This window comes from Bufo bufo, chromosome 5 (assembly GCF_905171765.1).
Source record: "Bufo bufo chromosome 5, aBufBuf1.1, whole genome shotgun sequence".
Lineage (NCBI taxonomy): Eukaryota > Metazoa > Chordata > Amphibia > Anura > Bufonidae > Bufo > Bufo bufo.
This window is the reverse complement of record NC_053393.1, coordinates 80,347,477-80,491,655: the sequence shown is the minus strand read 5'-3', so window position 1 is coordinate 80,491,655 and position 144,179 is coordinate 80,347,477. Positions and strand designations below refer to the sequence as shown.

The 144,179-nt window shown below is 44.8% G+C and overlaps 3 protein-coding genes across 3 annotated transcripts; 1 reads left to right on the top strand and 2 right to left on the bottom strand.

Annotated features, from left to right (window-relative positions):
• Window positions 1–3,488: 3,488 nt before the first annotated feature.
• LOC121002335 lies at window positions 3,489–7,816 on the bottom strand. Its single transcript, XM_040433772.1, has 2 exons — window positions 7,192–7,816; window positions 3,489–4,376 (listed from the first exon to the last, which is right to left on the bottom strand). The coding sequence occupies exons 1-2, from the start codon at window positions 7,724–7,726 to the stop codon at window positions 3,775–3,777; spliced, it is 1,137 nt and encodes a 378-aa protein (XP_040289706.1). The 5' UTR covers window positions 7,727–7,816; the 3' UTR covers window positions 3,489–3,774.
• LOC121002336 lies at window positions 6,215–7,156 on the bottom strand. The gene has a single exon (XM_040433774.1). The coding sequence runs from the start codon at window positions 7,127–7,129 to the stop codon at window positions 6,338–6,340; it is 792 nt and encodes a 263-aa protein (XP_040289708.1). The 5' UTR covers window positions 7,130–7,156; the 3' UTR covers window positions 6,215–6,337.
• Window positions 7,817–27,737: 19,921 nt separating the features above from the next.
• On the top strand, window positions 27,738–100,256 carry TMEM67 (transmembrane protein 67). The gene is made up of 28 exons (XM_040434308.1): window positions 27,738–28,099; window positions 31,553–31,638; window positions 31,765–31,855; window positions 39,037–39,136; window positions 39,693–39,762; window positions 40,621–40,695; window positions 40,782–40,844; window positions 42,304–42,458; window positions 42,537–42,645; window positions 44,470–44,562; window positions 45,274–45,339; window positions 47,008–47,164; window positions 47,268–47,391; window positions 47,971–48,076; window positions 49,067–49,123; window positions 49,201–49,299; window positions 51,860–51,958; window positions 53,293–53,379; window positions 55,483–55,579; window positions 58,624–58,757; window positions 67,070–67,210; window positions 67,299–67,379; window positions 74,497–74,613; window positions 90,456–90,572; window positions 90,654–90,758; window positions 92,299–92,401; window positions 99,776–99,918; window positions 100,007–100,256. Exons 1-28 carry the CDS (start codon window positions 27,907–27,909, stop codon window positions 100,085–100,087), a joined length of 2,949 nt encoding a protein of 982 aa, XP_040290242.1. The 5' UTR covers window positions 27,738–27,906; the 3' UTR covers window positions 100,088–100,256.
• Window positions 100,257–144,179: the final 43,923 nt, after the last annotated feature.

The following is a 144,179-nucleotide window of genomic DNA, read 5'->3' as shown; positions in this document are numbered from 1 at the left end:
CTGGAGCCAGATGGCTAATGGTAGGTTCTATACAAGCAGACTCAGTTTTATACTGACTTTAAAACCAGCCTCAAGGACAGATTAACTGGTCAGGTGTGCAATGACTCCAAGGAGATCGCCACGCCTCCAATATATACTACAAAGAAAAAAGTTTTTTCTTTGTAGTATATATTGGAGGCGTGGCGATCTCCTTGGAGTCATTGCACACCTGACCAGTTAATCTGTCCTTGAGGCTGGTTTTAAAGTCAGTATAAAACTGAGTCTGCTTGTATAGAACCTACCATTAGCCATCTGGCTCCAGGAGAAGTATATGGTGGGTTCAGCATGCATGTTGGTACTTGCATCCCTGGATCCGATGAAAGCTGTAATGGCACCGGACGGGGTTACAAGCAAAGTGTACTTGGCTTGCATGCTGACCTGCATTCCCTGGATTTTATGTGGCTGTCATGGCCCATGAACAGGTAGGAACAAGAGTTGGGGACCACTCATGAGACGACCTTGACGCGGTGAGTGGCTTACTATGCTTTGGCCAAAATATAAACCAATGTCTCATCCAGCATGGAGGGCAGAGTGCTGGATGTAGTGTGCGATCACATTTGCATTTTCCGTTTATATCCTCCTTACCAGAGGAGTGGGGACACAAGCAAAAATGGAGTTTGCATGCCTCTCTGAAGCAAACAAAATTCTCACTGCCCCCGGAGAACGTTTCCGGAAGTGAGACCTTTGGCTCGCAACAGACTCCATGAGCCGGAGCAGAGCCCAATGCTTGAAGCTGAGACATAGATTGACGGAGATCCGCTACTTCCAAAGAAAGACCCTGCATGCGGTCAACCAGGCCAGAAAGCGGATCCATGTCAAAAAAGACGGTTTTGGTGGATTATAATGTCACGGCTGTATGTGAGCAACAAGAGCATACACAGTTAATAGAGCTACTGACCGGACCCAAACTAGGGAGGATAAAGGGTGACCCCTGTCAGACCCTCAAAGCTCTCCCTATGCTGCTAAAGCACATGCCCGGATCTAAATGGCGGAACGAGGCATGCCCACGTACCTAAGACTAATGACCACTGTAACCCCTACAATAGTGGAAGGGGCACGGCCACCGGTGCCCTGCTCAGTATATGGAGGGAACCGTGGCCACCTCAGATCCAGTCAGAAAATAACCAGGTACACAACAATGTCTGCACACTTAGCTGAAGGTGCTGCAGCCGCAGAGAAGACGGATCCAAGGACAGGTGGCAATATCCGGAGTGCTTGCTGCAGCAGAACACAGGTCCAGTGAACTGATAGCTAACAAGTGAAGATACTCAAGCAAGGGCTACAACTCAAATGAGAACTATAATCCACAGCCTAGAAAGGAGGAGGGGTGATTTAAAGGCAGGGAAATCAAACGCAGGAGGAACAGCTGGGAGGACTCCTCCAAGCTCTAGTAGTGACATCATCACAGGGGTGGAGAAACAGAGCTGTGAGAACGTCTCAAAACTCTGGTAGTGACACCATCCCACCCACTCACCGATTTTACTACGGTATGTCTACATGCTTACAATCCTACCCTGCTGTTCTCCCCCACATGTAGTAAAAGCTACAAAATACCGGGTCCAACATTAGAGAACTGCTCTCTCCCGCTGCTACAGCAACCCAGTGCTCCCACTGCTAAATGTGACCCCAGCGCTACAAATGTGAACCCAGCGCTACAGATGTGAACACAGTGCTCCAAATGTGAACCCAGCGCTCCCACTGTTAAATGTAAACCCAGCGCTTCCATCATTAAGATAGAACCGGCATTTAACTCTAACCAGCCCCCCACAACATAGTATCCTTCTAATTAAGTGTAGGAATGAAGTCCAACAGCTGTAGTACTCCTGTACACAGCGCAGTGGATCGCTTCATACAGAATGAGCGATACACAAGATCACGCTTCACACTAAACTCAGACATACCGTGAGTAAAAACAGAATAAATGGGGGGTGAAGTTTGGGTGCGGAGCTAGACGCACATGTCCGTGTGAGCTCTGCAGGAGGCTGAGTGGAAACGAGCTTCAAAAGCTATCTTCTTTAAGCGAAAGATGGGGTAAACTACCAGAGATAAGTTCAAAGAAACCCCGGGATCACAAAAAACTAATTCTAGCCAGGGGGACATGGACAAATTAATAAAAAGAAGGCACTTTAGCTGCGAAGATGGGAACCAAGATGGCGCTCGGAAGAGAATCCCCGCCGCATACAGAGCTCAAAGAAAACTCTGCAGACTCGGACGGGGGACGCGATAGTGACACACACTCACTCCATATACATGAAAGCCTCCCAGTATCTAGGGCCTTCATAACAAGTGTCCTAGGAGAGGCACTGGCTCCGTTGAAACAAGACTTAAAGGACATAAAGAAAGACCTCAAACAGGTTGGTGACCGAGTGGAATCATTAGAAGCGGGCTACAAGTGAGTTGTGATCTTCTACACAGCAGTCTCCCACAGCCTCGATCATGCACAAGCCCACATGAATCTCCTCTACAATCTCATCGAAGATCAAGACAATCGAGGTAGGAGAAATAATCTGCGTATTAAAGGCCTACCTGAGGCTATACTACCAGACTCCATCATGGTGTCGGTGCTGGAGTTGTTTACTGCATTACTTGGCCCAGAGGCGACGGATGACCGGGCCCGCAGAGCATTACGCCCGCTGCCCAAACCGCAAGAACCACCTAGAGATGTCATATGCAGACTGGTAAGCTTCCAGTGAAACATCTCTTAGAAGTACTAAGACAAAAAAACATAACCTACAGGTGGCTCCATCCATTTGGCTACTGATAAATGCTCCTGGTCACAAAATGGTAATCAGATCCCGTGCTGATCTAGCACAAGTATACAACACCTTGGAGATGGCGACATTGGACATACCGGACTGGAATAATGTGAAGAATCTCACAGATCTTCCAGCCATACCGGTGATCCCTGCCTGGACACCCAGCGCCACCTCAAAATCGCAACGCAAAAGAAAGAAGATGGAGAGGATGACCCCGAGAAGACTTCATATTGATCCTGAGTGATAGATTATAATAGCACCCTCGTCATCTCTCTCTATGTTATAGACCTCACATTCTGTCTATCTTTTATTTTCCTTTCCTTACTGTATAACCTAAAACGGTAATACCTGAGAAGAAATCGGGGAAAATGTCAGGACGGAGGCTATATAGATAATTAAACTAATACGGTCACAAACATCTCAATTTTATCTATTGTTCTGGTTCTGATCCAATAGTCAGGCTAGGTTGATGTACTGCTCCGAATCGGTATCAAATGGTAGGCATACGTACGCCGAGAGAAATCACACACAGACTGTCACAGAGAAGTCAATGCTAGATGTTCCGTTTATTAGTCATGATACAAAGGTTTATATAGAGCAAGAGGGGAACTTTATGACTCAGCTAATTGATCTCATTGTCACATTATTTGACCAATGGTCACATATCACATGTATCATAATAGCAGAAGTCAGCAATATCAAGAAGTGTTTAGTAAGGGATTAATAAGGGAGTTGGCTGCTGCTTCAGGGGCCATTTTGTCAAGCAAACTGTTAGTTATAATACAAGCAAGTATACACTGAATATATGATTCCACAACAGTCCCCCCTTGTAGACTTGATTGTAGACTTTCCCTAAACCTAACGAATCCACAGTGAATACCATTCGTATCCTCTTCACCGACAGTGGCGACAACCTATCCCTTGTGGATAAGCTCCCGGTTAAGCGGACTTCTGATAATACCCTGGGATTCATCTGTCCCTAATTCTCATGTCTTGAATCTTCAGTCTTGGGTGGAGGAGGTACATCAGCTGGAGATGGAGAAGGCGGAGGTGTTGGAAATGAAGGGATCACATCCTTATCTACTACTGTACTAGCTATTTGTTCATAGAGGAGCAGTATGGGTTCTTTAGCAGTCTTCTTCTTCCGGGTGATGCGGTTAATGCAAGAAACAACAAATTTGATCAGTATGTAGCTTATCAATAATATCAGGGCTATCTGTAATATCCCCTGAAATATTCCCATCAGCCATCCACCAATTCCCTTGAACCAGTTACTGGGATTAAGGAATGAGAAAGTGTCAGACCACCATGTTGATTTATCTGCTCTATGAGCCTCTAACCATTTATCACGTATCTCACTCATTTTTTCCAAACCTGCTTTTACTTGTAGATTACCTTGTGGATTGATATAATGGCAGCATGCGGTGCCTACTATCTGACACATACCTCCGTCCTTTGAAGTCAAATAGTCTAATACTAAAGTGTGTTGATTAGTGACTATGATAAGCTGATTCTGGACAATGTTAGATGTGTTCAGCAGTTTCATTATCTCCCAAATCTGATCATCTAAATAGTCAGTAGCCATTACTAGTTTGTCATACGTTTGCATAATCATAGGATAGATGAACAGGGTACTAAAGAATTTGTTGGCACCACTTATTTCCACAAGATGGGGTTTTCCATTTGGTCTGGGAGTGTTCTCTGCAGCTCTTTTATATAAGGTGTGCTTGGGGATAATATTGACATTCAGGTTTCCATGGGGCAGTATAAAAGTGGCTGGCGTGAGTCTAGCAATTGTACACAAACCATTGAAATCCGGAGGAAGCCATTTATATGCCCTGTGTCCACATACTATGTATATGTTTTCTGGAACAGAGACCACCGTACTATTGAACAAACGAGTGATTAAGTGGGCTAATATGACACCTTCTGCTAGTTTTCGACCTTCTTTTTGACCCGCTGTGGTGTTACTGGTTATCCCTGTTATCAGGTCACCTATACTGCGACGGGCGCAGGCTAGGTCACCACTTGCTCCAGCATATATGCCAATGCACTGTACTGGACTATCCAGGTTGGAATCATTACAGCCTGATTTGTTATGGGAACTAAAAACCATACCTTGGGTCTGTACCTGTAGACAGTGACAGTGGGTCCAATTTGGAAAGCAGGATACATTGCTCCACATATAGTCATTCCAGGGCATATTGCTATACTCAGCTGAGGGTCCGGTTCTGTTTATCATTAGCCATGGGGACCCATCCCATGCTACCACCATTAGGGAAGCTTTCCTGTTGCCATCTTTAGAATTTACCTCATTTATACTAGAAAGGAAGATAGCTGATCCTGCCAAAGCTTTTAACTCTAGGAGGGTTAAGGGTACAGCTAAATAAGGCATAGCCTTAGCATTTACTGGGCCATATGTACATATCCAACAATCTTTTAGTGAGGAGGTGGTGTCAGAGTCACCTTCCCTCAGGCTCTCATACAACACCTGATGATGTTTAACAAACTTATTGTCCCACCCGTCATCCTTTCCTGGGGGAGGTGTGTATGCACTGGTGAGTGTTAATAGTGCTAACAGACGGAAGAAAATCATTTTATTAGCTCTGGATCTGGCGGGTTCCTTATCCTTTTGCAGTGGGAGGCGTGGATCCAGGTGGATCTTCCTTCGAGCTTTACAGAAGTCGGAGTGGTCAGTAGTACTTGGTAGGGCCCCTCGAAGCGTGGTTCTAGAGTACTTCTGACGTGTTTCTTGACCACTACCCACTCTCCTGGTTTCAGAGTGTGGCTGCCTGCTAGGGAGTCAGGATCTGGAATGGAAGAAGAGACTTGTGCATGGATGTTAGACAACTGTTTGCTCAAAGCTATCACATACTTTGCAATAGATTCATAATGCATTTGCAATTGTTGTGGGAAGTACAGCCCCATCCGAGGTCCTGACCCAAACAATATCTCATGTGGAGTCAGCTTGTGGGGAGGTTTGGGAGTGTGCCTGACTGCAAAGAGTGCTATTGGTAAACACTGAACCCAGTTGAGCCCTGTTTCCCTAGTCATTTTCAGCATTTTTTACTTTAATACCCCGTTCAGTCTTTCGACCTTGCCACTACTTTGGGGTCTGTAGGGGGTGTGGAATGCCAGGTGTGACCCTACCATCTTCCAGACCTCTTGGGTTAGGTTAGCAGTGAATGCTGGGCCCTGATCACTCTCAATGACCTCAGGTACCCCGTACCTACAGACAGTTTCCTGTATCAATTTCTTAGCAGTAGTTGTTGCTGTCTGATTCCTGACGGGGTAGGCTTCTGGCCACCCAGAGAACATGTCTACCACTACTAACACGTATTGAAACCCTTGGCACATTGGCATCTGGATATGATCGATCTGGATCCTCTGGAAGGGGTATAAGGCTTTTGGGAGACATCTTTTGGGCGTAGGCTCAGTCCTACCGGGATTGCATTGGGCACAGATTAGACATGACTGGACATATTTCACCAGAACAGGGGTGATTCCTGGGGCTACCCATATTTTATCGATGAGCTCTTTCATTATTGTCTTAGATTGATGAGTGGGTCATGGGCCACAGAGGCAATTATAGGATAGAGCGCTCTAGGCAAGCACACTTTCTTCCCTTGTGTCCAAAGTCCGGATTCTTCTTCAAGGGCTGACTCTTTCATCCAGGTTTCCTTTTCTGAGCGAGTGGCTTGCTTCTGCATCTGTTTCAGTAGATCCCATGATACTTCTTGTTGTTTGTGATCCTTTTGTGCCAGCATGATTTTATCTGGCTGTGCTCCTTCTTCTTCCATTGCTGCCTGTTTGGCTGCTTGGTCAGCCAAGGCATTTCCTTTGGCTTCTGGTGTGTCAGCACGGGTATGCGCCTTTACTTTGATTACTGCCACTTTGGTGGGCAGGAGTACTGCAGCCATTAAAGCCTCTACTGCTAAAGCATGTTTAATTGGAGTTCCTGCGGCTGTAATGTAATCTCTGGCCTTCCATATTACTCCAAAATCATGAACTACTCCAAAGGCATATCTGGAGTCTGTGTAGATGTTGGCAGTGGAGTCTTTCGCTATGAGGCAGGCCTCAGTAAGAGCTATGAGTTCAGCCTCTTGTGCTGACTGGTCTGGGCGCAATTGCCTTGCACACAGCACTTCATACTCACTAGTGACTGCCATGCCTGTATGGAATTTCCCTTTGTCATCGGCATACCTTGACCCGTCCACAAACAGTGTCCAATGTGGGTTTTGCAAAGGAGTATCTTGTATTGATGGTGCTGTTCCCACTTCAGCTTCCATCATTGTAATGCAATCATGATCTGGTTCCTCATTAGGTGAGCCCATAGCTGTCCATAATTCCTCTTCCTGGAGATCCTCTTCTGCCTGTAAATCAATAAAATCCACAAAATCTCTGTCTGCAGTATACTCCCCCCTTGGGAGAGGAAGGAGTGCAGCTGGGTTGAGGATGTGGCATCTCTGAATTGTGACATTATCTGGCAGGAGCAGACTACACTGAAGCCTGAGGTGGCGTTGTGCAGTGAGGTGTTTAGGTTGTGTCTGTTGAAGGATAGCCGAGATGTCATGGGGAGCCATGATGGTGAGGGGGTGTCCTAGGATAATGTCAGCGATGGCGTTCAGAAGTGAACTAGCAGCATGAACGGCCCTGACACAGGAAGGGGTGGCTCTGGCTACAGGGTCTAGACGTTTTGAAAAGTAACCTAGAGGTCTATTACGACCCCCATGGCTCTGGGTGAGAACTCCTGTAGCATGACCTTGACGTTCCATGACATAAAGGCGGAAGGGAAGGTTATAGTTAGGAATGCCAAGAGCTGGGGCAGTGATAATGGCTTGTTTGAGAGATTTGAATGCTTCTATGGCCTCTGCAGTCATTTGGAAAGGAACAGTAGCAACACGGGGTATGCAGTCATACAGTGGCTGCATCAGAACGGATGCATCAGGGATCCATGGCCTACAGTATGAAATTAGTCCCAGAAAGGTCTGCAGTTGAGGGGTATCTGGCAGTGGGATGTCTGAGACTGCTTTCTTTCTGGCATCCGTAAGGTGCTTACTGTCTTGTGAGACGCAGTGGCCTAGGAAAACAACTTTTGGAAGACACAACTTTAATTTGGAACGTGAGACTTTGCACCCAGCATCTGCCAGGAATTGAAGAAGTGAGGTAGATGAGTCCAGGCAGACGGGGTGTGAGTCAGCACAAAGAAGTAAATCATCCACATATTGTAAGAGTTCCACCTCTGGGTGCTCTGCTTGCCATGGGTGTAAGATGGAAACCATTGCTTTGCTAAAGCAGGAAGGACTATTCTGAGCTCCTTGAGGCAAATCCGTCCAGGTGTATTGGTTTCCATCGTGTGTAAAAGCAAAGAGAAATTGGGAGTCCTCATGCAATGGGACAGAGAAAAATGCATTTGCCAGATCAATGACTGTGAAGATAGTGGCCGTAGGAGGAATGCGTGCAAGCAAGGTGTGGGGATTTGGAACAATGGGGGGTTTCAAAGACTGTGGCCTCGTTGATTGCTCTGAGGTCTTGGACCATGCGATACACAGGAGGCTGTCCTTTTTCCCTTTTCTTTTTGACTGGATATAAGGGCGTGTTACACGGTGAAGTGGTAATTTTGATAGCCCCATTTGTAAGAAGAGCCTGTATCTGGAGGGTGATAGCATCTCTCTGGGAAATGGAGAGAGGGTATTGTGCTTTGTATGGTAGTAAGTTGGGATCCTTCAAGGTTACAGTGACTGGTGGGACCTTGAGACGCCCAATGTCCTGGGGACCTTTAGTCCAAAGGGTATCAGGGATGAGGTGCAAAATGCTTTGCAACGTATCCCCTTGTTCGGGTGATTCAGAGGGCTGGGCTGTTAATGCCATCATGAGGCAGGTTTCTTCAGGACACAATGCTGTACCTAGGACAACTGTACCATTTTCTTTGAATTGGATGTTGGCCCGGATTTTCTGAAGAAAATCTGAACCTAATAAATTAAAAGGGCATGTCTGGCTTACAACAAATTGTGACATTACTCCAGTGGGTATATGCAACTGTGGGGATTGGCCTTGGAACTTAGTGGAGGGAGTAATCAAGAGAGGCTAAGTAACAGGGTTGTGCTGGGTGACCCCTTCTAAACCAGAGCAGGGTAAATGTATATCTGTGAGCCAGGAAGGGAGTATGGCAGTCTCACATAACACACTGCGGGCTGCACCAGTGTCTACAAGGAATGAGAGTTCCTTCCCTGCCACATCGAGGGTGATTCGAGGGGCGGGACCAGCAGGAGGGGCAGAGACTGCCATACACGGAGTGTCCCCTCCCAGCAACACTGGTTTGCCAATGTCCTATTGGGGTGGAGCTGGCCATGGAGGAGGAGTTCCTCTTTGGCTCTGGGCTGCTGGCCACAGATGTCTGGAGCGGCTGTTTCTCTTTATGTGTCCTGGCTTGCCGCACCCATAACAGACACGGGGTGGGGGCCTTTCCTCTCTTTCTTCTCCTGTCATGACAGCCATAACTGCTGTGCGGGTTTTCTTGGTATTGCTCTCCAGCCCTTTTGCAACTTGTTCTAAGATTTCTAAGGTTAATGATTTCCATTCTGGGCGACAGGTAACAAGAGCTTTGTTCAGGTCTGGCCTAAGGCCATCTACAAATGATCGGGCCAGAAGTCTCAGGTGCACAGGTTCATTTGGACTGAATCCCATATCTTTATAGTTTTGTCTAACTCTCTGAACAAACTTCTCTACTGACTCTGCTTTATCCTGTACCATATCTTGCAGGGTGGTAGATTGTTCTGCTAATTTATCCTTTGCCCATTTATACAATTGTTGGATGAAATGGTAGCCGGATTCTGGATCTCGAGTCTCAAAATTCGCTCCAGGAAGCTCCGGTTGGTGTATATGATCCATTATAAGTGAAGAATATTCGCCAGTCTTATTTTCTACAATACTTTGCAAATCTGACCAAGTACACCCGTATGTTTGATACACTTGTGACAGTTTTCTGTAAAAGGGCATAGGGTGCGTATCTGGGTCTGGCATGAGGTTCACTATGGTGAACAACTGCTGGGGGGTGAAGGACACATACTTAGGTGGCCCGACTGGGCGGGTGTTTAACAATGCCTCCTTTATAACTTCAAGATTCCCTCGTTCTAAGTTATGGAATTCTCTTTGCAACTGTTCAATTTGGCTTCGGAAAGAGTCATTCGCTGCTCTTATATCCTGGCTATCTGGGGAAATATCGGAGAAGCGCGCAAGTTGCGGCGGCGTCCTATATACCGGGGTTTGTACTGCGTCAGATGCAGCTGTATAGTCCACTGTCTGAGCTGACTCTTCCCCTGCGCCTTCTTTATGTTCCTCTCTATCCTTATCTTCCTGCTCTGTGCCATTTCCTCCTACCATTATATGGGCAGGTACTATGGGTTTTCTGGGTGGTGGCATGTAAGTACCGTCAGAATTTATAATGGGGTATATATTAGTGACTTGGGGCTTGACAGTCGGGGCCGGCGCCGTTGCTGGGACTGGTGGGACGTGCTGGGGAGCTAAAAGAGTGTGGTCATGTGGGCGTGGAGCACCACAGGCTAAGCACGTATCACGGAAGGCAGGGTTCTGCTGACCACACACTGTACAAACCCAACTTCCCCTTTTCTTTTCAGCGGCGCCATTATAGGGCGGTGGCTGTTCCCGCGCTAAGACTGGGCCAGGCCGATAGTAATGGCGTCCTGACTTCTCATCAAACATTACATCTCCTTTTCAGTCAACAATGTCTGCCATGTAGCAGAACACAATATACCCCCTTTTGCAATATCATAACTTTTTTCTAACTTGCTTAATCCTTTAACATGACATTTTCCTCTCCGGTCCGCCACGTACTGTTCAGGTGAACAATAGCCCTTCGGGACACTTTCTTGGTTACCCATTTTGCAAAAACACGTTCTGGAGCCTTCACTTATTGTCTCTGATAATTGGATAGCACAGACACTGACAAACAAACGCCTTGAGCTTGAGATTAACACACACTGGGTTATCAGCAAGCCGTCTCCCTCCCTTCTACTATTTCTTGGGGTCACACACCAGGGTTACCCCTCAATGTAGGCACTTTGGGAGACTTTCTGCTGTTCTGTCAGTCTATGCCTCTCTTCACAGAGAAACCAACCATACACATAAAAATAATAAAACACAGTACATCAAGCTTTATCAATACAATGGGGTTCTTACTCTCATGCCCCTGAGGATGCCTCACTGCCGGTGCACCCCTCCCTAGAACAAATATGGATAGACTAGGCCAAGGGACACAGATAGGTAAGATAAATATATTTTCTCACCTCTTATTACGGGCCGCGGTCCCGGTGTCCGTTGGCTCGTTTCTCCTGGTCCAGTCTCTGGGGGTATGCCAGCAGGAGGTCCAATCCTTCAGGCCCCACGTTGGGCACCAAATGTTCTGGTTCTGATCCAATAGTCAGGCTAGGTTGATGTACTGTGTTTTATTATTTTTATGTGTATGGTTGGTTCAGTCCAGCTCTGCCTATCTTTTACTTTTCTTTCCTTACTATGTAAACAGAAGTTTCTCTCTGTTAATGATTTATGCAGCCCAGAAATGACACCCATAGGGCCACTGTTTGTGAACGCAATACATTTTCAACTAAGTTACACCTTTACCCCGCCATATTCAGTAGAGATAATGAGCATTAAGGCCCTAGATGTGATATAATACTACCCCATCCGAATCTCCATCTTCGCTTCCCACTAGTTAGACCACTCATGTACAAACTTGACCCCCTCCACCCCTTTTTATATTTACATCCTTTACCAAGGATATAAGATGATGACTTTTGACGTAGATGAGGATGTTAATTCTTGCCTGTTAGATATCCTACATGTTCTTCTCCCCTTTTTTATGTTTCAATTATACTGTGATTTTTCACCCAAGTGTTTCCCACTTTTGCAGAGATAGAAATACAATGTCTAGTGCCTGCTCTGGTCTCTCATGGCTGCTATCAAGGCAAGTTCATTTAATGTGAGAGGGTCGAATGCACCATCCAAGGGAAGTCAAATACACTGCTCAAAAAAATAAAGGGAACACTTAACCACCTCCGGACCGCCTAACGCAGGATCGCGTTCCGGAGGTGGCAGCGCTGCGCACAGTCACGCATATACGCGTCATCTCGCGAGACGCGAGACTTCCTGTGAACGCGCGCACACAGGCGCGCGCGCTCACAGGAACGGAAGGTAAGAGAGTTGATCTCCAGCCTGCCAGCGGCGATCGTTCGCTGGCAGGCTGGAGATGTGTTTTTTTTAACCCCTAACAGGTATATTAGACGCTGTTTTGATAACAGCGTCTAATATACCTGCTACCTGGTCCTCTGGTGGTCCCCTTTGTTTAGATCGACCACCAGAGGACACAGGTAGCTCAGTAAAGTAGCACCAAGCACCACTACACTACACTACACCCCCCCCCGTCACTTATTAACCCCTTATTAGCCCCTGATCACCCCTAATCACCCCTGATCACCCCATATAGACTCCCTGATCACCCCCCTGTCATTGATTACCCCCCTGTCATTGATCAACCCCCTGTAAAGCTCCATTCAGACGTCCGCATGATTTTTACGGATCCACTGATAGATGGATCGGATCCGCAAAACGCATCCGGACGTCTGAATGAAGCCTTACAGGGGCGTGATCAATGACTGTGGTGATCACCCCATATAGACTCCCTGATCACCCCCCTGTCATTGATTACCCCCCTGTAAAGCTCCATTCAGATGTCCGCATGATTTTTACGGATGCACTGATAGATGGATCGGATCCGCAAAACGCATCCGGACGTCTGAATGAAGCCTTACAGGGGCATGATCAATGACTGTGGTGATCACCCCATATAGACTCCCTGATCACCCCCCTGTAAAGCTCCATTCAGATGTCCGCATGATTTTTACGGATGCACTGATACATGGATCGGATCCGCAAAACGCATCCGGTCGTCTGAATGAAGCCTTACAGGGGCATGATCAATGACTGTGGTGATCACCCCCCTGTCATTGATTACCCCCCTGTAAAGCTCCATTCAGATGTCCGCATGATTTTTACGGATGCACTGATAGATGGATCGGATCCGCAAAACGCATCCGGACGTCTGAATGAAGCCTTACAGGGGCATGATCAATGACTGTGGTGATCACCCCATATAGACTCCCTGATCACCCCCCTGTCATTGATTACCCCCCTGTAAAGCTCCATTCAGATGTCCGCATGATTTTTACGGATCCACTGATAGATGGATCGGATCCGCAAAACGCATCCGGACGTCTGAATGAAGCCTTACAGGGGCGTGATCAATGACTGTGGTGATCACCCCATATAGACTCCCTGATTACCCCCCTGTCATTGATTACCCCCCTGTAAAGCTCCATTCAGATGTCCGCATGATTTTTACGGATCCACTGATAGATGGATCGGATCCGCAAAACGCATCCGGACGTCTGAATGAAGCCTTACACGGGCATGATCAATGACTGTGGTGATCACCCCATATAGACTCTCTGATCACCCCCCTGTCATTGATCACCCCCCTGTCATTGATCACCCCCCCTGTCATTGATCACCCCCCCTGTCATTGATCACCCCCCCTGTCATTGATCACCCCCCCTGTCATTGATCACCCCTCTGTAAGGCTCCATTCAGATATTTTTTTGGCCCAAGTTAGCAGAATTTTTTTTTTTTTTTCTTACAAAGTCTCATATTCCACTAACTTGTGTCAAAAAATAAAATCTCACATGAACTCACCATACCCCTCACGGAATCCAAATGCGTAAAATTTTTTAGACATTTATATTCCAGACTTCTTCTCACGCTTTAGGGCCCCTAGAATGCCAGGGCAGTATAAATACCCCACATGTGACCCCATTTCGGAAAGAAGACACCCCCAGGTATTCCGTGAAGGGCATATTGAGTCCATGAAAGATTGAAATTTTTGTCCCAAGTTAGCGGAACGGGAGACTTTGTGAGAAAAAAATTTAAAATATCAATTTCCGCTAACTTGTGCCAAAAAAAAAAAATTTCTATGAACTCGCCATGCCCCTCATTGAATACCTTGGGGTGTCTTCTTTCCAAAATGGGGTCACATGTGGGGTATTTATACTGCCCTGGCATTCTAGGGGCCCCAAAGCGTGAGAAGAAGTCTGGTATCCAAATGTCTAAAAATGCCCTCCTAAAAGGAATTTGGGCACCTTTGCGCATCTAGGCTGCAAAAAAGTGTCACACATCTGGTATCGCCGTACTCAGGAGAAGTTGGGGAATGTGTTTTGGGGTGTCATTTTACATATACCCATGCTGGGTGAGAGAAATATCTTGGTCAAATGCCAACTTTGTATAAAAAAATGGGAAAAGTTGTCTTTTGCCAAGATATTTCTCTCACCCAGCATGGGTATATGTAAAATGACACCCCAAAACACATTCCCCAACTTCTCCTGAATACGGCGATACCACATGTGTGACACTTTTTTGCAGCCTAGGTGGGCAAAGGGGCCCATATTCCAAAGAGCACCTTTAGGATTTCACAGGTCATTTACCTACTTACCACACATTAGGGCCCCTGGAAAATGCCAGGGCAGTATAACTACCCCACAAGTGACCCCATTTTGGAAAGAAGACACCCCAAGGTATTCCGTGAGGGGCATGGCGAGTTCCTAGAATTTTAAATTTTTTGTCACAAGTTAGTGGAAAATGCTTATTTTTTTTTTTTTCATACAAAGTCTCATATTCCACTAACTTGTGACAAAAAATAAAAACTTCCATGAACTCACTATGCCCATCAGCGAATACCTTGGGGTCTCTTCTTTCCAAAATGGGGTCACTTGTGGGGTAGTTATACTGCCCTGGCATTCTAGGGGCCCAAATGTGTGGTAAGGAGTTTGAAATCAAATTCTGTAAAAAATGACCTGTGAAATCCGAAAGGTGCTCTTTTGAATATGGGCCCCTTTGCCCACCTCGGCTGCAAAAAAGTGTCACACATCTGGTATCTCCGTAATCGGGAGAAGTTGGGGAATGTGTTTTGGGGTGTCATTTTACATATACCCATGCTGGGTGAGAGAAATATCTTGGCAAAAGACAACTTTTCCCATTTTTTTATACAAAGTTGGCATTTGACCAAGATATTTATCTCACCCAGCATGGGTATATGTAAAAAGACACCCCAAAACACATTCCTCAACTTCTCCTGAATACAGAGATACCAGATGTGTGACACTTTTTTGCAGCCTAGGTGGGCAAAGGGGCCCACATTCCAAAGAGCACCTTTCGGATTTCACAGGTCATTTACCTACTTACCACACATTTGGGCCCCTAGAATGCCAGGGCAGTATAACTACCCCACAAGTGACCCCATTTTGGAAAGAAGAGACCCCAAGGTATTCGCTGATGGGCATAGTGAGTTCATGGAAGTTTTTATTTTTTGTCACAAGTTTGTGGAATATGAGACTTTGTATGAAAAAAAAAAAAAAAATCATCATTTTCCACTAACTTGTGACAAAAAATAAAAAATTCTAGGAACTCGCCATGCCCCTCACGGAATACCTTGGGGTGTCTTCTTTCCAAAATGGGGTCACTTGTGGGGTAGTTATACTGCCCTGGTATTCTAGGGGCCCAAATGTGTGGTAAGGAGTTTGAAATCAAATTCAGGAAAAAATGAGGAGTGAAATCCGAAAGGTGCTCTTTGGAATATGGGCCCCTTTGCCCACCTAGGCTGCAAAAAAGTGTCACACATCTGGTATCCCCGTACTCAGGAGAAGTTGAGGAATGTGTTTTGGGGTGTCTTTTTACATATACCCATGCTGGGTGAGATAAATATCTTGGTCAAATGACAACTTTGTATAAAAAAATGGGAAAAGTTGTCTTTTGCCAAGATATTTCTCTCACCCAGCATGGGTATATATAAAATGACACCCCAAAACACATTCCCCACCTTCTCCTGAGTACGGAGATACCAGATGTGTGACACTTTTTTGCAGCCTAGGTGGGCAAAGGGGCCCATATTCCAAAGAGCACCTTTCGGATTTCACAGGTCATTTTTTACAGAATTTGATTTCAAACTCCTTACCACACATTTGGGCCCCTAGAATGCCAGGGCAGTAGAACTACCCCACAAGTGACCCCATTTTGGAAAGAAGAGACCCCAAGGTATTCGCTGATGGGCATAGTGAGTTCATAGAACTTTTTATTTTTTGTCACAAGTTAGTGGAATATGAGACTTTGTAAGAAAAAAAAAAAAAAAAAAAAAAATCATCTTTTTCCGCTAACTTGTGACAAAAAATAAAAAGTTCTATGAACTCACTATGCCCATCAGCGAATACCTTAGGGTGTGTACTTTCAGAAATGCGGTCATTTGTGGGGTGTTTGTACTGTCTGGGCATTGTAGAACCTCAGGAAACATGACAGGTGCTCAGAAAGTCAGAGCTGCTTCAAAAAGCGGAAATTCACATTTTTGTACCATAGTTTGTAAACGCTATAACTTTTACCCAAACCATTTTTTTTTTACCCAAACATTTTTTTTTTATCAAAGACATGTAGAACTATAAATTTAGAGCAAAATTTCTATATGGATGTCGTTTTTTTTGCAAAATTTTACAACTGAAAGTGAAAAATGTCATTTTTTTGCAAAAAAATCGTTAAATTTCGATTAATAACAAAAAAAGTAAAAATGTCAGCAGCAATGAAATACCACCAAATGAAAGCTCTATTAGTGAGAAGAAAAGGAGGTAAAATTCATTTGGGTGGTAAGTTGCATGACCGAGCAATAAACGGTGAAAGTAGTGTAGGTCAGAAGTGTAAAAAGTGGCCTGGTCTTTCAGGGTGTTTAAGCACTGGGGGCTGAGGTGGTTAAACAACACAATGTAACTCCAAGTCAATCACACTTCTGTGAAATCAAACTGTTCACTTAGGAAGCAACACTGAGTGACAATCAATTTCACATGCTGTTGTGCAAATGGGATAGACAACAGGTGGAAATTATAGGGAATTAGCAAGACACCCCCAATAAAGGAGTGGTTCTGAAGGTGGTAACCACAGACCACTTCTCAGTTCCTATGCTTCCTGGCTGATGTTTTGGTCACTTTTGAATGCTGGCGGTGCTTTCACTCTAGTGGTAGCATGAGACGGAGTCTACAACCCACACAAGTGGCTCAGGTAGTGCAGCTTATCCAGGATGACACATCAATGCGAGCTGTGGCAAGAAGGTTTGCTGTGTCTGTCAGCATAGTGTCCAGAGCATGGAGGCGCTACCAGGAGACAGGCCAGTACATCAGGAGACGTGGAGGAGGCCGTAGGAGGGCAACAACCCAGCAACAGGACCGCTACCTCCGCCTTTGTGCAAGTAGGAACAGGAGGAGCACTGCCAGAGCCCTGCAAAATGACCTCCAGCAGGCCACAAATGTGCATGTGTCTGCTCAAACGGTCAGAAACAGACTCCATGAGGGTGATATGAGGGCCCGACATCCACAGGTAGGGGTTGTGCTTACAGCCCAACACCGTGCAGGACGTTTGGCATTTACCAGAGAACACCAAGATTGGCAAATTCGCAACTGGCGCCCTGTGCTCTTCACTGATGAAAGCAGGTTCACACTGAGCACATGTGACAGATGTGACAAAGTCTGGAGACGCCGTGGAGAACATTCTGCTGCCTGCAACATCCTCCAGCATGACCGGTTTGGCTTTGGGTCAGTAATGGTGTGGGGTGGCATTTCTTTGGAGGGCCGCACAGCCCTCCATGAGCTCGCCAGAGGTAGCCTGACTGCCATTAGGTACCGAGATGAGATCCTCAGACCCCTTGTGAGACCATATGCTGGTGCGGTTGGCCCTGGGTTCCTCCTAATGCAAGACAATGCTAGACCTCATGTGGCTGGAGTGTGTCAGCAGTTCCTGCAAGACGAAGGCATTGATGCTATGGACTGGTCCGCCCGTTCCCCAGACCTGAATCCAATTGAGCACATCTGGGACATCATGTCTCGCTCTATCCACTAACGTCATGTTGCACCACAGACAGTCCAGGAGTTGGCAGATGCTTTAGTCCAGGTCTGGGAGGAGACCCCTCAGGAGACCGTCTGCCACCTCATCAGGAGCATGCACAGGCGTTGTAGGGAGGTCATACAGGCACGTGGAGGCCACACACACTACTGAGCCTCATTTTGACTTGTTTTAAGGACATTACATCAAAGTTGGATCAGCCTGTATTGTGTTTTCCCACTTTAATTTTGAGTGTGACTCCAAATCCAGACCTCCATGGGTTGAAAAATTTGATTTCCATTTTTTTATTTTTGTGTGATTTTGTTGTCAGCACATTCAACTATGTAAAGAACAAAGTATTTCAGAAGAATATTTAATTAACTCAGGTCTAGGATGTGTTATTTTTGTGTTCCCTTTATTTTTTTGAGCAGTGTATATCAATTACGCAAACATAAGGTGAGTGTTGCACTGCTACAAGAAACCCATTTTATAGCTGGTCACGTACCACGTTTCAACCATCTCCAATTTAATCAATGGTTCCACAGTACGGGCTCCCCATCTGCATCCAGAGGAGTCTCTATTGCTCTACATAAAAAATTCCCGCTGGAGGTGCGTTCCACTCTCACAGACCCAGAAGGGAGATTTCTCTTTTTGTAAAGGGGATTTTGGGGAGACAAACATACACTTTAGGGAATATCTACGCCCCCAACTCCTCACAATCTCTATGGATCTGCAACACACTACGTCTACTACAAGAATTTGCTGAGGGGGTGGTGGTCTTGGGGGGAGACCTAATTTTAACCCTGAACCCCACTCTAGACTCTTCTACGAGTACCACTGCTACCTCCCGCCTGGCTCTGAGACGAGTTAAAGATGCTTTAGCATCCCTAGGCTTGGCTGATGTTTGGAGGTCACTGCACCCCACCAGCAAAGACTACACCTTTTACTCAGTAGCACATCGCTCATACCAGCGCCTCGACTACCTATTCCTACCATATTATCTTCTAACTTCATGTAAAAAGGCTGACATAGGCAGTTTACTGCTCTCAGATCATGCTCCAGTGTTTTTAGATTTCACATCCAAACAAAGATTTCACATCCAAACAATTCAAGATGCCCATGAGCAACTGGAATTTGAATAAGAGGCTATTAGATGATCCAGAACATACTAAAAAGTTATCAGGCTTGATTGAGGAGTATTTCACTTTAAACTCTACACCGGAAGCAAAAGCCGGTCTGGTCTGGGAGGCCCACAAGGCTGTAATCAGAGGTAATTTAATATCACTAGGAGCTCATCTCAAAAAGAAAAGAGAATTAAAAGCGGTAAAACTATATTAACAAATTCAAGAACTGGAATCTTTACATAAAAAACACCTCTCGGACACCACATTAGAGCAGTTAAATAACTTAAGATCCTCACTCAAAAATATATTGAATTCAAAGACAGCCAAACTATATCTCTCGGCAAGATTTAAATATTATGCCCACGGTAATAAAAGTTCTAAATTCATGCTATAATAAATTAAAAAGAGGAAATCCCGTGCTTATATACACTCGATTAAAACAGCGTCTTCTTCTCTTCTCATGACAACAGAGGAGATAGCTCTCCGTTTTAGGTAATTTTACAAAAACCTTTACAATATTACACCCCCCCCCCCCCCCCCCTTCAGCAAATAGGAGAAGACAGAGCACAGGAAATAGACTTATGGCTATCTTCATTGAGACTACCTTCTCTTTCTGAAACACAAGAAAAATCCTTGATCCGCCCATTTACCTTAAAGGGCTTCTGTCACCCCACTAAAGTGTTGTTTTTTTTTGGGGGCTAGTTAAATTAGTTATATAGCGATATATGAAAATATAATCGTGTTACTTACTTTGATCCATTAAATCACGCGCGGTCTCTAACAAAGGAGGTACACTCCCGCAATATATGAAACTACACAACACAAGTGGAGTGCAACCACACTATTTATCAAAAAAAAATTAATTTTATTCATATAACAGTTAAAATCATGACATGTTATACACAATGTGAGTATTACTAAGCAGGGACAAACACAGTCATACATCACCCTGTCAGCACACCCCTCTGAATACTACTCAAAGGTATACCCCCCTTATTTGTGATCAATGAACAGGGAAAGAAATTTCCTGGTGAATGTTCAGAAATGGGGATATGCAGTGTGGAAACCTATCTAGATTACAGGCATGCCTCCCTTACAACTGATTACCGCAAAAACCACGGCACAGACCACCTGGGTCAAATACAAAAACCGAGGGTGCATCAAGTAGGGATGGAACATACCGATGTGACGGGGGCTGCTGGCAGGGTCGAAGCGCTCCTCAACGCGCGTTTCGCGTAATTTGCTTCCTCAGGAGGAGTTGATGAACGGAGAAATGAGGGAGATTTAAAAAGGGGCCGCTCACCTATCGAAAGCTCTGATTAAAATCATGTGACCTGTTCAATGACTCCACGTCAGTACAACGGCGCATGACCTGTCGGCGTCCGCAACGTCCTGGAACTTCCGCCCTTCCCCTGAGGCCGATGGAGGAGAGGGCGGTCACACGTCAATGACGTTGATCGCCGTCGCCACCACCTAAGCCTTCACAAGAGAGGAATAGCCGAAGCCGGCGCGCGGACCGGCAGGACATGCGCACACATAACGCAGGGGAATCACAATGGTGGCGGTTACTGCAAATATTCACATGTATCCATTCAGTGCATCAAAAAAGATTTGGAACCAAGTCCTGTGTATTACAAAAAGGTGCAGATAATATATAATATCAATCACAATAAATAATTGACATAATATAATGTGAAAGTGCAAGTGCAATATGAGGTAACAATAAATGACAGCCATGCCGCCATACAGTGCATATATCATTATTGACAATTTATAAATATCACTATTGCCAATTTTTATATATGAATTCAACTATCACAGTCGTAACAATAATTTAGTGCTAGATATATAAAACAATCATAAGTGCATAATAATACAGATTATAATATCAAAATTCTACCGGATCATAATTCTAAAAACCAGTGCATACATAATCGCCATAGTGGTCCATTGCTGATAGAATAAATACACATTGAAAAAGGCCACAGCTTAAAAAATTCCAAGACATGGATCATCCGTTGTGTGTAGTTCAAAAAGAAGATGAGTCATGGAAAAACATCAGCATTCACAGTGAGTCGGCAAACTAGAACAACGTAAAACAAATATTAGTATACAGATAAATTCATCCAAACATGACGGATATGTGTATAATAAACAATGGGTATAAACCCCATTCCCCCCCTAAAATAATGCCACTGTTCAGAGAAACGAACCAAAGCCAAAGCTTTCATTTAGTCCCCTGGGGGTCAGAGTTTTGAGACGAAATATCCATCTCGTCTCAATCTGGGCCAGGATTTTACTGTAATTGCCCCCTCTGATCCCCAGGTGTACTTTATCTATGCCCCTAAACCGCAATCCATTTGGATTGCATTGATGGTAAATTTTAAAATGTTTGGGCACGGTTTTTAATTCATTAAGATCCATGACCTCTTTGGCCTTTTCTATGTCTCGCACATGTTCGCGTATCCTTTTGCGAAATTCTCTTGTGGTGAGACCAATATAAATTTTTTCACATGGGCAAGTGGCATAATAAATGATTCCAGTGGACGAACAGGAAATGTATTCTCTGATTTCATAAGTTTTACTTTTATCAGAGTCTGAGAATTGGGTAAATCTATCCATGTTGGCGCATGCCTTGCATGCGCCACATGGGTATGACCCCTTGGTCATTATTCGGGAATCTGTCATTCGCCCAGGTACATAATGACTGCGGACTAATGTATCTTTTAAATTTTTTGAGCGTCTTGCAGTCAGCAATGGTCTCTCTGGGATGCATTTAGTTAATTTATTATCAGTCCTAAGGATGCTCCAATGCCTATTCAAGATCTCGTGTAGGTGTTTCCACTGATTATTATAGTTCGTAATGAACCTTATATCTTGATTGGAAGTGGTTGTTATTTTTCCACTCTTTTTCTCCTCATTCGGGCACAGTAGTTTGTCCCTTTTGCGTGTCTTCGCTATTTGAACTCCCTTTTTGATCTGTCTATTACTGTACCCTCTTTCCCTGAACCGATTTTTTAATTTCTCAGCTTCCTCCAAATAAGTGGCTTCATTTGAACATATCCTTTTAAGACGTATAAACTGACCTTTGGGAATCCCGTCAATGGTTGATCTAGGATGCGCGGAATTCGCATGTAATAGGGAATTGACAGCAGTTGTTTTCCTGTAAATCTCAGTATGCAATTTTCCCTCATCATCAGCCTTGATTTTTATGTCCAAAAAGTCAACCTCACGTCCTGCTTTAAAGGAGAGCTTGATGTTAGACACATTGTTATTTAAATCACTCATGAATGTATTGAGATCTTCCATGGTGCCCTCCCATATGAACAGTATGTCATCGATGTATCGAGTCCAATTGTGGACCCCATCGATACATTTAAGGAGGCCACCATGGAAGATCTCTCTCTCCCACGCTCCCAAGAACAGATTGGCATACGATGGGGCGCACGTGGCCCCCATCGCAACGCCCTGTGTCTGTAAATAAAATCTGTCCTTAAAGACAAAGAAATTGTGATGTAATATGAAATCCAATAATTGAAGTAGCAGTTGGTTGAAAGAGGGTTCTAAGTTATTACTTTTTAGGAAGTCCGAAATAGCACGCAATCCATCCTCATGACGTATACTTGTATAAAGGGACTCTACATCAGCCGTCACTAGGATCATTTCTTCTGTTAGCTGTATTCCTTCCAATCTGTTTAAAACAGCTGTAGTGTCCTGTACAAAGGAAGGAAGACTGATCACCAATTGTTGCAGGTAAAAATCAACAAACCTACAGATATTTTCACTGAGGCTGTCATTACCTGCAACAATAGGTCGTCCAGGTGGGTCGATTTTACTCTTATGGACTTTTGGAATAATATAGAATGTTGCCACTTTTACATGTTGAACCATAAGATTGTCTTTAATTTTTTTCGGAATGACGTTCTTATCCACTGCTACATTCAGGATTGTTTCAAGTTTATTCTGAAAGCAGATAAGGGGGTTATCAGGCAGGGATCTATAACAATTCCTATCTTTCAGTAGTTTAAATGCTTGATGTTCATACATTTCCAGTGGCCACACCACAATATTCCCTCCCTTATCTGCTGCTTTGATTACCACCCCCTCCATTTCTTTTAGTTCCTTGAGGGCCTTATATTCATTCTTGCTCAAGTTTTTACAAGTTTTACCCTTCTTAATTTTGCTTAGCACTTTCACTTTTAAGTGCACTTGCACTTTCACATTATATTATGTCAATTATTTATTGTGATTGATATTATATATTATCTGCACCTTTTTGTAATACACAGGACTTGGTTCCAAATCTTTTTTGATGCACTGAATGGATACATGTGAATATTTGCAGTAACCGCCACCATTGTGATTCCCCTGCGTTATGTGTGCGCATGTCCTGCCGGTCCGCGCGCCGGCTTCGGCTATTCCTCTCTTGTGAAGGCTTAGGTGGTGGCGACGGCGATCAACGTCATTGACGTGTGACCGCCCTCTCCTCCATCGGCCTCAGGGGAAGGGCGGAAGTTCCAGGACGTTGCGGACGCCGACAGGTCATGCGCCGTTGTACTGACGTGGAGTCATTGAACAGGTCACATGATTTTAATCAGAGCTTTCGATAGGTGAGCGGCCCCTTTTTAAATCTCCCTCATTTCTCCGTTCATCAACTCCTCCTGAGGAAGCAAATTACGCGAAACGCGCGTTGAGGAGCGCTTCGACCCTGCCAGCAGCCCCCGTCACATCGGTATGTTCCATCCCTACTTGATGCACCCTCGGTTTTTGTATTTGACCCAGGTGGTCTGTGCCGTGGTTTTTGCGGTAATCAGTTGTAAGGGAGGCATGCCTGTAATCTAGATAGGTTTCCACACTGCATATCCCCATTTCTGAACATTCACCAGGAAATTTCTTTCCCTGTTCATTGATCACAAATAAGGGGGGTATACCTTTGAGTAGTATTCAGAGGGGTGTGCTGACAGGGTGATGTATGACTGTGTTTGTCCCTGCTTAGTAATACTCACATTGTGTATAACATGTCATGATTTTAACTGTTATATGAATAAAATTTATTTTTTATTGATAAATAGTGTGGTTGCACTCCACTTGTGTTGTGTAGTTACTTTGATCCAGCAGTTTATTCAAAAAAGTCGCGCGCCTGTGTTGATTCGGCGTAGGCGCTCTGAGATGAGGAGGCTCATCTCCTCAGAACTCCCTCAGTGCGCCTGCGCCGATGACGTCTTCTATTTCGGTGATGTCATCGGCGCAGATGCACTGAGGGAGTTCTGAGGAGACGAGCCTCCTCATCTCAGAGCGCCTGCGCCGAATCAACACAGGCGCACGATTTTTGAAATGCCGACAGGGCTGGCCGGAGGAGATCCCGGCTGGCCCTGTCAATCAACAAGAGGAGGGGGCGGATTTCTGCAGCAGCTACCAGCAAGTAGCCGCCCTACTTGCTGGTAGAGACCGAATTTGCATATGATAAAACTTCGTTTTTTGAATAAACTGCTGGATCAAAGTAAGTAACACAATTATATTTTCATATATCGCTATATAACTAATTTAACTAGCCCCAAAAAAAAAAATCACTTTAGTGGGGTGACAGAAGCCCTTTAAACGAAGTAGAATCGATACTCAAATCTTCCCCTCTACATAAAAGTCCTAGCCCAGATGGACTTCCCTTACTATATTACCGCACCTTCCAATCTTCGCTACTCCCTAGATTCCTAGACTTATGCAATAGGGTATTGAAAGAAGAAGATTTACCATCCCAGATGCTGATGGCCCACATAGCTATCATACCCAAAGAAGGGAAAGACAATACGGTATGCGCTAGCTATAGACCCATCTCGCTATTAAACACTGATTTAAAATTGTTTGCCAAGTTAATGGCAATACGACTGAAAAATCTTATAAATAGTGAACAAGTAGGCTTTGTCACCAGAAGGGAGGGAGGAATGAATACCACCCGTTTGCTACATATCATAAGACACGCCTCTTGACGATCTGTTCCTCTAGTCTTATTGGGCACGGACGCCGAAAAGGCATTTGATCGCATAGATTGGACTTTCATGCAACGGGCTCTACATAGATTTGGGGTCCCAGAACAATTTATTTTATCTATTATGGCAATGTATAAAGACCCTTCTGCTAAAGTCATGGTAAATGGTTCCTTCTGACCTCCCTTTAAAATCACCAACAGAACTCAGCAGAGATGTCCCCTCTACCCCCTTGCTTTTTGTTTTGATGGTGGAGTGCGTATTTCAAGCCATCAGACAAGATGACAGAATTCAGGGGATACATCTCCAAGGGGTCCGACATCAACTAGCTGCCTTTGCAGATGACCTGTTGGTGATCATTACGAACCCTGTCAATGCCTTCCCAGCGATTAAAGCGATATTTGACCATTTCGGACAGATGTCCAACTTTCTAATTCATCCCTCTAAATCACAGGTGTTAAACGTGACGTTGGACTTGCAAAAGCAAAAAAAAATTAGAACTTCTTACCCCCTACAAATGGTCAAGAGTTAACATCACTCTGGGTCTTTAAAATCTATATAACGAAAATTACCAGAAACTACCACAAAACATCAAAACTCTGTTGGACTCATGGGAAATCGCTTTCACCTCATGGTTCGGTAGGCGGTCCTTGATTAAAACAATAATTCTACCTAAAGTACTTTAATATCTACAAGCTCTCCCTGTCCCTCTTCCACAATCTTTCTTTACACAATTAAGGTTCATACTATCAGGGTTTCTATGGAGTAAAAAGAAACCTAGGCTTAAACATTCCTATACCATTCCGCCAACAAGAAAAGGAGGCATGGGTCTAGCAGACTTCTTTTTGTACTACAAAGCTTACAGGGTGTGAGATGCATGGAATGGCTTAGGCCACATACTGATCGCTTAGATATACTAGCGGAATCTTCCTTTTCACAAATTCCCCTAAGAACTTTATTGCTCTTAGGACTCATGCACGCGGCTCGGATGTGGACCCATTCACTTCAATGGGGCCGCAAAAGATGCGGACAGCACTCCGTGTGCTGTCCGCATCCGTTTCTCCGTTCCGTAGCCCCCGCAAAAAAATATAACATGTCCTATTCTTGTCCGTTTTGCAGACAAGAATAGGCATTTCTACAATGGGCCGCCCGTTCCGTTAATTGCGGAAGGCACGCGGGCGGCTTCCGTTTTTTGCGGATCCGCAGTTTGCAATGGTTGCGTGCATGAGGCCTTAGAAGGTAAAAATTTGTGGGAGGACATCTCCAATTCGATCACACGAAACACGATTAAGCTGTGGAAGTTCACCCTGGGCCCTTTATTATTATCTACCCCCTTATCTCCTTTTAATACAAATTAGAGACATTGTTTGGGACTCGTCCACACATTTCAAGCACACCCTTACAGAAACTATTAATAATTACAGAATCCAATGTAATATGCGCCGAAAAAATGCTTTTATAAATCATTGTCTGCTGATGTTATGTGTTATCATTGCCCTGACGAAGGGGCGTTCCGCCCCTTTAAACGCGTTGACCTGAAAAAAATTATCATCTGCCTTTTTACCAATACTTACCTGGTATTGCATCTCTGCTGACAGCGCCGATACAGAGGTTCCAATAGTTTTTTACTCCTTCACTGATCTCTTTATCCTGATTACGGCATCTCTGTCACGGGTAGGAACCCAGGCAGCAGCGCAGGCATCCCGTATGCTGGTCGGGCAATACCAGCAAAGCGTGACATAGTAGTTGTGACTCCTCACAACTATAGAGGGTAAGCACAATTATGTCATTATCTAATATTAAACAGCACCACACACGAGGCGCTGCCTCCTCTCCCTTTTTTTTTCCTCTTCCATTTTCTGAAAGCCATATTTTTTTTATTTTTCTGCCGTCTTGTGTAGGGGTTTTTTTTTTGTGGGAAGAGTTGACATTTTTATTAGTACCATTTTTGGGTACATACTGTATGACTTTTTGATCACTCACTCTCTATGGGGCAAGATGACCAAAAAATTGGTTGTTTTGGCAGTTATTTTTTATGGCATTCACCTTAGGGGGTAAGTCATGTGATATGTTTATAGAGCAGTTTGTCATGGATGCAATGATACCGAATATGTCTACTATTTATTTATTATTTTAATTTATTTCAGGTTTACACAATAAAATCATTTATGAAAAAATGTTTCAGTGTCTCCATTTTCTGAGAGCCATGTGTTTTTCTTTGGGCAACTGTCTTATGAAGGGGCTCATTTTTTGCGGGATCAGGTAACAGTTTGGTACTTTTTTCAGGTACATTTGACTTTTTGACCACTTGGTATTGCACCTTTTGTGATGTAAGGTGACAAAAAATGTCTTCCTTTGGCAAAATATTTTACCGCATATATCCGACGGGGTAGATTATGCGATATCTTTATAGAGACGGTCGTTTACGGACACGGCCATACCTAAAGTCTTTATTTTTTTTACAACTTTATTTGTATTAGGGCTCAAGCACACGACCATATGTATTTTGCAGTCCGCAAAAATTACAGATGGCGTTCCGTATTTTGCGGAACAGAACAGCTGGTGTGTGCATGAGCCCTTAGGGGAAAGGAACGTGTTTTTTTTATGAAAAAAACTTTTTATCTCTGTTCCACTCTGGAACTTCAACTTTTTGGGGTCTGATCCTCTCTGCAATGCATTACAATACATCTGTATTATAATGCATTGCCTGTCAGTGTATTACCAGTGCAGGAGGAAAGCCAATAAGAATCGAGCTCTTCCTTTGGCAGATGAAAGCAGCCACCGGATTGGTCTGTATGGGGAGTTCACTTCCCTACACACTGGTTGTATAAACCTCCCTCATGGTATCTGTGCAGCTATATACCGGCACACAGCCGCCATGTCTGCACAGCTTGCAAACCAGAGCACCACAGAGACAAGCCCCCTGCTGCACATGGAAGCCGCTCCCGCCATCCTTCTCCCCTCCTCCTGCATGTCCCCACTTATCCCTTCCCCACCCCCTCCTCAGGGGTCGCCGCCTGTTGTATCATGGACACAGGGAAGCGGTTCTTCTCCGGCTCCCGGCACGGAGGCCTCGGGCTGCTGCAGTGCTTGTACATAACGGCGGTGTGCTACGCCATCCCGCTGCAGCGTCCTCAGGACTGCACGGCGCAGCAGTACTACCACCCGGGGAACCTCTCCTGCGTACAGTGCCCGAGCACACAGCGGCCCAGCCACGACGGTACAGTTCCTAGATCCATCCGCAGACTGAACGCGTATGACCAGGACCTTTTATATATACAGGAGCGCAGGCAACGCGCCCGGGAGCAGCCCATAGCAACCAATCAGATCATTGTATTCCTTATTTACCCAGGCGGGAAAATGAAAGCAAGAATCTGATTGGTTACTATGAGCAACTGCTCCACCTTGTCTGTGTATACATGGGGTCTGTAGAAGCAGGTGTACAGGGCACAATACTAATCAGTCAGTGTAGCTGCAGTAATATATATATATATATATATAATTTCTTACTGTTAGTTTGTTGTATTTGGTAATGTTGCTCCTATGACCTGTATTGTGGCCCTCCATGTAGGAGCCATAAGCCCATCCAGACACAGTGGCCAATAGTCACAAATTTTCCAGTACCGATACGGTATGTTACGGTACCTTTATATTTGTGCACCTATTGGCCACTGGGAGTGCTCAAAGTTCTGCAACCCCATGGAGGCCAAGCCTTTAAGGGGTTATCCAAGACCTATAATGCTCCTCGCTCCCTGGCACACGCATTGCTTCTGATGCCAGCACAGCCGCCGCTGCATCTCCCTGTCAAGCGGATGAAAACAACTGCAGGGGAAGGGGAGCGGGCAGCCAATAGCAGGCCGCAACGGGAACGGGGGGGGGGGGGGGGGGAGCATTATTGGTCTTGGATAACCCCTTTAAAGGGTTTTTTCCAAGACTTTATAACTGATAACCTATTCTCAGTATCTGAGCGCTGATCAGCTGTTTGAGAAGATACCATGTGATGTCACGTTCATCGGTCACGTGGCCTAGGTGCAGCTCAGCCCCATGTAAATGAATGGGGCTGAGCTTTGATACCAAGCACAGCCACTATACAATGTACGGCGCTGTGCTTGGTGAGCAGGGAGATGTCTGTGTCGCTACTGTGAGCGCTGGTGCCTTCTCAAACAGCTGAGAAGTCGGACCCCCACCCCCACCGTGAGGATAGGTCATCAGTTATAAAATCTTGGAAAACCCTTTCAACTCCCATTCAAAGTACGACGCTCATGGGTGTGTGGGGTGACCAGTAATCCGTCAAGGTACCAGTGGTCGCACCCTCACTGATCTAACAGGGGTAGTCTAGGAATTCACTATTGGTCTCCAGTATAGGTCCTCCACTGGCAGGAGTCCCCCCCCCCCCAAGGCAGTTCTACCGCTGGAACTACACAACTTCATCCTGAGCTACCACAAACCAGCTGGCAGACCCCTGACGATCAGAGTAAAACCCTGGATAACCCCTTAAGGCCCCTTTCACACAGGCGAGAATTTCGCGCAGGTGCAATGCGTGAGGTGAACGGACCCATTAACTTCAATAGGGCTGTTCAGATGAGCGGTGATTTTCATGCATCACTTGTGCGATGCGTAAAAATCGCAGCATGTTCTATATTCTGCGTTTTTCACGCAACGCAGGCCCCATAGAAATGAATGGGTCTGCGTGAAAATCGCAAGCATCCGCAAGCAAGTGCGGATGCGGTGCGATTTTCACGCGTGGTTGCTAGGAGACGATCGGGATGAGCAACCCCATTAAAGTAAATTCACTATTATTTCCCCTTATGACATGGTTACAAGGGAAAATAATAGCATTCTTAATACAGAATGCTTACTAAGGGGTTACTAAGGGGTTAAAAAAAAATAAAAAATGAACTCACCTCATCCTGTTGTTCGCGCAGCCGGCATCATCTTCTTTCTTCTTCTTTCAGGACCTGCAAAATGACCTTTGGTGATGTAATCTTCTATCTTCATTCAGCAGGACCTGCGCTGACGTCACCACGTGGTGAGCACGATTACATCATCAAGGGTCATTTTGCAGGTCCCAAAAGAAGAAGAAAGAAGACGATGCCGGCTGTGCGAACAAGAGGATGAGGTGAGTTAATGTTTTTTATTTTTTAACCCCTCAAGCCACATTTTAGTAAGCATTCTGTATTAAGAATGCTATTATTTTCCCTTATGACCATGTTATAATGGAAAATAATAAAATCTACAGAACACCGAACCCAAACCCGAACTTCAGTGAAGAAGTTTGGGTCTGGGTACCACATTCAGTTTTTTATCACACTAGTGCAAAACGCATTGCACCCGTGCGATAAAAACTGAACAATGCAACGCAATCACAGTCAAAACTGACTGAAATTGCCTGCGCACTCGCGCGGGTTTCCCGCAATGCACACGCAACGCATCCGGAGCAGATCCGGGACGCCCGTGTGAAAGAGGCCTAAGGCCTCTTTCACACGAGCGAGTCTTCCGCGCGGGTGTGATGCGTGATGTGAATTCATAGCACCCACACGGAATCTGGACCCATTCATTTCAATGGGTCTGTGTACATGAGCGTTTTTTTCACGCAGCATGTTCTATATTCTGCGTTTTTCACGCAGCCCTTGCCCCATAGAAGGGCTGCGTGAAAAACGCATTGCATCCGGAAGCAAGTGCGGGTGCGATGGGTTTTTCACTGATAGTTGCTAAGAGATGTTGTTTGTAAACCTTTGTTTTTTATCACGCGCGTGAAAAACGCATTGCACCCGCGCAGAAAAAACTGAACTGAACGCAATCGCAGACAAAACTGACTGAACTTAAACTAAACGCACCCTAAACGCACCCTGAACGCATCCAGACCTAATCCGTCACACTCGTGTGAAAGGGGCCCTAAGGCTACCTGCACACTTTGCGGATTATGTGCGTTTTTTTTATTGGGGATTTATATGCAGAAAAACCACAGCGTAATTCAGTACCAGCTACGTGTATGAGATTAAACAAATCGAATAATCTGCAGCATGTCAACTGTTTGTGCGATTTTTGGTGCGGATTTCACCCTTTTCAAGGGAAGATCAGGGTCTGCGGAAAATCCACACCAAAAACTGCAAGTAACGCATGTTGTTTTTGGTGAGGAAGCGCACCAAAAATCCTTTTGCCCACTGCCTGTCAATCAAAGCAGCCAGGGAATGGCTGACCCCAGAAAGGAGTGGAGCTTGGGTACAACAAGAGCAATGGTGATGCCCCCATTGCATTAAAGACCTACATTGCATAGCAAGAAGAAGTATCATAGCTCAGGAACAAAACCTCGGATCAACAAAAATAAAAACAGCGTTTTAATCAGGTGAACCACAGTTATGTGTCTATGCCAGGGATGGCCAACCTGTGGCTCTCCAGCTGTTGCAAAACTACAACTCCCAGCATGCAAAGACAGCCTACAGCTATCAGCCTACAGCAGGGCATGGTGGGAATTGTAGTTTTACAACAGCTGGAGGGCCGCAGGTTGGTCCAACCCTGGTCTATGCAAAGAGTTAAATAGAGAAGTCGCTGGTGACAGATTCTGGTTGTTTTATTTTGTTTTATGCTATTACCACATGGCCAATTTTAAAAAAATTTCAGACAGCCCCTTCAACTGCTGCCATAAAGTGACATGCTGCACTACTTATTTCAGGCCTGTCCTGTGAGTGTCTCCCCGGATATAAGCTGCTTTCCCAGAATGATAATAGTGTCAGTTGTCAGAAGTGTCCTGACAGCTTGGTGAGTATTTCACTTGGTTGTAAAGTAAATGTAATTTACCAGATATTTCGTATGGTTCCACCGTCTTATAAGGATCTGTATTTCGTATGGTTCCACCGTCTTATAAGGATCTGTATTTTGTTTCAGGGAGTTACAACCGATGGGTGGAATTGTATTAAATGTCCGGCTGGATTAACGTCATACGGCAGCTGCCAGTGTCCTTCTGGGAAGATCCTCGGTTTGTAATATATGTTTATAACACGTGGAATTTACTATTTGGTCATTTGAAGTAGTGGCATTTTACTGCACAGGGGCCACTTGGATTTTTCCCTACTGAATGTATTATAGACTTGGCGGGCAGGAGCTTGTAATGCAAGGCAGTCAGGGTAGGCTTTCATCTTCAGGGATCATGGGGTCCTATAGCAAAACTTGTAATGGTGCTCCACTCCGACCTGACCACCTTCAGCTGCAAGTTCAGTACATGAAAAGCTGTATGATTATTGTAGTCTCCCTAATTCACAGGGATAAACGAGTGCTGTGATGTCACAGTATAGGGATAATAAACACAGTGATGTCACACTACAGGGATAATAGGCATGCAGATGGGCTCTCTTTCCAAAGAGGAAAGAAAGTGGAGCCTCTGATGCCACCAGATGTAAGGTAGCTATCCTATAAATCAAGGATGGCCAACCTGACGCTCTCTAGCTGTTGCAAAACTACAACTCCTAGCATGCCCAGACTGTCTTCAGCTATCAGCCTACAGTGGGAGTTGTAGTTTTACAACAGCTGGAGAGCCGCAGGTTGGCAATCCCTGCAATAAGTCAATGCTCGACCTCTAAAACTTGCCTAGAAGCATAATTTGGGATTATAACTAAGGGTACTTTCACACTTGCGGCAGAGTGATCCGGCAAGCAGTTCCGTCGCCGGCAAAACGTATGCCAACTGATGGCAATTGTAAGACTGATCAGGATCCTGATCCGTCTTACAAATGCATTAAAATGCCGGATCTGTCTTTCCGGTGTAATTTCTTTCATATTTTTCGGTCTGGCACTAATACATTCCTATGGGAAAAAAATGCCAGATCCGGCATTCAGGCAAGTGTTCAGTTTTTTGGGCCGGAGATAAAACCGTAGCATGCTGCGGTATTATCTTTTGCCTAATCAGTAAAAAAAGACTGAACTGAAGACATCCTGATGCTTCCTGAATGGATTCCTCTCCATTCAGAATGCATGGGGATGAAACTGATCAGTTCTTTTCCGGTATAGAGCTCCTAGGACGGAACTCTATGGCGGAAAAGAAAAACGCTAGTGTGAAAGTACCCTCCCAGTACCTCATCTGTAGACAGCTGTTTTGGGATAGTTGGCAATCCCCATGAAACAGCTGTCGGCAGATGATGTACCTTCTTACCTATTATCCAAGTAATGTCTCAAGGTTTGTTTAAAAGGTTGAGCATTGACATAGGATAGCTACCTTACATGGGGTGGCATCAGAGGTTTTGCTTTCTTTTCTTTTTGGAAAGCCAAAATCAGTTGTGGATCATAAAAGCCAAGAACATATAAAGGACAGACTCAACTTCTTTTTCTTGAATTCACTCCTGGTTTTGACTTCCAAAATTGCATCTGAAAACCTGACCATGTGGCCGTACCCTTTGAATGTCATTGTGATGAATATCTTGTTGCCCAGTATGAACCCATTAAATGTATGTTCAAAAGGTTCATCTCAAATCTTACAAAATTGGGACAAATTTAAAAGCTTATAATCCTGTGTTCATCCTTCATGTCCTCCTGCAGCTTTCTGAATATTATGAGCTGAAGATTTCAAAATCCACACCCGTGTGGAAAAATTTAGCATTGTGTATATGAGTTTTTGAAAATCTCATCTACTTAGCTGGTGCTGTATTTTAGGCCTCTTTCACACTACAGTTTTATTTATTTTTTTCGTTTTGCGGGCCATTTTTTGAGTTCCGTATACGGAACCATTCATTTCAATGGTTCCACAAAAAAAACGGAATGTACTCTGTATGTATTCCGTTTCCGTGTTTCCGTATCTCCGTTCCGTGCAAAGATAGAGCATGTCCTATATTTGGCTGCAAATCACGTTCTGTGGCTCCATTAAAGTCAATGGGTCCGCAAAAAAAACGGAATGCATAGCGAAATGCATCCGTATGTCTTCCGTATCCGTTCCGTTTTTTGCAGAACCATCTATTGAAAATGTTATGCCCAGCCCAATTTGTTCTATGTAATTACTGTATTCTGTATATGCCATACGGAAAAACGGAATGGAAAAACAGAACCGAAACGGAAACACAACCGAAACAAAAAAACGGAACAACGGATCAGTGAAAAACGGACCGCAAAACACTGAAATAGCCATACGGTAGTGTGAAAGAGGCCTTAGGCCTCCTGCACAAGGCCGTTTTTTTTTTTTTTCCCGTTTACTGGCCGTTTTTTGCGTTCCGTATACGGTCCGTATACGGAACCATTCATTTCAATGGTTCCGCCAAAAAAACGGAATGTACTCCGTATGCATTCCGTTTCCGTTTTTCCGTTCGAGGCTGCATTCACACGCCCGGCGCCCCCATAGAAATACCTATTCTTGTCCGCAAGCTGCGGACAAGAATAGGACATGCTCTATATTTTTGCGGAGCTGCGGACCCAAAATCGGGGCCGCGCTCCGCAATTGCGGCTGCAGACAGCACACTGTGTGCTGTCCGCATCCATTCCGTCCCCATAGAGAATGAATGGGTCCGCACCCATTCCGCAAAATTGCGGAAAGGATGCGGACCCATTTTGCGGACGTGTGAATGGAGCCTTAACATAGAACATGTCCTATTATTGCCCGCAAATCACATTCAGTGGCTCCATTCAAGTCAATGGGTCCGCAAAAAAAAACGGTACACATACGGAAATGCATCCGTATGTCTTCCGTTTCCGTTCCGTTTTTTGCTGAACCATCTTTTGAAAATGTTATGCCTAGCCCAATTTTATCTATGTAATTACTGTATACTGTATATGCCATACGGAAAAACGGAACGGAAAAACGGAAACAAAAAACGGAACAACGGATCCGTGAAAAACGGACCGCAAAACACTGAAAAAGCCATACGGTCGTGTGCAATAGGCCTTAGGCCTCATGCACACGACCATATTTTTTCACGGTCCGCAAAACGGGGTTCCGTTGGTCCGTGATCCGTGACCGTTTTTTCGTCCGTGGGTCTTCCTTGATTTTTGGAGGATCCACGGACATGAAAAAAAAGTCGTTTTGGTGTCCGCCTGGCCGTGCGGAGCTAAACGGATCCGTCCTGAATTACAATGCAAGTCAAGGGGACGGATCCGTGAAAGTCAATGGGTCCGCGAAAAAAAAACGGAAAACGGCACAACGGCCACGGATGCACACAACGGTCGTGTGCATGAGGCCTTATGCTGAGTATTTTCCACAGCAAAATCCACTCAGAACATCTGTGCATAATACACACCATGTGCATATACCCTCACATAGGTTTTTTGGACATTTTTGCTGCATTTCTTTAAGGCTACTTTCACACCTGCGTTCAGGTGTCCGCTCGTGAGCTCCGTTTGAAGGGGCTCACAAGCGGCACCGAACGCAGCCGTCCAGCCCTAATGCATTCTGAGTGGACGCGGATCCGCTCAGATTGCATCAGTCTGCCAGCGTTCAGCCTCCGCTCAGCGAGCGGACACCTGAACGCTGCTTGCAGCGTTCGGGTGTCCGCCTGGCCGTGCGGAGGCAAGCGGATCCGTCCAGACTTACAATGTAAGTCAATGGGGACGGATCAGTTTGAAGATGACACAATATGGCTCAATCTTCAAACGGATCCGTCCCCCATTGACTTTCAATGTAAAGTCTGGGCGGATCCGTTCAGGCTACTTTCACACTTAGAAATTTTTCTAAGTTATAATGCAGACGGATCCGTTCTGAACGGATGCAAACGTCTGCATTATAGGAGCGGATCCGACCCGCTCCGAACGCTAGTGTGAATGTAGCATAACGTTGTTTTTTTGCAGAAATACCACTTCCAGATTTCAGCTGAAAGTGTACGGGAATTCATGGAACACAGAGCCGTGGCCGGAGCATATTTTTTTTATTGGCGTTTTCTTCACTTGCATTTCTTTGGTGTTCATGGTGTTTTTTTGTTTAACTTGCAACTAGATCCTGCTATGGCCTTTTTGACTCATTTTCTGGCGGTTTTGTGCCATATACATCCACAGTTTTTTTTTTTTCGCCCCAGCTTGAAAAAATACATGTGTCAATGTGTGTTTGCTTTTTTATTTTAATAGAGATCTACAGAGGAAATGACATATGAGGGGTACATACTTTCCTGTTTAAAAATGCATAGATGGCAAAAGAAATGGCAGAAAAAAATGCATGTACTAAGCCACAGTATTTGTAAGAAAAAATACACTGCACAAATGCAACAAAAACACAAAAAAAACACCATTAAAAGGCACGTAGCATTAAAATAAATGCTGGTGTTTTTAAAAAAAAATTTGGGCAAGGAGACCTTAGCGTGAATTTTCTGTGACTGTTTCATTCGTCTGAATGGTGCTTGCTGCAATCCATATACTATGTTGCTTGTCTAAGGCCTGTTTCACACTGGCGTTTACTCATTCCAGCAGGGGAACAGCCGGCCAGATCCGTAACTACAGTGTACGCACAGCTGTTTTTGATGTACACTGCTCCCCATTATAGTTAATGGGGCTGGGTGGACTTCCGGCAGCTCACGGATGTACACTGTAGTTACGGATCCGGCAGGCTGTTGCACTGAAGTGAAAGTAGCTTTGTTCTGCTTGCACACAGCCTAAGGCCAGACACAGACAAGCAAGTTTATTGTGAGAAACTCGCTGTGTGTGGCAGTGTGAGTTCCCCCTCTGACAGGATCACACAGCATTATAAGGATTTATAATGCTTTGTGACCCCAAAAGTCCTGGAATCTACAAAATTTCACTAAATGACAGCATTATGCCAGTGTAATTCAATAGATTCCAGGACAGTAATACACACCCTTATAAATCGCTATACTGCTATATGATCCTGTCAGAGGAGCAGAGGTCAGAACGGGAACTCACACTGCCACACGCCGCGAGTTTCTCACACTGAACTCCTCTGTGTCTGGCCTAATTCAGATAAGATCTGATGATATAATGGCTGGGAAGTAGGAATCAAATGGTGTTGCACAAGGAGCTTTGTTCTTGAAGGTTGAGGCTATGCAGCAATCTTGAGCACGACAGTTGTCCCCCGACTAAGGATCGCAGTGCAGCTATAGAAATGAACAGGTTCGCAGCGTAGGGTTGGGCAATAAACCGGTATTAACGATATACCGCGGTATTAAGAAACAACAATATCGCCATTTCTTAATTACCGCAGTGTTTTAGTGACGTCATAGGGGCAGACACACGTCACAGTGCTGAATGCGTCTAAAACATTACAGCCGGCACAGTGGAGAAGGAGAGAGCCCTTCTCCACTGTGATCCGGCTGCCGCTGCGCCACCAATGAGAAGGTAATAGTGAGGAGGAGCGGAGGGGCTGTGGCCGCTGCGCCACCAATGAGAATTACCCTCAATACCAATAGACTGCGGGTGCCGGCCGTATCACATACCCGGCACCCAGTCTCAATGACAGGAAGCGGCAATCCCACGAACCGAGGCAATTTACCCCTCAAACGCGGCACCTGAGGGGTTAATTGGCACGGTTCGATGGGATCCCTGTCATTGAGGCAGAGTGGCAACTGTGTGACATGGCTGGCACCCGCAGTCTTTATTTGTATTATGGGGTTAATTAGATTCATTGGTGGCGCAGTGCGCCCCCCCTATACCCCAGTATTATAAATTATAATCATTGGTGGCGCAGTGCACCCAAGCCCCCCAATATTAAAATCATTGGTGGCAGTGGCCACAGGGTCCCCTCCCCTCTTCATTGGTGGTGCAGTGGTAGCTTCTGATCGGAGCCCCAGCAGTGAAATCTCAGGGCTCTGATCGGTTACCATGGCAGGCAGGACGCTACTAAAGCCATCCATAGCTGCCATGGTAATCTCACTGCTGCCGTGTACACAAAGTAGGGATCGACCAATATTGATTTTTTAGGGCCGATACCGATAATTTGTGAACTTTCAGGCCGATAGCCGATAATTTATACCGATATTCTGGGAATTTTAATTTTGGAGGAAAAAAAAATTCCTACACAAATCTGCTGAAAATTAATATGTTTATTCTTTTTCATTTATACTTAATATTTATATATTTTTTTGTTTTTGTTATTTTTTTTTACTAACTTTTAGCCCCCTTAGGGACTAGAACCCTTGTCCTATTCACCCTGATAGAGCTCTATCAGGGTGAATAGGATCTCACACTGTCCCTGCTGCTCTGTGCTTTGTGCACACAGCAGCATGGAGCTGAACATGGCAGCCAGGGCTTCAATAGCGTCCTGGCTGCCATGGTAACCGATCGGAGCCCCAGGATTACACAGCTGGGGCTCCGATCCATCACCACCAGGAGCAGGGGAGAGGGGATCCTGTGGCCACTGCCACCAATCATTAATACTGGGGGGCGCACTGCGCCACCGTTTTTAATACTGGGATGGGGGTGGGGGGCGCACTGCGCCACCAATGATTAATACTGGGGGGCTTGGGGGGGCGCACTGCGCCACCAATGAAGATAAATCTCTCATTAATTCATATACAGGAGGCGGGAGCTGGCTGCAGAATCACATAGCCGGCTCCCGACCTCTATGAGCGGTAGCTGCGATCCGCGGCACCTAAGGGGTTAACTACCGCAGATCGCAGCTACCGCTCATAGAGGTCGGGAGCCGGCTATGTGATTCTGCAGCTCCCGCCTCCTGTATATGAATTAATGAGAGATTTATCTTCATTGGTGGAGCAGTGGCCATAACCCCTCCCCTTCTTTTGTCCTCACTCCTCTAATTGGTGGCAGCAGCACAGGGGGAGGAGACACTGCTTCTTCTCCCCTGTGCTGCTGAGGGAACACGGAGAGCGCTGTCAGCAGCGCGATCTGTGTTCCCCATACGTCATCGGTATATCGGCAAAATAGATGCCGATAACGTTCAAAATCCTGAATATCGGCCGATAATATCGGTAAAACCGATAATCGGTCGATCCCTAACACAAAGCACAGGGCAGCAGGGACAATGTGAGATCCTATACACCTTAATAGATCTCTACTAGGGGGCACAGGACAAGGGATGAAAAGATCCCAGGTTCTAGCCCCATAAGGGGGCTAATAGTTATTAAATAAAAAGTTTTAAAAAAGATATGAGAATGATGGTCTTCACTGCTATATTGTTCTCCAGTAGGGCACTTAGGTGGAGTTGCAATCCATGGACCCCATTTTATGCTTATGCGGTGTATGTTTAGAATTTCAGTTTCACCCGCTCATTCATTTCATTTAGTGGAAAGAGATGTAAACGGGACATTGCTGCATGAAGCGGAATGCATCTACTGTGATGGGTCAGAGCCATCCTTTACATGGCCTGATGCTTCTGGAATTCGGTATGTTCTTCAGACATTTATTTTATTATGTGGCTCTATTTCTTAGTTTGTTACTGAATCGTAGCGTTCACTGCCATTCATTGCTCACATACAACCCTCGGGCTGCAGTCTGCATAGTGAACGTGTTACAAGGCTAAGCCTCTATTTTGCCTTCCCCACAATAGGAGCTCTATATATCTCCCTCTGGTGGTGGTTGGATGTAGGGAGAAAAAAAACTGGTTTTATTAAGGAAAAGTGGTATTTGAAGAGAATTCTGATACTTATACAGATATGTTCTATAATTGATCAGAACATTTTGGGCATTTTTATATGAATGAAACAAAATGACAGGAACACCAACCACTTCACTAGCCTAGATCACCAGGGATGTACTCATTAACCATGCTACTGCCCTAGGCCACCACAAATTAGAGTAGGGCGGCCACTAGCACTTCCTTTTATCACTTTATTGGTCATCATGCAGGTCTGTAATTCATGTATCTATATAAGGTATTCATTGTTCCCATGTACTCAGGAGTGATATTGACTTCTGTGTAATAGTTTGATGTTCTCCTAGGTGTGAGAGGTGTCATCAGACATTTATCAATAAGACCAACTCCTGCAACTGCTACCAACCAATTATTTCTGTAAGTACTGTAGCCTAAACCAGCCATACACCTAAGATAACCTTTGGCTGAACAAGCGGTTGGCCGACAGCTGTCTCTCCTGATTCCTCCATGCACATGCAAGCTCTTGCTTTTTACGGGATGAGTTGTATTTATCAATGATACCAAAGTATTGCTGCCCTGAGCATATGAGGCCTGCCATGGCAACCCAACAGCACCCTGAAATCATATTTGCCGGCTGCCATTGGGTGACAGAGGCTGACCCATCCATCTGTCTAACCAGCTAGATGTTGCAGCCTCGGGGTTAAACTGCTGGGATCAGAGTAAGGGTCCATTCACACGTCCGTAAGTGTTTTGCGGACCCATTCACTTTTAATGGGGCTGGAACGGATACAAATCCACATTTCCTGCATCCGCATCCGCATTTTCGGGATCCGCATCCGTTTTTTCGGGATACGCAATTTTGTTCCTGGAAAAAATAGAACATGTCCTATTCTTGTCCGCAATTGCGGACCAGAAAAGTAATTTTTTATTATAGCGTCTGTGATGTGCGGATCCGCAAATTGCGGATCGCACATTGCAGGTGTCCGTGTTTTGCGGATCCGCAAAACACTTACGGATGTGTGAATGGACCCTTATCTCTAATCTTGCACATTGCGGCGAGATGTTTCCTCCTGTAGGTGGCACAGGTATATGTGGACATTACTATACGTCTATTTGCAGGAACACATTGTCAGAATCAACGTACAGTTACATTTCAATGTGGGAAAGGGTTAAAGTTTGGAAATTTAGTAGGTCTAGTACTTCAAACGGTATATGTTGGTTATTGCTAGTTGGTGTATTTGACAAAGTGAATTGACTCGGCTTGTATTTTTATAGGCTGGTGGCATATGCTTCAGTGACACAGGTCCCTTCTTGTCTAGACTTCTTTCAACTGTGCGATTTGGGCAACTAGTAAGTACTTGTATTTAGCAGAGTTGACTACATATGTAATGCGAGGAGTATAAACTCAAGCTAAGCTCATATCTGTTTGTTTTCAGGGAATAGTATTACGATCTGAGTGGCTCTCCACGCACTTGCAGGCCGCAGCGTCCGCTTGTCTGGTAAGAATTCAGATTCAGCATATGTGTGCCCTCATATTCATGCTGATTAATTTTTTTATATATTTTTATAGCAGTTGAAGCTTGTTTTTTAATTTTTTATTTGTTTTTACTTTTTCTAATACAGAGCGCCAAATCTTCTGCATAGATTAAATGATAACATTCTGGCTACCAGCAGGCACCACTAGAGGGAGCATATTGCGTGATGTCTTATTGACTTCTAGCAGCATTTCTCACCTGTCACAAGAATGAGGGGACCCTGAGTCCCCAGTGTCAATGTACTGGTAGGCACCATGGTGTCTCAGTGGTTAGCGCTGGTGCTTTGCAGCTTTAGGGTCCTAAGTTTGAATCCGACCAAGAAGAACATCTGCATACAGTTTGTATGTTCTCCCCATGTTTACATGGGTTTCCTCCCACCCTCCAAAGACATACTGATAGGAATTTAGATTGTGAGCCCCATGGGGAAAGCAAACAATGATAATGTCTGTAATAGGTAAGCGCTATATAAATGAGTAACATAAATTAAAAAATGTCCACTGCTCCATTCATTTCTCTGGGACTGATGGAGCGCAGTCTTTGTCAGTCCCATAGAGTTGGAGCGATTTCCTACAAGTGAATTGCCGCTGCATTCAGAGAGGGGACTTGGGACCCTTTGTTCTCAGGATTGCTGGGGTCACAGCAGTCGGACGCCGCTATCAGATATTTAAATTCCATATTATTATGTAGTTATTTGCAGATGCATTCCGATTATGTAAAGGCAGAGTACGGTCTAGGGTACATGCACACGTTCAGGATTCATGTGCGGAGAATCCGCACTGAAATCCGCAGGTGTTCGCAGGCAAATCTGTGCGGTCAATCCGCATTAATTGGTGCAGATTTGCATACGGATTTGCGTGCGGATTTGGTGCGGATTCGGTGCGGATTTTCCGCATGCGGATTTCACTAAGTGAATGAAGAAAATCCGGTCAGGAAAAAAAAAATTAATTGACATGTCGCGGATTTTAAAATCCGCACCGCAGGTCAAAATCCGCGCGGAAAAAATCCGCATCGTGTGCATTGAGAATTTCAAATTCTCATAGAATACAATGGACATGACCTACGGTGCGGATTTTCCGCACGCAAATCCGCGCGGAAAATCCGCACGCAATCCTGATCGTGTGCAGGGGGCCTTACAGAAACGGTAATAATGGACATATTTGTGTCTGATAAAACGTTATGCCTATTAATAAGTGATCTAGAACAGTGTTTCCCAACCAGTGTGCCTCCAGCTGTTGCAAAACTACAACTCCCAGAATGCCTGGACAGCCTTTGGCTGTGCGGGCATGCTGGGAGTTGTAGTTTTGCAACAGCTGGAGGCACACTGGTTGGGAAACACTGATCTAGAAGGACTGAGCCTATGCTTTAAGTAAATTTACTATGTGGCTTGTTTAGTTGTAGTTAATTTTTTATTTCCTTTTTGTAGCTGTACTCCAACCAGACAGCATGTCAAGCATTAGGGAACATGTGTGTGATGAACATGCATTCTGTAAGCCCCCAGAGCGCTGACCCGTGTGGTGTATTTCGGTACATATTCACCAATACGGCTGCACTTGGAATAGTGCATTTCATTCCTTTCTGGTACGAAAAAACCGAATACTTCATAAATTATGAAATGTTGCGACTGTTCATATAATTTGATTTTAATGTGTTCCACAGGAGAACTAATATCCCATGGTTGTACTATGATGACCAGCCAGGTTTAGCAGCCAGGGTCCTTACAGCCTCTCCATTTCCGGAAAACTTCAGCTTTAAGTTAAATGACCAGGTGAGTGAAGATCAAAGTGGGCTTGAAATCTAGAGGAGACAGAAGGGCAGATTCCGGGTTATCCATGACTTGGCATAGTCCACCAGGATTAGATTTTTGGGGGTCTGATTTTCACCACCACTGGCAATCATCTGCTTGAAGAGGCTATGTTGCTTTGAGCACCACATCCCCTATATCACTTACTAGATACAGAGCTGTACTTTTCATTTTGTCTGTGTCTCGTATTACAGCTCAGTTCCAGTCACTAAAACTGTAGTGGATTGTAATACCAGCCACAGCCACTGTTAAAAGCACACAGGTGTCCCTGGTAAAGAATGAAGAAGACGTGGCGCTTCCTGAGCGCTGTGAACCCTTCAAACAGCTGGTTGGTGGGGATGCTGAGAGTCGGACCTCTACTCATCTAATATTGATCGTCTATTTAAAGAGTAGACAACCAATAATTAAAAGGGTTTTACAAGATTTTTACATTGATGAACTATCCTCAGGATAGGTCCTCAGTACCTGATCGTGGAGGTCTAACACTCGAGACCCCCCGCCGTTCAGCTGTTCAGAGAAGTTACCGACGCTTGTGTGAGCGCCACTGCCTTCTCGAAGCTCACCAAGCACAGCGCCGTACATTGTATTGTGGCTGTGCTTGGTATTGCACTCAGCCCATTCACTTGAATGGGGGCTGAGCTGCTCCTAGGCCACGTGACACATGAACCTGTCGTCACTGGCTTAGGAAAAGCTGAGAGAAGGCAGCCCTGCTCGCAGCAGCTAATCAGTTGATCGGCGGGGGTCCCGGGTGTATAAAAATCTCGGAAAACCCCTTTAAAGTCCCATAAAGACCCTCTAATGGTGTAGAAACTTTATACAGGATAAAATTACACCAGGCCGATGGAAACTATGTCACATTTATCACAATGTTTGATGAAATTTATACAAATAAGTTTGTATTTAAAGGAAATGAATATTGTATTTTTTGGACTATAAGATGCACCAGATGCACCAGACTATAAGACAGGAGGAAAATAATAAAACATTTTTTTTCATTAGACCTCAGATCAGATCCCCATTCTTCATCAGACCCCTAAGCTCCATCAGCCTCAGCTCAGACCCCATCAGCTTCAGCTAAGACCCCCATCAGCCTCAGCTCAGACCCCATCAGCTTCAGCTAAGACCCCCATCAGACCTCAGATCAGATAAATAAATGAACTTACCTCTCCTGCTTTGGACAGTGATGCCACTCTGCAGATCCACTCACCCTCCCTAGTCTTCTTCCGGCCGGCACTACACTGTGAGCTGACGTCGCATAGCATCAGGTCATAGTGTGCGCCTATGTGCACTACGTCCTGACGCTGTGCGCAGTCAGGGCATAGTGCAGAGCAGGGCCTGGAAGAAGACCAGGGAGGGTAAGTAGAGTCAGCGCCATGCTTCCCTCACCGCTCCCTGCACCTCCCACATGCTAATGACCGCTTTCAAAGACCCACTGCCATTTTATCCTCACTTTTTTGGGGAAAAAGTGCATCTTACAGTCAAAAAAATGTGGTACTTATTACCATTCAACTCTAACCTGGTAGAGCAAAGTCTTTTCTTAGCGGGCAGGGCTTAGAACAGTGGGGAGGACACTTGTTACAGCCAGTTGCCTTACAGCTAGATACAGATCTTTTTGATTAGACAATATTATTTACAAAATCACCATAATAAAAACGATCCAATAAAATTTTTTTAAAAAAAGATGGTCTTTTGGTTTTGTGTCTCTGTTTTTTTCAGGCTGTGCTCTGTTTATTAGCTGTCCTGAAGTAAGGAACTTCATAATTAGTTTCACTTTTTGTTGTCTTTCAGGGACGGAACACAAGAATGAAATTTTTAGCAGCTGTATATGATGTTCGTGGAAAGTTCATGGGATGGAGGTCATTGAATGAAGGGCTGTTACAAGTAAGCAAATGATCTTTAAAGGGAACCCATCACTGGAAGAGGCCCCCTGTTTTAAATTGAGTTAAAGCCCACAAAAATACAAAAAAAAACATCAACTTTAGGGAGTGCCAGTTATGTTGATTGCTGACTCTCACCTCCGAATTCAGTGCATACATCCTCTGGGAAGGCGCCAATCATTCTCATCCAACCGTTGAAAATATAGCGCAGCATGACAGAACCCTGACAAACCCCATAATTAGTCAGTGTATCCATCAGGTGTTTGTGATTTGACAGAGTGTGCACTCCATTATTTTTGTTTTTTTTGCACAGAAAAAAAAAAATCAAATGATGGAGGTGTGAACAGAGCCTTGGCCAATTTCATGCTAAAATTGTCCCAAATGTACCATGCCTGATTTCTGCTAGACTGGGTGTACTGCTGATTTTTTTTTTTTTTTTTTTTTTTTACTAATTTGTAGGTTTATTGTAATCTAGGACATTGAGCAGTAACGGATCATATTTTGCAGAAATTGATGTTTTATGTGTAATATCAACATTTCTTTTATTGAATAAATTTGTGCAAAGATTAAATCTGTTGGCAAGTGCTGTTATCATTAATCAGTGGAGAAATACTACAAAGCCTCTTGTGTCTTTACCAAAATACTTTTAAAAATAGTATAATAAAAATCATTTTCTGGTATGTTTATATTTTTATTCCATTTTCTTTCTTTGCAGCTTTGTCCTGACATTGACAAACGTTTGGATGCTGCATTTATTTTTGGAACAACTTATGAACAAAATGTAAGAATTGAATAACTCGAGCATTATGGTTCTTATGAGAGTTCTAATAGGTCACGAATTCTGTCCGCAGAAGGATGCTCTTATCCAGATTCATGGGGCATTGTTCATGATGCAGCTGTTACAGAGGGGCTCCGGTGATGGAAGACAGCTCCGGACCTACACAGCGTCATCCATTGTGTAGTGCAGGGATCAGCAATCTCCGGCACTCCAGGTGTTGTGAAACTACATCTGCCATCATGCACACTTGCTTGGCTGTTCTCTGAACTCCCACAGAAGTGAAAGGAGCATGCTGGGAGTTGTAGTTTCGAAGGTTGCTGGTCACTGGTGTAGTGGACGGAGCTTGTAACTGCAGTGCTGCTGTCATTCACTTCAGTGGGAGCAGCACTGTAGTAACCAGCTCCGTCCACTACACAATCGATGAAGCTGCTGGCACCAGAGCTACTCTCTGCCAGCTGATCACTGGGGGTACAGGGTGTTAGACTCCTGCTGATAAGATATTGATGGCCTTATTTTAGGACAGCCCACCAATAGTAAAGAAGTGGGCAACCCCATTAAGGTTTAGTCTGCTGACTCTCACTACTTCAGTTCTGCTTCCATATGCGGTTTTTGCTGACTTGGTCTGCAAATTCCCCAGATCTCAGTTTGATTGAGCATCTATGGGATATTCTGGAAAACCAAGTCTGATCCATGGAGGATGTACCTCACAACTCATAGGACATCTGATGGTGATGTCTTGGTACTGGTTACCACAAGACATCTTCAGAAGTCTTGTGGAGCCATGCCTCAATGGGTCAGAGCTGTTTTAATGGGGGGACCTACAGGCAGGTTGCAATGTTATGGTTGATCAGTATATATATTATGCACTATAATATATCAGTATAGTTGCAAGAGGCAAATATTAGATCTCATTAAATCCTGACAACCAATCCGTAAGCCTGTGGCCACTCTTAGTGCAAGTGTAACACGTTCATATTAGATATAAATAATATAATAATGACTCCGCAAGTCAGTTTTCTCTCTAATTCCTTATGGATTTTTTCAACTATTTGTGGATAAGGTTTTGTAAAATCCCATCCACTCTACAGCTCAATTTGCACATATTACTATATTAAATGGGTTATCCAAGGTGTAAAACATCCCCCCCCCCCCCATATAGATGGTACTAAGGCTACTTTCACACTGGCATATTGGCCTTCCGTTTGTGAGATCCGTTCAGGGCTCTCACAAGCGGTCCAAAACGGATCAGTTTTGCCTAATGCATTCTGAATGGAAAAGGATCCGCTCAGAATGCATCAGTTTGCCTCCGTTCAGTCACCATTCCGCTCTGGAGGCGGACACCAAAACGCTGCTTGCAGCGTTTTGCTGTCCGCTTGACGAAACTGAGCCATTAGGGCAGCCAATAGCGACTGGGACAAGCCTCCCTAGCATCACCCGCAATGTTTGGGAGGCCTGCTATTGGCTGCCCATAACAACCCCCCTCGACACCGGATGTTTTGAGTTTTGATCTGCGCAACGGGGAGATGCAGTTGCAGCCGTGTGGGGGTCAGGAGCGACACGGTGCCAGGGTAAGTACTATCTATATGAGGGGCCCGGGCATGGGGGGGGGGAATGTTTTACACCTTGGATAACCGCTTTAACATAAACACATTCACTGCCTTTTATCCACAGTGTGAAATGTCCATCTCCAAGCTTCTGCACAATCATCCTGAACCCACGTTCTTTGATGTGTATGTAACCTATGGGGGGAGTGATGGACAGCAGAACATCTGGCCTGTGCCCGTCTTAAACCTAAACCTGCAGCACAATGACCAATTTATCAATAGAGGTAAGTGATCAAAACCTCTCTACTATGATGCATGCCCTGTTTGTTTTTAGAGCAGGTTCCATCTAGCACTATGAGTCCATCTCTGCTGTCTTTGTTCTCCAAGGAAAGAATATTAACAACTGGATCCTGACACGTCGCATATTCTTGGTTGACTCACTAAGTGGGCGAGAGAACACACTAACCAGCTTACCACGTGTAATCCGAATTGCCAGCAAAATAACCTTCAGGTAATGTCAGTGGAATTGTCTGTTGATACAATGTGTATGGATCCGTGATGACAGCTGGATTGAACATGTTGGATTTCAACATGTCTGATCCTTAGTTACTGTGGGGATAAACTGCTGCCATGTGTTATGCCGCAGCTTTTCCCCTCTCCCCATTTTTATGTGCATGTTTATGGTGAGGTTGGGGTAAATAGCTGTATATCAAATGTGTATTCAAGCTGACAGCTGTTATGTGTGAGCCCTCCAACTGCTGGGGCCCCTGCCGATCACAAGAACGGGGCCCCTGTCCTCCACTGATTGAATCCATTCACCTCTATGGGGCTTCCGGAGATATCCGATTGCAAGCTTCATTCAAATGGAGAGCACAAGCCCCACTCTCATGATTGTCAGGAGCCCAGCACTCGGACACATTCCCTATCTTGTGGGTAGGGGATAAGTTGTCTTTATGGGACAACCCCTTTAGAAACAGTATAATGGACTGAAACACATACACGTATGAATGAAGTCAAGACACAGTTTCAAACTGTCTATTAATCGTGACTTTATATGTGTTATTTTTAAAACGAAATATATCAATCTTAGTATCAGCCTTGTACCCGGAACACATAAAGGAACAATCTACCCTCCGCTGATGATCGTTGAATACACAGATGTACAAGTACAAAACCCAGACAACCAGATTGTACAGGTATAGTCCTCATTCAGAGTAATGCTGCCTGGTAAATTGGCCTGGGGTCATGAAATACCATGTCAAATCCCTATGGTTCCCATTGGGGAATATTGTAAGAAGAGTTCGGGTTCAGGGTTTAAGTGAATTACGTAATGGATTCCGTTCTCACGGAGTCCATCACGTAATTCAATGCCAGTATGCTGCATAATACAAGTGTATGGCCAACCCCCGAAGGTTTCGTTCTGCTGGCCATGCACTTGTATTATGACGGCATGCAAAATGGGGAACGCCTCTAAAGGCATTCCCTTTGGCATGCCGGAATTTAATTATGTTATGGATTTCGTGAGAACGGAAGCCGTTTCGTAATTCACTTAAACCCCGAACTCGAACCTGACAAAAGGCAGGTTCGCTCAACTCTGATTATGACCTATTATGGAGCCAAGCTGTTATATTTTTATGGATCCCCTAATAAGTGGAAGCCATGATTGACAGAGCCTCGTGCAGGTTAAGGCTAGTTTCACACTAGCTCCAAACTGTGCCGGCAGGCTGTTCCAATAGAGGAACAGCCTGCCGGAGTTCTTTATATCCAGCATAGCCGGACACTACCTTTCCCCACCGGAGCCCATTCACTATAATGGGATCCGGCCTGTTTCTGGCATTCTTGCCGGGATTCAGCCGTACAAAAAACACTGCTTGCAGCCAGAAACAAGCTGTATCCCAGCCAGGTCTTATTACAGTCAGTTTCTGGCTATGTCGGATGCGATGAACTCCGATGGGCTATTCTCCTGCCGGAACATTTAATTGCTAATGTGAAACTAGCCTAAAACAGGAATGATGCATAGATGGGATACTTTCGGTGATATCCAATTTTGGGGTTTCCTGCTGTTGTGAAGGAACAGTTTCCAGCATGCCCTGACATCATGTGGGTTGTGATTTTCTCCACTGAAGGTCCTAGATTAGAGGACACTGATTTAAATCATAATTTACATGACTCTTTTCATGTTTCAGGTTTCCTTCTCAGTACAGTACGAGATGAATCAGTCAGACTTTCTCATCCAGACAGATGTAAGCGATCAGTTAGCCGCATGCTCTGGCATCTTTCATCCATTTGAGACATATTGTAATTGTCCCTAATTTCACAGGTAGCTTTGGGAGTGCTGGGTGGTTTAGCCGTCCTGTGGTCCCTTCTAAAAACTGCAGCCTGGAAAAGAAGAATCGGTAGTCAAGTGATTGACTTGCAGGTAATCTAGATGCAGAATTGTACGTTTGGTTTCATAATATATAATCTCACGAGACTTTTAGTTGCTGCATAGAGTAGCAAAAGTTTAGGCACTCGACTTGTCCAGCAGGATAACATGTTTTAAATATGGAGCAAAATGGTGTAAAAAAGATAAATTAAGCATTACTTACCTCCCAGAGCCTTCTTGCTGCCTTTACAATTCTTACTGGGTCCCCACTTCACTTCATTTTTGGTTCGGGTCTCAACATTAAAGGGGTTGTCTCAGAGAATCGGGGCACATCTCTGGGACCTGCATTTATATCGAGGACGGAGCCCCGCAAAGTGGTGGCTGGAGGACTCCGGTCCAGCCACCACCAAGCTCTCTCCCCATAGAAGTGAATGGGAGCACACCGCGCATTACCAGCTACTGCTCCCATTCACTTCTATGGGCATGACGGAAAAAGCCAAGCCAGCGCTCGCCTATTTTTCAGCGGCCCCATAGAAAATGAATGTGATATGCCCCCATCATCTGAGATGACAATAACCCTTAAAGTAAATGTGGGTGAACACTGCAGGCACTTTTTATACACCCGTCTAAAAAATTCTATAACACAGCCCCTTTAAGCTTTAAGGAGCATTTCTTTCTAGCATAACTAACTGTGCTTTTCAGAGTAATTGCTTTTCATGCCCTTTACATGTGTTTTACTAAGGCCCCATGCACACGACCGTTGTGTGTTTTTGCGGAACGGCCCGGACAGCCTTTAATATAACTGCCTAGTCTTGTCCGCAAAGCGCGGACAAGAATAGGACAGGTTATATTTTTTTTGCGGACCACGGAACGGAGCAACTGATGCGGACAGCACACGAAGTGCTGTCCACATCTTTTGCGGCCCCATTGAAGTGAATGGGTCCGCATCTGAGCCACCAAAACTGCGGCTCGGATGCGGACTGAAAAAACGGCCGTGTGCACGAGGTCTAAGCTAAATGCACCAGAATTCTGGCATTTGTGCCAAAGAATTGTGCATATATGCTTTGTACCACATTTATTATGTGTTTTAGCTACAATGGAGCAGATATACAGTACTAAGACGGGCATTACAAACGTCTTAGTATAAAGTCTGGTGGCACAAATTTGGCACATTTCCAGGCAGTCCACCTGGCAGAAATTCAAATCTACCCCAGCTATAAGCTGATATAAATTTGAGCTATCATTTATGCTAGTTTCTGGTGTAAATGATAAGCCCAATCTTTGAAAAGTAATGGGAGAAGTGAAGAGTTGCACATTATGGTGCAAATACGGTGTGCGCCATTATTCCTGACGTTTCATAAAACATTTGATAAATGTCACCAGTCCAGCTCAAATGAAGACACTTAGAAGCATGGAATGACCTGGATTAAGTCTTCAGCTTCCATAAAATTGTACTTTACTTTGCCAAGGATGTAAAAGCCAAATGCAGAAGACAAGCAGCATCTACGCTGGGAGCGGACTGGGAACTTAAAGTGGCCCTGGAAAAAACAAAAGTGGCCCTATGTTGTAAAGGGGCAAGAAAGTAGGCGGGTTCAGCAATATCATAGCGCAAAATATCGTCCCATCATAACCATATACCACAATGCAGCACAATATATTGCTGTCCTTCAGAGGTGGCCTTCAATAGATGCCATTTTCTGTCCTCTTCCTCCAGTTGTCTCTGATTAAGATATGGAGCAAGGGGCTTAGGAGGTGAGATGCGGGACATAGCATTTGAATGCAGGAGGGCATCTCTGGCTGGGTACATGAGTACGTGATTTTCACAGCATTACTTACCATTTAAAGCTCATTATGTACCGGCAAGCGGCAGAGTGGAGGCCCTGGGCAGCCCCCTGGGCATCGGCCCACCGGGAAATTTTCCTTTAAGGTTTATGGCCAACCCGGCCTTGATCTACGCGTTTCTGGTCACCACATCAGACCATTACTCATGACATCTTTTGTATTTGGCCATAATAATCCACAATTTTATGGAAGCTGGAGTCTCTCTCTTTGATGTTATCATATCTCTCTTTTTGTGATGTGACCTGGCAGGAAAGGGGTCTGGTTTCACCCAGTGCTTAAAATGTGACTAATTGTGCTCAAAATTTTGTAGCTAAGTAAGGTAAAGGGGAGCATAGCAAGCTGGAGTAAAATTAGACAAAAGTGCTAAAGATGCACCAAATGTATCATCCAGTTTAGGAGCCACTGTGATTTGACCCATCTTAACTTTATAATGTCTAACATACTTCATATATCTGCCCGCTGCCAGCAGTGCCGACCTGTGATCATTATATCTGCCCCAATGTACGTAGAGCTCTTAAAGGGGTTTCGCCACAAACAATACTTATCCTCTATTCACCATCTTCAATGCGGATCCGTCTGACAAATGCATTGAAATACCGGATCCGTCTCTCCGGTGTTATCCGGAAAAACGGATCCGGTATTAATAGGTAGACTATGACTTTTGTTTTATACTATGACTTTCGCTATCCATAGCAATACATGACGCTATCAATCCATTTTATAACTGTTCACATTAATTTCCACTTTAAACATGACATTCTTTTAATTTTAGACTGTTACTCAGTTTCTGATATTATATGCTGGAGTTTTGGCCAATGTGTTTTTCGTGGTGACTGTAGGCACTGGATTATACTGGCTGCTGTTATTCAAAGTAAGTGTTTTTTATTTTGGTGATGGGTAACAGTTTTCATATTGTCAGTCCCTAGTAAAATATGGAATATTCCTACATCTACCAGCAGCTCTAGACAGAAGGTTTGCTTAGCTGTTATATAAGGGCCATCACACACATAATGTAACAAATCATCGTCTCAACCTGTAACTGCTTGTAGGTGAAATCGTGATCGCCGATCTTCAGGTACTCTAATGGTGAGTGCCTTTTCACACCGCGGGTTTCACAGCATAATTTTACATCTGAAATTTCGCCAAAAACCCACCAGCAGCTGCGTCCAATTAATTTCACTTAAAGCTGCGGCCGCACCACGACATGTCCCTTCTCGGAGCGGGCGCAGCTATAAGCCACCAATCCGTGATCCTCAGCACCGCCTCCCATTGAGATGTATGGGGGGCAGAAAGGACGCAACTGCGGGCAAGTTTTCGGCAGAATTTAGGCACGGCTGTCCACCATGTGAGCTTCCCCTAAGATTTGCAAATCGCGTTATGTAAATGCAGTGGTCTGGCAATTAAACCACCTATAGACACATGTAGTTGAATCCTGGGCAGACCACAAGGATACATTACGTGTATGCTTGGTGATGGCCGGGTCTGTGCTGCATGCCCTGGAGTAAAGGATATCCTTATAGTATAAAAAAAGCAAATACAATATAATAACATATTCATTACTAACATGTATTGTTTAAACATCTGGGTGATTTCTACCTTTTATTGTATTTAATAGACTCTTAATTTTATTCATATATACATACAGCTTTCTCCCATAACTTTAAAACCACTGAGAGGTGAAGTGAATAACAATGCTTATCTCATGACAATGGCTTCTCTCAAGGGATGAGGCATATTAGGCAGTAAGAGAACAGCCAGTTCTTGAAGTAGATGTGTTGTAAGCATGAAAAATGGGCATATGTTGAGGATCTTAGTGACTTTGACAAGGACCAAATTCTGATGGCTCGACAACCCCAAGTGTTGTGGGGTATTCTTCACCGTGTGTAGTACCCAGTACCATCAAAAGTAATGCAAGGAAGGACAACCGATGAGCTGCCCAAGACTCATTAACACGCACCAGGAGCAGTGGCTAGTCCATATGGTCCACAACCATGGAAGAAATGCTGGAGCACAAATTATTGAAAAAAAATTCAAAAGGGTTTTCCACTTTCTGCATAATTTTGAGAAATGCATTACCTTCCCACACATGAGTAGTGATGTAAGCGAGACGGACCATCTACTTTCTGCATTATGGAAGTGGTAGTCTCATTATCCCTATGTTTGCTACTAAAGCCTGAGTTGGATCATGTCTGTGTGCATTTACAGGGCCAGCAGCACGTCTCTGTCTTGTTACCTCTACCTAATGATGAAAAAGACTTCATAACTTATGTATCGTGCGCTTTTGCTCTGAAGGTATGTAATGTACTCTATTCAGCATTCAGCGGAGGACATTGTACAGTACTTGCAGATGCAGTAAATTCTTCATGTGTACAACGCTGTGTCGTAAATCAGATTCCATCTGACATTTTTGAAGTGAGGCTTGGAATCTGGATATCAGAATGGTCCCTGTGTCCCACATACACTTTCTGTATGTGACTCCCATGATTACAGTAAGTGCAGGGTTAACACCATGTATTGATATCATCATATTCTGTGTCTCAGATCCTTGTTTTACTCCTTAATGGCTTTTTGCCATCTTTTGGTATCTTGCGGTTTGGGGCATGAATATGCAGCAACATCTCAAAGAGAACCGTGTACGCGTTAGTGCAGTGATGGCGAACCTATGGCATGGGTGCCAGAGGCGGCACTCAGAGCCCTCTCTGTGGGCACCCGCACCCTGGAGAAAGTCTATGGTGTACCAATATGCCTTAGACTTTTCCTGCCATTCATCAGTGCAGGACATGCTTCGAACAGCACAGGCAGCACATTGAATGTAGGCAGGTTATTATAGCTAAATGATAAAGTACATGGAAGATATATGATATTGGTGTTCAGGTTAAATCGCCGTGTTGGCACTTTGCGATAAATAAGTGGGTTTTGGGTTGCAGTTTGGGCACTCGGTCTCTAAGAGGTTCACCATCACTGCGTTAGAGGAATCATGGGAGATATTGTATTTTCTCCCCACTTATTTTTTTCAGGCAATAGTAAACGTCAGTTTTTTTCTTGGTTTAGAGATGTAAACATTAAGTAAACATTAAGTATAAACTATTACATTTTTAGAACTATATATATTGCAGTTAATTAGAGGGCAACTGTCATGACGGGCCGCTGTAGCTTGGTGCTTGTCTGCAGAGTCTGATGATATCTCTGGTATCACTATATGTGGTAGCAATCGGTAGAAAAAGGGCTTTTTATAATATGCAAGTGTAAGGGTAGTGACATTGCACCCAAAGGCTTCGCTCCCTGTCATGCCACTCCCCTACCAATGTGACAAACAGGCCAGTCAGTGAAAACATCCACGTCTGGCTCGAAGTCTCGCAGAAGCGCGTTTGGCACATGCGCAGTAAAGGGATGGAGATTGCCCATCTGCCTGGCGGTGTCCATCCCTTTACTATGCATGTGCAGAACGCGTTCCCTCAAGAATTTAGGGGAGACACTTGAGGACAGCCATGACTCTTTTCTGGGCCCGGGCATTGATGATTGTAATGCAGGTTCTCAGCAACCACTTAATTTTAGCTCATGAGTAGAAGACTGCTAAAATCAGCTTGTCTGTCACTAATTTGTGCCTCCATCAGTGAGGGAAGTATAAAAAAAAAGTTGCCAAAAATGCAAAAAAATGTGTTTATCATGCATTTTACAATAGGTGATTTTCTGTTGACACAGATGTTTTTTTAAAATTAGAAATGAAAAACGACACAAGTAAGGCTACTTTCACACCTGCGTTCAGGTGTCCGCTCGTGAGCTCCTTTGAAGGGGCTCACAAGCGGCCCCGAACGCAGCCGTCCAGCCCTAATGCATTCTCAGTGGAGGCGGATCCACTGAGAATGCATCAGTCTGCCAGGGTTCAGCCTCCGCTCCGCTGCTGTTCAGGTGTCCGCCTGGCCGTGCGGAGGCAAGCGGATCCGTCCAGACTTACAATGTAAGTCAATGGGGACGGATCCGTTTGAAGATGACACTATATGGCTCAATCTTCAAACGGATCCGTTCCCATTGACTTTCAATGTAAAGTCTGGACGGATCCGCTCAGGCTACTTTCACACTTAGAAATTTTTCTAAGTTATAATGCAGACGGATCCGTTCTGAACGGATGCAAACGTCTGCATTATATGAGCGGATCCGTCTGATGAAACATCAGACGGACCCGCTCCGAACGCTAGTGTGAAAGTAGCCTAAGTGGTGTCCATTTTAGATAGAGCATCTGATGAGGTATTGCAGAGAAAATGAGAAGGATGAGGCCTAGATAATTTTCTCAGTGTCAGAAGCATATATTGTACACAGTGATTGAGCCGGATGGATACTGGCATTCTGCTGCATTGTATTCTGCATCTCATTATGTTCATGTGAATTAAATTCCAGGCACTACAGTTCCTGCACACCCTCTTCTCACAGCTTTCCATCCAGATTTTCTTCATTGACTGGGAGAGACCAAAAAACAAACCATTAAAATCTGAAGGTGAGCACCGTAGCCTTATCAGATATTAGGAAAGAGATCCCAATCCTGTGTTCTTTGTTTCTTAAGGCCCTTTTACACTGAACAATTTAACAGGCAATTGTCGGGAAAGAATTACATGCAGCGATTTCTTCCACATTATGAGGAGGAGTGATCGCTAATGCCATCGCTCGTCCCCATACAGAATCATTGTCTGCCGGCAGCAGAGTGTGTTTACATGGCATGATCTGCTGCCGGCAAACAATGATTTTGGTGACTGCACAAACTATCATAGTACCCGATGAACGAGCTTTTCGCTTGTATATTGAGTAATCGGCAGCACCTATAGGCTCCTTTCAGACGAGCGAGTTCCACGCATTGGACTCACAGCGTGAGAATGCAGCAGCTCCCGTCCTGACCTCCCAGCACTGACGGGGTTGCATAGGATTATATTGATTTAGGATGCTATGTAACCCTTAGAGGTCTGGAATGTATTGGATAACGCTGACCAGGTGCGTTGCTAGGGTCTCAAAAGATCCGGGGCCCAAGCCCCAATACATATGTGCCATATTCTCAAAGTATCTGCCCTAAACACACACACACACACAAGCTCGCCCTAGGACTAGACATATTTTACTTGCTGCATGGACACTAACAAACATACAGCACTATATACCTCTCACATCCAGTACCTCCCAGGTGATGTCTCTTTTGATATAGACATTTCTTTCCCCATCTTCTCCATTCAGGCCAGACAACTTCTTTCAACCGCATCTAGTCTCTGCAGAGTTGACCAAACAGTCATCTTAGGTTCCTCACTTTTCTAATATCATCATCCTCCCCTCCCTGCTACCCCAACAGTATTATCCTGGTGCTGCCCAGAATACTGTGCTCCCCAATGCCCCTAAATACTATACCACAGAAATTATACTGCTATACAGATTAGTAATATAAAAGTCCTACTTATAGCAATAATTCCCTCCCAGTGCCCTTCTTAGTAATACTGACCCCTACAATGCCCCCAATAATGATACTACTCCCCAAGAGTGCCCCTGTTAGTGATAGTGCCCTCTATATTATGCCCAATAATAATGGCCACCATAGTGCACCCAGCAGTAATAAGGCTCTCTATAATATTAATAAGGCCCCCCTGTAGTACTTATCCACCATTATAGTGTCCCCAGTAGTTATAATGTTGGGGGCTCCGCAGGAGGGCAGCTCTGCGCGATGCGCGTGAGTGAGAGATTGTGCAAGTGTGCGGTAAAACTACAAGAATACAAATAACATGTATAAGTATTAAGCATAGCGTAGCATGTACTATAACATTACATTAAAACTGAAGCACATGGTAAAATGGCTGCCTGTACATGAGATTACATGTCTAGGCATGTCTGCTGGGCAGAACATATAATGTCCCCTATAAGACCCCCAGTGGTTACTGTCTAATGCCCCCTATAGTGCCCCTGTAGTTATAGTGCTCTCTTTTAGTGCTCCAGTAGTTTAATGCCCTCCTTTGGTGCCGCCAATAGGTATAATACCCTCCTGTACTGCCCTAGCAGTAAGAAGGCCCTCTATAGGAATATTGTCCCCCTGCAGTGCCCTAGTACTAATAATGCGCTCCTGTGGTGCCGCCAATAGGTATAATACCCTCCTGTACTGCCCTAGCAGTAAGTAGGCCCTCCTGTGGTGCCTCTATAGGAATAATGCCCTCCTGCACAGCCCCAGTACTAATAAGTCCCTTCTGTGGTTCCCCCATTAGGTATAATATCCTTCTGTAGTGCACCAGTAGTAATAAGGCCCTCCTGTGGTGCCCCCAATAGGTATAATACTTTCCTGTAGTGTTCCGGTAGTATTAAGGCCCTCCTGTGGTGCCCCAAATAGGTATAATATCCTCCTTTTGTGCCCCAGTAGTACCGTAATAAGGATTTCCTGTGGTGCCCAAAATAGGTATAATATCCTCCTGTAGTGCCCCAGTAGTAATAAGGCTTATCTGTGGTGCCCCGTATAGGTATAATGCCCTCCTGTAGTGCCCCAGAAGGTATAAGGCCCTCCTGTAGTGCCCTAGTAGTAATAAGTTTCTCCTGTTCTGCCCCATAGGTATAATATCCTCCTATAGTGCCCCAGTAGTTATAAGTTTCTCCTGTTCTGCCCCATAGGTATAATATCCTCCTATAGTGCCCCAGTAGTTATAAGGCCCTCCTGTGGTTTCCCCTATAGTTATAATACCCTCCTATAGTGCCCCAGAAGGTATAATGCTCCCTGTAGTTCCAGCAATACTTATAGTGCCCCCCAACAGTTATAATGGCCCCCACATAGTGCCCCCATGTAAAATGACCTCTTCAGTGTCCCCAGTACTTGCAAAGGCACCTGTAGTTATAACCAATCTCCCAGTGGCTCCAGCAGGTATAATGCCAACATTTAGTCCCCATAGCATTCACAAAGCCCCCACTGTGGACAAGATATAAAAAACTACTCACCTGACTTCCCACCGCCGGAGGTCCAAGTTGCAGGCTTCTGGATTCAGACGGGCATGTTGAAGTCACCGCGCCGTCTTTGTCTTGGCACAGGCGTGCGCGATGACATCATCACGCCGCCTGAGACCCGGCACAGGCAGTTTCTTGGCGACCGCCCGCGCCGTTCTACAAGCAAGCGACCGCAGTAATCCAACTGTATCGCCGTCCTTAGGTCGGCGAGGCAGTTGTATAGCTACCAGCCGTAACGTTCGGGGCCCTGGACAAAACATCAGGGGCTCAAGCCCCGAATGTTTTGACCTAGCGACACCCCTGACGCTGACATAATGCTGTGTTATCCAATACAGCTGGCCGATGTTCAGCCACTGTAAAGGGACCTTCAGAATAAAATGAAATAAGTACGCTACACTTCAGTGGGTTAAAGAAATATTTGTAGGGCTTGTCTAACAAAGTAATATGACTCGACTCAGATGATCTTATTGATTCCATGTACGAGTACATCTTTGTGATGTTACTATGGTGTTTGAAAAGTTATGTTGATAAATTGCTGTACAGAAAATGGCCAGGATTAATATTAATATTTTGTTATTTCGGCAGGTGCCGAAAAATCTAGCATTTCTCCAGTGAGTATATGGAGGACGTACTTCATAGCAAATGAATGGAATAAAATCCAGACTGTGCGCAGAATCAATCCTCTCTTCCAAGTTCTTATCGTCCTATTCTTTCTTGAGGTAGTTGTATGATCAAACAAGGACCGCATGTATATCATGTATATCAACCATTTAATATCAAAGAAATTGGGCGCACCCTAAAGACAAAGTAGCAAGGGTACATTTAAGTAAGGATAAGTTCACATAAGTTCTAATGGTTTTCGTAGAATAGGCTACATGGAGGTGAACTAAGCCTAATCATGCACAGCTAAAAAGATGGGCCAATAAATATGATTTTATAAAGCCATATCTCGCACAGAACAGAAGACCAAACAATTAAAATGCATAAATAAACATGGTGTTTACAGATAAAATAAAGATGCCCCCCTACCCACAGCAGCACAGACCCCTGATAAGGTCAAATACCATACAGACCCTGAAATATGACCAGTATCCAGAACCTCACAAAAATAGAAAAGAAGGCAAAGTGCATAAAACACATGTACAAATGTATCATATAAAGTGCAGTGAACGATTCACAGTAATAAAACTAATTTGTACAAGAATCCATTGTTGCAAAATGCAAATCAGAATAAAAAAAATTCTAAGTGTCACACATATAGCAACAAGGCACCACTATATAAAAAGTCTATTACACGTGACATCCAACACTTCTAAAGATTCATGCAAGTGACAATCCAGCTTAAGTGACAGGATGAGAGAGATGCCAGGACGGACTGTGGATAAAATGCTGCTGATATATTCCCACACATTGTTGCTGTGAAGCTTCTTAACTTTTGGTATGCACCACTGTAGTTTTATTAATAAATAAATATATATATATATATATATATATATATATGAGAGAGAGAGAGAATTCGGCAGCACTCCCATATATATCCATATATACACTACTCACAAAAAGTTAGGGATATTTGTCTTTCGGATGACATTTATGGAAAACATAAAAAGTTCACGCTACAGTGATACTATATCCTGAAATGGTGATTTCCTCATCTCAAACAATTTATTGAAACAAAAGTGTTGAGTATACCCCCACAAAAAATGTCAGTGTCTCAACTTGTCGTGTGGCCTTGAGCATCAATTACAGCTTGACAAAGACGTCTCATGCTGTTCGCAAGTTGACTTATTGTCTGCTGAGGCATGGCATCTGTCACGGTACCTTCTGTGACAGAGATTTGAAGATCGGAGAGACTGACTGCATGTTAGGTTAACTGACAGTCTCTTGATTCTCACTGTTGTGGTTTGGTAATGACCACACCTCTTGTCAGGTGCAGCCCGTGGTCGTTACTGCATTCCCTACTTAGTTTGGTTTCACACTTCATACCATGCGTTTGATATTCTCTGCTTGGATTTGGAAGAGTTGCTGTGTGGACCTTACCTGTGTTCCTGCTCATCCATTTTCTTTAAGATAAGTTGTACTGCTCCTTGTATTTGGTTGTTTCCCTGTGCTTGTTGTTACTAGGCCTCGGGTTCGTTCACCTGGGAAGGAACCAGTAATCTCATTCCCTGCTACTACCTAGGGCATTTCAGGGCTCCTAGGGTCTAGGTTCCGGCGTAAGTATTTTCCCACCTTCAGGGTCTATACATACTGACAGGAGTCAGGGCCAGGTTTAGGGCCTCCTAGGAGGTGACCTTTTTCCTCTCCCTAGCCTTGAGGCCTAGTTCTGTGTCCCTCCCCTCCCCTGTATTCGGGACAGCATCCCACTCTTCTTAAAGGCCGGCCAACAGGTCATTGAAGTTCTGGGGTACAGGGTTACAAGCATCTACACTGCAACTCAGCTCCCATGGGATTCAGGTCTGGAGAAAATGCAGGCCACTTCATTTAAGCTGCCCCAGTCTCCAGCAGCCGTTCCTTAATGATGCGACCTCGATGAACTTGAAGATGAAATTAGGCCTGTGTTGTTCATGCAGAGGCACAATGACTGGATTAATGATTTTATTCAAGTAGTATGGGCTTGTCGCTGTACCATTCTTAAAGTGTAGGGCAGTTCTGTATTGAATAGACACACCTGCCCACACTGTAACACCACCACCAAAGGCCAGGGATGGACTGGGACAATAAAGTGGCCCTGGACTTCAGCCAGACCGGCCCACTTTATTTTTCCCAAACACACTCAAAAAAATAATGGTATCCACAGATCCCCCCCATAAGTGTCATCCACAGACCCCCCCCCCATAAGTGTCAATGTCATCCACATGACAGACCCCCCCCCATAACAGTGCCATCCACGGATCCCCCTCCCTATAACAGTGCCGTCATCCATAGATCCCCCTCCCCGCCACTCACAGTAGTATACAGTCATGTGAAAAAATTAGGACACCCTTTGAAAGCATGTGGTTTTTTGTAACATTTTTAATAAATGGTTATTTCATCTCCGTTTCAACAATACAGAGAGATTAAAGTAATCCAACTAAACAAAGAAAACTGAAGAAAAGTCTTTTCAAGATCTTCTGTAAATGTCATTCTACAAAAATGCCTATTCTAACTGAGGAAAAAGATAGGACACCCTCTCATGTATTCCCTCTTAAATTGGCTCAGATCTCACACAGGTATATCACACCAGGTGCACATAATTAGTAGATCGTTACTCTGCATGTTGAATGAGGCTTGCCCTATTTAAACCTCAGACATTTAGTTTGGTGTGCTCCTGACTGTTGAAGTGAGAGTGAGCACCATGGTGAGAGCAAAAGAGCTGTCAGAGGACTTCAGAAAAAAGATTGTAGCAGCCTATGAGTCTGGGAAGGGATTTAAAAAGATCTCAAAAGATTTTGAAATCAGCCATTCCACTGTCCGGAAGATAAGCTACAAGTGGAGGGCTTTCAAAACAACTGCCAACATGCCCAGGACTGGTCGCCCCAGCAAGTTCACCCCAAGAGCAGACCGCAAGATGCTAAAAGAGGTATCCAAAAACCCTAAAGTGTCATCTCGAGAACTACAGCAGGCTCTGGCTACTGTTGATGTAGAAGTACATGCCTCTACAATCAGAAAGAGACTGTACAAGTTTAACTTGCATGGGAGGTGTGCAAGGAGGAAACCTTTGCTTTCCAAGAGAAACATCGAGGCCAGACTGACATTTGCCAGCGATAAAGTTGACAAAGACCAGGACTTCTGGAATAATGTTCTTTGGACAGATGAGTCCAAAATTGAATTATTTGGACACAACAGCAGAGGACATGTTTGGCGTAAACCAAACACAGCATTCCAAGAAAAGAACCTCATACCAACTGTGAAGCATGGAGGTGGAAGTGTCATGGTTTGGGGCTGCTTTGCTGCAGCAGGACCTGGTCAGCTCACCATCATAGAATCCACGATGAATTCTACTGTGTATCAGAAGGTGCTTGAAGAACATGTGAGACCATCAGTTAGAAAATTAAAGCTGAAGCGGAACTGGACCATGCAACATGACAATGACCCAAAACATACTAGTAAATCAACCAAAGATTGGCTGAAAAAGAAGAAATGGAGAGTCCTGGAATGGCCAAGTCAAAGTCCAGATTTGAATCCCATTGAGATGCTGTGGGGTGACTTGAAAAGGGCTGTACGTGCAAGAAACCCCTCAAACATCTCACAGCTGAAAAAGTTCTGCATTGAGGAGTGGGGTAAAATTTCCTCAGACCGATGTCGAAGACTGGTAGATGGCTACAAGAACCGTCTCACTGCAGTTATTTCAGCCAAAGGAGGTAACACTCGCTATTAGGGGCAAGGGTGTCCTATCTTTTTCCTCAGTTAGAATAGGCATTTTTGTAGAATGACATTTACAGAAGATCTTGAAAAGACTTTTCTTCAGTTTTCTTTGTTTAGTCGGATTACTTTAATCTCTCTGTATTGTTGAAACGGAGATGAAATAACCATTTATTAAAAATGTTACAAAAAACCACATGCTTTCAAAGGGTGTCCTAATTTTTTCACAAGACTGTACATTTATAAATCGGTATCCTGCAGGCTGCAGACAGTAACTTTAATTGTAACACAGGCTGTGGGGATAATAAAAACTGAGCATGGTGATGGTGATCACCTTACTAGGCAAGCCACTGCCAAACAGTGCACAGTGCGTGCCATACAGAGCCTACATAGGGCACCACCTATGCATACAAAATGAAAGAAAGCAAGGGGCACATCCGTGCAGGACGTAATTTGCAGCAGCAAAATCCACAACAAAATATGTGAGTTACATGCAGATTTTACAGCAGATCTGTGCACTGCAAAGGAGGGAATCCGCAGCATAAACTGACTGCAGACTTAAAACCGCACCACAGGTCAATGTATGCTGTAAATAGTGTGGATTTAATGGATGCAAATCTACAGCATATCAGTGCACGCATCCTTGAAGGGGTTATGTCTCTTCAGCAAGTGGCATTTATCTTGTAGAGAAAGTTAATACAAGGCACTTACTAATGTATTGTGATTGTCCATATTGCTTCCTTTGCTGGCGGGAGTCATTTTTCCATCACATTATGCACTGCTCGTTTCCATGGTTTTGACCACCCTGTAATCCAGCAGCGGTGGTCATGCTTGCACACTATAGGAGTAGCCGGGATTGTGGGAGTGCACATAGTTTGGTGCTTTTTTCGACCACCAATGCTGGATTACAGGGAGGTCGTAACCATGATGACGAGCCATGTATAATGTGCTGGGAGACATTTTGTCTCTATGGCACTATCTGCCCTAATAGTGATACAGTGCCCACATAGAGCACGATAGTGCCCTCCTATTCACAGAAAAATAGCGCATTTGTACCCATATAGTACCTACCTAGGTGCATAGAAAGTGCCATACTTTGGCTCTATGTCGGCACTGTATGACTGTGGCCAAAGTACTGTAGGTTTTCACTTTAGGTAGGTACTGTATGGCACCATAAGCAAGAAATACACCATTTATCTGTGCATAACATGGCGCTATCTGAGCACTGTATGACCGTGGGAAGACCTGGGCATACTATGCTCAGATAAGTTGTGTATTTAGTGTCTACAGTGCCCACAAAGTGCCATATCATACCTACCTAGAGCTAAAACGTGGGCAGAAAGTGCCATACTTTGCCTATAATTATACTCTGTCTACACAAGTATGGCGCTTTCCGAGTATGGGTTCTATATGGCACTATGTGGGCACGACAGGCACTAAATGCGCCATTTATCTGTGGATAGTATGGCACTATCTGCCCACAATCATACAGTGCCCACATAGAACCAAATATCGCCGTACCCACACTATTATATGGCAGTGCCCAGAGCGCCATATGTTGACTATGTGGGCAGATAGTGCCCTACTATGCCCAGATAAATAGTGCCCTTAGTGACTGCAGTGCCACACTGTACCCACCTAGAGCCAATCTGTGCACAGAAAGTGCCATACTTTGTCCACAGTGACAAAGTGCCCTTTCTGTGCACAGTCTGCTCTGGCTCCAGGTAGGTATTCTACTACACGTGGGGGCACAGCGCTCATCTCTTTAGTAAAGAGTCTTTACTACCTTACATTCAGCTCCCGCCTCCAGCCTCCAGTAACAAGTGCGGGCGGCAGCGCTCACTCACTGACGTCACGCGCCTGCGCCGCCTAGTGGGAGGAGCAGGCGTGTGACGTCAGTGAGTGAGCGCCGCCCCCACACTGCCTGCTGTTACTGGAGCTTTACCCCCCTGATGGCGGCCCTGGCCGGCCCATAATTCGATCGGCCCACCGGGATTCTCCCGGTACTCCCGATGGCCAGTCCATCGCTGCCAAAGGCTCATCTGGGGACAACAGTGGCTGATGCATAGCTCTCTCCTTGATGTCTCCAACATCATTGCCGGCCATTAGAGATGAGCGAATCGACTTCGGATGCTTCATCCGAAGTCGATTTGCATAAAACGTTGTTTTAATACCAGAGTACCGCTTGGAACCGAACCTAGAGTTCGATACAAAGGTTTTTTACAGTAGAAATTAATTTCCGAAGTTATTAGACGAAGTGTCGCGAGACTTCGCAAAGTAATAACTTTGGCTCATCTGAGTCAATACATTCTAATACTGTGTATGCGAATCGACTTGGGATGAAGCATCCGAAGTCGATTCGCTCATCCCTACCGGCCATCATTTCTGCTCAGTGTGAATTGACTTTCATCAGTGAACAGCACTGAGGCCCACTGGTCCCTGGTCTAGCATAGATGCTCCCTGGCCCATGCAAGACGACGACGCCTGTGGTCAGGTACCCTTGCAAGTCGTCTAGCATGCAGACCACACTGATGTAAACGGTTTCAAATGGTCTGACATGACACTTGGGTGCCTCTGACTTCCCTTAAATGTGCCTGTAAGTTGTGTGGCATTTATCATCCGGTTCCGCAGGGCATTTATCACAATGAAGCGGTCATCAGTGTGGGATGTTGTCAAAGGACGTCCACTTGTATGCCTTTCTGTGACTCTTTCAGTCTCTCTGTATCTCTGCTGATGACACTCTGTGACATTCTAAGCTCAGTGGCCACTTCCGTCTGAGAACATCCTGCTTGAAGCTTCGCAATGGCGAGGTACTTTTGATCAATTGTTAGGTGTCGTCTTGGTCTCATGGTGTCAAAATGTGAACAGCATGATGAGGAGGACTGTTTAAAGGGTTTCTGTCATGAGAAATAACGTTATGTAGCTGACTGACATTAGCGATGCTCTTTTATCAGGGCATAAACATGCTTGCTCGTCAGCAGCACATCTCCCCGTGTAAACAAGGAGTGTGCTGCTCACATAATGTAGTAGAAACTGCATGAGGGATTCACAATAGTTTGTCCCTCATGCAGTTTCCATAAGCTGCTGTGAAAGCTCTTTAATGGGAACTTATCCTGATAAAAATTTATGTGCAGGTAGCATGTTATACAGCAGGATAAGCTGAACAGATTGATATACAGTTGAACTCGAAAAATTAGAATATCGTGCAGAAGTCCATTTATTTCAGTAATGCAAATTAAAAGGAATTGCATTAATGCAGCTTAAAATTAGAATTTTGTGAAAAGGTTCAATATTCTAGGCTCAAAGTGTCACAGTCTAGTCAGCTGATTAATCCATACCCCCTGAGCAAAGGGTACCTCAAAATTGTGACTTTGGGGTTTCATAAGCTGTAAGCCATAATCATCCAAATAATAAAAAATAAAGGTTTGAAATATCTCGCTTTGCATGTAATGAGTCTATCTCATATATTAGTTTCACCCTTTAAGTTGCATTACTGAAATAAATTAACTTTGCACAATATTCAAATTTTAGTTTGATGGGACACGATTCAGTGAAATCTCTGTTCTTTGTCAGCTCAATAGCCCAAGTTGGCGGTCCTATCAGTGACTGACAGCCTTCCCTATCTGACTGTGTATAGAGAGATAGCTGTCAATCACTGATAAGTACATCCACATGGTTTCAGTGAATGAAATAAAAGTTTTACTGAATATTTTTCGATAAAACTATATATCAATTTGCTCGGCTCCTCCTGCTCTTTAACCTGCTGCCCACAAATTGCACTGTATTTCATGATAAAGTTCTGTTTAAACGAGCGCTGATTGACTTGTTTTATCAGCGTTTGAGTATTATGAAAGGACACTTATTACTATAGTAGAATAAATGCAGAAAGTTAAAGGGTTTCTTGTCACCAGAAATACCTAAATTAACTGGCTGACATTAGCGATGTGCTAATGTCAGCTGAACCTAACTAGCGTTTTCCTAGTATTATCCATGCCCCCATTACTCCATAAATGTAACTTTTATAATATGTTCCTGCTCCTAGAGGCTCCGATCTCCCACCTCTGTCACCTCCCTCCAAGTCTTGATTGACAGGGCGAGGCAGCGTTCGCATCCTCCTGCCGGCCCTGAGTGCACGGTAAATCTCGCACTTGCGCCGTGCTGTTCAGTATTCGGTGCAGGCATAGTGAAGGAAGGACACTCACTGGCTGCCAACTTCCTTACTGCGCCTGCGCTGAATACTGAATGGCGCAGGCGTGAGATTTACCGTGCACTCAGGGCCGGCCAGGAGGATGCGAACGCTGCCTGGCCCTGTCAATCAAGACTTGGAAGGAGGTGACAGAGGTGGGAGAACGGAGCCTCTAGGAGCAGGAGGGTAATTTGCATATTATAAAAGTTACAGTTATGGAGTAATGGGGGCATGGATAAAACTAGGAATAGACTAGTTAGGTTCAGCTGACATTAGCACATCGCTAATGTCAGCCAGTTTAATTTAGGTATTTCTGGTGACAGAAACCCTTTAAAGTACACTCATGCACATGTCTGCATGCACATGTCCTGTAAATACGTACTTATCATTTCTATGCTCCGCTCTATGTATTGCATGGCTACGTTAGTAAAATATCCTGGGCTCCTGTAAGGTGAATGACCTCTGTGGTAACCTTTTTATAATGACCTTATTGCTTTTCAGATTGTTGGTTTTGAAAACCTAGCATTGCGGGATCCTTCTTCCAGCCTGTCCAGAGACGCACAGGATTACATAGCCCCGTGGAGCCGCATTTTGCGATATGGCGTGGCTACTGCCTTGTGGCTCTCTTTCGGTACTTTACAGGTAAAACCTGGTAGAGGAGGAACTCTTTACCTAAACAAAATGAGCCATTTGCAACTCATACATTAAATATGTGATTTTGTATTTCCAGATTCTCTTCTTCTCTGGAATCTATGAAAGATTTGTGGAAGACAAAATCCGACAGTTTGTTGATTTGTGTTCCATGAGTAACGTAAGTTTTATTAGTTCTTTTTAGCTCTAACTATTTGTGTAACATAACCTAAACTCCGGTTCCCCTTCCGGCATTGATTTTCATACAGTTCTGTTTGGCCTTTCAGTCTGGTGTCTCCTGATTGAGGCTCGTTTGCTTCAGTATGCACTGTGATTTTCTCTTTATAAGATGCACTTAGGTTTTACAGGAGGAAAATAAAAAAAAAGATATTGGGGGAGATTTATCAAACTGGTGTAAAGCAGAACTGGCTCAGTTGCCGATAGCAACCAATCAGATTCCACCTTTAATTTTTCACAGCTCCTTCAGAAATTGTAAGGAGGAATCTGATTGGTTGTTATGGGCAACTAAGCCAGTTCTACTTTACACCAGTTTGATAAATCTCCCCCTTTTTTTATTTTTATCAGACCTCAGATCAGACTCCCAATCTGTATCAGACCCCTAATCTTTATTAGACCACAGATAAAACGCCCCCAATCTTTATTAGACCTTAGATCAGACCCTCCAATCTGTATTAGAGCCCCCAATCAGACCCCCAAACTTTCATACCTCAGATCAGACCCCCAATCTGTATCAGACCTCAGATCAGACATAAAATAAATAAATGAACTCGCCTCTCCTGCTTTGGACCATGCACTCACCGCTCCCTTGTCTTCTTCCAAGCCCTACGCTGCACAGTGAGTGACCTGACGACAAACAATGCCTACATGCACTATCTCTTCCATGCCCCACTCAGTCACGACGTGCAGCGTGTGGCACGGAAGAAGACCAGGAAGCAGTGAGTACAACCAGCGCTAGCAGTGCTACACTCACTGCTCCCTGCGCCTCCTTCACAATAATGTAAAATATTCAGGAGGAATAACACAGGAGCATCACATTGTATATTTTTGAGAAACGATGCAGCAGTGTTATTATTTTATGAAGAATGAAAGTATTTCCCAGAATGGATTTTGTTCCGGTTCGTTGCGTTCCCATGCCAGATACAAAATCACTGCAATGGTGCCGGACACGGACACGAAAAAACCCCGGATCCGGCACCCATTGACTTACAATGGTTTTAGTGCCGGTTTATTCATTTTTGATCTAATACGACCTGATCCGTTCTGAACAGATTCAGCCGGTTGTTTATTCAAACTGATGTGTTTTGCTGTAGTTTTGAGATCCCATGCTGGATCTCAGAACCGGACAGCAAAATCTCAGATGTGAAAGACTACCTTTATGTGATAAATGATCTCTACTGTGATTGTTAATCCTAATCCCCATTCAGATTCATTGCTTGTCGACATGATGATGTGCGACCCGCAAGTGGTGATTTTAGGTGCTGCATGAAGGATGCAGTTACCCAAGGCGTGTTTTGCTATTATTATTATTATTATTTTTTTTAGGAGGGGTGACCAGCGCCACCTTTACATGGGGCAATTATCGGGATCATTCACCCCCAATAATTGTCCCAATCCTCAGCTCACATGCCTTCTATTTTTTTTAGAATGCACTATAGTTGGTTCTGTTATGACAGGTCTTTGGTGGTCTGTTTAAGGGTATTGCCATCATATACTACCACCCCACTACTAAAATAAAATCTGACATGGAATCCGCCACAGGAATCTGAGGTTGACTCTTGCATTTCTGCTATGGATTAGCATTTTGCACCGTTGTTTGTCCACATACGGATTCAATGAGGCCAGTCTGCATGTGGTTACCTGCAGCAGAATGGCATCAAGAACAGACATGTATCCACATTGAGATCATCTGCAACTGTATGAATGGCAGCATGAATCCCTATTGAAGACAATGTGCTATAGATTTGACGTGGGTTTCTGTATCCATTTTTTTTCTTACAAAAACTGCAGATTGATGGAAATTTTGGCCTACTACCTGGCTTATGACCATTATGATTAATTATCCTGCTTGTTCATGGTTTCTCAGTGAAGTCCACAACTTTTCACAATGTCTGATGAACATTAAATATTTTGGAGAGAAGAAGAAACTCAATGAAGAGCTCATGTTAGAAAAAGTCGCATGTTCTATTAAAAAGTTGCATAAGATAAGCATGGTCCTCACTGGAGTGAAATTGCGCATTTTTTTGCGACTTTTTAAAATTGTCGCAATAGTAAATCTGTCTAGAGATTTATTTACATAAGAAAACACGCCCACTTTCAAAAAACTGGCGAGCATAGCGCAGAGCCAATAAAAGTCCCAAATTTTTGTGCAGTTTTATCGATTGCGCAAAAATTTGCAACTTTTTCACTCCATTATTTTGATTTGCGCTAATGATAAATCTGGCCCAATGTACTCGGGACAGGGCATCCGCGTTTCCCTGTAACCGGCCTGCCCTGTGTTCCACTGTAAATTTAAAGTTCTGTAGGGTAAGGAACCATCGGGTGACCTGGACATTTCTGTCTTTGGCCTGTCTCATCCACTTGAGAGGCCGAGACCAGGCACCCTCTCTCCACTATACTGTACCTGGTCTCGGCTGGGGTGAGCTTACGGCTGAAGAAGACAACGGGATGCTCCTCCCCGTTGACTTCCTGGGACAATACAGCACTGAGGCCTACTTCGGAGGCATCCGTCTATACTATAACTTACGGCTTGAAGTCGGGCGTCACAAAAATCGGGGACCCACACAGGGCCGACTTCAAAGCGGAGAACGCCTCTTCCGCCTGATTATCCCAGTGAGCCATCACTGACTTATGTCCCTTCAAGAGCCCTGTCAGTGGTGTGGCTATCGTAGCAAAGTGGGGGACAAATCTCATGTAATAGCCCACCATCCCCAGGAATGACTTTATTTGCCTAGAGGTGATGACTTTACTTGGGGTTTGATGACTCCGCGCCCAATGACATACCCTAGGTATTTAGTCTCCTCTAACCCTATCACACATTTCTTTGGGTTAGCTGTTAGTCCTGCCTTCCGAAGGGAGTCCACTACGACCTGTACTTTGGGCAGGTTACTTTCCCAGTCGGTACTGTAAATGACAATATGATCCAGGTTCGCCGAGGCGTACCGCCGATGTGGATGAAGCACAATGTCCGTTAGATGTTGAAATGTCGCGGGGTCGCCATGCAGAACAAAGGGTAACACCTTATACTGATACAGCCGCTTAGGCATGATGAAGGCAGTTTTCTCTTTGTCAGCCTCCGTTAAGGGCACCTGCCAGTATCCTTTCGTGAGGTCCAAAACAGAAAAATACCGTGCTTGTCCTAACTTCTCGATTAGCTCATCCACCCGGGGCATGGGATATGCATTTAGATATCTTGTTCAGCTTACGCAAATCGTTACAAAACTGGGTACCCGGTATGGCTTTAACCGGACTATTGCCTGAGGCTCAGTGACAATGTAATGCTGGATTGCGTCCAGGGAGGTCCGAGAACACATCCGTGTTCCGACTAACGAACTCCCTGGCCTCCTGAGCCTGTTTAGTGGAGAGGCTGTCAGCAATTTTTACTGTGGCAACCGCTTTCCTTGCATCAGACAGAGGGGACGGAACCTCTTCCCCTAGAAAACCCGGCCGCGGGCTGTCTTGAGTACTGGTCTCCCTATCTTTCCAAGGTTTTAGTAAATACACATGGTAAACCTGCTCCGGCTTTCGCCGCCCTGGCTGGTGTACCTTGTAATTTACCTCTCCAACATTCTCGAGTACCTCGTAGGGTCCCTGCCACCTAGCCAGGAACTTACTGTCCACAGTTGGCACCAGAACCAAAACCCGATCACCAGGGTTAAAGATCCGGACCCGGGCCTGCCGAATATAGATTCGACTTTGTGCTTGCTGAGCTGCCTCCATATGCTCCCTAACAAGAGGTAACACTGTCTCTATCCTTTCTTGCATCTGGGTAACGTACTCCTAGGACACTTTTGTGTGGAGTAGGTTGCTGTTCCCACGCCTCTTTGGCTACGTCCAACAAACCACGAGGATGTCTGCCATATAGCAGTTCGAAGGGCGAGAACCCAGTAGAGGCCTGGGGTACCTCTCGCACAGATAGGGCAGAAGAAGGTCCCAATCCTTTCCATCTTTAGACACCACCCTTTTTAACATGTTTTTTAATGTTTTGTTAAACCTCTCTACCAGACCGTCCGTTTGCGGATGGTACACGGATGTCCGTAACTGTTTGATATGCAGCAACTTACAGAGTTTCCTCGTGATCTTGGACATAAAGGGGGTCCCCTGGTCAGTCAGAACTTCTTTAGGTAGCGCCACTCGGGAGAACATCTCTATGAGCTCCTTGGCTATAAGTTTAGCCGATGTATGTCGCAGTGGCACCGCCTCCGGGTACCGAGTGGCGTAGTCTAGGATAACCAAGATGTGTTGGTGTCCTCTAGCAGACTTCAATATTACACTGGTGTATACCCAGCGCACGTAGAGGCACTTTGTATTGTATTTTTACATTTAGTCGTGAGACTACTAATTGCCGACTCTTGACGCGCACTTTTTTAGATTGGTGATTTTTATTTATTTTTAAATTAACTTTTATTAGGTTTGTTATTAAAAACAAACCTAATAAAAGTAAATTAAAAAAAAATAAAAAATCACCAATCTAAAAAAGTGCGGGTCAAGAGTAGGCAATTAGTAGTCTCACGACTAAATGTAAAAATACTCTAGCAGACTTCGGTACTGGGCCTACGAGGTCCATGGCGATTCGCTCACAAACGGTACCTCGATGATCGGGAGAGATACCAAGTGACTGCAGAAAAGGTGTTGGGGGCTAGTTGCCTGGCAGGTCGGGCAAGACTTCCAGTGTGTTTAGGGAGGTGGACAAATTCTGTGTCAGTAAAACCGTTGTAGAATCCGGTCATGTGTTTTCTGTCTTCCCAGATGACCCCCGAGAACATGTTGGTGGGCTAACTCTAACACGAGTTTGCGATAAGCCTGGGGCACCACCAACTGTTCAATGTGTTAACCCCGCAGCTGGTTTACCCAATACAACATATCCTGATGAACCACAACACGGGGGAACACCAACTCTGCCCCAGCTTGTTGTGATTCACCATCTACTATTAATACGTTTTCCCAGGCTCTGGATAGGATTGGGTCCCAGTGTTGTGCAGTACCAAAATTTTCCCCGTAGACATTGAGGACTGCCAGCTCAGGCCCCGGCGGCAAGTCCTCCACGTCTTCCACCATTACACTCAGTGGGGTTGTCTCCCCCTCTTCCACCAAAGTGGCGGTCACCCCTACCACTGGCCCTTCGGCCTCGGGTTCCCAGGGTTCTGGCCTCCCCCTGGAGCCAGGCCACTCTGCTGGGGTTACCCCTGTCTCATAGGAATCAGTCACTTGCATAGCAGGCCACGGTGACGGGAAGCCTGGGAAGTCTCTCCCTATTATAAGTTCGTAGTGTAAGTTTGTGGCAACTGCCACTTCGTGAGTCCACCTGCCAGCCCCCGTGGTTAGAGACACCACCAGGGCAGTGGGATGGTCTTTTAAGTCCCCATGAATGCACATGACCCCGACTTTCCGGCCAGTATACTCAGCAGACCGTACCAGGGGAGCCCTTACTAGGGACACCAGACTCCCTGAGTCCAGCAGGGTCTCCGCTGGAGTGTCTCCCACTTCCACCTGGCACAAGTGATGTAGAGTTTCTGGAGTACCTGTTGCACACAGCTTCCTGGCATATAGCGACTGACGGTAGCCATAGTTAGTGTCCATGGGCTCAACTTGATGGGGACAGTCAGCCCTTACATGGCCAGGCTCCTGACACCGCCAGCAGACTATCGGAGCCAGGTCCGCAGTGGGTACATCCTGGGCGGGTTTTATCGGCTCAAACCTCCGGGTCTGGGGTGGAGATTTCCGGGGTTTGACTAGCCCCCTCCCGAAAGAACCCCCCTTTAGATTTCTGGTAGCCTCATAGCGTTCCACCAAGTCCACCATCTCAAGGGCATTGCCAGGAGACACCTGGCCGATCCAGTGCTGGAGAGGGGGTGGCAAAGCCCTCCAGAACATATCAGCTAACAGACCATCCAGCATAGCAGGCTGTAACCACTTTTGCAAGAGGTGAAGTAAATTACAATACTGGGGTCTCACAGGCTCAGCCGGGTTGAACCCCCACTGATGCAGCTGGTCCCGGACCAACACATTCACCCCCAGTCTTGCCAGAATCTCACCATTGACTTTCTGGTAGTCGGCCGCTTGATTGTCCGGCAAGTCGAAATACACCCGCTGGGAATCGGATGCCAGGAACGGACCGACGACCTCAGCCCACTGATCTCGGGGTAGATTCTCCCTTGTGGCCACTTTCTCGTACATCGCCAGGTAGGTTTCGATGTTATCTGAGGGTGTCATCTTGGGGATCGCCGCACGGACCGCTTTCCGGACACCATGGACACTCTGGGACTCTCCTGCCATCTGTAAAGCCATCACGTGTTGTAACAGTAGCTGGTTTGTTTCTTGCTGGTGTTGGTTAGCCTCCACGAGAGCTTTCATTGCAGCCTCCATTTTGTCACTTGACACAAGTTTGAATTTAGCTGGTTTAATCCAGGACATCCAGCCGTACCCGAAAACAAAAATATTTCGGCGTTTACGCCAGCCTCTCTGCGCATGCACGCATCCTCCACCAATTGTGGGGATTCGCTCTGGTAGACTGTGTGGATGCAGTACAGAGGCAAATTAACAGTTCTTAAATCAAACTTTCTTGTTTATTGACACACATAAGTCCAAAACAAAACGTCACTTTGCAGTCTTGGTGTTAGTTCACACACAATGGAAAGTCCACATAGCAAAAATCACCTTGTTGGCAGTTCTATCTACAGCAGTCTATAGCAAGCTTTTAGGGGGCCTGTTTCTCCTAAACACGGGTCTCGGCCCTTCAGCACTGCACAAGCCTCAGATCCCAGCACACACACACTTTTCTGCTGAGCCCAGCTGTCTTTTAAGGACAGCTAGGTGCTGTCAAAACCCGGACCAGCACTTAAAATTCAGTCCGGTGTTTGACCCCACCTGGCTGCAAATCAGCCCAGCAGCATGCGCTGGGAGGAAAATACCTGTTTTCCCGTCACTGTGTCACAATACTCATTTGTAAATTCATATTAAATTAAAGGTACATTGTAATTGTAGGACTATAATGTAGTTGACCTTACAAACTGATACTGCGATTGTATTCCTTAATCACAATCCTAATTTTAATTTTGCAGATATCAGTGTTCATACTTTCTCACAGATGCTATGGATACTACATCCATGGCCGCTCAGTCCATGGACACTCGGATACAAGCATGGAGGAGATGAACATGAATTTAAAGAGAGAAGCGGTAATTTTTTTGCTTGTGGCACATTATATAAACTAATGCTAAAATCAGTGGCATATTAGAACAATTGAGCCCCAATAAAGGGGTCTAGAAAGCAAACATCCTCAACCAAAAGTATACTTAATGAAATGTGCTCACACTCATGAGTCTGGAGGTTCTCAGAACTTAAATGAGTTTTCTAGTTTAGAAAACCCATTTTGTTATAACCTATTAAACCCATTTTGATAAGGTCAGATCTTCTGTTCAGAAATAAAGAGCATTTACAAAGGGATGTTTTGCTCTGGAGGACCTGTGCTGTTCTGTATTACATGGACTGCCCATTGATTTCAGTAAGCACTGTAATACTTAAATGGCATCTGTCGGCAGATTTGTACCTATGAAACTGGCTGACTGGTTTTATGTGCACATGGCAGCTGAAGGCATCTGTGTTGGCCCCATGTTCATATGTGCCCGCATTGCTGAGAAAAATGGAGTTGCCGTTACACTTAGGCCTCTTTCACACGAGCGTCGCGTGTGAGGGCCGTATAGGATGTGGGTGTGTCGCAGGAAAATCGTGCGATTTTGCCTGCGAGTGGGGTGAGTTTTGTATGTGATTGCGTTGCGTTTTTTCTGCGCGAGTGCAACGCATTTTGCACGCGCATGAGAAAAAACTGAATGTGGTACCCAGACCCAAACCTGGACTTCTTCACTGAAATTCGGCTTTGGGTTAGGTATTCTGTAGATTTTAATATTTATAAGGGAAAAATAATAGCATTCGTAATACAGAATGCTAAGTAAATTAGGGATGGAAGGGTTAAAAATAAATAAATAATTAAACTCACCTCATCCAGCTTGTTCGCGCTGCCCGGCTCGTCTTCATTCTTCTTCTTTGATGACCTGGGAGGAAAAGGACCTTTGGTGACGTCACTGCGCTCATCACATGGTCCGGGCCGCGCAAACAAGTGGATGAGGTGAATTTTATTATTTTTATTTATTTTTTAACCCCTCCATCCCTAATTTACTTAGCATTCTGTATAAAGAATGCTATTATTTTCCCTTATAACCATGTTATAAGGGAAAATAATCCCGATCGTCACCTAGAAACCATGCCTGAAAATCGCACTGCATCCGCACTTGCTTGCAGATGCTTGCGATTTTCACGCAGCCCCATTTACTTCTACAATATAGAGCATGCTGCGATTTTCACGCAACGCACAAGTGATGCGTGAAAATAACCGCTCATGTGCACAGCCCCATAAAAAATGAATGGGTCCGGATTTAGTGCAGGTGCAATGCGTTAGCCTCAGGCATTGCACTCGCACAGAAAACTCGCCCATGTGAAAGGGGCCTTAGAGGCTCTGCTCTCTTTGTAACTGCCGCGCCCTCTGCACTTTAATTGAAAGGCCAGGCAATGAAAACTTCATCACACCTAGCCCTGTCAATCAAAGTGCAGAGGAAGCGGCAGTTGCAAAGAAAGAAGAACCTCTAGGAGTCACAGCAACACCCCTGTTGCTCCTAGAGAATCATTTGCACATATTAAAACATAATTTTTACTCAGCAATGCAGGCACATATGAACATGGGACCAACACAGATGCCTTCAGCTTTCAAGGGCACATTCAACAGGTCAGCCAGATTCGTAGGTACAAATCTGCTGACAGATGCCCTTTAATTCCCCCTGTGGTGGCACTGCAGGGAAATTGAACACTTGTTGCCAGGTTTCCTCTCAAAATATATTTGATCGCTGGGAAGTTGGATGCAATTTGTAAACTGCTTATAGTCAAGAGACCCTTCTAACAAGTAGGGATTGCCCAATGTAGAGAACCATACGTAGGTGGGTTCTGGATTTCCTTCCACTAATCCCATTGAAGAATACTATGGTCAGCATCTTCTCAAGCTGAAATGACTGCTTTTAGATACGTTTAGATGTATTCTGTACTAAACGTACAGTATAAAGAGATATTTTTAGGTTTAATGTTAAAGAGGACCTGTCACCACTCCTGACATGCCTGTTTTAATAGCTTCATGCGTTCCCCATGTAATAGCAATTCTGGAACATCTATTCTTATGGCTCTATGTCGTGCCATTCCTTTATTATTTCTACTAGAAGTTATGAATGAATTGCTAGCAGTCTGCAGTAAGGGTACAGAGGGGAGGTAACAAGTTGGGGGTGTGTACCTGCACAGACTGACTCTATCCAATCAGTGCTGCCATTTTCAGACTGTGCAGGTACTCCCCCCCCCCCCCCCCCCCCCAACTTGTTACCACCCTCTGTACCCTTACTGCAGACTGCTAGCAATTCATTCATAGCTTCAAGTAGAAATAATAAAGTAATGGCACAACATAGAGCCATAAGAATAGATGCTCCATAAATGTTATATGGGGAATGCATGAATCTATTAAAACAGGCATGTCAGGACTGGTGAAAGGTTCTCTTTAAAGGAGTGGTCATAAAGGTACCCCTTCCTCTATAAGACTTAAAGAGAGCACCCTCGTCAAAGAAAACGTGATGTGAATGATCTGAATGGGCACCATATGAATGCTTCTTTTCCCATGAGTGGTAATATGGAACTAGAACAAAATTGTGACCACCTGACTGACCAGACAGCCACAAGGGACAACCATTTGAAGGGGTTATCCAACAAAGGGTCACATGACACAAGGGGAGCAGGTCACCGCTACGGCAAGTGATTGGCTGTACTTGTGCCCCCATAACAGTATGTTGATATCAGTGCACTAGGAAGATGATGAGCCAGCTGGGGAACAGTAGAGACTAAACATAGTGGCAGGAACTGGGTAAATATGATCACCACCATGGGTTGGCCATGAGGTCTGATATAATGTTGGATAACCCCTTTAAGGAGTCATTTGCATCCTTTGATACTTCAATACTGTCAGTGCAATTCATGCGCTTCTCATCTTGTTTGTGTGGAGCCAAATAAATTAGAAGTATAAGTATGTAAGTATCATACTGCTTTCATAATGAGACCAGACACACTAGGTGGTTTCATGAAAGCATCTTTTCCTCCCCCCTGAACCATGGTAGAAGAAGAGCGCTTTATTCACATTACATTGACTTAAATAGCAGACATGACATCACAAAAGGGGTGTTCCTAAAGAAGACACTATTACCTCCTTAATCTGATAGGAATGGTATATTTGAAAAATGTAATATAATCCCCATTTTCCCCCTCCCTTATTGACCTTCTCAAAAATGTGTACTACAGAATATTCACACCACATATACATAGAGAAACAAAGCCCATCTCTCACAATACCAATTCAATTTAGGCATTGTTCACTTGAACCTTTATGGAGCATGATTCTTATTAGTGATTATATGGTTTATTATCTAAAATTGTAATTGTGAAGGTACTGTATCTGACTCCCTAGACTCTCCCATATGTTTTCAGTGGTTATTTTAGCTGGGTGGGGAGACCTACCTCTATGGGAGGTAAAACCTGCCAAAATTAAAATGAAATTAAATAAAATCTAAAATTATAATTAAAATAATGTTTTAGCATTTTAATTTCATCTAGTGTCTGCAAAATGCATGCCAAAATTAAAAAGAAAATTAAATTTCTCCATTTGAATTTTCTTTTCTAACTCCAGTGTGGGTAATAAGTGTCAAAAATAAATGTAAAAATGAATAGCCTTTTTCATTTTAAATTTCCACTTTGTCAATTAATTCTCCTCTTCCTATAGTGGGTTTTAATGTCAAAATCATAAATCAAATGAAAACACCATGTAGAAGCTGAAAATGGTAGATTGAGATTTCAATTTCATCTGTTGCAGGCATTTCCCCTGCAAAGAGTCAATTAAAAAAAGAAAGCCCATTTGAATTTTCATTTTAAGGTTGTACTAACATTCAGATTCATTTATCATGCAAAATATTGTTATTTAAAGAGGACCTTTCATGGGTCCAGACATTATAAACAGTCAGGGAGAAGGTGAGTATTTTTTTCTCCCTGGCTGTGACGCTCTGCGCTGCGATTAGACAGCTCACAGCCAGGAAGAAGGAGACGCCCACGGAGAAAGACTTAGTCTCCTCCTCATTGCTCCGATGCTAAAATGAGCATACCAGGCGGGAGAATACAACGGGGCCACAGCGGGCGAGCGGTTTGGCGCCCAGAAAAAATAGTAAGTGCAGTTAGATTCCTGCACTAAGCCCTACGTATCCTTAGTTTATAATGTTTGGACCCATGAAAGGTCCTCTTTCACCCCTTCCCAACATATGGCGTAATAGTACGTCATGGTGGCAGGTGCATTCCCACATTTTGCCGTACTATTACGTCATGGTGATCAGGCGGGCACCGGAGCAGTGCGCGCCTGATCACTGCAGGGGTCCGGCAGTTCCTGATAGCCGGGCCACTGCTGTATCCGCTGGCATCGCTGTACAAGCTGATGCGGCGGATTAACCCCTTCTATGCCGCGATCATCACTGACCGCGACATAGAAGGGATTTGAGGGGGGTGAGGGAGCCCATCGAGTCCCCGCGCTGCTGTGGCGGGGACCCGATGGATGAGAAGGCAGCCCAATGCCGTGCAGAGGCTGCCCGATGCCCTACACGGCATCGGGACCTGCCTTCTACGGGTGCTCCTAGGCAACCTGTTAGGCCCCTTTCACACGGGCGTTGCGGGAAAATGTGCGGGTGCGTTGCGGGAACACCCGCGATTTTTCCGCGCGAGTGCAAAACATTGTAATGCGTTTTGCACTCGCGTGAGAAAAATCGCACATGTTTGGTACCCAAACCTGAACTTCTTCACAGAAGTTCGGGCTTGGGATCGGTGTTCTGTAGATTGTATTATTTTCCCTTATAACATGGTTATAAGGGAAAATAATAGCATTCTGAATACCGAATGCATAGTATAACAGCGCTGGAGGGGTTAAAAAAAAATAAAAAATCATTTAACTCACCTTAGTCCAATTGATCGCGGCCCGGCATCTCCTTCTGTCCCCTTTACTGAATAGGACCTGTGGTGAGCATTAATTATAGGTAAAGGACCTTTGATGACGTCACTCCGGTCATCACATGGTACGTCACATGATCTTTTACCATGGTGGAGATGCCGGCATCGCGATCAAGTGGATTAAGGTGAGTTAAATGATTTTTTTTTAACCCCTCCAGCGCTGTTTTACTATGCATTCTGTATTCAGAATGCTATTATTTTCCCTTATAACCATGTTATTAGGGAAAATAATAATGATCGGGTCTCCATCCCGATCATCTCCTAGCAACCATGCGTGAAAATCGCACCGCATCCGCACTTGCTTGCATTCATTTCTATGGGGCTTGCGTTACGTGAAAAACGCACAAAGAGGAGCATGCTGCGATTTTCACGCAACGCACAAGTGATGCGAGAAAATCACCGCTCATGTGAACAGCCCCATAGAAATGAATGGGTCAGGATTCCGTGCGGATGCAATGCGTTCACCTCCCGCAACGCATCCGCGCGGAAAACTCGCTCGTGTGAAAGGGGCCTTATTGTATTACTCAGTGTAATACACTAACAGGCATTGCATTACAATACAGATGTATTGTAATGCATTGCAGAGGGGATCAGACCCCCAAAAGTAAAGTCCCAGACTGGGACACAAATAAAGCTTAAAAAAAAGTCAAAAGAAGAGTTTTTAATAAAAAAAAAAACGTTTCAAGTAAAAAAGAAAAAAAAAACACCCCCTTCCCCTGATTTTATATTGAAAAATAGAGAGAAGAAAAAGCACACACACATACTAGGTATCGCAGCGTCCATAACGACCGGCTCTATAAATAGGTCACATGATCCACCCCATCTGATAAACACCGTAAAAAATAAAGAATAAAAACTGTTTAAAAAAAAGTCATTTTTGTTACCTTACATCACAAAAAGTGCAACACCAAGCGATCAAAAAGGCGTATGCCCCCCAAAATGGTACCAATCAAACTGTCACCTCATCCCACAAGAAACGAGACCCTACCTAAGACAATCGCCCAAAAAATAAAAAAAACTATAGCTCTCAGATCACGGAGACACTAAAACATAATTTATTTGTTTCAAAAATGCAATTATTGTGTTAAAGTGAAATAAATTAAAAAAGTATACATATTAGGTATTGTCGCATCCGTAACAACCAGCTCTATAACAATATTACATGAATTAACCCCTGAGGTGAACACAGTAAAAAATAAAAAATAAAAACTGTGGCAAAAAAAATAAAAAAATTGTCACCTTACATCACAAAAATTGCAACACCAAGCGATTAAAAAGGCGTATGCCCCCCAAAATAGTACCAATTAAACCGTCACCTCACCCCGCAAAAAATGAGACCCTACCTAAGACAATCGGTCAAAAAATAAAAAATAAACTATGACACTAAAATATGATTTTTTTTTCTTCATAAATGCTATTATTGTGTTAAAGTGAAACTAATTTAAAAAAAGTAGATATGTTACATATCGCCATGTCCGTAACAACCTGCTCTATAAAAATATCACATGACCTAACTCCTTAGGTGAACACCATAAAAAAAACATAAAAACAGTGCCAAAAAAGCTATTTTTTGTCACCTAACATCATTTAAAGTGCAACACCAAGTGATCAAAAAGACGTATGCCCCCAAAAATAGAACCAATCAAACCGGCATCCCGCAAAAAATTAGCACCTAGCTAAGACAATCAGTCAAAAAATAAAAAAGCTATGGCTCTCAGACTATGGAGACACTAAAACATTTTTTTTGTTTAAAAAATTATATTGTGTAAAACTTAAATAAATAAGAAAAAGTATACATATTAGGTTTTGCCATGTCCGTAACGACCTGCTCTATAAAAATATCACATGACCTAACCCCTCAGGTGAATGCTGTAAAAATAAATAAATAAAAACTCTGCCAAAACAACCAATTTTTTTGGTCACCTTGCCCCATAAAGTATAATAATGAATGATCAAAAAATCTTATGTACCCAAATATAGTAGCAATAAAAAGTCAACTCTGGATAGATCATCAGCTTCTGATCGGCAGGGGTCCGACACCCAGGACCCCCGCACATCAGCTGGGCGGGGCTAAGCTCCATTCAAGTGAACAGAGATTAGCCCTGCCCAGGCCAGTTGATACTAGTCGTGATGTCACTGGGCCAGCGGTAAACAGTGAGAAGGCCGTGGCGCTGCTGGAGCACCGCTGCCTTCTCAAACATCTGATCGGCGGGGGTCCCGGGTGTCGGACCCCCGCCGATCAGAAGCTGATGATCTATCCTGAGGATAGATCATCAGTTTAACCACCTCAGCCCCCAGTGCTTAAACACCCTGAAAGACCAGGCCACTTTTTACACTTCTGACCTACACTACTTTCACCGTTTATTGCTCGGTCATGCAACTTACCACCCAAATGAATTTTACCTCCTTTTCTTCTCACTAATAGAGCTTTCATTTGGTGGTATTTCATTACTACTGACATTTTTACTTTTTTTGTTATTAATCGAAATTTAACGATTTTTTTGCAAAAAAATGAAATTTTTCACTTTCAGTTGTAAAATTTTGCAAAAAAAACGAGATCCATATATAAATTTTGCTCTAAATTTATTGTTCTACATGTCTTTGATAAAAAAAAAATGTTTGGGTAAAAAAAAAATGGTTTGGGTAAAAGTTATAGCGTTTACAAACTATGGTACAAAAATGTGAATTTCCGCTTTTTGAAGCAGCTCTGACTTTCTGAGCACCTGTCATGTTTCCTGAGGTTCTACAATGGCCAGACAGTACAAACACCCCACAAATGACCCCATTTCGGAAAGTACACACCCTAAGGTATTCGCTGATGGGCATAGTGAGTTCATAGAACTTTTTATTTTTTGTCACAAGTTAGCGGAAAATGATGATTTTTTTATTTATTTTTTTCTTACAAAGTCTCATATTCCACTAACTTGTGACAAAAAATAAAAACTTCTATGAACTCACTATGCCCATCACGAAATACCTTGGGGTCTCTTCTTTCCAAAATGGGGTCACTTGTGGGGTAGTTATACTGCCCTGGCATTCTAGGGGCCCAAATCTGTGGTAAGGAGTTTGAAATCAAATTCTGTAAAAAAATGACCTGTGAAATCCGAAAGGTGCTCTTTGGAATTTGGGCCCCTTTGCCCACCTAGGCTGCAAAAAAGTGTCACACATCTGGTATCTCCGTATTCAGGAGAAGGTGGGGAATGTGTTTTGGGGTGTCATTTTACATATACCCATGCTGGGTGAGAGCAATATCTTGGCAAAAGACAACTTTTCCCATTTTTTTATACAAAGTTGGCATTTGACCAAGATATTTATCTCACCCAGCATGGGTATATGTAAAAAGACACCCCAAAACACATTCCTCAACTTCTCCTGAATACAGAGATACCAGATGTGTGACACTTTTTTGCAGCCTAGGTGGGCAAAGGGGCCCATATTCCAAAGAGCACCTTTCGGATTTCACTGGTCATTTTTTACAGAATTTGATTTCAAACTCCTTACCACACATTTGGGCCCCTAGAATGCCAGGGCAGTATAACTACCCCACAAGTGACCCCATTTTGGAAAGAAGACACCCCAAGGTATTCCGTGAGGGGCATGGCGAGTTCCTAGAATTTTTTATTTTTTGACACAAGTTAGTGGAAAATGCTGATTTTTTTTTTTTTTTTCATACAAAGTCTCATATTCCACTAACTTGTGACAAAAAATAAAAACTTCCATGAACTCACTATGCCCATCAGCGAATACCTTGGGGTCTCTTCTTTCCAAAATGGGGTCACTTGTGGGGTAGTTATACTGCCCTGGCATTCTAGGGGCCCAAATGTGTGGTAAGGAGTTTGAAATCAAATTCTGTAAAAAATGACGAGTGAAATCAGAAAGGTGCTCTTTGGAATATGGGCCCCTTTGCCCACCTAGGCTGCAGAAAAAGTGTCACACATCTGGTATCTCCGTATTCAGTAGAAGTTGGGGAATGTGTTTTGAGGTGTCATTTTACATATACCCATGCTGGGTGAGAGAAATATCTTGGTCAAATGCCAACTTTGTATAAAAAAATGGGAAAAGTTGTCTTTTGCCAAGATATTTCTCTCACCCAGCATGGGTATATGTAAAATGACACCCCAAAACACATTCCCCAACTTCTACTGAATACGGAGATACCAGATGTGTGACACTTTTTTGCAGCCTAGGTGGGCAAAGGGGCCCATATTCCAAAGAGCACCTTTCGGATTTCACTCGTCATTTTTTACAGAATTTGATTTCAAACTCCTTACCACACATTTGGGCCCCTAGAATGCCAGGGCAGTATAACTACCCCACAAGTGACCCCATTTTGGAAAGAAGAGACCCCAAGTTATTCGCTGATGGGCATAGTGAGTTCATGGAAGTTTTTATTTTTTGTCACAAGTTAGTGGAATATGAGACTTTGTATGAAAAAAAAAAAAAAAAAATCATAATTTTCCACTAACTTGTGACAAAAAATAAAGAATTCAAGGAACTCGCCATGCCCCTCACGGAATACCTTGGGGTGTCTTCTTTCCAAAATGGGGTCACTTGTGGGGTAGTTATACTGCCCTGGCATTTTCCAGGGGCCCTAATGTGTGGTAAGTAGGTAAATGACCAGTGAAATCCGAAAGGTGCTCTTTGGAATGTGGGCCCCTTTGCCCACCTAGGCTGCAAAAAAGTGTCACACATGTGGTATCGCCGTATTCAGGAGACGTTGGGGAATGTGTTTTGGGGTGTCTTTTTACATATACCCATGCTGGGTGAGAGAAATATCTTGGCAAAAGACAACTTTTCCCATTTTTTTATACAAAGTTGGCATTTGACCAAGATATTTATCTCACCCAGCATGGGTATATGTAAAATGACACCCCAAAACACATTCCCCAACTTCTCCTGAGTACGGCGATACCAGATGTGTGACACTTTTTTGCAGCCTAGATGCGCAAAGGGGCCCAAATTCCTTTTAGGAGGGCATTTTTAGACATTTGGATACCAGACTTCTTCTCACGCTTTGGGGCCCCTAGAATGCCAGGGCAGTATAAATACCCCACATGTGACCCCATTTTGGAAAGAAGACACCCCAAGGTATTCAATGAGGGGCATGGCGAGTTCATAGAAATTTTTTTTTTTTGGCACAAGTTAGCGGAAATTGATATTTTTTATTTTTTTCTCACAAAGTCTCCCGTTCCGCTAATTTGGGACAAAAATTTCAATCTTTCATGGACTCAATATGCCCCTCACGGAATACCTGGGGGTGTCTTCTTTCCGAAATGGGGTCACATGTGGGGTATTTATACTGCCCTGGCATTCTAGGGGCCCTAAAGCGTGAGAAGAAGTCTGGAATATAAATGTCTAAAAAATTTTACGCATTTGGATTCCGTGAGGGGTATGGTGAGTTCATGTGAGATTTTATTTTTTGACACAAGTTAGTGGAATATGAGACTTTGTAAGAAAAAAAAATAAAAATTCCGCTAACTTGGGCCAAAAAAATGTCTGAATGGAGCCTTACAGAGGGGTGATCAATGACAGGGGGAGTGATCAATGACAGGGGTGGTGATCAATGACAGGGGGGTGATCAGGGAGTCTATATGGGGTGATGATCACCACAGTCATTGATCACGCCCGTGTAAGGCTTCATTCAGACGTCCGTATGCGTTTTGCGGATCCGATCCATCTATCAGTGCATCCGTAAAAATCATGCGGACATCTGAATGGAGCTTTACAGGGGGGTAATCAATGACAGGGGGGGTGATCAATGACAGGGGGGTGATCAGGGAGTCTATATGGGGTGATAACTACAGTCATTGATCATGCCCCTGTAAGGCTTCATTCAGACGTCCGGATGCGTTTTGCGGATCCGATCCATCTATCAGTGCATCCGTAAAAATCATGCGGACATCTGAATGGAGCTTTACAGGGGGTTGATCAATGACAGGGGTGTAATCAATGACAGGGGGGTGATCAGGGAGTCTATATGGGGTGATAACCACAGTCATTGATCATGCCCCTGTAAGGCTTCATTCAGACGTCCGTATGCGTTTTGCGGATCCGATCCATCTATCAGTGCATCCGTAAAAATCATGCGGACATCTGAATGGAGCTTTACAGGGGGTTGATCAATGACAGGGGTGTAATCAATGACAGGGGGGTGATCAGGGAGTCTATATGGGGTGATCAGGGGCTAATAAGGGGTTAATAAGTGACCGGGGGGGGGGTGTAGTGTAGTGTAGTGGTGCTTGGTGGGACTTTACTGAGCTACCTGTGTCCTCTGGTGGTCGATCCAAACAAAGGGGACCACCAGAGGACCAGGTAGCAGGTATATTAGACACTGTTATCAAAACAGCGTCTAATATACCTGTTAGGGGTTAAAAAAAAACACATCTTCAGCCTGCCAGCGAACGATCGCCGCTGGCAGGCTGGAGATCAACTCTCTTACCTTCCGTTCCTGTGAGCGCGCGCGCCTGTGTGCGCGCGTTCACAGGAAATCCCGGCTCACGCGAGATGACGCGTATATGCGTCGCTGAGCGCAGGGCTGCCACCTCCGGAACGCGAATCTGCGTACAGCGGTCCGGAGGTGGTTAAACAAAGTGCAGAACCCCTTTAAGTAATAAATATTTAATGAGGTATCACTTTCTGTTTTAAAAGCAGAGAAATAGAAATTTAGAACATTGCGAATTTGGGATTTTTTCATAAATATAGGTGAACTATATTGACTCAAATTTATGACTGTCATGAAGTTCAATGTGTCACGAGAAAACTGTCTCAGAATGGCTTGGATAAGTAAAAGCATTCCAAAGTTATTACCATATAACAAGTGACACATGTCAGATTTGCAAAAAATGGCCTGGGCAGGAAAGTAAAAACTGGCCTGGAGTAGAACAGACAGTGACTCTATATGTCCACTAGAGGGCGCTGTGCTTCTCCACATTTCCAACATCTAACACAGGATCAAGTTTACAATTCCAATAGATGGCGCTGTGACAGTAAAATCTTAGTATTGTGCCGAATGCATCCGTATTTTTTGCGGATCCGTTTTTTGCGTACCGCAAAATACATACGGTCGTGTGCATGAGCCCTTAGGGTTACGATTAATAGTAGAGTCAGTATTACAGTTACCGTTATTATTAAGGTTGATATTACAGTTAGGAGTCCGGATTAGGATTAGTAATAAGGTTAGGGTCAGTATTCGGATTAGGGTTATTATTACAGTTAGGGTCAGTATTGGGGTAAGGGGTCAATATTACAGTTTCGATCAGTATTAGGGCCAGGGGTCAGTTTTCAGGCACATAAACAGAAAAAGGAAGGACAGTCTCAACTAACCTGTCCCAGCGGAGTCCCACGATGATCATGCAGTGATGCAGACAGGCCTCTTCTGGCAGGTCTGCTCTGGTGTAAAGTCGCAGGCGTTGTGATGACATCATCTACGTCACAGAGAAGCGCCCGGAATGGAGGGACAGGGAACCAATTGAGTGCAGGAGCTCCAGAAACCAAGTAAATTCACCTGGTGCCTGGGGTCATTATTGGACTGGGTGCCTAGGGCCCACCAGAAAAACTGATTCTAGGGCCCACCCTATAGCTACATGGAAATATTAGGGTACATCGTGTCACACTGGACATAAACGCTGTAGATTTGCTGCACACAAGTATATAGTGGCAGGTCCACAGCCTTTACGTGCCAGCAAAGTGGATATGATGTTAAGGGGTCTCAGCCACATGTTACAAACAAAATTCACTGCACAAATTGGACTGCGGTGCGAAGTTTTATTCAGTGGCATGATTTGCTGTGGATTTTACTGCTGCAGATTTACAAAATGACGGACCCTCACCTGTTCTTTTGTCAGGACTTCACACACAGAACTGTATTGTGCACTGCCATATATCAATATCCTAGGCTGGGGATCAGCAACCTCCAGAGCTCCAACTGTTCTGAAACTACAGCTCCCAGAATCCTTCTTTCACATCTATGGGAGTTACAAGAACAGCTGAGTAAATGTGCATGCTGGGAGTTGTAGTTTCACAGCAGCTGGATAGCCGAAGGCTGTGGCATAGCTAAAGGCTCTTGGGCCCCGGTGCAAGAGTTCAGTTTGGGCCCCATTACCTCAGGGGCAGAGAAGCACATAGCCTTTGCGGTGCCTGAGACAAAAATTGAAACGGCAACACCTACACACCCCCCCCCCCCCCCCATGCCAAGTTTTTGACCTAACCCCTTCTCTTCAGCCAGAGTAATGACTTGACCTGCATGTACTTTGTTTAATACCGGTGTCTTAAGCGGCACTGGAGTCTTTGGACTCCCTCAGGCTCCTGGGCCTGGTAGCGACTGCTACCTCTGCACCTCCTTTAGCTATACCCCTGGCCGAAGGTTGCTAAGCGCTATTGTAGGCCATCAATACTGATCATGGGGGTCAGAACTCTCCCAGCAATCAGAACAGTGATGCCAAGGATGCTCCGCGTTTCTGCAAGTCATGCACCCTGATTTTTAGTCACATAGACACATTTTATTAATTGTTTTATGCCACTGTACTGATGTAGAAAAGTCACCGATTAGGGCGCATGATATATGTACCATAATTTGAGACCCTTTAAGCTTTTCTGGAGCAACATCCACCACGTCCTCACTCAAGTATGGAAGAGCAGATTAACCCCATAGATGCTGTGGGTGATTAGGCACCATGGCATCTGGGGGTTAAAAGGGCAGCAGAGTTACTGATATAATCATAATCCTAGTATAACTCACTCCTCAAAAAGAGGGCACCATCTATTAGATTCATAATCTTATCCTATGCATTCAGCACAGTTCTAAGATTTCACTGTCACAGCGCCATCTATTGGAATGATAAACTTGATCCTGTGTTAGCTGTTGGAAATGTTTTGAAGCACAGCGCCCTCTATTGGACATACAGAGTCACTGTTCAGTCAGGAAATAAATAACATTTTGCATGCTGCACCACGTCCACTACTGCTCATTTAAATGAATCTGAATGTTAGTACAACCTTTAAATTAAAATTCAAATGGGCTTTCTTTTTCATTTGACTTTTTGCAGGGAAAATGCCTGCAAGAGATGAAATTGAAATCTTAATCTACCATTTTCAGATTCTACATGGTGTTTTCATTTGATTTATGATTTTGACATGAAAACCCCACTATAGGAAGAGGAGAATTAATTGACAAAGTGGAAATTTTAAATTTTACATTTATTTTTGACACTTATTACCCACACTGGAGTTGGAAAAGAAAATTCAAATAGAGAAATTGAATTTTCTTTTTAATTTTGGCATGCATTTTGCAGACACTAGATGAAACTAAAATGCTAAAATGTTACTTTAATTATTTTAGTTTTTACAATTTCATTTTAATTTTGGCAGGTTTTACCTCCCATATTCCTCTACATATAGTATGAATTTCCAAATTTCCTTTGGTAGACTCTATTGGATCAACCATAGGTGGCTCTCCATGTGCTTTATTGATGACAGAATAGCTTTTGATTATTTCAAGAAAAAACTCTGTTAGTATGGATTAGGTCAAACCAAAGCCTTCTTGGATAATGGTTACCACACAACTGTCCTCTGTCCAGCATGGGCATGAAGCTTTTTTTGATAGTGCATGTCATCCTGGTATCTATATTCCCACACCATGACAGTGTGTGATACACCTATTCCTATATGTTGGCTTTGTGACTGAACAAGTACAAAGGTTAAAGGGGTTGTCCTAAAATTGATGCACAGAGCGATTTATGCCTTTAATATCCCTCCTCGGAAGTCAATAAAACAAGGCTGACTGGGTGTCCAAAATGCGGTGTACCAAAAGCTGCACTAGACCACTGTATATGGCTTTGCCCAAAGGTACGGCTGTACTGGGAATGGATCTTGTCTTGGATTAAAGATACTTGGCAGATAGTTTAGCCATGTGAGCCTCGGGTGGTGCTATTTTATGACTAACCGGATAATGTCAGGGTTCCTGGGCTGGTGGATGGAGTGCTACTTGTAGCATTGAGATGTTTACTCCGTAAATGGCTGGTTCCACATGTCCCTTCTGAAGGGGAATTTCAGGGCCAAATTAGACACTTTCTGTTGATGGACCAGCTGGAAGCAGAAGCTCATAAAAATCAGAAATCAACACGATTTGTAGATAAATGGAATGCTTTTATTTCCAAGCATTTATCAGCAGATGGGACACCTTATGAAAAACTTCCAACATACAGAGTGGTACTTATTAAAAGATCTAAAAGGGACACTAGAGAAACTGAAAGTGACGTAGGAACATTGCCTGGTAGGAACTTAGGAATACAAAATATGGGAGTTCGAGACGCATCCAGATGGGAAGGGTGTTACTGGTGAGGGGAGGGATGGGTGTTGTGGGATAAATGTCTTATTTACTTTCCTTTTTGTGTAAATGGATAATACAAGATAAACATATTATCGAGATTTTAAGCTGTTGTACTAATGTCTATATAATTCTGACTTTGTATGACATAAAAATTTAATAAAATGTTAATGAAAAAAAAAAAAGGTGTTGTCCGACCCCCCTTACCCATTGAACTTGTAGTTGTGGCCCTGAATCTTCCCTGTCTAAAGAAAGAAAGGCACTTACCTATTCACCGACACTCCATTCCAGCACCAGGGTCCCGTCCATGCTGCTTCCAGTCCACTGAGGACAGGAAGTGTAATGCCCCATGCACCGTCACTTGCACCCCTGCCCTCGATTTTTTTTTTTTTTTTTATTTGCATGGTAGACATAGCCACTAGTTGTGTTTTGTTGGCACCTTTCTATTTGGCATTTATGTTCCTGTATTTACATTGTTTCTTTTTGTCTTTTGTCAATTAGTTAAAAACTTACAAAAAAAAAAAAGATTTTAATCTAAAAAAATTAACTGAAACTTTGACATTTCTATTTTAGGAGAATTTGTGCAGCCAACGAGGGCTACAGCCAAACACGGATATTCAGACATTTCAGATTTCTATTTCAAGTCGGACCCGGTCTCAGTTTGATCGGATCCATGATAATTTTATAAAGGTTGGTATGATAAAATACTTCTGCGCTGAGGAGATTTGCAACAAAACATTTATTCTCTTTAATTTTTTATTTCAATTTCAGAATCGTGGACCTTCTCGATTTCTACACAGTTCTACATCTGTATCAGAACAGAGCACAAAAGCATATTACACCATGAATAAATTTCTCAGTTCCTTCATTGATCATGTATGTATCAGGTCTCGGTTGTTATACACGTTTATACATGGTCAGTTCATTAAAAGAATTTTAAAGGGGCCTGGATGCTTTTCTTTAGAGTAACAGCATTGCAGGTTATAGTTACTAGATTTTTGGAGAAGTGTCGTGATCCAGGAAGTTATTCTGATTAGTCAGAGAAGAAGTTGGAAAAGATTTATTTCCCCTAAGATGAGGAAAATTGGCTTCTACTTCATTTGGGGATTTTTGCCTTCCTCTGGATCAACATAGCAGGTTGTACTGAATGAAGATACCGTATGTCATTTTTAGTCTTACAAACTATGTTACTTTATAAAATATTCATATGTTGCTGTGGATTTTGCTAATTTAATTCAGGCTAAAAGACAAATTTACAAAAAGAAAAAAAAATAAGTTTCCTTTTACTAAAACCTTCACCTCCTGGATTAATATGGGTCCCTTGACTTCCATTTGCAGAGTCAAACGGGCTGCCCTTGAAAACAGTAGGGGTCGTAGTCTCAGTGAAAACTTAATCCATTGTCTTTAGTGGATTCTGCAGTCCTCCGGAGCCAAGGGTCAGACTTGTTTTGTCTTAAAGGGGATATCCCATGAATAATGTAAAAAATTTAATTCATACATAATCTAGTACATGACAATCTCTTTCTAACAAAGCCAGAACCAGCCCTGTACCTCACATGGACCTAGAGATCTCCTCATTTATTGTTCCAATTGTTCTTCTAGATTTATTCCAAGCTGTCAGCTTAGGAGGTATGTCTATTCTCAGGGGGTGTGTCCTTTTTGCTGCAGTCGGTAGCAGTTGAAGGATGGAACTGCGCATGTGCTTCCGTCTCACGCAGGTGGCGCTATACAGATAGAGTTCATCAAATAACTCAGTAGCTATAATACATTTTTAATTACATGCTATTACAAAAGTATTCAGAATATGTAGAATATTTTTGTGGGACAACCCCTTTAAATTTGGTTTATGTAGTGGAGTCCTTATGAAGGAAAATGCCTGTCTTCAACGTGTCCTGATAGTTTTATAACAAAGGGTTTTCTAAAGCAGACAGCCTCTTTTATGTGCTCATCCACAATAGTGGTAAAATAGCCCATATGATAAAGTATGATGTGAAATGATTAGTGATGAGCGAAGTTAATGTTTTGAAGTTCGAGTTCGGCGTTCAGGTGGTTTTCTGGCAATTTCGTTATGGATTCCGTTACCACGGGCCATAACGGAATGCCTTTAAGAGACATTCCGTTTTGCACTCTGTCATATGGACCGCATAACGGATCCGTCTGGTTATCTGTTATGCAGGAGAGGACTCCTGCATAACGGAGTCCAGCAGTGAATAGGCCACCGTGTGCAAGTGCAACCTGCTGCTCCTTTCATACAGGGAATAGGATACCAGTGGACAGACCCCTGCCGATCTCACAGTTCTCTGAATAGTATTTCATTGGGCAACGCCTTTAAGAGTGATAATTGCCCTTAAATAGCTAAAGTAGTCAAATCTGAAGAGGAGGTCTCACATTTTGCTCTTTCTTGTGCTTATTGCAGGCCTTTAAAGAGATGGATTACTTTGTGAAAGACAAGCTTCTTCTGGAACGAATACTCAGCATGGAATTCATGGAGCCAATGGACAGAAGTATCTTTTACAATGGTAATTACCTTTATTGCACAGGCGGAGAGAATGGATAGGCAGTAAAGAAACCACTTAGGGTTCAGCGGCCCCCTCCCTCTAACTTGATTGACCAGTGTCGTCACACGGTAGCAAAAGTCAGATCATTGCTAGTAGGATTACATGGATGCTGTGGGTGGTTAGCATGTTCATTGCAAATGTGATAGCTCTGCGGCCACTGATGGTATTATATAGGACGTGCTATAGCTTGTACTACTGTAGTGATCGACTGGTTAAATGGACTCTTAATATGGGTGGTAACTTTTATACTGATATTAGGGGAATATATTGCTAGGCTTGCCTCAGATGCCTTATAGGTTTGTCCTTCCCAAGATCTATGGTCTTCCAAACTTTTATCTGATTATTATGTTGTTTGCTAGCCCTTGTGCCTGAACGCTTTAACTGGGTTTTCTAGAAGTAGAAAAACTTGGCTGCTTTCTTTGAAAAACAGCACCACAACTGTCCACAGGTTATGTCTGGTATTGCAGCTCCACTCCATTAGAGCTCAACTGCAATATCAGGAATGATTTGTGGGCAGGAGTGGTGCTATTTTTGAAAAAAATCAGACATGTTTTTCTAAATGTGGACAACCTATAAAAATGTGTATCAGTGATTTGAGACTAGCAGTGGCAGGGTTTTATGAGACCACCCCTTTTAAAATAGGGCCGCTGCAGCGATCAGCTAATCACTCCGGTCCCGTTAGTGGCAGCCATGGCAAACAGTTTATTTTTCTTTAGGAAAGCCAAAGTCGGGGGGCGTGGCGTAACCGGGCATGTAACAGGACGTGTGCTCGCTCGGCTCCGTCCTGCACTCGGCAGTTTATCCTGAAAACCCTGCTGCAGAACCTCAATAAAAGCGCCCACAGTGTGCCCAGGGCCGACCTACCTACCTCCGATGCCGCTCGTGATCCGACCGGCGAAAATGTCCAAGAGGGGAGAGTGGCTGACCGCGAGCTCCAAGATTGCGCCGGCAGTGAAACCCCATGCCGCACAGACCGCCCGGCTGACCTGCACAGGGAGACTGCAGCTAAGCTGGGTAAGTTTGCCCGTTCTGCTGCCCAACTAACCGCTAAAGTGGCAAGGGAAAGACATCCTCCCTCCAGGGGATCTGCCGATCAGGCTGCTGAGGAGGAGGGAGAAGGGGAAGCTGCTGCACGGCCAGAAGAAAGCTCTGCTGTCCCTGAAGCTGCACAAGCCAGCGATCCCTCAGCACAGCTCACTGACAGAGAAGACATAGTGGCTGAACCGACTCTTAAAGACGTCCTACACGCTATCACTAAGTGTGGTAAATCGCTGCACACTCTTAATGTTCAAGTAGGAGCCATTAAAGAAGACGTAACTATAGTTTCGCCGCGATCTGCGAAAACTTGCGGACCGACCTGGAAAACCGTGTGGGCGATGTGGAGGAGTCTATTCATCCTCTTAAACGTGATGTCGCTGAATGTACCAGGCAGATGGATGTGTTGGCAGCTAAACAAGATGACTTAGAGAACCGATCACGCCGAAACAATGTGCGTCTGGTGGGTGTACTAGAAAAAGCAGAAGGTACTAATCCCACAGAGTTCTTTGAATCCTGGCTGAAAAATCTATTCGGGCCAAGCAATCTGACTCCTCTGTTTGCTATGGAAAGGCCCCACAGGGTGCCCATTACCACCGGGTGCACCCCCCAGACCGGTGATTATGAGGATTCTACACTACATTATTCTCCGAAGAGCCAGAGAGCTGCCAGACATGTCTATTGATGGCCGCAGAGTGTCTCTGTTCCCTGATTATTCCATTGAAGTCCAAAAAAGGAGAGCGAAGTTCCTTGATGTAAAGAGGCGACTGAGGGCTCTTGATGTCAGCTACTCGATGATCTTCCCTGGAAAAACTTTGTGTGGCAGCGCTGGAATCCACCATGTTCTTTGAGGATTCTAAAGAAGTCATGACATGGTTGGACAGGCATGAACAACAGCTGCGAGAGAATAGAAGGCGGGATGATTCGTGACTGTGTACACGTAATGTAGTTATTTAAAATGCAGGGAGTTCACACCTCTCATATTTGTGTGTTCATCTCTTTTTGAATCTGCATTTACTTGCTATCGCGTGCAGTCTATGGACCCTGCTATGTTATTTTGTAAGCTGCCTACATACATCTCCTTATCTCTGTTTTTACTCGTGCAACAGTGGCCAACAGGGGTCTCATGATGTGCTTATATTAAGTATAGCCGAGAGTTGCAGGAGAGCTTAAACTGTCTGTAATACTTTGTATATTTTCTAACTGTGATACATATTGTTCTCTGTTTATTCCTACAGTTATAATTACTGTTGATACCGCCCTACGTTTGGGGTAGATAGGCTGACCACTGGTGCTTGGCCTTGACGACGGGTGCTACTTTGACGCCATGGGCCTGGTAACTCGGGTGTATTTGGTGGGAGCCCGCTGTTCAGGCTACAGCGCCATCTTGGTTCTAATTTTCCTTTTTAGTATAGTTTAAAGAAAGGGGAGGGGTTATTTTCCCATTTTAATAGTTAGAGTTTGTAAAGTGTGACCATGCTTTTCCGAAGTTCCATAATTAATGTCCTGGAGCAAGACAAGAGGAGTATACTGTGCTTATTAGCAGTGGATCCCTTGGGCCCCATCCGTCTCAATGTCCTGATGAATAGACGACTGTCATGGCGGGAATAGTTCCCTTCCTCAGCTGGAACACCAAAGGGGTAAAGGAAGGCAATAAAAGAAGGGCCATTCTAGATAGTGTCAAACAGCACCACCCTGTGATATGCTGCATCCAGGAAACACACTTACTAGAAGATCAAACGAAGTTACTCAACCCACATTGCGCTGGACACTGCTACCATGCTACGTACTCTACATATGCAAGGGGCGTCAGCATTTTAGTACACAAATCCATAGCTTTTACCTGCATCTCGTACAAGATAGATAGGGAAGGAAGATATATTTGTCTACACTGCACACTGTATAATTCCCCGTGTGTGATAATAGGGGTTTATATCCCACCGCCTTACTCCCCACAGGTACTTAAGTCTATTTTGGTGTATATGGCGGACGTACCGGATGTTCCAGTCATAGTTATGGGAGACTTTAACAGTACTATTGATCCTGCATTGGACAGAATGGGAGGAGGCTCTCATTCTCCTGGGTGCGGCCTCACTCTATTCGGAAGGCTTTTGCGGGAATCCCTGCTGCTGGATTTCTGGAGATTGAAAAATCCACTGGCGAAACAATATTTGTGTGTCTTCTCTACCTATGACTCTTTATCAAGGATTGACCTCATATTGGGGAATGCGGGTATGGGGAGTTTTCTCCGGGTTATCCAATATTTACCACGTAGACTCTCGGACCACTCTCCGGTTCTGGCGATTGCTGACTTCCAGCCTACCAGAATACGGAGAAACATGGTCTGGAAATTCAATCCGCACTGGTTGAATGTGTTACCGGATCTGGGGGGCATAGGTGAAAAACTGAAGGAATATTTTGACCTTAATCTCCCGTGGGCATCTAAACTTGTGGTGTGAGATGCCATGAAAGCATATTTACGGGGGCTGTTAATAGTGGATATCAATGCTAAAAAAAACTAAACCAAATTGACGATACAAAAATTGACCACCACGGTGGGTCTCTTGGAGGCAGCACATATTGCTGCTCCAACGGCAGACACTGAGACAAGGTGGAAAGAGGCACAGCAAAAATGAAATGACAAATTATTGCAAAATGCAAAGAATAAACGCTTTTTCCAAAAGCAGTCCTATTATGAGGAGGGAGAAAAGGCGGGGAGGTTATTGGCTTTAATTTCTAGAGCTCAGCAGCAGTCATCATGTATAGCGGCGCTCAGGGATACAGAGGGAGTAATAAGAGATGATCCTGACACGATAGCCCATATTATGCAGTCCTTCTACTCCTCGCTATGAGTCCAAGATGACAGCTTCGGAGGAGGAGATTCGGGGGTTTCTACAGCAGTTACCGCTGCGTACCCTTTCGGGGGAACACAAAGATATGTTAGATGCCCCAGTAACTCTTGAGGAGTTGGAGGAGGCTCTATGGTCCATGTCTAGTAATAAGGCGCCAGGGAGAGACGGCCTACCCGCTGAACTGTATAAACGATATGCATCCATACTTTTGCCGCAAAGAGGCAAAAGAAGCGGGACGCTTGCCTGCCTCGGTGAATGAAGCTATAATTGTGCTCATTCCGAAGCCTGGTAAAGATGATGAAGAAGCGGATTCTTATAGACCAATCTCGCTCCTGCAGACGGACATTAAACTACTGGCGAAAGTGATGGCAAACAGACTAAACCGGGTTATCACGACGCTTATCCACACAGATCAGGCGGGCTTCATGCCGAATGCTTCCACTGCTGTTAATGTCAGAAGACTTTTTCTAAATATCCAGGCGAGCCAGGTCCACACCTCGAATGCGGCGGTCGCATCTCTTGATGCGGCCAAAGCATTTGACAGTGTGGAATGGAGATATCTGTGGCTAGTGCTTGAAAAGATGGACTTTGGACACCACTATATAGAATGGGTACAGCTTCTGTATGCATCCCCGAAAGCCGTATTGCGGATTAATGGGAATTTGTCGGACTCCTTTGAACTGCATAGAGGGACGCGACAGGGGTGTCCCCTGTCACCGCTTTTGTTTGCGGTGGCGGTGGAGCCTTTGGCGGAAGCTCTGAGACGAGCAACCTCAGTGCGTGGTTTTCAATATGGTGAGCTGACTGAAAAAGTTGCGCTTTATGCAGATGATCTGCTACTGTTCATGGATGACTGGATAAACTCCCTTACGGGAGCCATGCAGATCCTTAATGACTATGGTAAACTATCTGGCCTGCGCATTAATTGGGCGAAGTCTGTGGTTATGCCGTTAACTAATGGAGGTGCCCGACTTTGGAAGATGCCATGGGTCTCAAGATCGTATTCTCCTTTAAAGGGAACCTGTCACCAGTTTTATGGTGTCCTAAGGGCAACATAAATAAGTGACTGATTCTCTTAGCAAAATGCTGGGTCACTTTCTTTAATTGACCCAGTCAATCTGCCAACATCTTGTATTGAAAAGCTCCAGCTGATAATGATGAGTCATGAATATTCATGAGCTCCTGACTCTCCCCGCCCACCTGCTGCTGATTGACAGTTTGTTTCCATATGAATCAGCAGCAGGTGGGCAGGGGAGTGGCTATAGCTCTGAATTAAATATACGCTGGACTCACTGACATCACGCTGGACTCAAATCAGCTCATTAGCATGCGGCATCTTTGTGTGTATATTATGAGGTAACCATCTGTCACACCAGTAAGTGAATACATCTAAGGTACTTTTTAGTAGTTAATGATTGTATATAATTAGTTAGATTATAATCAAATATCCACATGACAGGTTCCCTTTAATGAAGATCCACCTGATGTAGTTGGTGTACCGTTTTTTAATAAAATTGGTTCAAGTTACATGTCCAAAGTCTGGCTACACTGCACAGAGATTCTGTGGATACTATTTATTTACTACTACCATTCACTACTCTGATTTCTGTCTTGAATCATCTATAAAGGCTATGGATACCTTGTTCATGGAAGACATGATTTTAGCACATTAGTCTTGAGTAAAAAAAAAGTTGTACTTCGTTTCTCTGAGTTTCAATCCGCAATCTTCATTCATTACCTACTCCTAATTTATTTTACAACCTACAGTACTTCTCATGTCAATCTTTTCTCATGTGGATGTTTCCCTGCCAGTAATACATTATGGATCTGTGTGTCCAGGATGCTGCTGTCTTCCCCCTGCAAACTGCCATTTATAAGCTCCTCCCACATTTACATCATGTGTGAGCTGCCCTCTTTGGATTCTCTTCACTTTTTTTTTTACCTCTTGTTGAGGTGAGAGTATGTCATAAACATCAGCAGAGTTCAGATGGATTTATATTAGATTCAGCAGGTAGGTGAAAAACTTGTACACTCTGCAGTAACAGCGTGTACACACAGTTGTATTATGAGCAGTAGTAGATTCTATAGTACAGTATGCAGTGGACTAGCATTAAAGGGGTTGTGTCACTTCAGCAAATGGCATTTATCATGTAGACAAAGTTAATACAAAGTTCCCGCGACAGGTGGCAGGAGAACGGTGAGACTGGCAACCCGTGGTTTGAGCTGACAGGTTTTCCTTGTGGATCAATAGGCGTGTTGTTTCTGGTAATGGCCACATCCTTTGCCTCAGGTGTTGCTAATGTGGTAATTTAACCTTCCTTATTTATTGTTGCTTCTCCACAATGCTGGGGGTTTATAGCTTCAGTTTCAGTTGTGGATAGCTGGTGTGTGGATCTCAGCGGAGTTCCTGGTGCTTCCATAGCCCTTTTGAAGTTAGGTTTTTCCTTTCCCTTTTTCTATTTTGTTTGGGATCTGTGTGTTGCATTTCCCTATTGTTTGTATTAGGCCTGAAGGAGACTCCTGTTCGTCCTTCCTTTTGGAGGAACAAGTAGTCTCGTCCCTGCCATTAGTACCAGGGTCCTATAGGGCTAGATAGGACTCCAGATATTCCTGCGTATGAAAAAACCTACCTCTGGGGTCTGTTCATACTGGTAGTCAGTTAGGATGTTACTAGTAGGTTTGAAGTAATACATAGATAAAGATAACAGTAAAAAATACACCTACTACTGCCCCTCTAAAGAAGCTGTGGTAGAATGCATATTAGGCACATGGTCACCATAGTGGTCTGTATGCCTATATTTCTTTCTATAAGTATTTGCATTAATTGTGTCCTATTATACTGGTCTCTGCTATTTGAATCCTAGTGCATACACGTGGCCCAGCTGTTTTTGCGATGCAATTTTTGTAGTTGGTGTGTGCGCCTTTCTGTGGGTTTTACTATTACTTATGTTGGCCACTCAGGGTTTACTTTATTGTATTAAATGGGTTCTGCACCTTTTGGCCAACCCCCCTCCTCCTCCTTGGGCAGACCTGCGAAGGCAAGCATACTTACTTGATTCTCGATGCCGGCTCCCGAGCCTCTGCTGTGCTCCCAGGATATTAACTTTTGTTTTGCTGCTGCTGCAGCCACTAGCTGGCCACAGCAGTGACTTGCTTCCCTTGCGTCATGTTAAATAAATGGTTACGTGACCCAAGGGGAGCATATTACTGCTGCAGAGAGTATTTGGCTGCAGTGGTATCAAATCGTAGTTCACACCCTGCAGCCAAGGCCGGGGAAAGAAGGAAAGGGGAGCCAGTACCGGGAAGCAGGTAAGTAAGAGTCTCTTCACAGGTCCTCCCCCCAAAAGGTGCACAACCCCTTTTAAAGGATCTTTTTGTTATAGGCTTCAATATTAGCATATTACCTACCCAAACATGTAATGTTTTCCTCATCTGTTGTCTTCCATAGATGAAAATCATTCTTTCAGCGACGTCCTCTTCTATGGTCATGAATCAACACTCCTGATCTTTGACACTCTGTTCTTCTGCGTTCTTGACATCATGTCGCAAAACTTTGTTCTAGCTGCTGTTATCACCTATCTGCAACAAGAAGTAAGTCAGCTTTTTGATAAAATTGTTAGCTTCAAAATTTTCATGTTGTTAATTAAAAAGGAATACTTTTTTTTTTTTCTCTCCTCAGTGTTTCCGGCACATCCGTGGTGCCATAGGACAGAAGAATTTGGCATCCAAAACCCTTATAGATGAAAGGTTCTTGATTTAAAAATGTTCAGGGGCTTTCTACCAGTTAAAGCCTCAGGACCATTACGTGTTGCAAACATTACTTTTCTATTGCAGATAGAATTTTTTTTTTAACTTGTTCACTACCGAGCCACTTTTCACCTTAAATCCCAGGCCGATTTTTGCAAATCTAACATGTGTTACTTTATGTGGTAATAACTTCAAAACACTTTTACTTATTCAGGCCATTCTGAGATTGTTTTCTCGTCACATATTGTACTTCGTGATAGTGGTAAAATTGAGTCAAAAAATTTGAGTGCCATTTTATTTTTTGCGGATGTTAGAAGGCTTAGAAATTTAGAAGCAAATCTTGAAATGTTTCAGAAAATTTCCAAAACCCACTTTTTAAGGACCAGTTCAGGTCTGAAGTCACTTTGTGAGGCTTACATAATAGAAACCACCCATAAATGACCCCATTTTAGAAACTACACCCCTCAAGGTATTCACTGATTTTACAAACTTTGTTAACCCTTTAGGTGTTCCACAAGAATTTTAATACATTTTCTCCAGTAACAAAGCAAAGGTTAACAGCCAAACAAAACTCAATATTTTTTGCCCTGATTCTGTCGTTTGCAGAAACACTCCATATGTGGTCGTAAACTGCTGTACGGGCACACGGCAGGGCGCAGAAGGAAAGGAAGGCCATATGGTTTTTGGAAGGCAGGTTTTGCTGGACTGGTTTTTTGACACCATGTCCCATTTGAAGACCCCCTGATGCACCCCTAGAGTAGAAACTCCCAAAAAATGACCCCATTTTGGAAACTACGGGATAAGGTGGCAGTTTTCTTGGTATTATTTTAGGGTACATATGATTTTTGGTTGCTCTATATTACACTTTTTGTGAGGCAAGGTAACAAAAAGCTTTTTTGGCACCGTTTTTATTTTTTGTTATTTAAAGCGTTCATCTGACAGGTTAGATCATGTGGTATTTTTATAGAGCAGGTTGTCACGGATGCAACAGTACCAAATATGACTATATGATGGTTGTTTGTTAAAATTTCACATAGTAAAGCATTTTTGAAAAAAATTATTTTTTAGTGTCTCCATATTCTGAAAGCCATAGTTTTTTTAAAAATTTTGGGCGACTGTCTTATATAGGGGCTCATTTTTTTCAGTATGTGATGACGGTTTGATTGGTACTATTTTAGGGTGCATATGACTTTTTTATCGCTTGGTATAATACTTTTTGTGATGTAAGGTGACAAAAAATTGCTTTTTTGACACCATTTTAATTTTTTTTTTTATGGTGTTCACCTGAGTGGTTAGGTCATGTGATATTTTTATAGAGCAAGTTGTTACAGACGCGGCAATACCTAATATGTATGCTTTATTTTTATTTATTTCACTTTAGCACAATAATAGCAGTTTTGAAGCAAAAAAAATATATATTTTAGTGACTCCATTGTCTGAGAGCCATAGCTTTTTTATTTTTTGACCGATTGTCTTAGGTAGGATCTCATTTTTTGCAGGACGAGGTGACAGTTTGATTTGTACTATTTTGGGGGGGCATACGCCTTTCTGATCACTTGGTGTTGCAATTTTTGTGATGTAAGGTGACAAAAAAAGGCTTTTTTGGGCACTGTTTTTATTTTTTAGGTCATATGATATTTTTATATAACAGGTTGTTACGGACGTGGCGGTACCTAATATGTATACTTTTTTTAATTTAAGTTTTACACAATGATCTCATTTTTAAACTAAAAAAAAATCATGTTTTAGTGTCTCCATAGTCTGAGAGCCATAGTTTGTTTTTTGTTTTTTGGGCGATTGTTTTTGGTAGGGTGTATAATTTTTGCGGGCTGAGATGACTGATTGATTGGCACTATTTTGGGGTGCATATGACTTTTTGACACCGTTTTTATTTTACTTTTTTACGGTGTTCACCTGAGGGGTTAGGTCATGTGGTATTTTTATAGAGCAGGTTGTTACGGACACGGAGATGCCTAATATCTCAACTTTTTTTTTTTTTTTTACATTTAACACAATAAAAGCATTTTTGAAACAAAAAAAATGATGTTTTAGTGTCTCCATTGTCTGAGAGTTATAGTTTTTTTTTACTTTTTGGGCGATTGTCTTAGGTAGGGGCTCATTTTTTTGTGGGATGAGGTGACGGTTAGATTGATACTATTTTGGGGGGCATAAGCCTTTTTGATCGCTTGGTGTTGCACTTTTAGTTATGTAAGGTGCCAAAAATAGCACAGTGTTCACCTGAGGGGTTAGGTCATGTGATATTTTTATAGAGCCAGTCGATACGGATGCGGCAATACCTAATATGTCTACTTTTCTTTTTTTCCCTATTTTTTACAATTTTTTTTAACTTTTTTGGGAAAAGGACACTTTTTTTTTACATGAAACTTTTAATGGTTTTTTTTTTGGAAAACTTTATTTTTTCAAACTTTATTTTTTCACTTAATTTTTTGTCCCACTCTGGGACTTCAACTTTTGGGGGTCTGATCCCCTTTACAATGCATGACAATACTTCTGTATTGTAATGCACTGGCTGTAAGTGTATTACCACTGTAATGCCTGTGAGATCCAGGGGGCTGGATCTCACAGAAGGCAGCCACGATGTATAAGGAAGGTATCGGGCTGCCTTCCCTGCCATCGGGTCCCCATCACAGCAGCGCGGGGACCCCATGGACACCGGCACCCTTGAGGATACTGCACGTGCCGTGGTCAGCGCTGACCGCGGCCGTGCAAGGGTTAATGCGCCGGCATCGGTGATTTCACCAATGACGGCGCATACAGCATATCAATGACAGCCGGACCCCTGCCTCTAATTGGGCGGGCACAGCTCCTGCACCCGTCCGATCAGCGCGCCGTAACTGTGCGCTGGGATTTCTGTCCCACATTTCATTCCTAAGGTTTAATGAACTTACACGTTTAAACGGTTCTCTGGGATTTTGATATTGATGGCCTATCCTCAGGATAGGTCATCAATAACTGATCAGTTAGGGTCCGACTCCCGGAACCCTCGGCGATCAGCTGTATAAGGAGGCCGTTGAGCTCCGTGAATGCTTATTCCTCTTCCTAGGTCGTGTGACATCATGTTCATCGGTCACGTGGCCTAGGCACAGCTCGGTCCCATTCAAGTGAATGGTGCTGAGCTGCAATATCAAGCATAGCCACTATCCAATGGGCGGCACTGGGCTTGGTATGCTGCAAGGAGACTGCGGAGCTCACTAGATCTCTTGTGAGTGCACAGGTATAGAACAGCTGATTGGCGGGGTGCTGGGAGATCCCTGCCAATCGCTTATTAATGTACTATCCTGGGAATGGGCCATCAGAATGAAAATGTTGGAAAAACTTGATTTTTATACTCACCATAAAATTTGTTTCTCTTGCGTTCATATGGGGACACAAGCTTTGACCATGGGGACACAGGCTTTGATCATGGGTATAGCTGTTTCCGCTAGGAGGCGGACACTAAGCACACAAAGTGTAAGCTCCTCCCTCTTCAGCTATACCCTTCCTACAGGGACTAAACTAAATCAGTTTAGTGCAAAAGCAGTAGGAGAAGCCAGACACAAGAAAATTACATTATGCACAAACCCAGAACCACACAGGCCCGAAAAGGCCCATAAACAAAAGAATGGGTGGGAGCTGTGTCCCCCAATGAACAGATGAGAAACTGATTTTACGGCAAGTACAAAAATCTAGTTTTCTCATCCATCTCATTGGGGGACACAGGCTTTGACTATGGGACGTTACAGAGCAGTCCCCGAGGGTGTGCTTAACTTCAACCCCCGTGACAATTAGAGAACCGCTGTCTGCAAAACTCTACGCCCCAAAGAAGCGTCAGAAGATGCAAAGGTGTGCACCATGCAAAACTTTGAAAAAGTATGCAAAGACGACCAGGTCGCTGCCTTGCACACCTGAAGGGAGCTCATTCTCCCTGGCTATGAGCGGTGTGCTCTGATTGGATGCGCTCACAACCATGGAGAAGAGAACCGCTCCAGTCTCCGCCTAGTATAACCAAGTCGGCTAATTAGAATATAAGGCGCCGAAATCAACGGGGGACAACAGCGGACGAACGGGGGGATTTTGAAAAAAAAAAAAGAAGTGCGATGACATCAGTGGGGGCCGCCCTATAAGGTAAGACCCTAATTAGACTAGGGTTAAACAGATGAAAGGTCCTCTTTAAGGACCAGGCCCCACCCTTCCGGGTAACTGCTCATTCAGCTCTGGCAGTGGGCGGTGCATCATGTGGCTTCAGCCCTTCAGGCTCCTAGTATAACCAAGTTGGCTAATTAGAATATAATTAGAATATAAAAAAAAAAGTGCGATGACATCCGTGGGGGCCACCCTATAAGGTAAGACCCTAATTAGACTTGGGCTAAACAGATTAAAGGTCCTCTTTAACACGGCACTCTTCCACAATAGCCAAACAAATCCATTGGGAAATGTAAGTCTTCGACGCTGCCAGCCCTCGTCTCTGTCCCTCTGGAATCATGAACTGGGAATCCGTTCGCCGGAAAGATGCCGTCTGAGACAGATAGACTCGAACGGCTCGTACCAAATCCAGAGTATGGAGCAACTGCTCCCGAGGATGAGACGGGTCCGAACAAAATGAAAGGAGAATAATCTCCTTATTTAGATGGAATTCCGACACCACCTTCGGCAGTAAGGACTGCACAGGGCGAAGGACCACTTTATCCTGATGGAGGATCACTAAGCTAAAACTGATTTAGCTTAGTCCCTGTAGGAAGGGTATAGCTGAAGAGGGAGGAGCTTACACTTTGTGTGCTTAGTGTGCGCCTCCTAGCGACAACCGCTATACCCATGGTCAAAGCCTGTGTCCACCAATGAGACGGATGAAAAACCCCTTTAATATTTCTGTGCCTATTGGGCATATTCTTGTATATATTACATAAAACCATCATTTTTGTACATGTGTTGTGTTTATTACTGTGTTTTTATTGCTTTAGAAAGATGCAGAAACCCTAAGTTATTATTTTTTTAACAATACTGTTCATTCATTTATGTTGATGTCCCTTTTTCTCATCCTTTTGCAATAAACTTTATACAACTTTATGCGCTTTTAAATCCATTATTGATGGCACATCAGGGCTTGTTCTCATAATATATGGAGTCCCCTCTCCTTCTTCGGACCAAAGGGAACTGCACCAACTCTTATGGTGAGTTTACACGGGCCGAGGCGCAGCAGATTGTCAGAAAGAAAGTGTTCCTTACAGACAACGGGCTTTTTGTTCAGTGGGGGTGAAGCTCTGCATTTACATGCAGCGGTCACCTCCACAGTATTTCCGATTGTTTGTGTACAAGGCTTCAGCAGTGACGTAAAGGTATACAGCATGTGACTGCTGGAGTCAATTACTGGCCTCAGCGGTCTGAGGCCAGTCACATACCATATACCATTATGTCACTGCTGCAGCCTTGCATAAAACCACCAGGAGGAGGACTGGAGTTGTGGCACTGGAAATAGCATGGGAGAAACAGGGGGTATAGGCTGACTGATTATTTTGTGACACTCGGTGACATCTCAGGTTTTTAATTAACTTGAACACCCCCTCTTATTGGAGGCCTATTAAGAAGCATGCAATGTATGTTATATAGTGTGTCACTATTAGTTGATTGTCTGAAAGTGTTTGTCCTCCCAGACCGACCGTGGCTCCCCTCACCTAAACTGGCTGCATCATAGTGATTTATGATAGTCAGTTCCTATCTGATCGCGGATCTGTTATACTGTACTCACATGATGATGTGAGTACAGTACAATAGACCCGCAATCAGATAGGAACTGACTGTATCATAATTCACTATGATGCAGTCAGTTCAGGTGAGGGGAGCCACTGTCATTCCAGGGGATCCAGGAGACACAGCCAGTGTCTCCTGGACCAAGCGTGGTCATGTGAATCAGCCCTAAAAGTCTGTGTAGCCGCAACCAAAACATTTTATTTGACCACGATAAGAATGGTTTTTATTTCCTTCAGGAATGGGAGACATTGTATGGACAGGTGCACATATACTTTTGTGTTCTGCAAGTGGAAATAGATCATTTTGGATACAAATACAGTGTTGAAAAAATAAAATAAACATGGCACGTCTACAGCCTAAGTGTGTGAACCTGGCCTCATACCCCAGATTTACAGACTGATGCACAATGTTTCATTGTAGCTCAGATAACCTTTGACTCTAAGGCTTGAGCTATTTTCCATGGACTTTATAACTGTGTGATTAAATAGGATGGTTCTCACAGGGTTGATGATACGTAGGTAAACATTTTTTCAAGTTTTGCAATGGGCCTCTGTTCCATCTCTAACCTTGAATACTCGTGGCCCATTTACAGCCTACACCGCAGCAGGCATGCTTATAAAAATGAGTTGCCCAGGGTTTCCAGTCCTTTCCTGCTTTTTTTCCCTTCACCCATGAACTAGGTTTTACAGCGAATATTTGTGTTATGTGGTTGGTATGAATCTGGTTGACTGCCTCATGGCTTCAGGGCCTGGTTGGCTGCCTCATGGCTTCAGGGCCTGGTTGGCTGCCTCATGGCTTCAGGGCCTGGTTGGCTGCCTCATGGCTTTAGGGCCTGGTTGCCTGCTTTAGGGCCTTGTTATCTGCCTCTTGACTGCAGGGCCTGGTTGTCTGCCTCTTGGCTTCAGGGCCTGGTTGTCTGCCTCTTGGCTTCAGGGCCTAGTTGGCTGCCTCTTGGCTTCAGGGCCTGGTTGGCTGCCTCTTGGCTTCAGGGCCTGGTTGTCTGCCTCTTGGCTTCAGGGCCTGGTTGTCTGCCTCTTGGCTTCAGGGCCTAGTTGGCTGCCTCTTGGCTTCAGGGCCTGGTTGGCTGCCTCTTGGCTTCAGGGCCTGGTTGGCTGTCTCTTGGCTTCGGGGCCTGGTTGTCTGCCTCTTGGCTTCAGGGCCTGGTTGGCTGCCTCATGGCTTTGGGGCCTAGTTGGGTGCCTCTTGGCTTCGGGGCCTGGCTGGCTGCCTCTTGGCTTCGGCCTGGCTGGCTGCCTCTTGGCTTCGGGGCCTGGCTGGCTGCCTCTTGGCTTCGGGGCCTGGCTGGCTGCCTCTTGGCTTCGGGGCCTGGCTGGCTGCCTCTTGGCTTCGGGGCCTGGCTGGCTGCCTCTTGGCTTCGGGGCCTGGCTGGCTGCCTCTTGGCTTTGGGGCCTGGCTTTCTGCCTCTTGGCTTTGGGGCCTGGATTTCTTCCTCTTGGCTTTGGGGCCTGGTTGTCTGCCTCTTGGCTTTGGGGACTGGATGACTGACTTCAGGCCTTTCTGGCTGAATGCCTTTGATTTTATGTTGGTTTGGCTGAATACTGATGCCTGTCTGGCTGAACACCTTTGCATCTATACCTGCTTTGTTGAACGCCTGTACGTCTATGCCTGGTCTGCTGAACGCCTGTAGCATCTGACAGACAGGCACAGACTCAATTCCAATTACCGGTAAGTGTAGTTATCCTTTTTCCCTTCACCCATGACAGCACCATAGAGAGACTGAATAGCAGAGATCTAAAAACAGCCCTCGTGCGGGACCGTGTTTAAAAAGTAATCTAAGCTAAGAATAAAAGGCTGCATGAGCAGTCATCCCAGCAAGCATAAACACAGAAGCAATCAGCTTCAACCAGACAGGCACAGACTCAAAGGCAGCCAGCCAGACAGGCACAGAGGGGTGCGGTCATGGGTTCTGTAAATTCCATGACAGAACCCCTCTAATTCCCTCCCTGATGCTTATGGTTGATGAGAATTGTTTCTGTCTTTCAAGTAAAAAAAAAAGAAAGAAAGAAATAATTCCTATTGCTTCATTCTTCCTATTTGTACGGCTCCTACTGATCTACTCTGGAATCAACACTGTGGGAGGAAGTGGGTGTTCCCTTTTTGATTGCTCTGAGGCTTCCTGTCCAATTGCGAGGGCGGATCCATCTCTCTCTATGGTACTATCATGGGTTCTGGAAAATCCAATTATCGGTAAGTGTAATTATCATTTTCTCCCAGAAACAGTGCCACATAGGACCATGGGTTGTGCCAGGTATTGCAGCTCATTATCATTTTAAAGGAGTTTTGCAGGGAAGCCCATTGATCTCAGATCAGTGGGGATGTGACAACCTACACCCCGCCAATCAGCTATCTAGCTCTGGCTCTGGAACTACACAGTTCCATCCATTGTGTACAGGATGGAGCTGGAATCTTCAGCGCTGCTCCCATTCGCTTCAGTGGGAGCAGCGCTTACGTAACAACTCCCCCCCCCCCCCCCCCATGCCCCCTCTGGTTCTAGAAGAAACAAAAACCATACCATACTTTCTAATCCTTGACAACCCCTTTAAAGATAGGCAAAGCAAAAGCTTCTGCTACTGCTCGTCACATTACACATTAACCAAAAGCTGGTTCACCAACGGGATACCTCTGACTCTTTCATAACTGTGTATGTTCAGATCAGTCAGTATGATGGGTCTGCCTGTGTATATTGAGAGGAAGCCGATGTCCGACACCTTTGAGTGTAGTGCATTCTTCTCCTGTGTGCATGAAGGATCAGCAATTGTTCAGTATGTCCAATCATGGGCCAGTGAGGCTGCCCAGTTTCCGGGACTGCAAGGAACTGTCTGACTGGTGGCCATATCAATTCTCATGGGGCTATCACTTGGTCTCCCAGAGGGTTCTTCATCTAACTCTTAAAGGGGTTCTGCAGTTTGTTTAAACTGATGATCTATCCTCTGGATAGATCATCAACATCTGATTGGCGGGGGTCCGACACCCGGGACCCCCGCCGATCAACAGCTTGAGAAGCCAGCGGCGCTCCAGCAGCGCCGCGGCCTTCTCACTGTTTACCGCTGGCCCAGTGACGTCATGACTAGTATCATTGGCCTGGGCGGCTAAGCTCCGTTCACTTGAAAAGAGCTTAGCCCCGCCCAGGCCAGTTGATACTAGTTGTGACGTCACTGGGCCAGCGGTAAACAGTGAGAAGGCCGCGGCGCTCCTGGAGCGCTGCTGCTTTCTCAAACAGCTGATCGGCGGGGGTCCTGGGTGTCGGACTCCCGCCGATCAGATGCTGATGATCTATCCAGAGGATAGATCATCAGTTTAAACAAACTGCAGAACCCCTTTAAGTCTCTTAGGCCCCTTTCACACGGGCGAGTATTCCGCGCGGGTGCAATGCGTGAGTTGAACGCATTGCACCCGCACTGAATCCTGACCCATTCATTTCTATGGGGCTGTTCACATGAGCTGTGATTTTCATGCATCACTTGTGCGTTGCGTGAAAATCGCAGCAAGCTCTATATTCTGCGTTTTTCACGCAACGCAGGCTCCATAGAAGTGAATGGGGCCGCGTGAAAATCGCAAGCATCCGCAAGCAAGTGCGGATGCGGTGTGATTTTCACGCATGGTTGCTAGGTGACGATCGGGCTGGGGACCCGATCTGTATTATTTTCCCTTGTAACATGGTTATAAGGGAAAATAATAGCATTCTGAATACAGAATGCAAAGTAAAATAGTGATGGAGGGGTTAAAAAGTCCACTTGAGTCCACTTGATCGCGTAGTTGCCGATCTCTGTCTTCTGTAATGTTGTGCTGCCGGCTAAGGACCTGTGGTGATGTCACATCACATGATCCAATCACATGGTCCCTCACCCTGGTGATGAACCATGTGATTGGACCATGTGATGAGCACAGTGACGTCATCAAAGGTCCTATTCCTGTGCACAGCAAAGAAGAAGAGAAGAGATGCCGGCTGCGCGATCAAGTGGATTAAGGTGAGTTAAAAAATTTTTTATTTTTTTTTAACCTCTCCAGCCTTATTTTACTAAGCATTCTGTATTAAGAATGCTATTATTTTCCCTTATAACCATGTTATAAGGGAAAATAATACAATCTACAGAACACCAAACATGCCGATTTTTCTCACGCGCGTGCAAAATGCATTACAATGTTTTGCACTCACGCGGAAAAATCGTGCATTTTCCCGCAACGCACCCGCATCTTATCCGGGCAAAAAACATGATGCCCCTGTGAAAGAGGCCTTATGCATTCATTATAGTCAAAGACCACTTGCTGTGCCATACCAATTATTTGACTTACTATGATGTACTACGGCTGATTGTGAAAGGGTTTAGTCACTGTGCACAAGGAGTGGTGTGGTTTCATTATACAAATTACTGTGGATTGAAGAATCCTTCTGCGAGCACCCAACATGTAGAGATGTGTGATACCACTACAGTCTTGATACCACTACATACGTAGTTTCCAGTGTGTAGGATGGGGTGTTGGACCTCCAGCTATCTGATATTGATGACCTATCCTGAGGATAGCTGATCAATATCTAAGGCTACTTTCACACTAGTGTTTTTGCTGGATCCGGCAGCGTTCAGCAAAAACGCTTCCGTTACTTATAATACAACCATCTGCATCTGTTATGAACGGATCCGATTGTATTATCTTTAACATAGCTAAGACGGATCCGTTTTCTATTGTGTCATGGTTATAAGGGAAAATAATAGCATTCTGAATAAAGAACAAATAGTACATAGTACAATAGGGCTGGAGGGGTTAAAAAAAATATATAATAATTTAACTCACCTTAATCCACTTGTTCGCGCAGCCGGCATCTCTTCTGTCTTCTTCTTTGAGGAATAGGACCTTTTAGTGACGTCACTACGCTTATCACATGGTCCGTCACATGATCTTTAACCATGGTGATGGATCATGTGACGGACCATGTGATGAACGTAGTGACGTCTTTAAAGGTCCTATTCCTCACAGAACAAGACAGAAGAGATGCCGGCTGCGCGAACAAGTGGATTAAGGTGAGTTAATTTTTTTTTATTTAACCCCTCCAGCCCTATTGTATTATGCATTCTTTATTCAGAATGCTATTATTTTCCCTTATAACCATGTTATAAGGGAAAATAATAAAGATCGGGTCCCTATCCTAATCGTCTCCTAGCAACCGTGTGTGAAAATCGCACCGCATCCGCACTTGCTTGCGGATGCTTGCGATTTTCACGCAGCCCCATTCATTTCTATGGGGCCTGCATTGCATGAAAAACGCAGAATATAGAACATGCTGCGATTTTCACACAACCCATAAGTGCTGCGTGAAAATCACCGCTCATGTGAACAGCCCCATAGAAATGAATGGGTCCGGATTCAGTTTGGGTGCAATGCGTTCACGTCACGCATTGCACCCGCGCGGAATACTCGCTCGTGTGAAAGAGGCCTTAAAGTGATAGATGGTTCATTGGGGTCTCCTCAAATCCATAGAAAGCACAGATCCATAGTTAATATAAACTGATGTTTGTTTATATAATATTGTAGCGTCTCCAACTCAGGACTCGCCTTTAGCGATATAAGTACAGTATGTTGCAGTATTGGTAAGTAGGCAAAGTCCAAAATCAGTTTGTGTTAATATTATACAGTATATTGGATGCTACTTATGCAAAGTAATATCAATCTATGGCTTTCCATACGCTGACAGATTGATTACAGACAGTGGCATACATTGAGAAGTAAGGGCCCCATAGCAAGGATCAAGCCAGCCCCCCACACAGGATGGAAGGGTTTCTGCTTAAACCCCTTTAATTGACCCTTGGGCCATTTTTTCCACTGCCTTATTTGCTAACATTGTTCTTTTAAAGGGTAGAGTCCTAACCAGGTTTTCACCCCCAGTTGAAGAGGGGATGATCCCAACTAACTGGGCCCCCTCTTGCCCTGGGCCCCATAGCAGTCACATGGTCTACCATTATGGTAGTTACGCCCCTGATTCCAGAATATTGCTTAAAGGAGTTGTCTTGCTTCAGCAAATAGCATTTATTTTGTAGAGGAAGTTAATACAAGCCACTTACTAATGTATTGTCATTATCCATATTGCTTCATTTGTTGGCTAGATTCATTTTTCCATTGCATTTTACACTACTTGTTTCCATGTTACGACCACCCTACAATCCAACAGCAGTGGCGGTCATGCTTGCACACTATAGGAAAAAGCACCAGCCTGTGTGCGGTCCCACGGTCCCGGCCACCAGACAGGCCGTCGCTTTTTCTTATAGTGTGCAAGCACTACCACCACTGATGGATTGCAGGGTGGTCATAACCATGGAAACGAGCAGGGTAAAATGTGATGGAAAAATTAATCCAGCCAGCAAAGGAGGCAATATGGACAATCACACTACAATTAGTAAGTGCCTTGTAATAACTTCCTCTACATCAGGCATGCTCAACCTGTGGCCCTACAGCTGTTGAAAAACTACAACTCCCAGCATGCCCGAGCTGCTTACAGCTATGAGCCTACAGCAGGGCAGGGTGGGAGTTGTAGTCTTACAACAGCTAGAGGGCTGCAGGTTGAGCATCCCTGCTCTACATAATAAATGCTATTTTCTGGAGAGAGACAATCCTTTTAAGTTTTTTCCCCCAAGATTTTGGAAACTAGCTAGTGTAGGTGAGGGCCCCCCAAGTAGACTACTTTTATATGACTTTTATTGCATGTATTCTTTATTCTGTTCTATTTTAATGTGTTATTTAATATGTTATTTAAAACTTTTATGTAATCATTGTTTCCTTATCTTACCATTGGTTGAGACTATACTGGTATCAATTGAAAACAGACAGGATCCTCCATGTGTGGGCAGCTTTACACGTACAAGTAATGTTATGTTTGTAAAATGTTTTGTTTTTCTGCTCAGGTCTCTTAATATCTGAGGAAGACTTTACATGGGCAGCAAGAATTTGTTAATCCTATAAAACATGTCAATTTGAGGAGTGGTTTGTTCTTATCTTTCATAATTTGTCTCCTGTGACAAAATGATTGTGAAAGATACACTGGAATGTCACAGGGCGTCCTCCCCTGTAAAGCACTTTCACATTTTACATATGCACTGGATATTTAATGTGACAGGTTCTCAGCTCAATAATGAACTTGATGACATTAAATAATAGACAAGTTCATCTCTTTTATGCTGGGTCATGCACCCTCTTATCCTGTTTTTGTTAGGGAAACAAATATATCTCATTGCTCATCGCAACATATTAGACATCTGGAACGTTCATAAAGTCGAGATTTGCTGAAACAGCATTCACATGTTTACATGGTGTAATCCAGCTGGATAATGTGCTACATGCACAAACATAACTATAAAACAACACTCCTGTCCAAATATTCCAAATATATATAATGGGGATAATGTGCCACTACTCAAAAATATGAAGGATGGAAGCTATAAAGCATTAGAGAGTAGTTTGGTCTTAGGGTGGGTTCAGTGGTGTAACGTGGGTTGCCAGAATCCTGGAGTATTGTACCTCTAACCTGTGAACATACCTCTTTTTACACAGACAGAACTGATTGTGGTCTGCTAAGATCAAGCAGCTCTGCTCCATCCCCGAGACACCTGGCTATGACGTGATTGTCAGATCCACTAGAGGAAGCAACATGGCCTCAGGATAAGTCATCAATATCAGATAGGCAGCGGTCCAACTCCAGCTGATCAGCTGTTGGAAGAGGATGCAGCTCTCAGTGAACGCTTAGGCCTCTTCCTAGGCCACTGACTTCACCATCCATGGGCCACATGGCCTAGGTGCAGCTCAGTCCCATTCACAAGAATGAGATAATCCAAGGGACAACACTGTGCCTGGTAAGCTGTAAGGAGACCACAGAACTCAATGCAGCTCGTGTGAGCGCAGTTGCTTCTTCAAACAGCTGATAGGCAGGGGTGCAGGTTGTCAGATCCCCGTTGATCTGATATTGATGGCCTATCCTGAGGATAGGTCAGCAATATCAAATTCCTGGATAACTCCTTCCTGACATGTGACGTACTATTACGTCACATGTCAGGTCTTTAAAGATGCAACCACCCACAGCTAATGTCCGCAACCGGCGGTAATAGCAATCGCGGACATTTACTCTGACCACGGCATCTGAGCGAGCTGAAAACCAAAAGAGCACACTTCCAGTTATGCTCTGGCTACCCCGTGTGGTGTCCTATAAAAATATAAAAGTATTAATCCCATACGGAAAAAGGGTCAAAATGGTTGATTTTCCTTTTTTTGTTTGCTTCTCCTCCCACAAAAAATAATATTAAAAAGTGATCATGCCCCAGAATGGTATCAATGAAAAGTACAGATTGACCCGCAAAATATTTGCCCTCATACAGCTAGGCACACATAACTACAAAAAAGTTATGGGGGTCAGAAAATGACAGCAAAAAAAAAAGTTTTTTTTTTTTCAGCATCAAAATGCAAGGAAAAGTATACATATGTGTTATCGCCAGATTCATACTGACGTGGAGAATGAAGATCACAAGTCAGTTTTACCACATAATGAACGCTGTAAAAAATAAAAAATATAATTTTTTCCCCCCACTACATTATATGCAATATTAAATGGTGGTGTTTGAAAGTACAACTTGTACTGCAAAAAAATCAGCCCTCACAACTATCTGAATGTAAAAATAAAAACTTTATGGCTCTGGGAAGTTAGGAAGCGATAAACAAAAACGCAAAGTAAAAAAAAAACGCCGGGGTAGAAAAGGTTAATGTTAAACTTGTTAGGTGGCCCATGACAGACTAGCCTACCTTGAATCTGCCTGGTAAGGAAAATTACCAGTCCAGGCCTGGACACAGTGAATGGCATTGTCTGTCCAGGTTCCGCCCTCTAGTACTACATGGGCCGCAGAAAGCTCTAATTAAACTAAGGCCTCTTTCACACGGGCGTTGCGGGAAAATGTGCGGGTGCGTTGCGGGAACACCCGTGATTTTTCCGCGAGAGTGCATAACATTGTAATGCGTTTTGCACTCGCGTGAGAAAAATCACGCATGTTTGGTACCCAAACCCGAACTTCTTCACAGAAGTTCGGGCTTGGGTTAGGTGTTGTGTAGATGTTATTATTTTCCCTTATAACATGGTTATAAGGGAAAATAATAGCATTCTGAATACAGAATGCTTAGTAGGTGATCAATTGAGGGTTAAAAAATAAATAAATAATTAACTCGCCTTCTCCTCTTGTTCGCGTAGTTCCCGGTCTCTTCTTTAATGATGAGCTGTGGGCTAAAGGACCTTTGGTGACGTCAGATCACATGCTCCAATCACATGGTCCATCACCACGGTGATTGGAGCATGTGATCTGACGTCACCACAGGTCCTAGCCGGTAGTTCATCATTAAAGAAGTAAAGAAGAGACCGGGAACTACGCGAACAAGAGGAGAAGGTGAGTTAATTCTTTTTTTTTTTTAACCCTCAATTGATCACCTACTAAGCATTCTGTATTCAGAATGCTATTATTTTCCCTTATAACCATGTTATAAGGGAAAATAATACAGTGAATAGACTGTCACCTAGCAACCATGCGTGAAAATCGCACCGCATTCGCACTTGCTTGCGGATGCTTGCGATTTTCACGCAACCCCATTCACTTCTATGGGGCCTGCGTTGCGTGAAAAACGCAGAATATAGAGCATGCTGCGATTTTCACGCAACGCACAAGTGATGCGTGAAAATCACCGCTCATGTGAACAGCCCCATAGAAATGAATGGGTCAGTATTCAGTGCGGGTGCAATGCGTTCACCTCACGCATCGCATCCGCTCGGAATACTCGCCCGTGTGAAAGGGGCCTAATGATACTCACTGTTCAGTGGGTCTGTATTGTTAATGGCAGTGTGGCCATCAATGTTCAGACTGAGTTTTTTGGGCACAGGTTTCAGCACGGATACCGTGCTGAATCTGCGCTAAAAACGCCTCCTTTTTCAGTGGAACTGCGCCGCAGTTCACGAGGCTGGAGAATATTGCTGTGGGTTTTCAGACCATGCCAAGAATGTACAGGTCCATTCTAAGTGCGGTTACCATGCGGACCTCTCGCAAAACCACAGCGGGAGCTTGCTCCCTTCAGTGGAGCTAAACCGAGAGCAGGTCCGCACTATTCAAAATGATAGAGGCTCTGTCAGCATGATCAATGCTATTAAACCAGGAATACTGCCTGGTAGGGCTCATCATGTTGATGAAAACAATACCTTTCTTTTGTCTGCATGCTAAATTTGTATTTATATGCAAATGAGCAAGTTGGAGCACCAGGGGGTGGGGCTGAATCCTTTGGCTCTGCACACTCCCCCACTCACCTTGATTGACAGGGCTGGACATCAGTATGCTGAGGGCAGAGCTGTGTCCTCGAGTGTACATATCATATACACTACTTACTGTAGCCTTACCACATTGAGATCTGCTCAGAAAGCTAATATACATATTTCTGCTATATTTACAAGCACAATATATAATTATGAAGACACTAGTAATATGTGTTAGCTGATAAGTATAGAAAAAACTGTCTTTGTGTCCCGATAGAGGGGAGGGATAAGTGCTGCCCTAAACTCCACCCCACATCTGTCCCTGCCTACTTGCATGGCCCGTCCTAACCGACGGCGTACAACTTGGCGGCAGTCCCTCGCTTACATACGTGCAGGGGCCTAAGAAGATAAGCCAAAGTCAAAGCCAGGAGGTCATGCAGGTACACAGGGAGCAATACAATAACGAAATCAAAACACAATCCGGAGTCAGAAGCCAAGAGGTCATGTCTAGAGTTGAGCGGACACCTGAATGTTCGGGTTCGACGAGTTCGGCCGAACTTGAAAAAAAAGTTCGGGTTCGGGACCCGAATTTGACCCCGTACCCGAACCCCATTGAAGTCAATGGGGACCCGAACTTTTGGGCACTAAAATGGCTCTAAAATAGTCCTGAAAAGGGCTAGAGGGCTGCAAAAGGCATCAAAATGTGCTTAAGAGCATTGCAACTGTTCTGCAAACAAATGTGGATAGGGAAATGACTTAAAATAACATAAAATACAGAAAAATTAAAAATAACAATCCGGATCTAAGAGTAGAAGGTTGAGGAGGCGGTGGATGTGGCGGTGTAGGTTGACGTGGCGGTGTAGGTGGAAGCGGCGGTGAAGGAGGAATAGGTAGCCAACACTGATTTGTGTTATTTTTTATTTTTAAATTGAGGTATCCCCCAAAATATTGGGACATATAACAAAATAAAACAAAGAATAAGTGCACTTGAGTACAAGAATGGATGGTTGAGGCTGGTATAAATGTCTATTCTGCACAAGGTACGGACAAGTCCTGTGGGATCCATGCCTGGTTCATTTTGATAAACGTAAGCTTGTCCACATTGGCTGTGGCCTGTGATAATGCTCTCTGCCGTGCTAAACACACGTTCACACTATACACTGGCTGCAGGGCAGGTCAGCACCTCCAAGGCTGACAAAGCTTTTCCACATTTTGGCCATGCTAACCCTGCCTTCTCAGGTGCTGGTGGTGCCCCCGCGCATCTTCCTATCAGTAACAGATGTTTTCAATAAATTTAGTTCCCTGTCACCCAGGCACAGCAGGGGTTCATTCACGGCAAAAGGGGGATCTTGTCACCCAGCAATAGAACAGAGGATTTTGAGACATTTAGGCCCCTGTCACCCAGGCACAGCAGGGGTTTATTCACGGCAAAAGGGGGTTCATGTCACCCAGCAATAGAACAGACGATTTTGAGAGATTTAGGCCCCTGTCACCCAGGCACAGCAGGGGTTCATTCACGGCAAAAGGGGGTTCTTGTCACCCAGCAATAGAAGAGGCTTTTGAGAGATTTAGGCCCATGTCACCCAGGCACAGCAGGGGTTTATTCACGGCAAAAGGGGGATCTTGTCACCCAGCAATAGAAAAGAGGATTTTGAGAGATTTAGGCCCCTGTCACCCAGGCTCAGCAGGGGTTTGTATACGCCAAAAATGGTAAAATGTCACCCGACAATTGAAAATAAGATTTTTTTCAATTTAAGGCACTAAAATTGGCACTTTTTTGCATTAAAATGGAGGTAGCCAACAATGTTTTTTTTTTTTTCTTTTGGGGTAGGTAGCTCCCAAAATATTGTGACAAATAAAAAAAAATAAAAAACAAAGAATCATTGCACTTGACTTGAGTACAAGAATGTTGGTATAAATGTCTATTCTGCACAAGGTACAGACAAGTCTTGTGGGATCCAAGCCTGGTTCATTTTAATGAACGCGAGCTTGTCCACGTTGGCTGTGGACAGGCGGCTGCGCTTGTCTGTGATGACGTTCCCTGCCGTGCTAAACACACATTCTTTTTTTTTTTTTAATCAGATCCTTTTTATTAAAGGTTTTACATACAGCCAATTATTCATATTAACCATACATTATATGACAATAGGATATCAATACAGTAAAATCAATGATACTTTATCCAAATCAGCACGTCAATGCTAAACACATGTTCAGATAATACACTGGCTGCAGGGCAGGCCAGCACCTCCAAGGCGTAAGGGCAGGGCAAGCTCAGGCCATGTGCCCAATTTTGAGACCCAGAAGTTGAAGGGGGCAGACCCGTCATTCGGTGCGTGTAGGCGTGTGCACACATACTGCTCCACCATGTTGGTGAAATGCTGCCTCCTGCTAAGACGTTCCATATCAGCTGGTGGTGCTGGTTGTTGTGGTGTGCTGACAAAGCTTTTCCACATGTCGGCCATGCTAACCCTGCCTTCTAAGGTGCTGGCGGTGCCCCAGCTGCGTTGGCGACCTCTTCCTCATCCTCTGCCTTCGCCTTGTGCTTCCACTGTGCCTCCGCTGTCAGGTGGGAATGCCACCAGCAGCGCGTCTACCAGCGTGCGCTTGTACTCGCGCATCTTATGATCACGCTCCAGTGACGGAATTAAGGACGGTACATTGTCCTTGTAACGGGGATCCAGCAGCGTGGCCACCCAATAATCAGCACAAGTTAGAATGTGGGCAACTCAGTGGTCGTTGCGGAGACACTGCAGCATGTAATCGCTCATGTGTGCAAGGCTGCCCAGAGGCAAAGCTGTCCTCAGTGGGAGGTGTATCGTCTGTGTCCTCTGTATCCCCCCATCCACGCACCAGTGATGGCCATGAGCTGGTCTGGGTGCCACCCTGCTGTGAACATGGTTCCTCCTCCTTCATCTCCTCATCCTCCACCTCCTCATCCTCCAGAACTGTGCTCTGGCTGGACAATTGTGTACCTGGCATTTGTTGGTGCAGGAACCCACCCTCAGAGCCACTTGGGAATGACTGGCCGGAAACCCTACAAAATGATCCCTCTTCCTCCTCCTCCTGTGCCACATCCTCTTCCATCATCGCCATGAGCGTTTTTTCAAGGAGGCATAGAAGTGGGATAGTAACGCTGAGAACGGCATTATCGGCACTGGCCATGTTGGTGGAGTACTCGAAACAGTGCAACAAGGAACACAGGTCTCGCATGGAGGCCCAGTCATTGGTGGTGAAGTGGTGCTGTTCCGCCGAGCGACTTACCCGTGCGTGCTGCAGCTGAAACTCCACTATCGCCTGCTCCTGCTCGCACAGTCTGGCCAGCATGTGCAAGGTGGAGTTCCACCTTGTGGGCACGTCGCATATGAGGCGGTGAGCGGGAAGGCCGAAGTTACGCTGCAGCGCTGACAGGCGAGCAGCAGGAGGGTGAGAACGCCGAAAGCGCGCACAGACGGCTTTATGCAGCAGCTCTAAAATGTCAGGGTAATTTTTAAGGAATCTCTGCACCACCAAATTCAGCACATGCGCCAGGCAAGGGATGTGCGTTATACCGGCTAGTCCCAGAGCTGCTACGAGATTTCGCCCATTATCGCACACCACCAGGCCGGTCTTGAGGCTGACTGGCACAAACCACTCATTGGTCTGTTGTTCAAGGCCCGTCCACAGCTCCTGCGCGGTGTGGGGTTTGTCCCCCAAACAGATAAGTTTTAAAACTGCCTGCTGTCATTTACCCCTGGCTGTGCTGAAGTTGGTGGTGAAGGTGTTACGCTGACCGGATGAGGAGCTGGTAGAGGATGAGGAAGCAGAGTAGGAGGAGGAAGCAACAGGAGGCAAACTGAAGCGCCCTGCAATCCTCGGTGGTGGAAGGACATGCGCCAAACTGCTATCCGCCTCAGGCCCAGCAGCCACTGCATTTACCCAGTGTGCTGTTATGGAGATATAACGGCCCTGACCGTGCTAACGGACCTGACCGTGCTTTCTGGTCCACGTATCCGTAGTCAGGTGCATCTTGCCACAGATGGCGTTGCGCAGTGCACACCTGATTTTGTTCCCTACTTGGTTGTGAAGGGAAGGGATGGCTCGCCTTGAAAAGTAGTGGCGGCTGAGCATGACGTACTGTGGGACAGCCACCGCCATAAGGCCTTTAAAACTATCCGTCTCCACCAGACGGAATGACAGCATTTCAAAGGCAAGTAATTTAGAAATGCTGGCATTCAGGGCTAGGGATCGCGGGTGGGTAGGGGGGTACTTCCTCTTCCTCTCCAGCGTTTGGGATATGGAGAGCTGAACGCTTCCGTGGGACATTGCTTGGTGACCCAGGTGTTGGTGTTGCTGGCAGATCCTTTGTTTGTGGGGTGCCAGGTGGATAAAGAGGCCGCGACTGCAGCAGAAGAGGAAGCAGCAGGTTTTTGAGGTGTCTACTCCACTGCAGCTCGTGCTTTGCACTTAAATGCCTGGTCATGCAGGTTGTGCTCAGGTTGAGAACGTTTATGCCTCGCTTCAGGCTCTGATTGCACAGCGTGCAAACCACTCGTGTCTTGTAGTCAGCACATTGTCTGAAGAACTGCCACGCCAGGGAACTCCTTGGAGCTGGCTTTGGTGTGCTCGGTCCCTTGCTGCGGTGGGCAGTAGGAGGCGTACTGTCTAGAGGACGGCCGCTCTGCTTTTGCACCCTGCTCCCTCTTCTGCTGTGCTGGTGGCTCTGTGCGACCACCGCCTCTTCCTCTGAACTACATCGGTCACTTGCATGACCTTGATTCCATGTGGGGTCGAGGACCTCCTCGTCCTCCACATAATCTTCCACCCAGTCTTCTCCCCTGACTTCCTTGTCGGTCTGCACGCTTTCGAAAGCCCCAGCAGTTGGCACCTGTGTTTCGTCATCAACTGAGATGTGCTGTGATGGTCCTCCTATGTACTCATCTTGAAAAATAAGTGGTTGGGCATCGGTGCACTCAATCTCTTCCACTTCTGGGGCAGGGCTAGGTGGATGGCCCTGGGAAACCCTGCTAACAGAGTCATCAAAAAGCAGAAGAGACTGCTGCATGACTTGGGGCTCAGACTGCTTGGCTGATTTGCAAGGGGGTGAGGTGAAAGACTGATGGACATCGGCTGCAGGTGCCAACTGTGGTCTTTCAGCAGGAGACTGGGTGGGAGACAATGTGAAGGAACTGGATCCACTGTCAGCAACCCAATCTACTATCACCTGTACTTTTTCAGGCCTCACCATTCGTAGAGCAGCATTAGGCCCGACCAAATACCGCTGCGGGTTTTGTCGCCTACTCGCACCTGAGGAAGGGGTTTCACTGTAGCTGGCACAGATCGACCACGTCCTCTCCCTGCAACAGGAGCTCCACCAGCAGCGCCACGTCCCTTATTTGACGCTCTCCCTTATATTTTTTGAATTTAGGATCTTGCCCTGAATGGGTGTTTAATTAATAGTAAAAAAGAACGACAGTATGTAAAGGGTGTATCTCACACGGCCTGAACCAGACTAGGCCTCAATTAAAGATTTCTTTGCACAAGATGGCTGTATTTCAAATGCCTAATTCAAACCCCTGTATGTATAGTGGGGATCACAAACGCCCTGAATCAGTGCAGTCCTGAAGTAAATATATCTTTGCACAAAAATGCGGTATTTAAAATGGCTCTATTTCAAATGCCTAATTCAAACCCCTGTATGTTTAGGGGGGGATCTCACACGCCCTGAATCAGTGTAGGCCTGAAGTAAATATATCTTTGCACAAAAAGGCTGTATTTCAAATGCCTAATTCAAACCCCTGTATGTAGAGGTGGTATCTCACAGGGCCTGAACCTCTGTAGGCCTGAATTCAATATTGGTGCACCAAATGGCGGTATTTAAAATCTCTGAATGTAACCCAAATGTATTAAGGGTGTATCTCACAATGACATCTGCATCAAAGGCTGCCAACAAAATTTTTGGAGCCCAAACGACTGTTTGTTTAACAACTGCCACCCACCTAACTAACCGCCTAGCCGCCGCTGCCACCCACCTAACTAACGGAATTCTAAAAGTTAGTATTTTTGGTCAATGAGCTCAGGGCAGGGTAAAACGATAGTGCCCTGCACCCACACAACTATTTGTCTGTAGATCGCTGAGTTAGATTCTCTCCTATGCTCTCCCTGAAATCACAAGTCCAGCAGCATCCTCTCCCTACACTTGTAACAGCAGAGTGACGTGCAGCGCTACGTGACCCAAGCTTATATAGAGCCTGGGTCACATGCTGCTCTGGCCAATCACAGCCATGCCATTAGTAGGCATGGCTGTGATGGCCTCTTGGGGCAAGTAGTATGACGCTTGTTGATTAGCTGCTGTGCAGCCTTTCAAAAGGCGCCAAGAAAGCGCCGAACACCAAACCCGAACTTTTACGAAAATGTTCGGGTCCGGGGTCCAAAAATCCTAAAGTTCGGTATGAACCCGAACTTTACAGTTCGGGTTTGCTCAACCCTAGTCACGTCAAATCCAGGGAGGTCACAAGGTCGAGGTCAAAAACAGAGCCGATGTCCAAGAACACAGAAATGCACAATAGGAAACTGCTGGTGAGGGTAGCAAGACCAATCACAGGCAACCTGTGGCCAGTGTCACATGACCCGTCCACCGCAACTCAGAACAGCTGAGCGACGACTCATCAATATCGGTGTTTAGTTCCCCACGTGCTCGTTGCCGAGGGGATGGAGGATGCCGGCCACGCCGAGGAAGCGTATGCGGCCGGGTCCTCCCCGCCCTCTAGTTGCTATGGAGATGAGGACGCCGGCAGCGTCCTCGCTCCTCTTCGCTAGCGGGATGCCGGCGGCGCTGCAGAAGGGAAGCGCGTCGCCAGCTCCCCGTTACAGTACCCCCCCCCCTTCCACGAGGTGCCACCGGACCCATATTCACTGGAGACGGTTTTTCCGGGTGAGCTAAATGGAATCTCCTCACCAACCTTGTAGCATGCATTTTACTCGCTGCTACCCAAGATCTTTCCTCGGGACCAAAACCCTTCATGTAAAGTAAATATTGCAAAGAATTACAAACCTTTCTCACATCAATAATCCTAGAAACCTTGAATTCTAGTTGACCGGCAACCTCCACTGGCGGAGGAAGTTCCTGTGCAGGAGATACAGAAGACACATACTTCTTGAGTAAGTCTTTGTGAAAAACATTATGGATGCAAAATGAGTCAGGTAACCGTAACTTAAAAGACACTGGATTAATGATATCAATGATTTCATAAGGACCAATAAATCGGGGTGCAAATTTACCCGAAGGTACTTTCAGAGATAAATTCCTGGTAGATAACCACACCTTATCTCCCAACCTGAAATCTACCCCTCGAGAGCGCCTCTTGTCAGCATTAATTTTTTGAACCTCCTGGGGTTTTTTCAGGTTCGACTAAACCTGGGCCCAGACTGTGTCCACAGTTCCTTACCCACTAGATTGGCTTCCGGAATCTGAGAAGAAGACGGCGAAAATGAGTTAAAACGCGGATGAAACCCAAGATTACAAAAGAAAGGAGACATACCAGTAGACGAGTTCACCTGATTATTAATGGCGAATTCAGCCAAGAACAAATGTTTCATCCAAAGATGTTGGTTGTCGGAGACGTAATACCTCAAATACTGTTCAAGAGACTGATTAAGACGTTCAGTTTGACCGAGAGATATTAAATTTATGACAAAAGGCCCTCCAAAACTTTGAGACGAATTGAACGCCTCTGTCCGAAACTACATTCTCCGGAATTCTATGTAAACTTATTACATGATCCACAAACAGGGAAGCTAGAGTCTTAGCATTAGGTAATTTTACCAGAGGAACGAAATTAACCATTTTGCTAAATCTGTTAACGATTACCCACACAACTGATTTACCCCCTGAAACCGGTAGGTTGGTGACAAAATCCATGGAAATAGACCACGGTCTACTAGGGATGGGCAGCGGTCGTCACTCACCTATCGGACGGGACCTAGGAGTCTTGGACCTGGCAGGAACTTCACAGGAGGATACATATGACTGGATATCTCTAGACAAAAAGGGCCACCAGTAAAACCTGGACACTAGTTCTTTGGTGGCATTAATACCTGGATGCCCACTGAAAACAAAATTTGTGGCACTCACCTAGCAGCCGGAGACACAAATGACCAGGTGTCACGGGCAGCGGATGTGAACACACTGTGCTACAGACTGGCTGTTCCCTGGAGGGGCGTGACTAAGCAGCTACCTGGTTTTCGCTAGAGCCTCTGATGGTAAGGATAGACTTTGCCGTTAGGGTAGTTGCCAGGTACCACTCCAGGGCAGTCCTAGAGTCAGTAGCAGCTGGTGCAGGCAAACCAGAAGGTACCGACAGTACAGGCGTGGTTAGACAGGCAGGGTCGTTACCAGGAGCAACAAAAACAGGAACTGGAGGATGAGGCAGAGACATAGTCGAGACAAGCAATGGATCAGAGCAGACGGCACAGGAACGAAGTCAGACAATCCGAGTCGGCAACAGGAGGAGCGATGCAAGCAGACAGGGATCACGAAGAGCGTAGTTTAGGAACGAGGCACGTAGTCAGGAACACAAGTGGTAACAAGCTCAATTGCACAGGATAGGACCTTGACTCTGAGGCGCTGGAGTAGAGGGCTGAGCCGCTGTTACACCAGGGACAAACAACTTATCTTTAGAGGATTGTACTGGAGCCAAGTGTTGTCCTGCAGTGATCTCGGTCGTCAAATCGGAGGAGACCGAAGCCACTATGATACCTGCCGGAGAAATAGGTTCTGGTGGAGTATCAGGAGACTGAAAGGCACAAAAACTCCGGGATAGGGCATCAGCTTTAACATTTTTACTTCCTGGCCTAAAAGTAATGCAAAAATTAAAACGTGTAACGAATACTGCCCACCTAGCCTGTCTGGGATTCAAACGTTTAGCAGATTCCAAAATCATTAAATTCTTATGATCAGTAATTACTGTAACCTGATGTTTAGCCCCCTCCAAAAAGTGACGCCATTCATCAAAAGCCCATTTAATAGCAAGTAATTCTCGATTACCAATATCATAATTTCTCTCGGTAGAAGAAAATTTACGAGAAAAGAAAGGACAAGGTCTCAGGTTAGTGAGAGTTGATGACCCCTAGGAGAGTACTGCCCCAACTCCATCCTCCAAAGCATTAACCTCCACCACAAAAGGCAGCTCACGGTCAGGTTGAATTAATATGGGGTGTTAACTAAACACCTTTTGAGTGTTTGAAAAGCCTTTATGGCGTCCGGTAACTAATTCACTAGATCAGCTCCCTTCTTAGTTAGGTCCGTGAGAGGCTTGGCAATAATAGAAAAGTTCTTAATAAATTTCCGGTAATAATTTGCGAAACCCAAGAAGCGTTGTAACTGTTAAAGCCACAACTAAATTAGGGCATTTAAGATACACTCTGGTGTTCCGAATCAATGTACCCTCAGGGGGTTAATATCCACGCGTGGTAGAAAGACTGAACACTGACACAGAAGTTGGTCAAAGCAATCTCACATTAACTTTTATTACATGAGGTAAGCATATATATATCTTCAGAAGAGGGCAGTCCTCACTGAGACACAAACCATTGTTTCATTGGTCAAAGAGAAAAAAGAGATAAGAGAAACAGAGATAACACTCTTAACATCTGCGCAGTGGGTACCACCTTGGAATGTTAAGCTAATGTAAACATCTAAGGGTCTCCATTTTGTAATGGTGGACAGTCTAAAAATACTACTGCATACGTCATATGTGACACTTCAAAGAGGTGCTTCTCTATAGGCAGTGAACAACATATATCATCAAGTCATATGATTGGTTTACACATTCCACCACACTCTATGGGACACCTGCAGAAAGGTGAGAAATCAGACACTGCCCACAGCACAGCCCTTTGCCCCCCTTCCTCACCTCTCCGGCTTGAGACAAAGAGAGGGGTGGGAGGGAGGCACTTGGAAGAGAAAAAGTTTAACTCATTACAGTCCTAGATATACAAAAAATATAGAATAAAATTCACACATCTTTAACAGTCAAATTCACATATCTTTAACATAACACTTTGAGAGGAAGGTCTCACCCACCCCAAAATGGCCTGTACCTTCCCTGGATGCATCTTGAAGGATTGGGGTGTGAGAATATATCCTAAAAACAAAATTTCCTGTACTCCAAAAACACACTTCTCACCCTTCACGAACAATCAGTTCTCCCGAAGAACCTCCAGTACCTGTCTATTGTGATCCACGTGAGAATCCCAGTCCGGCGAATAAATCAGGATGTCATCTAAATAAACAATTACAAATTTTCCAATAAATTGTCTAAAGATGTCATTGACAAAATTTTGAAAAACTGCTGGAGCATTACTCAACCCAAACGTGCCCTCGTAGAGAACACGGTCGCTGAGTGGAGTGATCTAAAGACGGCGAGGGTGAAGCCATTCCGGAGTCAGAAATAGACTACTTAGGGAGTGGCTGACACCTGAGGATGCCAAGGAAGTTATCCAAAGAGAAGACGGTGTATTCGGTGGACGCAGACGTTGGTGAAGGGCAGGTCGGAGATGTTGGTCATGATGGGTGATGTCTAGGTACCTAAGGGTCATAATTCTTCAGTCCTTCCTGAATTGTCACCTAGAGTGCGATTGAGAGGGGATAAATACATCCCAACCCTTCCCCCAAAATGTTTATTGTCGTATTCCCGACAACAGGGGGATTGTTGAGGGAAGTGTTATATTTAAATATATATGTATATATGCCCTGACATATATACATGTCTATTGGCCCTTGGCTGTGGGCCCGTCCAGGTGGGACCGGTGGATATACATGGAGATGTATGTAGGCCCCCTTGACAGGCATACATCTCTATGTATATATGGATGGGCTTATTGTCACTTATGTGTGTGTGTGTATGTATATTTATGGATGTGCCCCAAACATCCATGAATATGCATATACTTATAAATGTATCTATATGTGTATATATATATATATATATATATATGTGTATGGATGTGCCCCAAGCATCCATACACATATAATATAAGAACAAGATGTGCCCCCCCCCCCCCCCCTCCTCCTGCATCCCTGCAGGGGATGAGAAGGTCACCAGATGGCTGGACAATTATGTCCAGCCTCTGGTGACCTCAAAAGACATAGGATCAATAGAGATCCGATGCCTTTTGGTATTTAACTATCCCCAGCTGTTGGGGATAGTTAACATAACAGAGAGAGGGAAACAAACGTCCCTCTCTCTGTTATCTGCACACCTCCGGCGCGATAATTATCGCACCGCATGGAATGCAGATGCGCTACAGGCGGAGGATCAAAGGAACCCTCCGCCTGGAAGCGCGCTCCGGGATGCGCGGGCCGGCGTGGTGACGTCATATCACCGCGCCGGCCCACGTGTTCTGGCCGGCGGCGCGCACGTGCACCTCAGGACTTAAATAGTCCGGCGGCGCTACGCTGGGGCACTTTTTGAAACGAGCCCCAGCCGGAGAGGATCATCCCTGGACAAACGAGCCCCCCCTGGACAACGAGCATAAGACCCTAAGTATCTTTATATATTAACCTATATCCCCCCATACCATAACCCTTACTTCCCCATACCATATATTAACCTGTATCCCCCCCATACCATAACCCTTACTCCCCCATACCATCAACCCTGTTAACCTGTATCCCCCCCATACCATAACCCTTACTCCCCCATACCATAACCTGTATCCCCCCATACCATACCCTTACTCCCCCATACCATCTACCCTGTTACCACCAACGACTATAACCCTTACCTTCCCCTGTATCCCATATACCCTCATCCCCTGATTACCCTTACCTTCTCCTGCCCTGAGTCCCAATATCCCCTGTGTTTCCCCAATAAGGCCCTCATATTTACTGGTGTTGCCCCTGTGCCTCTATCCCCGCCACGGCTGTTCTGCTTACCCCAGCAGCAACAGTAACCGTAATAACCCCTTGTTATTCCCCGTAGGGATAGTATATTGTCAGGATTGGGTGGGCTGCTGGTAAAGCGTATGTATGTGTATTTGTAATGCAAGGCACCAACAAACAGACCAGTGATGAAAGCAAAAAGGTGTTTATTCACCAGAAACATAAACGTCCAGGACACTTGCTGGTAACAAGGAATAATAACAAAAACCAGGCAAGGAGATTCCAGGAATAGTCCCAACCTGTGCTGAATGATGCTGTGCACTTGGCAGTCGAGTCACTCCAGATCTTGGGTCCGTTGCAAAGGACAAAGTTCCTGGCAGTCTTCAGTCACTAGCAGTTGTGACCTATACCTGGTTGAGGGAAAATAACAGTGGGCACTGATCACCCTGAGAGACCTCCTTTTAAATGCCTGCTGACCAATCCCAGGGTGCCAAGTGTCCACTACCATAGGTGAACAAATTGCCCTGCACCTGAGTACATGGCCTAAGGCAATCACAAGTTGATTAACCCATGGCTGGCTCCCTAATCCACTTTGCTCTTGTGAGTCAGTATATTATGCGCCACTGGTCGACGAAGCGCATAAGAAGCGCGTACTCGCGACCGTGTATCCCTTTGCGAACCTGCCCTCGTGCGTACGCACGGACGCATGATTGATTCAGCGCGAGTATGCGAGCGCGTGGACCCAGATGCGGAAACGGAAGTCGCAGGAGACACCGGAGACAACCCTGGCCGCGGCGTCTTGTCACTCGCCTGGCCACTCTGTCCCCGGGACTCCGACGGTCCTCCCCTCCGATGTCCACGCGAACGCATCCCCGCACTGGTTCGCAAAGGGGTCAGCGCTGGTGCATCAGAGACAATCATAACCTGTCCCGCAACTCCACGAGGACCCCTCTTGGTTCCCCTGGAGTGCAAAGCAGGTGAGGATCTTACATTACCCCCCCCCCTCGAGGAGGCGGCTCTGAAGACTCCAAGCAAGCTTTCCCCGGATTATCCCGGTGAAAGGCTGCCACCAACTCATCCGCATGCACCTGGCGAGCAGGTATCCAACATCTCTCCTCTGGACCAAAACCCTTCCAGTCCACCAAGTATTGAAGAGACCTTTGGACAAAACGAGAGTCCAAAATTCTGTTCACCTCGAACTCCGGTACCCCTTGGACCTCCAGCGGGGATGGGGTCTGAATGAAGGGAGCGGAGTCGGCTGCCGATTTGAGAAGTGAAACATGAAAGGTGTTCACTCCTCGGATCGACGGTGGAAGAGCAACCTTGTACGTAACTCGGTTGATCTTTTGTGTCACTGGGTATGGGCCAATGAATCGAGGACCCAACTTGGAAGATGGCTGACGCAGCGGAATGTTCCGGGTGGAGACCCACACCTGATCTCCCACCTTAAACTTTTGCTCTACGGTGCGATGACGATCAGCAAATTTCTTCTGTTGCGCCACCGCACTGCGGAGATTCCGCTGGGCCGACGACCAAATGGGACGTCTATCCTCGAACCATTGATCCACCACCGGTGAGTCAGTGGAGGGTCCGGCCAAAGAAGAGTCTTGGATCCCTGCCCCCCACGCACCTGAACGGAGACATCTTAGTGGAAGCATGCTCAGAGTTGTTATAAGCCACCTCCGCAAAGGGTAGATACGCTGCCCATTCCTCCTGGCAGTCTGACACGAAGCACCGGAGATATTGCTCCAGGGTCTGGTTAGTCCTTTCCGTCTGACCGTTGGTCTCTGGGTGAAAACCAGAAGAAAAAGACAAATTAATACCCAATCGGGAGCAGAAAGAACGCCAGAAGCGAGAGATGAATTGCACTCCTCTGTCTGAAACAATGTCATCCGGCGCTCCGTGGAATAGAAAGACATGATTCAAGAACAGATCTGCCAATTCTCTGGCCGAGGGCAATCCAGGGAGTGGGATAAAATGGGCCATTTTACTAAAACGGTCCACCACTACCCAGATTACCGTACTTCCAGAGGACCTTGGCAAATCTGTGATGAAATCCATGGAAATGTGAGTCCATGGAGCCTGGGGAATTGGCAGTGGGAGTAAAGTCCCAGAAGGGGCAGACCGGGACGGTTTACATCTGGCACAAACAGTACATGCCTGGATATAGGCCTTAACATCCACGGACATGTTGGGCCACGACACGTGACGTTTAACAAGGGCAAGTGTTTTCTTAACACCCAAATGCCCGGCAGACTTTGAGTCATGAAGCTGTTGGATGACCTTCAATCGAAGGTTAATGGGTACAAACCATCGACCCTCGGGTTTGTCAGGTGGACTCTCTGCCTGTGAAGGCTCAAGAAGAGAGGACAAGTCCTCCATTACTTCTGCGGCCCCCAGGGCAGCAAGAAAACATTTAGTTGGGAGAATGGTTTCTGGCTCAGAGTCCAGGACGGAAGCAACCTCAGGGAAGCAGCGGGACAGGGCATCTGCCTTCACGTTTTTGGAACCTGGTTTATAAGTGAGGCGGAAATTGAAGCGGGTGAAAAACAATGCCCACCGGGCTTGTCGGGAGTTGAGTCTTTTGGCACTCTCTAGGTACTCCAAATTTTTGTGGTCAGTGTAAACCGTGATGGGATGTTCTGCACCCTCTAGCCAATGTCTCCACTCTTGAAAAGCCAATTTTACTCCCAGAAGCTCTCTATTGCCGATATCATAATTACACTCGGCTGGAGAGAGCTTCCGAGAGAAGAAGGCACAGGGATGTAACCTCTCAGGGTCCCCAGAATACTGTGAGAGAACTGCCCCTACACCGACCTCTGAGGCATCGACCTCGAGAACAAAAGGTCTGGAGGTGTCTGGATGAGTAAGAATTGGTGCCGTGCAAAAGGCCTGTTTCAGCGTCTCAAAGGCTCTGACTGCCTCTCTCGTCCACTTAGAAGGATTAGCTCCCTTCTTAGTGAGAGGTACTACTATCGCAGAAAAATTCTTAATAAACTTGCGGTAGAAGTTGGCAAAGCCTAAGAAACGCTGCAACCCCTTAAGATCCTTAGGCTGAGGCCAATCCAAGACAGCAGAAAGTTTGGATGGGTCCATAGCCAATCCCTTTTCTGAGATAATGTACCCCAGGAAAGGCAATTCCTTCACCTCAAACAGACACTTCTCAAGTTTGGCATAGAGGCGGTTCTCCCTCAGCTTCTGGAAAACCTGACACACGTGTCTCCGATGAGAGACCAGATCCGAAGAGTAGATTAGTATGTCATCTAGATAGACAACAACACATCTATCCAAGAAATCTCTGAGAACATCGTTGATGAACTCCTGGAAGACCGCGGGAGCATTACAGAGACCGAAAGGCATCACGAGATACTCGTAATGCCCGTCTCTGGTATTAAATGCGGTCTTCCATTCGTCACCCTCTCTAATGCGAACTAAATTATAAGCACCCCTTAAATCAAGTTTGGTAAAGACTCGGGCCCCTGCCACCTGAGAAAACAGATCATCAGAGGCAGTGGATACCGATTCTTCACCGTAATCCGATTAAGGGCACGATAATCGATGCAAGGTCTCAAGCCTCCATCCTTCTTCTCCACAAAGAAGAATCCAGCTCCAGCAGGGGAAGTGGATGGACGAATGAAATTCTTCTCAAGGTTCTCTTTAATATACTCCCGCTGAGCCTGAACCTCAGGCCCAGTGAGATTATAAAGATGCCCTCGTGGTGGCATGGTACCTGGCAACAGGTCTATAGGACAATCATATGACCTGTGGGGAGGTAACACATCAGCCCCCTGAGGACTGAACACATCTCGGAAATTATGATACTGCTGTGGTAAAGTACTTAATACTTCCATGGAGGCTAGTGACAGGTCGGGACGAATGCACTTAGTAAGGCATTCCGTACTCCACTGACAAATAAGACCCGAGCGCCAGTCCACTACTGGATTATGGAGCCTTAACCAAGGGAGACCCAAAATCACGGGAGTGGATGGCATGTCAAGGACAAAAAGGCTTAAGGTCTCCCGATGATCAGCCCCCACCGTTACCTGTATTCCCGGAGTCATCCACACTGCACGACCATCTTGAAGAGGGGAACCATCAATCGCGGTCACTGACATGGTGGTTTTCGGCTGGATCAACGGGATGCCAAGTCGACGAACCAAGGTTGAGTCCACAAAATTCCCAGCGGCCCCAGAATCGATTAGTGCTGAAAACTCATGGACCTTGTCTTGCCACCGTAAGGATATGGATACCATCACCCGGCTTGGAGGAGGGATAATAGCACCTAGGGGGTTCTCCTCTATGCCCCCTAGGTTCATTCATTTCCCGCCGGCAGGAGGGGACAGGTTTTAACGAGGTGTCCAGACTTTCCGCAAAATAGGCACAGGCCTTTCTGTTGGCGACGAGCTCGTTCTGCCTGTGTGAGATGGGAGGATCCAACCTCCATTGGCTCTTCGGCCGATTTAAGAGGCCCTGGATGTGGTCGAGAGGATGAAAACCGAGACGACCGTTCCACTCGCCTCTCACGGATTCGCCTGTCGGCATCGATTGCCTGAGAGATAGCCATTTCCAACGAGAAGGGGGTAGGCAAGGCCAAAAGAAGATCCCGGACCGCATCCGAAAGTCCCAAACGGAAGCGATGGCGTAGGGCTGCGTCGCCCTAGGTGGTGAAAGCTGCCCATCGCCTGAATTCTGCAGCGTATTCTTCAGCTGGGCGGCGGCCTTGTTGAATATGCTCAAGATTGGTCTCTGCGGTGCGAGTACGATCCGGGTCATCGTAAATCACAGCCATAGCCTCGAAGAAGGCGTCCACTGACGAAAAAGCTGTATGGTCTTGAGGCAAATTAAATGCCCAACGTTGGGGGTCTCCACGTAGCAGTGACATTACAATCCCAATTCTCTGCCTGAGAGTGCCAGAAGCCATCGGACGCAACTGGAAATAAAGGAGACAGGAGTCCCTGAAGTTTAAGAACTACTGTCGCTCTCCTGTGAAGGGGTCAGGCAGAGAGATCTTAGGTTCTGTTTGATGCCTTGCGATAGTGATGGGTAGTGCTGAGGCTCCCTGGATAAGCTGCTGAACCTCCTCCATCACAGTTGTCAGTTGCTCTTGGATTTGCGCTGCAGCGGCTGCTGGTATATTTGGGCGTCGTTGGAACAGCAGGTTAACGGCTCCCGTTAATTCACTCAGCTGCTGCTGGATATTGTCCATGGCAACTGTTAGTTGGGCCCACTGTTCTGTAATGCAAGGCACCAACAAACAGACCAGTGATGAAAGCAAAAAGGTGTTTATTCACCAGAAACATAAACATCCAGGACACTTGCTGGTAACAAGGAATAATAACAAAAACCAGGCAAGGAGATTCCAGGAATAGTCCCAACCTGTGCTGAATGATGCTGTGCACTTGGCAGTCGAGTCACTCCAGATCTTGGGTCCGTTGCAAAGGACAAAGTTCCTGGCAGTCTTCAGTCACTAGCAGTTGTGACCTATACCTGGTTGAGGGAAAATAACAGTGGGCACTGATCACCCTGAGAGACCTCCTTTTAAATGCCTGCTGACCAATCCCAGGGTGCCAAGTGTCCACTACCATAGGTGAACAAATTGCCCTGCACCTGAGTACATGGCCTAAGGCAATCACAAGTTGATTAACCCATGGCTGGCTCCCTAATCCACTTTGCTCTTGTGAGTCAGTATATTATGCGCCACTGGTCGACGAAGCGCATAAGAAGCGCGTGCTCGCGACCGTGTATCCCTTTGCGAACCTGCCCTCGTGCGTACGCACGGACGCACGGACGCATGATTGACTCAGCGCGAGTATGCGAGCGCGTGGACCCAGATGCGGAAACGGAAGTCGCAGAAGACACCGGAGACAACCCTGGCCGCGGCGTCTTGTCACTCGCCTGGCCACTCTGTCCCCGGGACTCCGACGGTCCTCCCCTCCGATGTCCACGCGAACGCATCCCCGCACTGGTTCGCAAAGGGGTCAGCGCTGGTGCATCAGAGACACGCATAACCTGTCCCGCAACTCCACGAGGACCCCTCTTGGTTCCCCTGGAGTGCAAAGCAGGTGAGGATCTTACAGTATTATTGCAATTGTAGTTAGATTTTGGGGAGGACTTGGGGCTGCGTTAGTGTAGTCAGACCGTATTAGTGTGTTATAGTGTGTGTACTCATATTGCTGTGTGCCGCTGTAACTATATATGTCTATTCCCTTGATATAGATATATATAGTTATAAACATTTATATTCCTTTGTATTAGTAAGTCGCCACAGCAATAGTTGTAGTGTATTGTTGTACTGTATTATCAGTGTATTACATGTGTTATGTTCTGTAAGAATTAATAAATACTATGTTATTTATACCTATTGTGTAACTTGTGGTTACTAGCGGTAGTTAGTAAGGCGCATGCAGCTAGTTTAGTGAGTAGCGTAGGGCAATCAGTAGTGTTTTGTTGTTAAGTAAGGCATAAATAGGCGGAGTTACCAGAAGACGACTCACGCCTATTTATGAATATTAATTATTGCGATTTACATAAATAACAATGATTAATAGGCCCTTCAACACCGCCTATTTTTGGCACTAGAGGGCAGTTTTCTTCCTTTCTGAAGGAGGTCTTTGTTTTCACATGAAACATTGTCCGAGACCAAGGGAGAATCATTACCTCATGACAGTATCACATTGGGACGCCATTTACTGCTACTGAAAATATGTGCAATGCAATTGAATGACCAGCTTTTCTTCTGTCCTCCTAGATATGAAGGAACCCATCTTTGATCACCAGTTCCCCCCAGTTTATCATACACCACAAGTGAAATGTCCTCATCTTCAGCCTCTAAGATATTTGGACCGATACCGGGACTCTGATGAGCCGACATATGGAATTTACTAATACAGGGAGACAGATCAGAGCTTGTGATTACCTGACTGATGGACTTTCTGCTCGTGCTCAGGTCACACAGTGCCGCCATCTATATGGAACGTCCTGCAAATCACTGTAAATGTCTGTACACGGGCACGTGCTAATGACACACAGTAGAACAAGGGAACCATCTTTTACAGGCATACGTCTGCTGCCCCGGGAAGAAAATGGTTACATCAGAAGTTTTTGTATTAAAAAAGTTGATAACAATTTCTGTTCCTTGGTTATAAACTCCAGTTGTGGATAGGTCACTAGTTATATGCCATTGTCTCCTGTTTTAAAACAGCATGTGTTTCCTAAGGAGAAGAAAGTCCCGTTTGGTGAAGTTAAGATTTTCTGACCATATAAGTGCAGAATCTGATGTAATTTTCTATCTTACAAGTCTCAGATATACAATATTGTGTATACCTCCACAGTGTGTATGTAATATGCAGTATGAAGTTTCACTTGCTATCTTTCTTTTTTTTGGTTCTCTTGAATCATGTCCTTTTCTTCCACTCCCTGAATTCTACTGTCGGCCCCGGCAGTACCATATTGCATTAGTTCAGCTACATTGCATGTTTTACTACTGTTGTCACCAGTTAGGACACTGCGGGTTAGAGGAGGGAGGCTGCAGGACCCCGGGGAACGTGCCCCAGAGTTTTGTTGCTTTCATAGTTGGTAGCCCTAAAGTCATCATATAGAAAAATCCATTCATCGATGTGTTATGGGGCGGGTCACCGGGCGTCTCCAACTCAACACTAGTAATCCTTCAGCTCCAGAAGTCCAGTCAGTCTTCACTTATATTTTTTTCAACAGGGTTTAAAGGGTTCTTCGGGAATTATTTAAAATCCCTGCAGCAACCTTTCCTAGTATGTGAGTATGACTGGTTGCCTCCACTTGCAGAGCTGCTTAGGAGGGTGCGTGCTGCCATTTATTATTTTTTTTCACTTAAACAAAATATCCTATCTTTGTCCTCAAATGGAGAAGAATAGGACATGTTGTATCTTTTTTTGCGGGCCCAAGGAACGGACATATGGATGTGGACAGCACTGAAATAAATGTGTCCGTATCCAGTCCGCAAAAAGTGTGAATCAGATGCAGACCAAACATACGGTCGTGAGCCCTGAGAATGCTTTTCCTGGACATGGAATACAGACACAAAGGGCACACAGGTATGTTTGGAAAGTGTTTGCAATCTACTGTGGGGCAATGCTGTTACATTGGTGAAAATGACATGACGGACTCCTTTTAAGTAACTTAGGGGGGGAGACATTGCTATAACTTATGTTAAACAGGTGCTTGTGGTAAAAAAAACAAAAAAACATTAAACATTACTGATTGCCTATTCCTAGGATAGGTCATTAATATCAGATCAGCGAGGGCTCAACTCCTGGCATCCTGGAGAGGCTGCTGCGCTAAGGAACCAAGCACAGAGCCTTCCAATGTATAGCAGCTGTGCTCGGTATTGCAGCTCAGCCCCTTTCATTTTAATGGAACTGATCAGCAACCTTCAGCACTCCAGCTGCCATGAAACTACAACTCCCAGCGTGCATACTTACTTGGCTGTTCTTGTAACTCCTATAGAAGTGAAAGGAGGATTGTGGGAGTTGTAGTTTCTGGAGAGCTGGAGGTTGCTGATCCCTGACCTAGGCCATGTGACCGATGTATGATGACATCACTGGCCTAGGAAGAGGCCTCTTCAAATAGCTGATCAGTGGGGGTTCCGGGACCTGAACCTCCACTGATCAGATATTGATTATTGATCCTCAGGATATGTCCTGAATATCTGATCAGTTGTATAATACGTACGATCAGTACAGCCCTGTCTGCCATCATCCAACTGCTGCTACGTGTGTACTGTATACAGATTGGAGAAGGTTCTGCTGTGTCCAAGTGACATGATCATGCCGTGTCTGTGTGCCTAGGGATGGCATATTGCTGGGATATAAAAACAAAATGGCTGCACACCGTTATATATATAAACAATAGAGATAAGAAATGGGGGTCATTCTAGATAAAAGTGGTACAATACAATACCGACTATAAATGTGTGCGCTAAGAGCTTCCATTACTCATTTATAGTCTGTATTGTACCACTTTTATCTAGAATGACCCCCATTTCTTAGCTCTATTGCTTGTGTATATATAACGGTGTGCAGCCATTTTGTTTTTTGTAATTAGGTTTGCTTCATGGATATGCACCTGTGATTCTGAAGGTTCTAGTCAAAATTTTCTTGCAATATTACTAGGATATGCCACCAATGTCAGCTAGGTGCAGGTCCCACTTCTGGGACCCACACCTATGTCTAGAACGAAGCTTCCAAAGAGAAAGAGAGCGCACAGCGCATGTGCAGCCGCCCGCCATTCATTTTTATGGGAGCACCGAAAGTAGCAGAGTGCTGTTCCATAAAAATAAATGGAGAGCTGCTGCGCATGCGCGTTGCACGCACCCAATTTTTAGGCACTCTGTTCAAGAGATAGGTGTGGGTCTCAGAAGTAGGACCCTCACCTAGCGATATGCCAGCAATGTTCCAGGTGATACAACCCCTTTAATAATGAAAACCAAATCAACATTTTGTCTGTAATGAATTAATTTGATCCCGCAGCAGCTTTCATAACTGTGCAGTATTCGGCCGCCACGAGTCAGTTGTTATTTGTGGTTTATTGCCACTTACAAATATTGCAGTATTCACATGCTGCACATTTGTTGCAAAAAATTCTGGAACTGTCCCATGCATCTGAATGAAAATCCACGTGCTCGGTGCAAAAACATTTCCATTCAGATATAGTAAGTGCAGCAGACTTCACGTTGCAGGAATTTCTGTAACATCTAAATATACTCTGCAGTTCTGTTCACGCCGATAAAATCCATATGAGCAAAATCAATGGCAGATCAGTAGGCTTCTTTAGCAGAGATAACATCACCAAATAACGCCAGCTATTTTAGCCCTTTCCCATTGATTAAAGGGGTTTTCCAGTGGGGGTCCGACACCAGGGACCCCCACCCGATCAGCTGTTTTAGAAGGCAGCTCGCAGTAGCGGTGTAGACTTCTCCAGCTTTTCCTAGTCCATGTGACGTCACATTCATCGCTCACATGGCTTAGGTGCAGATCAGCCTCATTGAAGTGAATGGGGCTCGGCTGCATTACCAAGCACAGCAGCTATACAATGTACAGTGATGTTCAGAGAGCTACTGCGCACGCTGCTGCCTTCTCAAACATCTGATCAGCGGAGGTTCCTGGAGTGGGCCTGGCCCTTACCCCCCCCCCCCCCCCACCAGGGTACTGGTGCCCATTTTAAATCATTCCCTTTTAAAGCCTCATGCTCACGTCCGTGGAACACCGTGAGATACCGGCCTGGATTCCTGCTGAGTGCAGGAGCGCACAGCATCATTGGTTGCTATGACGCTGTGCACTTCGTGCCGCTGCTGCTGTACTGTACAGCGGCACGAAGCGCACAGCGTCATAGCAACCAATGACGCCGTGCGCTCCTGCACTCAGCAGGAATCCAGGCCGGTATCTCACGGTCCGTGTTCCCCGGACTTGTACATGAGCCTTAAAGGGATTCTGTCACCAGATTTAACCCTATTAAGCTAGCTGATATTAGCACATCGCTAATGCTGAACGGCGCAAGATTTCACCAGAGCACAGGGCTGGCAGACAGATGCGAGCGCTGCCTGGCCCTGCCAATCAGGACTTGGATGGAGATGACAAAGGTGGGAGAGGAGCCTCTAGGAGCATTTTATAAAAGTTAGATTTCTGGCGTAATGGGGGCATAAATAAAAGTAGGAATAGGCTAGTTAGGTTTAGCTGACATTAGCACCTCTCTAATGTCAGCTAGCTTAATAGGGTTAAATCTGGTGATAGAACCCCTTTAAGGCAGGGTTTCCCCACCCCGGTCCTCTGGACCCATCTACCGGTCAGGATTTGAGATTATCCCACAGAATGAACACCTGTGGTAAGTCCTGATGCATTGACACTAATTATATCACCTGCTCAATACTAAGGAAATCCTGAAAACATGACCGGTAGGTGGGTCCCGAGGACCGGAGATGAGGTCAAATCAAGGTGTCAAATCTCAGCAAAGGAAGACATACAGAGGACCAGCCGCAGGCAACAGTCAGTCACCTGGAGCTCTATTTTAGGTAACCATACAAAATGACAGTGCAGATCCCTCCTATCATCTATGGACAGTGTATATGGCCGTGATATAAAGCTGTAGGGGGCGCTATCACTTCTCTACTATCCCCTCCGTAAAAAAATATAACAGATTTTCATTTTAAATTGCAACTGTTAGGAGCACAGGTCATGTGCACTACAGATCCCAGCATGCCCATATACCATCAGAAGGGATTCAGTTACATGTATAGATTCAGACATTTAAAGCCACAACATCTCCGCTGGCTCCTCATAGCATGGAGAAGATGGAAGAAACACACATTGGGTGCTCAACACCCGCCCTATTGTGCATGCCGATCCATCCAGATTTCTGACTCCTAACCTACACAGCTAGTGTGGGTTTGGTTGCCATGGGCAACACTGCTCCCTGCAGCAGTGCCCCGTTGCCAAGCTGGGCGTTATGACATCACAGGAGCGTTGCCGCTGATCCCTGGAACACTCAGTGAGAGCGGTTAGAGCGAGGCTAGGATATTGGAGAGAGAAGAGGTGAGCACCTTTTGCAGATCAAGCGATTTCTTATTTCCCTTTTTTTTTTTCTGTACCCATCCCCCACCCCTTTCCCGCAAACATAGTTTCTGGTGTGTTGCGGAAGAATAAGTTAAATAGGGGGGCTCACTGCTGGTTGTGCATGGTGAGGTCACCCTGCCTCAATCAATAAAGTAGGTAAATGGTATACGGTGTAAGTGAGCACTCACACAATGGCATCAATTTGATATATTTATTATTTATAGATATAAAATCCAATATCTCATAAAATTCAATAGCACATATAAAATTCAATTACACATAAAATATAATATCCCATAAAATTCCTTGCTATTGGTCGGCCGACCCTAAATAACCAAAAAACCACAATATGAGTTGGTAACAATAGCAGCAATAGATGATTGATATGTCAATATGTGGGACATATATTTTATATATATAATATCTGATAAAAGTTAAGTTTTAAGTAGGATAACAAATCAGTGATACAGTTTAATTGTTCCTACAACATATATATCATAAATCAATACTGTGAATTGTGTTCTGATAATGGCAAGTTTTCTAGCCGGCCCTATCGATACTGATCAGTGGTTAGCTGAGGCCTCACAGGTATTCTCAGATAAAAATATAGAGACGAAGGACGCACCGGGCAACTTAAAAACACTATTCAAAGAACTATATACATGCTATAGAGACAACATCAAATCATGGTGGGAAACTCAATCTCTAGAAAACTACATTAAAGCAGAGATTGTTCCCAAAGGGCTGCGTATTTCCATCACTCCAGCACCTAGATCACAATCACCTGAATTACTGACTAAATGGGAAAAAACACTGACGGAAAGTTCCCTCAACCTCATGAGACTATTGCTCACTGAGGAACGCATTACGTTAGAAAAAACATCTATAAAACTTAAAACATTAATTGAACAGACATTAAAATATAAGGACGATCCGGAGTTCTCTAAGAAGGAAAATAATTTACAAACCTCTGTGGAGAAATACCACATATCAATCAAAGAGAGAAAGCATAATCAGTATAAGAAAGACCTTCTTGAATTCAAAGAAAAAAGAGCATACCTGCATCTAAACGATCAAAAAAATATACCTTCACAAGAAATTTCATCATCTGAAATCGAATCCTCAGACACAGAGAGATCAACTGATTATCCATATCGTGGCAAACCTAGATATAGAGGTAACGGGAGACAAAGAGGCCCCAGAACTAGAAATCAAAAATGGGGAAACCAATCCAGAAACACCCAAAGGGCCGCTGGCCCAGAAGGACCTATTTCCTCTGGACCCTCTACCTCATCCTCCAATTTTTTAGAACTGGGGGGAGCCCCCTATCACCTCAGGGACCGTCCCAGACAAGACAAATAGAATCTATACAGAAAGGCCAGATAATTAATCTAACCAAAAAAACTTTCTCTGAGGTAGAGATGCAAGTCCTCACGAGGGGTATATCCTTCATACCTACAACCAGATTTAACTCTTTTCTCTGGGTCAAAGATCTTCATTTATTTTGCCGTAAGCTTAAATGGCACAAGTTCTTTAGACACAACGACCTAGAGGAAAGCGTTAAATTAGGTATTCCTCTTGATGATCTCCCCCTGGCCAGAACCATGGCCGAACTCCTTGGAGAAGGAGATAAAAATATTGGGGAAGGCCCCTTTACCACCCTAAAACCAAAAAGCACAAAATCACCACCCCCAATGGAATCAAACACGATTGACCTCTTCCAGAATATAGTAACAAAAGAACTGGAAAAATTGGACCAAAAAAGAATTAAGAGTAAAATGAATCTAAATAAACTTGAAACGGAGGCCATGATCAAAATTCAAGAAGACCATGATATAATATTGAAACCCTCAGATAAAGGGGGGAATTTAGTGGTCATGGATCATGTCATGTACCAACAGATGTGTAATTCGATTCTAAATGACAAAAAATGTTATAACATCCTTGCGAGGGACCCTACGTTAGATTTCAAAACGGACTTGGAGGTTTTACTTATACAGGCTCTTGATAACAAACTAATATCAAACTATGAACTCAAATTCATGCTTATTCCCTATCCTCAGACAGCCACCTTTTATACAATCCCCAAAGTCCATAAAGGACTTACACCACTCAAGGGACGCCCCATAGTATCGGGGATAAATTCAATCACCCAAAACATCGGTATATATGTTGATAAGATACTTAGGTCCTTTGTTACAGCACTCCCATCGTATATTAGGGACACTTCGGACCTACTTACTAAAATTGATGGGCTACAGCTAGAGGATGGGATTCTATTAGCCTCAATAGACGTTGAGGCGCTATATAGTAATATTCCCCATGACCTAGGCCTATATGCAGTCGAATATTATCTAAAAACTAGGGGTACTCAATTTACAGCTCATAATGAGTTCACCTATAAGTTAACTGAGTTTGTTCTAAGACATAATTACTTTCTCTTCAACTCCAGGTACTTCCACCAGCTCAGGGGCACGGCAATGGGGAGCCCTTGTGCCCCCACTTATGCCAACTTGTTCCTGGGCTGGTGGGAGGATACCCAGGTGTTCACAGAGGATAGCATCTGGACGTCGAGGATTGTCTTCTGGGGCCGCTATATCGATGATATTCTGATATTTTGGAGCGGCTCCAGAAGACAGTTCTCGGACTTTGTAGCTGACCTTAATAACAACAAAATAGGTATGCATTTTACCTCAGAGGTCAATGAACGGTGCCTGGCGTTCCTGGACCTATCCATTACTTTAAATAATGGTATGATCACCACCAAAACATACAGGAAACCCACAGCTACAAATAATCTATTAAGATGGGAGAGTCATCACCCCACAAGTCTAAAATGCGGTATTCCCAAGGGACAATATCTGCGGGTCCGAAGAAATTGTACCCGGAAGGTAGACTTTTATAACCAAGCTAGTGACCTGAGAAGCAGGTTTACTCAAAGGGGATATCCGGATCGACCATTACAAAAAGCCTTTAAATCAGCTTTAAATGTAGAAAGAACAGAACTATTGTCTCCTAAACAACTGACAAAATCCACAGTAGATCACACATTCCGTATTATAGGTACCTATGATAACTATAACAGACAAGTCAGGGAAATCCTTCAAAAATACTGGGCTCTGTTGCTCACTGACCCTGATATACAGGACACCCTTCCCCCCTATCCGGCAATTACATACCGTAGAGGAAGATCACTGGGGGATAGATTCATACACAGCCACTATCTTCCGATTAAAAAACCTGGAACTTGGCTTGATAGAAAACCCCTAGGTATGTACAAATGTGGGACATGCATAGCCTGTCCACATATCATTAAGACCAAAACCTTCACTAGTAACGTCACCAAGAAAGTATATACCATTAGGGATTTTGCAAACTGCAAAACCTCAGGGGTTGTATATCTTTGCACGTGTACCTGTAATCTTCAATATGTGGGCAAGACAAAAAGAGAACTCAGGAGGAGGATTGGAGATCATTTGGGAGATATCAGACACCAACGAGATACCCCAATTGCAAGACACATACAGATTTGTCATGATGGAGACTTCAGGTTACTGAAATTCTGCGTTATTGAGGTGATACGCCCATCTCCCAGAGGCGGTGACCTCAATAAAAAAATACTACAGAAAGAGGCAGAGTGGACTCACAGGCTAAAGACAGTGAGCCCACTCGGCCTAAATGAGATATTATCTTTTGGGTGTTTTATTTAGGTCCGATGCGTCCACAATACTCGAATCCACTTGATAAGTGAAAAGATAAAAACAAAAAATTCGGTCGGATTAGGATTATACTACATCAACCGAGAGAGGTTATAGTCATAATTATCTAAAATGTAGGAGGGAGTTAATAAAGGTCCTGGGTTTATCATGAATTTATATATAATGTATAAAATCTAGGACTATCTTCCCTTCCACTCTAAAATAGTCCCCCCTCTATGCACCAGTATATCCCTTAAATAAATATACCTGAAGTCATATATATATATGTATATACACACAAAAAAAGGATACTATGGAATGCAGTTGGATTGAGATGCAGGACAACTGTGTGATATACTGTGAATATCATAATAGATCAGACCACTTGTATCTGGACTCTCTATTATACTGTACTAATGTACATGAATAAATAAGTGTGTTTTTTTGCCCCTCTGTATATTTGGGAAAACAAGTAAGATACTTAGCAATCCGTCCCGATCATGTTGACGCATGAATATGATGTCTATGCGTTTCATAGCAGCACGCGTCATCACGAAGGGCGGTTAAGTGACGTCGATGCGTTCCACACTAACGCGCGACGTCACAGGCAACAGGACCAGGTGCCTGACGCACGATGCTGACGCGATGCGTTCCACAGGGCTTGGTGCTAACCCATGCGCATGCGCAGAGTGACCCAATTCCGGATCCGCTCCCAATCGGTTGGAACGCACGCTACTAACAAACAGTAAGTGGGCAATTAACACTAATCACCTTCCATATGATGGTATATATAAGGGGGCAGTTCCAGACATTAGTCTGGACTGCAATCTAGCTGGGACATCACTCCAAAAGCGACTGAGCTGACGGTTATTATACCGTATCCACATCTTTTTTTACCCCTGATGAATCTGACAGCATCACCTGTCAGAGGAAAC

What these genes read in the sequence shown, in the direction of transcription:
- LOC121002336 (XM_040433774.1), bottom strand. Translation starts at nt 7,129, where the DNA reads ATGGGCTCACCTAATGAGGAACCAGATCATGATTGCATTACAATGATG.
- LOC121002335 (XM_040433772.1), bottom strand. Translation starts at nt 7,726, where the DNA reads ATGCAGCCACTGTATGACTGCATACCCCGTGTTGCTACTGTTCCTTTC. An exon ending in GTATACTGCAGACAGAGATT is followed by an intron (nt 4,377 to 7,191) that starts TTGTGGATTTTA and finishes AACTAGTAATGG; the next exon opens with CTACTGACTATTTAGATGAT.
- TMEM67 (XM_040434308.1), top strand. Translation starts at nt 27,907, where the DNA reads ATGGACACAGGGAAGCGGTTCTTCTCCGGCTCCCGGCACGGAGGCCTC. An exon ending in TGACCAATTTATCAATAGAG is followed by an intron (nt 47,165 to 47,267) that starts GTAAGTGATCAA and finishes TTGTTCTCCAAG; the next exon opens with GAAAGAATATTAACAACTGG. An exon ending in TCAGTTCCTTCATTGATCAT is followed by an intron (nt 90,759 to 92,298) that starts GTATGTATCAGG and finishes TGCTTATTGCAG; the next exon opens with GCCTTTAAAGAGATGGATTA.